The sequence below is a fragment of the Terrapene carolina genome, unplaced genomic scaffold (assembly GCF_002925995.2).
Source record: "Terrapene carolina triunguis isolate 2854851 unplaced genomic scaffold, T_m_triunguis-2.0 Scaffold66, whole genome shotgun sequence".
NCBI lineage: Eukaryota > Metazoa > Chordata > Testudines > Emydidae > Terrapene > Terrapene triunguis.
In genome coordinates, this window is record NW_020664417.1 from 70,361,858 (window position 1) to 70,485,584 (window position 123,727).

A 123,727-nucleotide genomic window follows, 5' to 3' on the forward strand; every position below is an offset into this window, starting at 1 on the left:
CTGTGCTCCTGCTGCCTTTCCTGCAGCTCAACCATACGCTGTAGCATATCAGTTTGATGCTCCAGCAGCCGGAGCATGGACTCTTGCTTTCTGTGTGCAAACTGACGCCACCTCTCATCTTCAGCCCGCAACTTCCTCTGTTCCTCCCGCTATTCAGCCCGCCACCTCTCCTCCTCAGCCCGCGATTCAGCCCGCCACCTCTCCTCTCGCTCATATTGGGCTTTTCGGTAATCAGTCATTGACTGCCTCCACGCATTCTGCTGGGCTCTGTCAGCGTGGGAGGCAGTCTGAAGTTCTGTAAACATTTCATCACGCGTCCTTCGCTTCCTTTTTCGAATATTCACGAGCCTCTGTGAAGGAGAATGATTTGCAGCTGGTGGATGAGAAGGGAGAGGTGGTTAAAAAAGATATATTTTAGAGAACAATGTGTACACTCTTTCACGTTACATTTTGCTGTTCACACTACACAGCAGATGTGCTTTCGTTACAAGGTCGCATTTTTCCTCTTATATTGAGGGCCTGCCTGTTTGGTGTGAGAGATCACTCACGCAGTGCCAGGTCACAGATTTCAGCTTGCAGGCAGCCATGGTAAGACACAGTCTTTTGGCTTTTTTAACCTTCTTAACATGTGGGGATGGTTTCAAAGAGTACTGCTATCATTAACCATACCAAGCACCCGTTGGTTTGGCCATTTCAAATGGGTTTGCAATGTAAAAGGAGGGGCTGCTGCGGTTTCAGGGTTAACGTGCAGCACAAACCCAACTAATAACCCTCCCCCACACACCCAATTCTCTGGGATGATCACTTCACCCCTCCCCCCACCGCGTGGCTAACAGCGGGGAATATTTCTGTTCAGCAGACCAGGAAGGGGCACCTCTGAATGTCCCCTTAATAAAATTGCCCCATTTTAACCAGGTGACCGTGAATGATATCACTCTCCTGAGGATAACAAAGAGAGATAAGGAATGGATGCTGTCTGCATGCCAGCAAACACCGGGACCATACGCTGCCATGCTTTGTTATGCAATGATTCCAGACTACGTGCTACTGGCCTGGCGTGGTAAAGTGTCCTACCATGGCGGACGGGATAAGGCAGCCCTCCCCAGAAACCTTTTGCAAAGGCTTTGGGAGTACATGAAGGAGAGCTTTCTGGAGATGTCCCTGGAGGATTTCCGCTCCATCCCCATACACGTTAACAGACTTTTCCAGTAGCTGTACTGGCCGCGATTGCCAGGGCAAATTAATCATTAATCATTAAACACGCTTGCTTTTAAACCATGTGTAATATTTACAAAGGTACACTCACCAGAGGTCCCCTGTGTGCCCACAGGGTCTTGGGTGAGTTCGGGGGTTACTGGTTCCAGGTCCAGGGTGATAAACATATCCTGGCTGTTGGGGAAACTGGTTTCTCCGCTTCCTTGCTGCTGTGAACTATTTACATTATCTTCAGGCTCATCTTCCTCGTCCCCAGAACCCGCTTTCCTGTGTGTTTCTCCAGTGAGGGACTCATAGCACACGGTTGGGGTAGTGGTGGCTGCACCCCCTAGAATGGCATGCAGCTCTGCGTAGTAGCGGCATGTTTGCGGCTCAGCCCCGGACCTTCCGTTTGCCTCTCTGGCTTTGTGGTAGGCTTGCCTTAGCTCCTTAATTTTCACGCGGCACTGCTGTGCGTCCCTGTTATGGCCTCTGTCCTTCATGGCCCTGGAGACCTTTTCTAATATTTTGCCATTTCGTTTACTGCTTCGGAGTTCGGCCAGCACTGATTCATCTCCCCATATGGCGATCAGATCCCGAACCTCCCGTTCTGTCCATGCTGGAGCTCTTTTGCGATCCTGGGACTCCATCACGGCTACCTGTGCTGATGAGCGACCTGTGCTCTCCACGCTCAGCAAACAGGAAATGAAATTCAAACGTTCGCGGGGCTTTTCCTGTCTACCTGGCCAGTGCATCTGAGTTGAGAGTGCTGTCCAGAGCGGTCACAATGAAGCACTGTGGGATAGCTCCCAGAGGCCAATAACGTCAAATTCCGTCCACACACACCCAATTCCGACCCCCTAAGGCCGATTTTATCGCTAATCCCCTCGTCGGAGGTGGTGTTAAGAAACCGGTTTAAAGGGCCCTTTAAGTCGAAAGAAAGGGCTTCGTCGTGTGAACGTGTCCAGGCTTAATTCGATTTAACGTGGCTAAAGTCGACCTAAACTCGTAGTGTAGACCAGGCCTAAGGCTCCTGGATACTATGGTAATACAAATAATAATGAGAAGCTTGAAAATAATGTTTTTCCTATTGTTTCCTATTCATTTTGCAAAAATTGATATTTTCTTTTTTGAAAGGCACAAACTAATACAGCTATGCTCTGTTACTTCCTTATTTATGTACTCTATCAACATTATCAATTATGTTAGCACAGCTTAGCACAGTGATTAAGCTCGAGTTAACCTTGGCTGATTCTATAGCCACCAAGCACAAACTAGTCTAGGTCCTACATAAACAGAGGCTTGGCCTAAACTACATACACCTCTACCCCGATATAACGCTGTCCTCGGGAGCCAAAAAATCTTACCGCGTTATAGGTGAAACCGCGTTATATCGAACTTGCTTTGATCCACCGGAGCGCGCAGCCTCGCCCCCCGAAGCGCTGCTTTACCGCGTTATATCCGAATTCGTGTTATATCGGGGTAGAGATGTACTTACTTCAGTATAACTATGTCACTCAGAGGTGTGAAAAATCCACACCCCTGAGCAACATAGTTATGCCAACCTTAAACTCCTCCCTCCCCAGGTAGACAGTGCTATGTCAGCAGGAGAACTTCTCTGGCCAACGTAGCTACCCCCTCTTGTGCAGATGGAGGTAAGCTGACAGGAGAGCTCTCTCCTGTCTGCTTACAGCGTCTTCACCAGAGTCACTGTAGTGATGCAGCTGCCTTGGTGCAGCTGTGCTGAGGTAAATTTTTAGTGTAGACCTGCCCAGAGAAACTGATGTAGATGTTTGGCAACCCCTTCCTGGAAATATGGGGCACCATTCAGCAAAACACTTTAATGGGACTGCTCTTGTGCTGAAAGTTGAGCACATGCTTAAGTGCTTTGTTGGATCAGGGCCATAGCTACTTAAAGTACCTAATCAGCTCTGTCCTGGGGTTCAATCACCAGAGCAGCATCTCCTGCTAGGTATCTTGGGGATTAGCTCTCTCAGCCAGCACACCCTCTCCTGGTGGTGCCTCTCCCGCCACCTTCTCCACCTGAAGACCCATCCGGCACAGGGATCGCAACATCCTTTTCATGACTTGGTCCTCTGGCTGTGCCACCATCCATGTCTTTCCCCTTCTGGGGTTCAGTATCTCAATAGTCCAGCCACTTATCCAGTCCAGGGGGGGGGGGGGAGAGAACCCAGCCAAGGAATCCTGTAGATAGCAACCTCCTGCTGCCTCTCCTTAACTTCTCCACCAAAAAGCAAAAAAAAAAAAAAAAAAAAAAAAAAGAAAAAGCCGCGATTGGCAGCGGCAATTGGGGGGGAAAAAAGCCACAATCGGCGGCGGCAGTTCAGCGGCGGCAGTTCAGCGTCAGGTCCTTCGCTCCTAGAGGGAGTGAGGGACCTGCTGCCCCCGAATTGCCGCAGGTGCCGCCCCTCTCCCTTGGCAGCCCCAAGCACCTGCTTGTTAAGCTGGTGCCTGGAGCCAGCTCTGCCTGCGGGACCCCACTCGATACGCTCTTCCAGCTTGACTGTGAACCACTGATAACTACTCTCTGGGAATGGTTTTCCAATCAGTTATGCACCCACCGTATAGTAGCTCCATCTAGGTTAGGTTGTTTATGAGAAGGTCATGCAAGACAGTATCAAAAGACTTAATAAAGTCAAGATATACCACATCTACTGCTTCCCCCCATCCACAAGGCTTGTTACCCTGTCAAAGAAAGTTAATAGGTTGATTTGACACAATTTGTTCTTGAAAAATCCATGCTGACTGTTACTTATCACCTTATTATCTTCTAGGTGTTTGCAAATTGATTGCTTCATTATTTGCTCCATTATCTTTCCGGGTACTGAAGTTAAGTTGACTGGTCTGTAATTCCCTGGTGTGACAGACCCAGTGGGGTACAGGAGTCTGGTAGAGGGCAAATATACTGGTCACTGGATGAGTAGTTTTCTGTTCCCTGAGTGACCAGAGCAGGGGCTGCACTAGAGTAATCAGGAACCTGCTAGAACAAGTTAAGGTAGTCAGGCTAATTAGGACACCTGGAGCCAATTAAGAAGAAGCTGCTAGAATCAATTAAGGCAGGCTAATCAGGGCACCTGGGTTTTAAAAGGAGCTCACTTCAGTTTGTGGTGTGAGTTTGAGGAGCTGGGAGCAAGAGGTGCAAGGAGCTGAGAGTGAAAGAGTGTGCTGCTAGAGGACTGAGGAGCACAAGCGTTATCAGATACCCGGAAGAAGGTGTTTGGAGGAGGCCATGAGGCAGTGGCCCAGGGAGTTGTAGCTGTCATGCAGCTGTTACAGGAGGCACTATAGACGGCTGCAGTCCACAGGGCCCTGGGCTGGAACCCAGAGTAGAGGGTGGGCCCGGGTTCCCCCCAAACCTCCCAATTGACCTGGACTGTGGGTTCTTCCAGAGGGGAAGGTCTCTGGGCTGTTCCCCAACCCACATGGTGAATCTCTGAGGCAAGAAAATCTGCCAATAAGCACAGGACCCACCAAGATAGAGGAGGAACTTTGTCACACTGGGTTGTCCTTATTTCTCCTTTTTCAGTGCTATGGAATTTCTCCCATCTTCCATGACTTTTCAAAGATAATCACTAATGGCTCAGATATCTCCTCAGTCAGCTCCTTGAGTATTCTAGGATGTATTTGATCAGGCCCTGGTGACTTTAAGACATCTAACTTGTCTAAGTAATTTTTAATTTGCTTTTTCCCTATTTTAGCCTCTGATCCTGTCTCATTTTCAGTGGCATTCACTATGTTAAACATCCAGTTGCTACTAACCTTTTTGGTAAAAACTGAAACAAAACAGTCATTTAGCAATTCTGCCATTTACACATTTTCTGTTATTGTTTTCCCCTCTCATTCAGTAATGGACCTACCCTGTCCTTGGTCTTCCTCTTGCTTCTAATGTATTTGTAAAATGTTTTCTTGTTACTAGTCTCTAGCTAGTTTAATCTCATTTTGTGCCTTGGCCTTTCTGATTCTGTCCCTACATATGTATGTTAGTTGTTTATATTAATCCTTTGTAACTTGACATAGTTTCCACTTTTTGTAGGACTCTTTTTTGAGTTTCACATCATTGAAGATTTCCTCATAAAGCCAGTGTAGTCTCTTGCCATATTTCCTATCTTTCCTACACAGCGGGAAAGTTTGCTCGTGTCCCTTAATAAAGTCTCTTTGAAAAAAAACTTTTGAACTGTTTTTCCCCTTAGACTTGCTTCCCATGGGATCTTACCTACCAATTCCCTGAGTTTGCTAAAGTCTGCCTTCTTCAAATCCATTATCTTTATTGTGCTGTTTTCCCTCCCACCAATCCTTAGAATCATGAACTCTACCATTTCATGATCACTTTCACCTAAGACACCTTCCACTTTCAAATTCTCAACCAGTTCCTCCCCATTTGTCAAAATCAAATCTAAAACAGCCTCTCCCCTAGTAGCTTTCTCCATCTTTTTAAAATAAAAAAATTGTCTCCACTACATTCCAAGAACTTGTTGGATAATCCATGCTCTGCTGTATTATTTTCCCAACAGATGTCTGGTAGTTGAAGTCCCCCATCACCACCAAGTCCTGTGCTTTGGCTGATTTTGTTAGTTTAAATAAAGCATAAATTAATGCATTACTAAAGAATAGGAAGAGAGAAATAAAAAGCAATGGGAGTAAAGTGTATGGTGACCACATTTTCCTTCTCTAAACAAAACAGCACTTTATATATACGGTTTTGCCTGTAGTTTGGAGAAGGCCTTTGAGCCTGATCCAACACCAGCTGAATTCAGTGGGAGCTGGCTCAGACCTCTTGTGAACATTTCTGAATACCTTTCCCCCAGCTCAGTGGTTGGGAATCCTCTAGGATATCTTTTTTTTTTTTTTTTTTCCCCTTTTCTTTTTTCAATGTGATCACAAAGATCACATATTCTTTACTGAGTGGCAGCTGCTGTACTGAGACAGGTCACTTTCTTGGGCAAATATCTCCATTCACATGCCTTACAGGAAATGGAATAGCTGGGGAATCAAGAGAAGAAAGGAATTTAGATTAAAGTTGAATTTGCACATGTTCAATAGAATGAAAAATAATTAGAATAGTTACTGCACATCCCTGTGAACATTTCATTAAAGAAATTCTGTTTTTTAAAAAGTGTTTGGGAATATGCCACATTTTAATGGTCTGGTTTGTAGATGGCATCACCGTTAATAACGTTCTTTAGCGATATGTAGGGCATATTGGTGTTCTATCACTATTTGAAGCAGGGGCACCTATAGACATTTTCTCCCTTAGCCTATGATAACTTCCATAAACCTGGTCTGAATATGCTCAGAGAGTGAGGGACTGGGGAAGCTCTTCATTGATTTTTCTATTAAACAAAGTTTTTTCTCATGACCACAGCCAAGGCGGGAGGCACTAGCTTGTATTAAGAGCAGTTACTGGAAATGTTTATAGTTAATTCTGGAAAGTTATACTCAGTATGATGGTATAGCACAATGTTATGCTGGTATCATTTAAAAAGAGAGTGAAATAGTGAATAGCTTCAGGGGGATATAAGCTAATGGAGTTCCTATCTGCCCCTAACACACAACACTCCAAGCACTGGATCTAGGCCAAGCTTTCAGCCTTTCTTGGGTTTGCCTTTTATTGTTAGTAACAAAACAACAGAAATCCAGCCTAAGCTTCCTTAATAGCATGGCTGCTCCTGGGGTTTTTCCTTACAGAACCCCCTTTCCTCTCTCTCTAGAGAGAGAGAGACACTAAACCCCCTTTGTACTCCTGGGTTGGAAATAACAGGACTGGCAGAGTGTGCTGACAGAATAACACTATGTTCTAGTAGCTGACTCCCTGTTACTGGGATCCAGGGGTACCCCTCTCCCAGCTATTTTGTTTTAAATACCTGACACTTTGTGCAGTCTGGTGTTTTAAAGGCAAAGTATTTTCTCTTCTGACATAGGAGACCCAGTCATAAGTCATTACTGGCAGACATAGTTTATCCAGGGAGGAGGAGAACTCCATCATCCTAGGCAGAGATGTGACCTTCATCTCCTCTTCAGAATAATTGTGGATGCTTAGGGGTCCCTTGTTAAAATTCCACCAGAAGCCCCCTCCAGCACACCACTGATTTATGGAGCTACTTGACTCAACAAGAGAGCATGTCTCCAGTTGACAGAAAGAAACAAAAGTACAGTGCAGCAGCTCAGAGCTGACATCCATGTGTCATGCGCAGCATGTTGAAAAATGAACAGCCATGAAGAGGCATTGAGCATGGCCTCTGTGTAGCATGTGATGTATTGTCACACTGGTACCTAGAAACAAAATAAAAGAAAATTAAACCCAGAAAGCTATATTCAGTGACACAAACAATTATTTTAACCCAAGAACATTCAGAGTTTAGGCTGATGCTCTGTTTGGATATTGATCCACTATATAGTGCATTGGTCCCCACACTTTTTACCTTGCGCCTCTCCTTACCCCTGTCTGCGCCCCTCCCTTCCCACAGTTGAGAGCCAGGAGCAGATGTGGGGCTGCAGCTGGGAGCAGGGTTGCCAACCAGGGGCGGCTCTAGGTTTTTTGCCACCCCAAGCATGGCAGCTAGGCGGCCTTCGGCGGCATGCCTCCGGGCGGTCCGTGGTCATGCGGATTCGGCGGCATTTCTGCGGGTGATCTGCCGGTGCCGCGCCTTCGGCATACCCGCCGCCGAATTACCGCCGAAGCTGCGGCACTGGTGGACCTCCCGCAGGCATGCTGCCCTCACAACGACCGGCAGGCCGCCCCTGTTGCCAACTTTCTAATTCACAAAACCAAACAACTTTGCCTCGCCCCCTACCCCTTTCCTGGGGCCCTGCCCAGCCCCTTCTTGCGTGTCTGCCCCATCATTCCATCCTCCCTCCCTCTGTCGTTCACTCTCCCCTACCCTCACTCACTCATTCATTCATTTTCACTGGGCTGGGGTAGGGGGTTGGGGTGCAGGAGGGGGTGAGGGCATTGGCTGGGGGTACTGGCTCTGGGGTGGGGCTGAGGATGAGGGGTTTGGCGTGCAGGAGGGGGCTCCAGGCTGGGACCGAAGGGTTCGGAGTGCAGGAGGGGGCTCTGGGCTGAGGCAGGGGGTTGGGGTGCGGGCTGTGGACTGGTGTGCAAGCTCTGTGGTGGGGCCAGGGATGAGGGGCTTGGATGCAGGAGCGGGATCCAGGCTAGGGAGGGGGTTGGGGTGCAGGAGAGGGTTCGGGGAGCGGGCTCCGGGAGGAAGTTTGGGTGCAGGAGGGGGCTCCGGGCTGGAGTGCAGGAGGGGGTGAGGATTGTGGGCTCTAGAAGGGAGTTTGAGTGTGGGAAGAGGCTCAGAGCTGGGGCAGGGTTTTGGGCCGCTGGAGGGATGCGGGTGTGACGTTGTGCAGTCTATATGGTTTTATAAAAACATGATAATAAGTCAATATAATGTAACTGGGATAGTTTTATAAAAATTTGACAATAAGTGAATATAATGCAACTGGGATATGCTTCGTGCAAAAGGTCTCTTGTAAGGTATCATTACAAAGTGCATAATCTATTGAGTATGATCATCTGATTTGTATAAATGTACCACTCTTGTATCTAAAACTAGAAATATAAAATGTAACTCTGAGGGCCTATTGTAATTATGTAAAGTGTGGGCCATTAAGGATGGTTTGGAATCTTGACGACTCCCATTGTCTGCAGATGGCTGTATTTACCTGTGAGTCTTCCTGTATATGTGTGTGCTGGCAAGTGAGTAATGAAGTCTTGCAGTGACATGTGATCATGTCACCTGAACTGGAATCCATCTTTAACCTGGTGCTTTTCCAGTGAGGGGGGGTGGAAACCCAGAGGGACAAAGGATTCCCGCCTTATGCAAAAGATATATAAAGGGGTGGAAGAGAACAGAGAGGGAGAGGAGCCATCATGGAGAATCCCCTAGATAACACCTAAGCTGGAACAAGAGCTGTACCAGGGGAAAGAATTGTGCCCAGGCCTGGAAGGTGTCCAGTCTGAGAAAAACTTACTGAAGCATCTCTGAGGGTGAGATTATCTGTATTTAGTTTGATTAGGCATAGATTTGCGCATTTTATTTTATTTTGCTTGTGACTTACTTTGTTCTGTCTGTTACTACTTTGAACCACTTAAATCCTACTGTCTGTATTTAATAAAATCACTTTTTATTTAGTAATTTACTCAGAGTATGTATTAATACCTGGGGGAGCAAACAACTGTGCATATCTCTCTATCTGTGTTTATAGAGGGCGAACAATTTATGAGTTTGCCCTGCATAAGCTTTATGCAGGGTAAAACGGATTTATCTGGGTTTAGACCCCATTGGGAGTTGGGCATCTGAGTGCTAAAGACAAGCACACTCCTGTGAGCTGTTTTTGGGTAAACTTGCAGTTTTGGGACAAGTGATTCAGACCCTTGGTCTGTGTTGGAGTCAGACAGGAGTGTCTGACTCAGCAAGACAGGGCGCTGGAGTCCTGAGCTGGCAGGGAAAACAGAAGCAGGGGTAGTCTTGGCACATCGGGTGGCAGCTCCCAAGGGGGTTTCTGTGATCCAACCCGTCACAGCAGGCTCTGTGAGAGAGCTCAGGGCAGAGTACTGGGGCATGGGAGGGGGTGCAGGAGGGGGCTCAGGGCTGGGGGTTGGGGCTTGGGAGGGGGCTGCAAGCTCTGGGAGGAATTTTGCGTGTGGGAGGGGGCTCAGGGATGGGGCAATGGATTGAGGTGTGGGAGGGGTTTTGGGGTGCAGGTTCCAGGCAATGCTCACCTCAGGCAACTGCTCACAAGCAGCGACCTGTCGCTTGGCTTCTAGGCGGAGGTGCGGCCACGCGGCTCTGCGCCCTGCTTCCACCCGCAAGTTCCGCCCCCACAGCTCCCATTGGCCACAGTTCCCGCACAATGGGACCTGCGGAGCTGGAGCTCGGGGCAGGGAGGGGGTAGCACATGGAGCCCTCATGGCCATCCCTCTGCCTAGGAGCCGAGGGACTTGTCGCCACTTCCAGGGAGCTGCGCAGAACCAGGTAGGGAGCCTGCTGGCCCCACGCCAACTGGACTTTTAGCGGCCGGGTCAGCGGTACTTACTGGAGCCACCAGCATCCCTTTTCGACTGGGCGTTCTGGTCAAAACTCGACACCTGGCAACCCTCTCTGGGGGCCGAGGCTGGGGCTGGAGTGGCAGCTGGGCTGGGAGCCAGGAGCCAAGGCTCGAGTCGCAGCTGGGGGCAGGTCTGTGGCCGGGGCCAGAAGCGGAGCCATGACCAGGGGATAGTGCTGGGGCTGGTCCATGGTTGGGAGCGGGGCTGGAGCCATGGCTGGGAGCAGAGCCACTGCCGGGCCGGGAGCCAGGAACTGAGGCCAGGGCCAGAGCTGCAGCTGGGGGTGGGGCCGGAAGCAGAGCCACAGCCAGGAGCTGGGGCCAGAGCAGAGATGAGGGCAGAGTGGGGCTGGGTGGTGCTCCCTCCCTGCCCCCATAGGGGCTGACCCAGGTCCCACTGCACCCCCCACAACATTCCTCTGTGCCCCCCAATGGGGGCCTGCCCCATCATTGGGGGACCACTGCTATAGTGGCTAGGTGTACACAGATTTTAAGAAACACTAAGAATTTTCCTGTCACTCTTCTTGTAGCCTTTCTTTCCCATTTGCCCTTACTGGCTTGAGTGACAAGAACAGAATTGGATAATGGCTGCTATCTGGCCTCACCTCTTAGGAAATATGGGTTATTCACTGTGCCACTGAGACATGTGCCTAACTGACTCTTCTCCACCCTCCCCTTCCCAGGTTTCACACTGTCTTTTGCCTTCTGTGTTTTCTCTCCCTGTGTATTGGTTGCTTTCTCCCTCAGCATTGTTTCATTCTCCCCCGCCAACGTGTTATAACTCTCTTCGCTGATGTTTCTCTTCCCCTTGTGGTGTGATGTTAGTTGCATGAAGTAAATAACCTTCTGAGTTATTAAATGGGAAGCAAATGTTAGTGTATGCATGCGTGCACACACACAGGGATGGAGGGTGCATAGGACCCCGTTCAAGATAACAGCAAAGCTTTTGCATGGAAACATGCAATGGAAGCAGCATTAGCTAAAGGTAATTTAAAATAAAAAGGTAGAATGGAAGAGAGATGATAAAGATAGAAGCTGAATTAGCTTGAGGTTTTTAATCTCATGCCAAGGTGTGTGTTTGTGTAGGTGCAAGCTGGATGCATTTTTAAAGCCAAAAGAAAGGTGACACCCTGGCCTCTCTTCTTCACCCCCTCCCCCCCCCCTTCTTCCCCCTCTCCGCCCCCCCGCTGGTGGTTTGTCCTTCACTCTTACTTTCTCTGAAACTTCAGTCATCACTTTTTGAGCCACATCCCCTTTCTGAACCTAAGTGACAACTCTGTTTGTCAGGATAGATTTTCCTTCATCGTTCTTCTCTTGTTTCTACCTCTCTTCCTCTGATATCTGTCAACTCTACTTCTCTTCAATCCATTTATCACTGCTGTTGTCTTTTTTCCTCTGTCACTTTCATCTTCCCTTTCTCCCATGTTTTTGCTGTTTCCTCCTCTTTTCCTTTCTCCCCCTCTCCCAACCCTGCTCTTTTTCTCTTCCATTTGTGCCCCCTGTCAAGTATTTCACCACCACTAAGAAGTGCCATTTGTTTCCTAGCAGTGCTGGGAACTTGCTTCTATGAGGTCTCCTCCTCAAACTGTTACTTTACCTCTCTCTTGCAACTCTATCATTATGATACAAATATTAGTCTGTAGAATCACTTTTAAACCAATGAGGTTTGTCATGGTATCCATACTACAGGTACAATTAGCTGCCCAAAATTTTCTTGATGCAGGCTTACGGTTGCCTGGTGGTGCCTCTTGACCTTCCAGAATGCTGAGTTCACCTATGCTCAAATGTGTGAAAACCAGAATATGAAGAGTTACAATAAAGCAGACTTAAACTTCTGAAAACCAGGAAATAGGGAGCTAAGGTACACCCCTCCTCCACTGGGAATGGGTCAGTAAGAGTGGTGCCATAACTAAGAATGTGCCATGGTTTATGTTGTGTTCCAGAAGTTTGAATTCCAATATTTATCTGATTGCACTCCAGCTGCTGTGTTCACTGTGTTCAGGGGAGTTGTGCTGAGTGGTGGAGAGATTAGTTGGAGTAGGTTGGCAGAGTTGTCACTGTGATATGAGAAGTCTGCCTCCTTTCAGCACTGAGTTCTGTAGGTTGTTGGTATGTGTGACTGGGAGGATTGTGAGCAGTGTAGTGGCATGCATGTGATCTTGAGGGGTAAGTGAAGACAGTGTCTCAGAAGGAATCCTCAGGACAAGGGGGAAGGGATGGTAACACTTTGCAAGTCTGTAATGGGCTCAGAGTCTAGGTCATGTGTAGGTAGCACCTGTCTGCTATGCATTTCCCCTAGAAGCAGCAGCATTGAGGGGTAGGAGGGGGAAGAAGGGAGTTCTGGGTTGCTTTTCCCTGATCGGGAAACAGTGAAATAAAAAGTAGCCTTTGAGCCCCCTCCCTTGGCCTGGTGAAGGGACTTGAGGAGGAATTGTGGAGGATGAGGGTATTTGTTGGAGAGGGTACAGATGGCTCTGTGCCTGCTGTGAGACTGAAGAAGTGTAAGACGTTCAAATGACTATACTGAAAATTGCCAGACAGACATGGAAGTTTGGGACAATGAGTGTTGAGTGGGTTTCCAGGGGAATCCCTGGGGAGTGGTTAATACAATTTCCAAAAACCCAGTTATGCAAACACCCAGACTTTTGAAGCTATTCCCTAAGGGAAGGTCACTGACTGGTGATTACCTGTTCCAGGAGACTGGAGATCAAAGGCCTGAACTGTATGACTGAACTGCCCAGTTGGTGTCTGGTTCATGATCTAAAAATGGGCATGAACTTGTAACCAAGGGGCAAACACTGCTGTAGCATTTGAAAGACTGACACCTACCAGTGCCCTGAGTTGAAGTTAGAGGTGACATCTGGTAAGCTTTTAGCATGTGTATAGGTTCTTTTATTGTTTTGATATGTTTTCATTGTAATGCTTTTACTTTAAGAATAAATGTATTTTGCTTTATAAAGGCTGGTCAGTGATCGGTGGGTCAGAATAGTGCAAGGATGCTGAAGCACTGAGGATATTAGCTCTGCATCTAAAAAGTTATAAGAATCTGAAAATGTTATATAAGCAGTTCATATTACGGGTGTTGTGTATCAGGAACCCCTTAGCCAAATGACCCAGCAGCTTGTTTTCCTTTTGTTACTCTCCGTTCTCTTGTCCAGGAACTGAGAGAATATAGAACTGAAAAGGGTCTTGGGTCACTGAGTCCAGTCCCCCACTACTGGAGACAACCTTGTCACGTAATGCCATTCACAAATTTATCAAGCACAACACCCATCCTCTGAAAACTGCTAGGCATAGAGCTCAAACTCACAGCGCCGAGGTAGCACAGGTTCAATGACCAAAGTATGTCCTTGAGCCACGTCATTATTGTGATGGCACACTGCCTGCAAACCTTCTGGCTGTTAACACGTGCACGTCTTGCTTTCTTAGATTTGTTAGTTTGTTTTGACCTGGCATTCCAAACTTTATCCTCAACTTTTTCAGTAGTGCTTCCCCATAGTGGCAGAACAAATATGTCTATGTAAGAACAATAGTGACAGGTTGCATTAATAGGGTAATCTTGTCTAGACTATTCGCCTATATTCTGTACGCTAACTCAGGTAAATCTCAAAGGGTAGTACCAGTTTGAGGGAGGATCAGAGCCATAGTTTGAGCTTCAAGTGTGCATACTTTTTTTTTTTTTTTTTGTAAATACATGATTTTTTGGGTGTTTTTAGGAGGGCTGCACCATGGGAACTCCTTGCTCAAATGATCCCAAATTTGAATCACGAACCCTATCCCATGTTCCCATGAGGCACATCAAATTTCAAGACAATTGGAGTCAGTTTGTATATTTTAATGTAGTTAGAATAGTCATATTTTATAAACTAAGAAACCCAACCATAACTACTGCCACTCTGCTATCATGTTCAGAAGGCTGATTTGTTGTAAAAATATGACAGAGCCAATCCTGCACATGTATAGCAGCTATCTTTCAAAATTAAACACCACAAACATTTGTTGTTTTATTTCTTTAGGTTATTCCAAGGTGCCTGATGCCATGTTCTGTATGCATGGTATTTTTAAAGCAAGAGGCAGCAGTTCACAGTAAGAGTACAGTTGCTTGAATTTTCTTAAGTTCAAGCCTCTTTTAGCTTTAAAAGAAGGTGATAAAAACAGTTACATTCACAAACCATCAAGACTTAATACTCTCCACAGGGCCAATTGTGCTTCAGCTAGATTTCTGAAGATTCCCAAACTTTGCCCCACTTTAAAATTCCCCGCACACTTCATTGTAGCTACCATTTTTCCGATTGTTATTGTACTAGGGCTGTTGATTAATTGCAGTTACCTCATGCGATTAACTCAAAAAAATTACTTGTGATTAAAAAAATTAATCGCAATTAATTGCAGTTTTAATCACACTGTTAAACAAGAGACTACCAATTGAAATTTATTAAATATTTTGGATGCTTTTCTACATTTTCATATATATCTTGTATTCTGTGTTGTAACTGAAATCAAAGTGTGTATTTTGATTACAAATATTTGCACTGTAAAAATGATAAACAGAAGAAATAGTATTTTTCAATTCACCTCATACAAGTACTGTAGTGCAATCTCTTTGTCTTGAAAGTGCAACTTACAAATGTAGATTTTGTTTGTTACATAACTGCACTCAAAAACAAAACAATATCAAACTTCAGAGGCTACAGTTCCACTCTGTCTTAACGATTGACTGAACAAGAAGTAGGACTAACAAGTTTGTTTACATTTACAGGAGATAATGCTGTCCTCTTCTTATTTACTATATCACCAGAAAATGAGAGCAGGCATTTGCATGGAACTTTTGTAGCCAGCATTGCAAGGTATTTACGTGCCAGATATGCTAAACATTCATATGCCCCTTCATGCTTCGGCCATCATTCCAGAGAACATGCTTCCAAGCTGATGACACTGGTTAAAAAAATAATGCATTGATTAAATTTGTGACTGAACTCCTGGGGGGGAGGGGGCGAGAATTCTAGGTCTCCTGCTGTTTTACCCACATTCTGCCATATATTTCATGTTATAGCAGTCTCGGATGATGACCCAGCACGTATTGTTCATTTTAAGAACACTTTCACTTCAGATTTCACAAAACGCAAAGAAGATACCAATGTGAGATTTCTAAAGATAGCTACAGCACTCAACCCAAGATTTAAGAATCTGAAGTGCCTTCCAAAATCTGAGAGGACGAGGTGTGGAACATGCTTTCAGAAGTCTTAAAAGAGCAACACTCTGATGCGGAAACTACAGAACCCGAACCACCAAAAAAGAAAATCAACCTTCTGCTGGTGGCATCTGACTCAGATAATGAAGATGAACATGCGTCGGTCCGCACTGCTTTGGATGGTTTTCAAGCAGAACCCGTCATCAACATGGACGCATGTCCCCTGGTGGTTGAAGCATGCGCATCTGGCACGCAAATATCTTGCGACACTGGCTACAACAGTGCCATGAGAACGCCTGTTCTCACTTTCAGGTGACATTGTAAACAAGAAGCGGGCAGCGTTATCTCTTGCAAATGTAAACACACTTGTTTGTCTGAGTGATTAGCTGAACAAGAAGTAGGACTGAGTGGATTTGCAAGCTCTAAAATTTTACAACTGACTGTTAGCTAAAACTGGAGAATGTTTTTTTTTTTTTTTTTCATGCCCCACCCGGAGGTGTGTGGGTTACATAAGCACCAGACAGGGGACAAACCATTCAAAAACAGGACTGTCCAGCTTAAAACCAGATGACTGACCTGCCTATACATCCCTTTCATCAGTGTTGCCTACCCTAGGCAGCTCCCCACTCAGCTTGCTGGCTCCTGTCAGAGGCGTAGCGAGTGCCCTCCATACCCTCCAACCGGAGGGGGCCCCGCAAGGAAGGGGGCCCCTAAAAGTGGCAAAATAAATACCGCATTCCAGTTTCTGCATTGTAAGGGGCCCCGCCCGGACATATGTTCGGAGGGGGCCACCGTTTGGAGGGGGCCACGTTCTTTGTTGCTACGGCCCTGGCTCCTGTGAATCTGTTTTTAGGCACCTAACTCTTCTTGTTCATTGCATAGGGAGCCTGGATGCCTAACTTGAGCTTGTGAATTCTACATGGCAGCAGGCAGCCTAAAAGTTAGGCACAGCAATCCTCAGCCTGCCCTGTGAGTCTCACCCATAGGATTCTATGCAGGATCCTATAGTACGTGAAACAATACGCAGAGCCTTAGTCTAGATATTATTGGTTTGATTATTTTTTTTTAAATGTGCTGTACACTTGCCATTCCCATTTTCTTCAGTGGGAGCTGGATTGCTCAGCACCTCTACAAATTAGGTCTTGTGTCTTGTATTAGACCCTGTACTTTTGGAAGGGAATTGGCTTACGCAACAGACTGCTTTCACCTCAGGGTACAGTCCCACCAAATTAAGGGAAAAGATGTCATTACAAGATCTGTAATGTAATCGAATAGTGAAGAAAATGGCTTAGCCTGAGTCTGCTCTTAAATCCTTTATGGCTGTTACAGCAGTATTCAGATTAAACTAAAAATAATATTCCCAGCTGTCAAAAGAAAAATAAACCAACTTGAAAATAACCTAGCTTCTTCCTTGCTGGGGTTTTATGCAAATAAGGCATCAAGAGAAGGAGATTCCAATCCATTTTGACACAGCTGTGGACATTTAAAGCCCCTTGTCAAGCACTTTCATTGGCTGCTAACGTCTGTTCTGCATGGGGGCTTTTAATACAGCTGCAGAATATCTTCCATATTCAACCTGGAAGTGGGAAGAGAACATGGAAGCTATCGTGTTATAATAAACTGGGTTCAGCAGCAGCTGTTAGCCAAGGTATGGCAGTTAATGTCTGCACAGTATTCCAACCTGCTTCTAGCACTCGCTGAGTTTTTCTGCATGTTACTGACACAGTCAGCTAATTATTCACTCTTGTCTCCTCACAAATAACAAAGGACCAGCCTCCAACACATTTGGCTTTATTAACCCAGCAGGTGTATGTAATTAGGTCACCTATTTCACATCATGGTAACTAGATTTTGTTTGGCAGACTTTAGCAACTCACATACAGATGATAAAAATTGAACAGCTAAGGTCCCAATCCCACAAACATGTATGCACATGCTTAACTTTAAGCACAAGTAGTCCCACTGCCTTTAATAGTGTGTTTAAAGTTAAGCACATGTTGTTTGCAGAATTGTGTTGAAAGAAAGGACCTGTAATCAAGTATTAAAGAACCAAATAAACAATAGTCAATAAAAAATGTGTATTAAATATGAAAGAAGGAAAAATAGATACTAATAACATGCAAACAGTTTCTCCTGTACTACCTTTGTGACGTTCCCCTGGTGTTATCTGGATCGGTGATCTGCTAGGTCACTCCAGTCCTCAACTCTAGGAGCCAGCCTTACCCTGCTCTGCTGTAAGAACCCCCACTCCTGGGCTGTTCATGCACAGTCTCTAGCATGTAAGCTGCTTGGATTGTGCAACCGAATGACACTAGCCAATATCTCTGGTCCCAGACACAACCCTAGGAACCTCCATCTTGCAGTGTCCAGTTATGCCTGCTGGACGCTGCAAGCTTATATGAGTTCGTCAATTTAACAAAGAAATTGATATGTACCAGGTTTGTTATCCTAAGGGGAGTCTCTGACACACTTCAAACCAAATGCACTGCTTCAGGTAGAATAAACAAACAAATTTATTAACTACAAAGATAGATTTTAAGTGATTATAAATCAAAGCATAAGTGGGATTTGGTCAAATGAAATAAAAGCAAAACACATTCTAAGCTGATCTTAACACTTTCAATACCCTTACAAACTTAGATGCTTCTCACCACAGGCTGGCTGGTTGCCCTTCAGCCAGGCTCTCCCCTTTGATCAGCTCTTCAGTCGCTTGGTGGTGATGTCTGTAGATGGAGATGGAAGAGAGAGGAAGAGCATGGCAAACATCTCTCCCTTTTATCATGTTCCTTCTTCCCGCTTGGCTTTGCCTCCCCCTGCCCTTCAGGGTCAGATGAGCATTACCTTATTGTAGTCCCTATCTGACCAAGGGAAGCAGGGTGACTCACTCAAGAGTCCAACAGATCCTTTGTTGCTGCCTAGGCCAGTGTCCTTTGTTCCTGTGAGGCTGGGCTCGGTTTGTCCCATGCATGCCCTGATGAGGTGTGAACTGCCACTCTGTTCCTGGAGAGTTTTGCCTGGGCTTGTTTTAAGCCATGAGGACACATTTGCAGCCTCATAACTATATACATGAAATTACAACCTATAACATTACTATAATGTTACCGAAATATCGGGTCCACCTAGCTGAGAGCCAATAACAGCCAGACAGGGATAAGGAAGAGTTGCTTTATTCTGCAGAAGAAAGGAGAGCTTTGCACCTTAGTACAAAAACTCTGTCTTAACAATGTTCAGTGCATCATGAGCCTTCCGAAGACACCCACCATGACAAACTTTGCATGGATACCACACAATCATTTTATAAGGATGAACATTGGGGTGTAGTGTGTTCCCCCGAGGTACAGAGTGTCACAACCTTAACAAATTTGTTAAGAAAGAATTAGACCTCTGAAAACAGTGGCAGATTTAGAGTTAGTGGGGCCCTGTGCACAGCTTCATTTCTGGCCCCCCCACCCCAAGACCCAACCAAGAAAAAGAACATTCTCTCTTATCTCCCTTCCTCCCCTGTTTTTCATTCTTTTTTCTTCCTCCTCCTCCTATATTATAAGTAATAGGAAGTAAATTAAAATAAGGTGAGGTACCTTGATTGGGGGACGGGGCCAGGGGGCTGGCACTTACCTCGGGTGGCGCGGGTCCCAAAGCGACCGGCACACCCCGCCCCTCTGGCAGTGGCTCCTAGGCGGGGAGGAGCAGGGGGTCTCTGTGCGCTGCTGTCAGCAGGCGCCGCCTGTGCAGCTCCCATTGGCCGCAGTTCCTGGCCAATGGGAGCTGCGGAGTCGGCGCTCAGGGTGGGGGCATCGCATGGAGACAGCCCCCCAGGGGCTGCAGGGACATGCCGGCTGCTTTCAGGAGTGGCAAGGAGGGAGGGAGGCGGAGCGGGCAGGGAGCCGCCTTAGCCCTGCTGCGCTGATGCTGGCACGTCTCTGCAATTTGATGGTATTGGCCTCCGGGAGCTATCCCAGAGTGCTCCAATGTGACCGCTCTGGACAGCACTTTCAACTTCGATGCACTAGCCAGGTACACAGGAAAAGTCCTGGGAAATTTTGAATTTCATTTCCTGTTTGGTCAGCATGGCGAGTTTAGCAGCATAGGTGACCATGCAGTCCCAGAATCACAAACGAGCTCCAGCATGGACCGAACGGGAGACACTGGATCTGGTTGCTGTATGGGGAGAAGAATCTGTGCAGGCCGAACTCCGATAAAAATAAACAAATGCTAATATATATGCCAAAATCGCACAGGGCGTGATGGACAAAGGCTACTACAGGGACACACAGCAGTACCGCATGAAAGTTAAGGAGCTCAGGCAAGCCTACCAAAAGATAAAGGAGGCAAACGGTCACTCCAGGTCAGAGCCCCATACATGCCACTTCTATGATCAGCTGCATGGCATTCTGGGGGGGACCCTACCACTATCCCACCACCGTCCGTGGACACCTGCAAGGGGGGAGTCTCACGCAACAGGAAGGAGGATTTTCTGGATGAAGAAGAGGAGGAGGTAGAGAAGGAGAATGAGCAGTAGGCAAGCGGAGAATCTGTTCTCCCTGGCAGCCAGGACCTTTTCATCACCCTGGAGCTAATACCCTCCCAAGGCCGGTTCCCGGACCCTGAAGCCGGAGAAGGCACCTCTAGTGAGTGCACATTTGTAACTACACTACAGGGTTTAAAAGCAATTGTGTTTAATGTTTGATTTGCTCTGAAGACTTGGGATGCATTCGCAGCCAGTACAGCTACTGGAAAAGTCTGTTAACGTGTCTGGGGATGGAGCGGAAATCCTCCAGGGACATATCCATGAAGTTTTCCGGGAGGTACTCTGAAAGCCTTTGCAGAAGGTTTCTGGGCAAGGCTGCCTTATTCCGTCCTCCACGGTAGGACACTTTACGACACCAAGCCAGTAGCAAGTAGTCTGGAATCATTGCAGCACAAAGCATGGCAGCAAATGGTCCTGGGTTTTGGTCACATTCAAGCAACATTTGCTCTATATCTTTCTGTGTTAGCCTCGGGAAAGTGATATCATTCATGGTCACCTGGTTGAAATAGGGGAATTTTTGTAAGGGAACAGTAAAAGGACCCCGTTTATGCTGGGCTGTTTGCACTTGGCTAAAAGGGATCATCCCTGAGAATAGTCACGCGGTGGGGGGAGGGGTGAAGGGATCATCCCAGAGAATAGCCACGCAGGGGGGTGGGGGGAAGGGTGTGCTGCACATCCACCCGAAAACCACAGCCCCACAGCCCCTCCTTTTAAATAGCAAACCCAACTGGCTTTGCTTGCTATAGGAAAGGAGGGCACTGCAGTTTGAAACCATTCCCACATGTTATGAAGGTGGAAGAAGCCAACCCCATGTACCCTTTGGCTTACCATGGCTGCCTGCAAACTGAATTCTGTTGCCCAGCCATGTGTGATGTGTCACTATACCAGCAGGCACTCAATATAAAAGGCAAAAGGCGACCTTGTACCTAAAGCACACGTGCTGTCTGCTGTGAATTGCTTGCTTCACTGTGAAAGAGTCTCCCTTTTGTTCTCATAAATGTATCTTAAATTCTACTCTCCCTTTTTATCCCCCCGCAGGTGCAAATGTTTCTACGCTCCCCCTATCATCTCCGTCCCAGAGGCAGGGCTGTCCCTAGCTATTCTGGGGCCCTACGCAGGCCCCCCGTGGGGTGTGTGTGTGTGTGGGGCCCCAGGCCTCTGTGGGGGGGGGGGGAGGCTCCAGGCCTCCACGGGGGAGGAGCGGGGTGTGTGTGGGCCCCAGGCCTCCATGGGGGGGGGCTGGCATGGGGGATAGGGGGAAACCACTCCCCAGCACTCACTGGCGGTGCGGCTGGGGCCAGGTCTGCACTTATCACTGCCAGTGAGTGCAGGTCCGGCCATGCTGCACTCAGGGGAGTGGGGGCGGGGCTGAGGCGGAGCAGGGGTGGGGAGGAGCAAGGTGGGGGCCCTGGGGAAGAGTCGGAGCAGGGGCTGGAGCCCTATGCAGCTGCATACTTTGTGTATAGGTAAGGACAGCCCTGCCCAGAGTTTATCACAGATTAGAAGGCAAAAAAAAAATGCACTCGCGATGACATGTGTTCCAAGCTCATGCAGTCCTCCCGCACTGATAGGGCACAGCTGAATGCATGGAGGCATACAGTGACACAGGACAGGAAAGCGTACAGTGAGCGTGATGAGAAGAGGCAGAAGGCGATGCTGAGGCTAATGGGGGAGCAAACAGACATGCTTAGGCGTCTGGTGGACCTGCAGGAAAGGCAACAAGAGCACAGACCGCCACTGCATCCATTGTATAACCACCTGCCCTCCTCCCCAAGTTCCATATCCTCTTCACCCAGATGCCCAAGAACATGGGGGGAGGCTCCGGGCACCCAGCCACTCCACTCCAGAGGATGGCCCAAGCAACAGAAGGCTGTCATTCAAACAGATTTGATTTGTAGTGTGGCTATGTCATAACTATAAAGGGAAGGGTAACAGCCCTCCTGTGTACAGTACTATTAAATCCCTCCTGGCCAGAGACTCCAAAATCCTTTTACCTGTAAAGGGTTAAGAAGCTCAGGTAACCTGGCTGACACCTGACCCAAAGGACCAATAAGGGGACAAGATACTTTCAAATCTTGGTGGGGGAAAGGCTTTTGTTTGTGCTCTTTGTTTTTGGGGGTTGTTCGCTCTTGGGACTGAGAGGGACCAGACATCAATCCAGGCTCTCCAAATCTTTCTAAACAAGTCTCTCATATTTCAAACTTGTAAGTAAACAGCCAGGCAAGGCGTGTTAGTTTTTATCTTTGTTTTCTCAACTTGTAAATGTACCTTTTTGCTAGAGTGTTTATCTCTGTTTGCTGTAACTTTGAACCTAAGGCTAGAGGGGATTCCTCTGGGCTCTTTAAGTTTGATTACCCTGTAAAGTTATTTTCCATCCTGATTTTACAGAGATGATTTTTACCTTTTTCTTTAATTAAAAGCCTTCTTTTAAGAACCTGATTGATTTTTCCTTGTTTTTAGATCCAAGGGGGTTAGATCTTGATCCACCAGGAGTTGGTGGGAGAAAGGAGGGGGATGGTTAATTTCTCCTTGTTTTAAGATCCAAGGGGTTTGGATCTGTATTCACCAGGGAATTGGTGAAGAGTCTCTCAAGGCTACCCAGGGAAGGGAATTAGCACTTTGGGAGTGGTGGCAGCGGACCAGATCTAAGCTGGTAGTTAAGCTTAGAAGTTTCATGCAGGCCCCCACATTTGTACCCTAAAGTTCAGAGTCGGGAAGCAGCCTTGACAGGCTACAATAAGCAATGTGGCCTTGTCCTCCCCTCCTCCCCCACCCCACCCTACCCTACCTGGGATACCTTGTCAGTTATCTCCCTTTTTTTAATTAATAAAGAAAGAATGCATGATTTCAAAACAATAATGACTTTATTTCCTTTGGCAGCTGTGATCGAAGTGGGGAGGGTGGTTGGCTTACAGGGAATTAAAATCAACAAAGGGGGCAGGTTTGCATCAAGGAGAAACACACACAACTGTCACTCCGTAGCCTGGCCAGTCATGAAACTGGTTTTCAAAGCCTCTCTGATGTGCAGCGCGCCTACCTGTGCTCTTCTAATCGCCCTGGTGTCTGGTTGCTCAAAATTGGCCACCAGGCGATTTGCCTCAACCTCCCACCCTGCCATAAACGTCTCCCCCTTACTCTCACAGATATTATGGAGCACACAGCAAGCAGCAATAACAATGGGAATATTGGTTGCGCTGAGGTCTAACCTAGTCAGCAAACAGCACCAGCGAGCTTTTAAACGTCCAAAGACACATTCTACCACCATTCTGCACTTGCTCAGTCTATAGTTGAACTGCTCCTTACTACTCAACCCAGATGAGATAGAGGTGATGTTGGTTGGCTGGGGGTGAGGGAGGGGTGGCATCTGTCCCCAGTATTGAGGGATGTGTTCCTATGCTTTGTCAATGAGGTATGCTATTTAGGAGTCCTCCTTGATCTGTATTTGCTTAGCATTCCATGTGGTTTTGATAGCTAAAAGTGCATTTTCCTATCTGTGCTTGACGCAACTGCAATCTTTTTCTCTGATTCAAATATTACCAAAATCATCCAGGCCTTTCTGACCTCCAACCTGGATTACAGTGATGTGCTCTACATGGGGCTATGTTTGAAGACTGCTCACAAGTTTCAGATGGTGCCTGAACGGTTGGTAAAGTTGTATGTATGGAGCACATCACATCACTACTTTTAAAACCACACTGGCCTCCTATTTGCTTCCTGGTGCACCTCTGAATAGGGTGACCAGATAGCAAATGTAAAAAATCGGAATGGGGGTGGGGGGTAATAGGAGCCCATATTAAAAAAAAAAGCCCCAAATATCAGGACTGTCCCTATAAAATCAGGACATCTGGTCACCCTACCTCTGAAAAGTTTTGTTGTTCAATTACCAGTGTAGACATAGCCTAAGTTTACCTTTTGGGTGTGGCGTGAAGTCCACCTATTCACTTAGGCTGTTCTCCGAGACAGATTAGCTGTGATGGATGTTGTGTTTAGGATTGTTCATGTGTCTATGGTTTTATCACAGCAAATAATAGTGATTAATACAGGGAGTATTCTTGTTGCAGCCAATTTTAGATGGCCCAACTTTAAAAAACAAAACTGTGGGCTTTAGTAATGCAAATGTACACTCAGGATTTTTATTGTTTTTAATAAGCAAATAGAAAATAAAAATACATTTGTATCCAATATTGGCAGAGTAGGGGTGGCAAAGGAGTTCTACAATGGAGAGGGGATCTCTGTTCTACCTTGGTTCAACCAGCCATAACATATCTTTGTATTGCAGGAGTTGTACGTCTCTGCGGGCTGCACCTCTGCATTAAAGTAATAGATAGTTTAGGCCCAATGTTTAGGGATTTTTTTTGTGTGTGTAAACCTAATACAATTATAAACATGTAGTAAATTTAGAGAAATAATTTAAATCAAATTAGTGTTTGGTTTGCATTTAAACACTCCTTTGCAACCCAAACAAAATAGTATTACATTAATATAAAAAGTGAAAAAAGTGAAAATGAAACTGGCTAAGAGTTTACTAAAAGGAATATGAAACTGGCTAGTAAATCTTTGTTATCTAGAATGAGAAATGGAAAGTATAAAGAATAAATAGGGAAACAAATCATAAATATTCCTTCAGTTTCATTAATCTAGGGTTTTTATTAATACAGATGCACATGGAAGAAATTAAAAAAAATACTTTCCCAACTAACAACTTACTTTTGAAAGATGAGTGACTCTCTGTTCCATTATGTGCATATGTACAGTAGAATCTAAGGCTAGGTCTACACTACAGCAGGGGGTCGACCTAAGATACGCAACTTCAGCTACGTGAATAGTGTAGCTGAAGTTGCGTATTTTAGGTCGACTTACCTGGCTGTGAGGACGGCGGCAAGTCGACCGCTGCCGCGCCGCCGTCAACTCTGCTGCCGCCTCTTGCCGCGGTGGATTTCCGGAGTCGACGGCAGAGCGATCAGGGATCGATTTTATCACATCTTCACTAGACGCGATAAGTCGATCCCCAATAGATCGATTGCTACCCGCCGATCCGGCGGGTAGTGAAGACGTGCCCTCAGAGTTATGAACACCTCGGGAATGGAGGTTGTTCGTAACTCTGAAATGTTCGTAACTCTGAACTAGGGCCCTACCAAATTCACAGCCATGAAGAACATGTCTCCCCCATGAAATCTAGTCTTTTGAGTACTTTTACCCTTATTATACAGATTTCATGGTGGGAGACCAGTGTTTCTCAAATTGAGGGATCCTGACCCAAAAGGGAGTTGCAGGGGCCTCGCAAGGTTATTTTAGGGGGGTACTGGTATTGTCACCCTTACTTCTGCGCTGTCTTCAGAGCTGGGCGGCCCAGCTCTCCAAACAGCAGTGCAGAAGAAAGGGTGGCAATACCATGCCATGCCACTTTTCTTCTGCACTGCTGCTGGCAGCGGCTCTGCCTTCAGAACTGGTCTCCTGGCCAGAAGTCGCTGCTCTCTAGCTGCCCAGCTCTGAAGGCAGCGCCACCGCCAGCAGCAACACAGAAGTAAGGGTAGCAGTACTGCAACCCCCCCTAAAATAAACTTGTGAACCCCTCACCCCCACAACTCCTTTTTGGGTCAGGACCCCTACAATTCCAATACCGTGAAATTTCAGATTTTAATAGCTGAAATCATGAAATTTATGATTCTAAAAATCCTATGACCGTGAAATTGACCAAAATGGACTGTGAATTTGGTATGGCCCTACTCCGAACAAAACGTTTTGGTTCTTTCAAAAGTTTACAACTGAACATTGACTTAATACAGCCTTGAAACTTTACTATGCAGAAGAAAAATGGTGCTTTCCCTTTTATTTTTAGTAGGTTACGTTTAATACAATATTGCATTGTATTTGCTTTTTGTGTGTGTGTGTGTGTGTGTGTGTGTGTGTGTCTGCTGTTGCCTGATTGCATACTTAAGTTTCGGTTCCAAATGAGGTGTGTGGTTGACTAGTCAGTTTGTAATTCTGGTTTTCATAACTCTGAGGTTCTACTGTATTGCATCCCTCAGGCTTGTGGCAAGATGCTTATCTCATTGGTCAGTTTTGTCTCATTGTTACCTTTGTGCACCCCCATCTGTTTGCTCTAGCTACCTGTTATCTTTCACCTTATATTTAGGCATTGATCCTGGAAACTCTAATGCATGTGCTCAGCTTTACCACCATGAGTAGTCCATTTGAAATCAAGGGAGTACTTGCAGATGCATATGTGTTTGCAAAATCAAGGTCTTAGCTGGGAAACTCTTTGGGATGGGACTGTATCTTTGTTATTTGTTTATATAGTGCACAGCACAATGGGGTTGGGGTATCAAAGTGCTACCAAAATATAAACAAATAATGATAATGCCAAAATGGCCTTTAGCAGGTCAAAATTTGGAATAGAACCATGCCAATATAAGGCTACACTGCCATGACCCCTGAAATAGATACCCCAAAGTTGTGTATAAATTTGAAGTATTGCCTGGATGCTGACTCCTGATTGGCCACTACAAAGCTCAAAATCTAGAGTCCCCAAATTTAAAGCAGTTGGTAGATCCAAATAAAAATTATATTGGTATAACTCCCTCTTTGGACATTCTTATTCTGGAAATAAGATGGCTTTTTTTGTTTAGCTTAAACAAAACAAACAGACTTATATTATGAGTGTCCACATGGGGAGTTACACCTGTATAACTATACAGGTTTAAATTCAAACTATAGCTTATATAGATATTACTTGCTTATGTAGACAAGCCCTAAATAGATGAGACAAGACAGCGAGTAGGAAAAAGTGGCAGAAGCAGGAATTGAATTCAGATCTCTTGAATACCAGTTAGTTCCTTTCCCACACCACCATCATTCCTGAAGGGGTTCTCTTTGTTTTATGGTGACAGGTTTCAGTGGTAGCCGCGTTAGTCTGTATCAGCAAAAAAACCAAGGAGTCCTTATGGCACCTTAGAGCCTAACAAATTTATTTGGGCATAAGCTTTCGTGGGCTAGAACCCACTTCATCAGACTCCTCGTTTTCTTTGTTTTATGATCCTAATTTCTGGGATGTCTCAGTAGAGATAGGTTTCAGAGTTGCAGCCGTGTTAGTCTGTATTTGCAAAAAGAACAGGAGTACTTGTGGCACCTTAGAGACTAACAAATTTATTTGAGCATAAGCTTTCGTGGGCTACAGCCCACTTCATCAGATGCATGCAGTGGAAAATACAGTAGGAAGATATATATATACACAGAAAACATGAAACAATGGGTGTTACCATACACACTATAAGGACAGTGATCAGTTAAGGTGAGCTATTATCAGCAGGAGAGAAAAAAAGAACTGGTTGTAGTGGTAATAAAAATGGCCCATTTCCAGCAATTGACAAGAAGATATGAGGAAGTGGGGGGGAGGAGGGGGGGAGGAGGGAAAGCATGGGGAAATAGTTTACTTTGTGTAATGGCCCATCCACTCCCAGTCTTTATTCAAGCCTAATTTAATGGTGTCCAATTAATTCCAATTCAGCAGTCTCTTGTTGCAGTCTGTTTTTGAAGTTTTTTTGTTGTAATATTGCGACTTTTAGGTCTGTAATCGAGTGGCCAGGGAGACTGAACTGTTCTCCAACTGGTTTTTGAATGTTATAATTCTTGATGTCTGATTTGTGTCCATTTATTCTTTTACATAGAGACTGTCCGGTTTGGCCAATGTACATGGCAGAGGGGCATTGCTGGCACATGATGGCATATATCACGTTGGTAATCACATCAGCTACACTATCAGAGGCTCAGTCACCTGCATATCTACCATCATAGGAGATACTTTCTACTATGATGCCTTCTCAAGTCTTTCCTGCTCTCATTGACATCAGCTGAAATGCCTAGCATGAAAGAGCTGTGTGTGCAGACCTATAGTGGGGCTTGAGTTGCTCTGAGCTGGTGCTACTAATGGGTGGGCAGCTATGGCCCCAATCTTACAAAGATTTAAATAGGTCCCATGATGTGTAAAGTTATGATGGACATATGTAACAAGTCTGTAGGATTGGGTCTTTGTTTGTGGAGCAAGGCTGTCAGCCATCATAGCAAGTCACAAGGTCATGTCAGAAAAGTGATGACACTGGCACAACACAGTCATTGTGGGAAAGCGTTGCCTATTGGTGCTGAAGGGCTGGGGCCGGTGAGATGTTTCCCAGGCCCAGTTGTGGATCTGGGCCATGTGCTGTTATAAGCAGGCTGCTCCTGGAAACGCTGCAGGAGGGCACTACCAGCTGTAGCCACAGTCACACTCTGGTCCCTAGTCAGGGTACCGTGTCCCTGGGGGCTGGGCGTGGGGAGGTGGTCCTGCTTTGGGCCATGGGGCAGTACCCATAGTTCCAGGCTGTCCCGTGCACACCACCCCTGGCAGGCCCGCTTGCCCAGCACTGGCTTTTGCTGCATGTGTGCGCCATGGCAGAGCACTCCGGCCTCACCCCTTTCCCCGCTCGCACCGCCCCACGCTGTGGCCCCCACTCCGCTCCGTGGGTGGCAATGGGGGTCCCGAAGAGCGACCCGCGGGCCGGACCCGGACGCGCGGGGGTAAGGTTCCCAGCCGGAAACAGAGAGGTTGCACCGCTTCCCCCTCTTCGAAGCCGCTCGTTCAGTGTCTCGCGCGGAGCGGAGCTTCCTTCCGGCCGCCATTTTAGTTGCTGTTCCTGGCCTCGCGGCGCTGCCGCCGCTGCTGCTGCCCGAGGAGCGGAGAGCGCGGAGCCGCCGTCCACGTCCCCGCTTGAAGGCCCCCTGCTGCCGCTGGCACGATGTCCAAGCGCCATCGCCTAGACTTGGGGGATGACTACACCTCCAGCAAGAAGCGCGCCATGGCTGACGGGTGAGGGACGCCGGGGCCTGGCCGCGCGGCCTGCGGGCGGGGGCCGGTCACTTTCGCTCTTGGAGCGGATCCCCCCTAATCCGCTTTGTACCCTCGGCGCCAGACTCGCGCCCTGCCGTCTTGGGTCTGGCCGGGGGGCGGGAATCGGCGGGGCTAGGAGCCGCCTGGGCTCGGCACACAAGCCGCATGGCGAATCCCTGGGGTGGGCGCGTCTCCTCGGCCCGTTTCGGGGGGTGGGGCGGCTCAAGAGCCCGGTGGTTTCCCTGAGTCTAGAGAGGGCTCCGTCCATCTCCTCCAAGAGTCGGAAGCCCCAGTGCGGGGCAGGGGACACGGCGGGGGCGCCGGGCGAGCTGGGTGGGAGCGGCCGGGAGCCGGCCCCTGCGCCTTTCCTTGTAGGAATCCCAAGTCCTGGCCGGGGCGGGCTCCGATTTGCAGCAGAAAGGTTCCTGTATCCGTGCAAACGGTGACCCCATCCGTTCTCCCGTTACCCGGTTCCTCGGGTCATTGAGTTACCGCCGCAACCCCATATCGCTCGATGAGATAGTCCCGTGAACCCGGGTCCCCGCGCAGCGCTGAGCGGGGATCGGCATTTCTAAACTCGTGTCCCCAGCGCTCCGACATGGCCTGAACCAGATCATAGTTTTCGGCCTTAGGCTGATCATCTTCCCTCAGTAATGTAGAGTGATCTCGGCAACTTCTGTCTGCAGCTTTGCAAACTGCTGTTTACGAGTAACAGCTATGATTAACGAAACCAAAGGTGGCGGGGGGAGGGGTACGACAAAGATATTCCTTTGTTGGTGTTCTGTGCATCTTTCAGCATTTTGTGTCTAGTCAGTTTCACTGTTTCCCCTGTGTGATCAATCATTCCTCTTTGTGTGAGATTTTCCACAGGTGAACAGAAGAGGGGAAAGCATTACCCAAAAAAAAAAAAAAAAAAAAGTAATTGTAAAATCACAAACATTGGAAGAGATGGTAGGAGATGCAGGAGTGAATTTAATTACATATAATTTATTTTTGTTTTTAACTTAGACTGAAAATTGATGGGGTGGATGGATGTTAACCAACAACAAAAGTATACGGAGTGTCCTTAAATTAGTTTACCTTTTGGTTGAAGCATTTGAATTCTGAAATTTAAAATAGTATTCTATAGATTTTTCTTGGTTGTGTGTGGGCAACAGTAACAGTTAAATGGACTAATTGAAAATGATGGAGGACTAATAGGAATCGCCATACTGGATCAAATCACCATCTAATCCAGTATCTCCTCTGTGAAAGTGGTTATAATGGAAGCTTCAGAGAAAGATGCAAGAAATGCCAAAGTAGACACTTACGGAATAGTTTTCCTTTTAGGGAGAATTTTGTCCTAATAAATGTCAGTTGGTAACTGGTATATGCCTTGAAGCATGAGGGTTCATAGTCCTTATTTAGAAAAAAGTTATTACCCTATCTAATGCTGGTGTGGGTGGTCTCATTCATAACAGTCTGATCATAGTGTTAGGCTTATTTTTCAAACAAAAGGTGTGAAAAGCTTCTCATTGTCACGGGGCCTCCTTCTGCTTCCAGACTCTCCCTCCAATCAAATATCTATTTTTTGCCAGGTGTAGTTTGCATTTTTCCAAATTGACATTTTTCTATGCATTTTCTCAATCTCTCTGTCCGTTTGTATAGGTTCTGACCTCACTACTAATAGAAACATTTTCAGAGTTTAGTATACGCAAATCTCATTAAACACGCTATTCTAGACAGATCATTAACTGTTTTTAAAAGTCTAAACTACTTCTGCAGCATCCCAATAGACTTCTCCCCCACAACTGAATACATTGCTGTAAAGCCTGAAAACAAATCTCTTTCCAGTTGTAACTAAGGATACTTTTCCTGGCTAGTGTGAGGGCATAAGAAGACATCAATTTCAGCAAAATGTAAGCTTTCATTTAAAAATTAAGTTTTAAGCACTTGCTATATTTATTATTCATATTACATTAGTGCACAGGGGCTTCAGTCACATCAGACCCTCATTGTGATGGTGTTCAAACAGATAGCATGAGACAGGTGCTGGCTCAGACAGTTTAAGATGATGCATCAGGGCCTTGGACTGTAAAGCTCATTGCAGGATTAGTGCGTGAATTAGGATAAAATGGAACAAATTTTTGAAACCAGAGGGAGAGTGAGGGTAACAGTGACACAAAATATTGTAGATTTTAGGTCTTTTTAAAAGATAAATAACATATTAATGGTGTCAGTAATTCTTTCTGGTCACCTCTAGAGCCATACAATCAATTGAGGATCTAGATATGGTAAATTAGAGTTGTTATGGGCCTTTTCTCATAAGAGCAAGGTTACTCAGCCACTTCTTAAAACAATCTTGGGCTTAGAATTTGTAAAATACAAAACTACTATGTGCTGACTTTAGCTGGTTGCAACTTCATTTTTTTGTAGGTAGAAGCTCCCAGGCCTATTCATTACTTTGTGTATTAAAAGGAGGCATGGCCAGTAGCAGCCTAGGATGCATATGAGATGCTGTGGGGGGCAGTAATTGGCCATGAGCTCTCTTCAGGAACTGTGCCCATTCTTGTTATTTCCCTGAATAGTATGAGGCAGCCTGGTGCTCAATAGGAAGAGTTTCTGTTGCCCCCAAAATGGAGAGGGAGAATAAGAAGAGTTCCTAAAGAGATCAGTTGGCCATTTACTTTTAGGTGAGATTATTAGGATTTTTGTTGTTGTGCCATTTGAAGTTTGTGAATTGAAATTCAAAGGATATGAAGTTGAGGGAATCCTCAGCTTGCAAGCCAAAAGGTCACTAATTGTTCTTTAATTTTTTACATATGTAAGTATAACATTTGTTTATCTATAGTTGCTGTACCTGACCACAGAACTGTTTTGAGGCAGTTTGATTTGTATCAACAGCATACTAGAAATTCTGTAGAAAAAGTTGGGGTACTTGTACGTTTAAAAAAAAAAATTGTAAGACACAATTCCTATTTAAAATGTGTTAATTTTATAAATACCTTATTTACAACTCTTATGACCAAATGGATAGGCTAAATTATCTCTTTTGCAGCAAGAGACAATGCTGTTACCTTGAGGTACTAAACTTCAGTTTACTGGTAAATCCTTTCCAGGAACAAGAATGTCACGTATACTACATCCAACTACAGTTGACTTGTTTCAGAGGGCCAGATTTTCAAAAGTATCCTCCGGTTTTAGGTGCTCAGCTTTAGATCTAAGGCTTAATTTTAAAAAGTGTTGAACACCCGCAACTTCAACTGAAATTAATCGAGTCAGTGCTGTGTAACTTTGATTTTATGTCTATGCTACAGGACTTATGTTAGCATAGCTATGCCAGCATAGTCACCTAGTGTAGATGCAGTGTATACAGGCAGACAGAATTCTCTTGCTGGCATAGTAACACCTCACCAAACAGATGTTAGCTAAACCAGCAGAAGCACTCTTTTGTTGGCATAGTTTCATATACACTGAGGGTTATGTTGGCTAGGGGGTGTGATTTCCCTCTCCCCACTCCTAACCACCATAGCTGTGCCAACATAACCTTGTACTGTAGTGCAGGCCTGAAAATCAGATATTAGGTATTTAAAAGATCGGCTCACAAAACTAGTGGTTGCTATTGAAAATATGGGTCAGAGATTTTTAAAGGGAAGGGGTACATATGTGGAAAATCACTAAATTTCTTAACCTATGTTACAAATGCCCTCTTGGTAGTTCGGTATTATCTTTTTCAACAATCTTGCTTTTCCCAGTTTATTTTTGTTCTCATCTTTGACAGTGGAAACATGCTTGGGTCCCAGTCCTTCAGATACTATCACGCGTGCTTAACTTTATGCACTGTGAGTAGCCCCATTGACTTCAGTGTGATGATTCTCAGTGCATAAAGTTAAGCATGAGCATACTTTTTTTTTTTTTTCTTCAAGTTTGGGGCCTTTGTTTTACTTGTGTTTAGTTAGTTTCTCCTCTATTTCAACATTTGAGTGTCACTAACACAATCCTGGAAAAGGTTTGGTTGCAAACGTCCCGGGGAAGTTTTTTAGTTTAAAGGGATACTGTCAAATTAAATCACACTTCTGGCTGAAAATTTTCACCTGTTACAGTAATCCTAAATGGTGTTTGTCACTGAAAGATGCGAACTTTTCCAATTTTTTTTGTTTTGTTTGACAGCTCTTTGTGGATAGTCAGTTTCTCCATTTCCACTGTATAGTCCATTTCCCCTTTTGTTTGTGAGGGTTTCTCACGGGGTAACGGGGAGAAAAAAAACTTAAAAAGGAAATGGGATTGTAAAATCACAAAAGTTACCAGTGTGATTCAAGGCCAGGTGTAGTATATGAAACTACCTTTCATACATTTTTTTCCCCCCAGAAGGACTATATTTTAAATTGACCATGTTCCTTCCACAAAAAAACTGTTTCTGGTGAATTGGGTAGGGGAATTGTGAGAAACATTTTTATTGGTCTATAGTCCTTGTTCTTGTGAAATCTAAACCTGAGGCCAAATTAAACTTGATACCCACTTGAAGGCGACTTGTGAAACTAAAAGGCAGATTGAGTTTACTCCATATATTTGATCTGAATATTCCCTCCAGCCTGATTGGGATTAATTTTAACTTGCAGTTCCCTCTTAATTTAAAGGGAATTTATCATACGGTTTAGGCCCCAAATTTGATATGCCATAGTGCATTTTGTACCCCAGTTTCTCTGCCTTTAAAAAACAAATGCTTTTACTCTGGTTTCTCTACCATTATTACTAGGAAGCTTAATTATGTCTATTTATAAAGTTTGTTTTTTGTGTGCGTGTAGGTGTATGTATCTGTATGTGTGTATTATCTCCAGCACTCATGAGCAGTGAGTGTTTTTGTAATTTTTGCATAACTAATATAGCATATGCCTCAAACATGAAATTTGGTCTTTGTAATGACACAAGCAAGTAAACAGTGATATTTTTCCTTCTCTGCAGTACACTTAAGTGAAACTGCTTGCAAAACTGTTTAAAATATTTACTGTGCATTCAGTTTGCATGAGCTGCATAATGTATTTCACAGTGAAACATTAGTTTAATAATTTCTTTTGTTTTAGATTAGCTCCTATTTCTTATTTTTAAAACTACTCAGTGTAAAGAAAAGAACCTAAACTCTTCATTTTTATCTAGTTTTCTTAATACTTCATTCATAGGAGATATTCTGTCTTTAAATATTTACTTCAACATTCTGTATTTTTGCTGTGTTCTGGAAATCCTTTTAGGAAGGATCGAGATCGTGACCGGGATCGTGAAGATCGTTCTAAAGACAGAGAGAGAGATCGTGACAGAGAGAGAGATCGTGACAGAGAGAGAGACAAGGAAAAAGATTTGCGTCCTTCATCTAATTCTATGCTTCTTGTTGGTGGTGGATTACCACCTTTAAAACCAGCAATACTTCCACAGGGTATTAATCCATTCACAAACCTACCACATACACCTCGATACTATGAAATCCTAAAGAAGCGGCTTCAGCTCCCTGTCTGGGAGTATAAGGAAAGATTTACAGATATCCTGATTAGGAACCAGTCTTTTGTACTGGTTGGAGAGACCGGGTCTGGTAAAACGACACAGGTGAGTTCTTATTCACTTGATGCTTCTTGCTTAAAGTTTTAAGATTTTGTTACAGGATGGAGTGTTTATATCCTTTTTTTTTTTTTTGGATTACTATGATAAATTGTTTAGTATTGTGTTAATTTTATTTCAATGTCTTAGTGACACATCACAAGTCTTACCCTCTTGAGCAATACTTGTTTAATGAACTTTTCAGTTGCTTAATGCCTAAAACATTGATCTCTATTTTACACATTATAATTTTAATTTTAAGATCCTAGTCCAGCTAATGGGTGAAAACTAAAGGAAAAGCATTTCTGAAAAATGTGTGTACTGCTGTTTTTATGGCACTGAGTGATCTTGAGTTGAATTTAATCAGAAAATTGACATACAAAAATCTAATATCTCAATAGTACTTGAATATCACTTTGTACTCTAAAAGATACATTTAATGTCAACACTTATGAAGGAGAGAAATTCACACTTTAATGATAGTGAAACAGTGCTGCAGAGGTTAGGTGATTTACCCATGACTTCACAGCTAGTCTGTGTTAGGGCCAGAATTAGAACTCATTTCCTGACTGCTGCTGCCCCTGGGCTATGCTCATCAAAGAAACTGAAGCTCAAATCTTCCATACTCTGGTCCAAAGAGAACAACATTATATATTTTCTCTTTAACTGGTGGTGCTTCTTGTTGTTATACTACTTCTGTAGGTTGCTGGCTCCTTCAGAGGACAGTGGGATGCCCTTCTGTATCCTAGGAGGAAATCTCCCTGGGTTAGATTTGTACTGAATATATAGCTTTCCAAAGCTATTGGTGCGTTGAACAATGTGATATTTAGATCTAAAGGCCCCCTGCTAACCCACCAGAGATTTGGGGACTTACAAAATAAGCAAGACATTGGGAGTGGCACATAGAAGTGGATCTGTTAAGGGATCAGAAAATTGCTAGTTTGGGTATGGGTACAAACACTTTTATATAGTTCCTGGTTTCTCCTCAGAGGGCTCATGTGGAAAAGTCCTTTATTAAATTGCATGCCTAAATCTCCCTGTATAGGCAGATGGATTCATAAAGACTAAAAAAAAGATTTTAAACAGGTAGTAATGAATTTGTAGCAGATTTTAGTATAAATTTGTATAGATTTTAGTCAAAAATAAAGTTTGAAAGTCTGGAAAATGTTGAGGACATAGGTACAAGATGTCCCTCTCACTGCAGGTTTCTGGAACCAATTGTTTGTCAGTGGAAGAAGGCATGGTAACATACCTCTGTGGTATTACATAGTGGTTTTTTTTTGTTGTTGTTGTTTTTTTTTATGTACTTCAGCTGAAGTCAGCACGTTGTGCAATGGGTTGTCTAAGGCAACTCTGAATATACAAGTCCTTTGGAAAAGAAACGTGTTCTCAAAAGTCCATTAAAGAAATCAGTCACTTGAATATATAGAAGTCCATCAAGGATACTAACTGCAGCCTCCGAGAATTCATCTGCAGTGGTATAAGGTGGCTTGTATCCTTCATATGAATGGCTTAAACCTCCAGTATTCTTGGTTACAAAGTAGGTCACGTGGGGTAAAATTTTCAGAACTGACTGAGGGACTTAGTAGCCTAAGTCTTAGACCATGTCTAAACTACAAATTTTGGTCAACACAAGTTAAATTGGCATAAAGCTGCTATGGGTAGTATATCACTTGTGTGCATGCATGCTTGTCTTCTTGCATCGGCGCTGTGTGTACTCACCAGAAGTGCTTATGTCAATGGACAGTGCAGAGCACCATAGGTAGGTATCCCACTATGCAACCTGCCACTCTCCAGCGTAAGTTTTGACAATGCATAATGGGGCGGAAATTAGTCACACAGGCATGAATGGGTGTAAGAGATCAACTTCCCAGTGTTAAATTGTTTCCAACCCATAATGTCGTCTGTATCCCATAATATTTGTGCCTTTTTAAAAAATCCCATGAACCTGCTCGGCCATCCTTGCTCTCTACCATCTGGAAGCATGGAGCTTGTACAGCTCTGTTCTGTTGTCATAAGCATTGCAAGCACAGAACAGATAATTTTCCGATATTTGCTGGGCCACAGAAGAACTGAATCAACAGGGAACGTGATGATTTCTCGGAGGACAGATTGGTTTTGTACATAGCAAGAACCAATTCAAGGTTGACAGTGGTGTTCACAGAGCAGTTGCAGATGATGTGCTGCTTCTGGGCTTGAGAAATGAACGCTGATGGGATTACATGGTAATGCAGGTTTGGGATGATGCACATCCAAAAATTTTACAACCATTGCTCAAGACCACATTCCTAGATATGTGTGCTGAGCTCGCCCTAGCCTTGCAGTGCTAGGATAACGAAGTGAGAGCTGCACTGACCGTGGATAAGAGAGTGGCAGTTGCACTGTGGAAACTTGCAACACTGGGTGATTATTGGTCAGTGGGAAATCATTTTGGAGTTGGAAAATCCACTGCAGGGGTTTTTGTCATGCAAGCGTGTACGGCTGTTAATTGTCTCCTGCTATGCCATGCGGGCAGGGGACTGGACTCGATGACCTCTCGAGGTCCCTTCCAGTCCTAGAATCTATGCTGGACTGTGATTCCTGGCAGTGTGCACGACACAGTGGATGGATTTGCAGCAATGGGGTTCCTGAACTGCAGTGGAGTAACAGGCAGCACACACATCCCTATTTTGGTACCAGACCACCTTACCACAGAGTACACCATTAGAGAGGGCTATGGTTATGCAAGCATTGATGGATCACTGGGGCCACTTCACCGACATCAGTGTTGGCTGGTCAGGCAAGGTGCAGCATGATGCTCGCATCTTTAAAAACAGAGGATTGTTCAGAAAGATACAGGCAAGGACTTTCTTTCCTGACTAGCGGATTATGATTGAAAATGTTGAAATCTCAATAGTGATCCTGGGGGACCTAGCCTACCCCTTGCTCCCCGGCTCATGAAGCTATACACCAGCCACCGCAGCTGCACCAAGGAAAGATTCAGCTACCAGCTCAGCAGGTACAGAATTACAGTTGAATGTGCTTTTGGTAGATTTAAGGGATGCTGGCGTTGTTTACTCACAAGATTGGATTTCAGTGGTTATAGCTGCCTGCTCTTTCTTGGATAGTATCTGTGAAGCAAAGGGGGAAAAGTTGCTGCCATGGTGGAGGAGGAGTGCCTGTCTGCTGAATTTGAACAGCCAGACACAACGATTATTAGAAGAGCTCAATGTCGAGCTATGCAGCTCAGAGGCTTTGAAAAGAGCACTTTAACAGTGAGCCACAGTAATGTATTGTGGTGAACTATGCTTTACCTGGCCCTGTTGTTTTGGTGCTTTGGTGTACACCTATGAATACAACACTGTCAGTGCACCTGTTAATTTTACAGTGCTTGGTGTACATTTGATTACTATTTTTCACTGATCCTCTGAGTTGTGGGTCACTGTATGTACAGTAACAAGTGGGTACTTTCGGAACTGCTAGGCACTCTGCAGCATATGTTGTGAACTAATAAAGGTTAATTCTTTTCCAAACAATATAATTTTATTCAGTAACAAAACTAGTGCAAAGAAAAACCTGTGCAATTTAAAAGCAACTACATTTAACTTAATTTAATGGAACAGAACTTAACAAGGGGAAAGAACATATATGTCCATTTTACCTACACAAACAGCAACTATGGCATTCAGAGGTGTATGTGAAGTGTGATTGTCCTTAATGTCCCCCAGAGAGGAGTGGTAGGGCTAGGGATGCGGCTCTTGAAGCCATGTGGAATGTTGAGGGGGAGATGTAGGGAGGCACTGTAATGGAGTTCTCCATTGACTGCAATGAAAGGCGAGCCCAGGATCGTTGAACCTGTAGATCCACAAGAGTCTGCAGCATCTGTTTGCTGCCGGAGAAGCCCCATTATATACTGGAACTCCTTTTCCTGCTAGGATTTGTGAATTCTTCTCCTCTCCGCTCTTTCCTTCTCCAATCTATCTGCAGTATTCACCTTCCAGGCCCTTTGCTCGCAGTCTTGGTATATCACTGGCTTGCAGGATCTCATTGAAAATGTCATCCCAAGTTCTCTTCTTTCTCCTCCTTATCTGGCTCAGGCGTTCCACCGGTTTGGGGAGAGAACCCCCTTAAGGCTGCAATGGCAGCAGCTACGATTAAAGCACACAGGTACTGTTGTCAGTATAGTCACAATAGAAGGTGCACATTAATATTCAGAACTCCCTTCCCTTGCTCTCTTAAAGTTTATTAAACAAAATATGCTTATTGACACCTCTGTCAATAAGTGATTGAATCCTTGCTGAAAGTGCAAAACTCAAGTCCACCTTAACTGTGGAACTGTAATTGGCACTTCCATAATGCTCTTAAATTTTCCTAGTGACTGACCCATAGAGATAGTAGCTGCTCCCACTAGGAGTCTCATCACACAGAACAGAATACTGTTCAACATACACCCAGTGATGCCGCTACCCTGCGCATAGTTTGAGAATTGAGGCCGAATGCATGGGGTTTCTGAGCACGTGTGTCAACAATCCACAAGAAAAGAATTACAGGTGAAAACCTGGTTCCATTAACATCAACCGTAGTTTTGCCACTGACTTCCATGGGGCAGGATTTCACCCTGTAAACTTTTAAGCAGTGAAGGTTTTTAAGTAGTTAAAGAATCTCATTTAAATCCTTTAAACAGTACCCGTGTTCTTTTCCCTACTCCGCGCCAAAAAAACTAACGACGACGACGAAAAGGAACTCTTGGCTTGATTACATTATTCATTTGACTTAATCTGTTTTTAAGAACTCTACTGAATGTTCATTTGGTTATTATTTTGGCCTGTCACAAATGTATCCAACGTAGACTATTCTCTCAGCAGCCCCTTGTCACCAGGTTCATGTAGTGGTTTTTGTGTTTGAAAATCTCTACCCTTCATTAGAAAGCCCCTCTGTGTCAAGGGACTCACAAAGCTAATGAAAGCTCTTCCTGATCCATTTGATATCTGTGAAATAGCTTTCTTACAAGGAAAGTCCATTTTCCTGGTGGCAGTAATTTTGGCTCGTGCAGTGGCTTCAGATTCTTACCAATCCACATGATGCTAAGTTTTATAAGGACCGTGTGATGCTATAGATTTATTTTAAATTCCTACCAGGGATGATGACCGAGTTCCACTTTATTGTGAAACAGTCATCTTTCTGTGTGCTTGCATGCTGGTCCTGGTGAGGTCTTTCTTTGTAAACTTGATGTAAAGAGATCTTTTGGTTTTTATGTGAATCAGATTAAAGCCCTTAAAGTCCACCCAGCTTTTTTCATTTAACACCATTATACTAGATTCTGTTATCAAGAAAACCATTTCTAAATGGCTGTCTAATTATATTTCTCACTGTTGTAGTCTGGCAAGCCTGGTGTTTTAAGGTCACGTCGAGACTTATTCTGTTTGTAGAGGCGATGCTTCAGCAACTAGCCTCAGACTTGCATTTTTACTGGTGTCCTGCAAAGTGACTTCATTTCTCCTCTTCACATTTGTGAAGCACTTGTGTGCATGTTTCTACTCAGATAATCTGCACTCAGATTCCTATGGTACAGAACCTATTCTTTTGCCTATCTTGTCCAAACTTTTCTGCTCCTTAGGGTTCTTTTCTGTTCAGATGTCTGTTATCCCTCTTTTGACAATTTTTAGTAGGTACTCTAGACCTCTTGTATTTTTCATATTTATAAGAAGGGTACCTTAATCCTAAACAGGGCTTTGGAGCTGTGCTCCGGGCTCCGCTCCAAAGCCCTGACTAAAAACATGTTGCTTTTTCGGTATGTCTTTGTGTTTGCCTCCTGTTGCAGCTTGTGGATTTTTCTGTTGCATTTGGGATCTTGGGCCTGTTCAGTTTCTTCCAGTAGCAGTCTATAGAATAACATTTTTGAAGAAAAAATACTTTCTTCTATTAAGAGAAACTTACATGTATTAAGTCATTCATCCTCTGTGTTTAGTGGGATTCTGTAGTTTTGTTTGTATCTTTCTCTTTTTGCACTTTGTTTTAGCTCTTAATCTAGGAGTATTCTGAAAGGAAATTACTAGGGGCCTGGTTACATGGACATTAATGTTATGGGAGTTCTGCTTGACCTCTAGACCCATGACTGGTTATCCCTGGAGATGTCTTCAGATAATGTGATTTACTGAACCTCTCATCAAATTAAGAGTGTAATCCAAGTATATTTCATTCACTATCTTCTGCATATCAGATTATCAGAGGTACAGATTTTTCTTTCTGTATTAAGAATAAAGTTTAATACAGACTGTAAATGAGGGGGGTGTGGGACTAAATCTCCCGTCATTGGATCAGTAAATTGCTTGTTAGGCAAACAAAATAAACACATTCTGATTCCATTGGTAATACTGGAAATTCATATCTGTTTGGTAAAAGTTAGATTCTCTTCCTGTTTCTTTAGGAACTCTAACCAAATGGAGATTCCACACTTTGTTCTTTTTACTTCTCACTGTGATATTTTAAGATATTTTCTGATTCAGCCAAATTTTTAACACTTGGGTATTTTTTTCAAGGAACTGCATCTGTAATAAATATTTAAGTTTAAAGTGTGCTTTATAACATATTTAAACAATTTTATAACAATCTTCAAGGGTATGTCTACCATGTGGCCTTAGCCCATGCTTCTACATGTGTGTGTGCCCAAACCACCTTGCCATTCACATACACAGCACTCAAGCAGGTGCTTACCTGTATTTTGCATCCATGCTTGCTTGCAGGCTGAGGGTTTGTTTTAAGGCCTGAGCTGTGCTTTATCTCTTGCTGAACCCACCCTCTTTTCAGTGAGGACACAGGCAAGACTCAGTCCTCCAGTCCTTTTCTAAAGTTACCCCGCAAGGTCTGACAAGTTTTCTCATAATTGACTGAAGAAGAATCTTAGTGTCTCAGCACACAGAATCATGGGATATGGCCCCAAAGACATCTGGGTGAGTTTGGGCAGAAATAGCAAGGACACAGTAACACAGGTAGAGCTGACTAACCTGAATGCTGATACCCAGCTAACTGCAGTATAGACATGCCCTAAAATGTATACATTAAGGCTTCATGAAACTTCATGAGCGTTTACTTTTCTTAGATGCCAGTGGAGCGTCAGCACTTCTAAACTGAGGTCATCTGACAGTTGCTTAAATGTACTGCCAACCAATACATTTTCTCACTAATTTGAAAAATGGCAGGTTTTGTGAAAACTAGTACTACTTAAGTGTGAAATATTTCATCTTCATTTTGAATTAAGTGTACTTCTCATTCATTTGTCAGCCTCGCATCTATATTTGATCCAAGTTATTGGTAAATGGATTCAGGAAATGCAAATTATGAGAAGGATAAGTGGAATTTTTTTTTTTTAATTTTAAATACCAATAAGCCATCTGACTCCTACAAAAATCTTGCCGTCAGTTTCTAATTGAAGTTATAGGCTGTAAAACAGGACTTTTATCTTTAGATATCACCTGCTCAACAACTACAGAATAAATTGTGTTGTATCTGACTGGGCATTTAAAGTGTATTTAAATTGCAAATTTGTCCTTGACAGATCCCTCAGTGGTGTGTTGACTACATGCGGTCTTTACCTGGACCTAAGAGAGGTGTAGCTTGTACCCAGCCTAGGAGAGTAGCTGCAATGAGTGTGGCACAACGAGTTGCTGATGAAATGGATGTGATGTTGGGCCAGGAAGTTGGTTACTCTATTCGATTTGAAGACTGCAGTAGTGCAAAAACAATTCTGAAGTAAGTATTGTAATAGTCAACAAAAAGTGGACAATTGCCTATTTTGGGTAGCAGGCTTGTGCAGGGCCAAAGGTTTTGGTTGGGAGTATGGAGGTAGCAAGGTTGTGAGAGAGGAGAATGGGGAAAATCTGTGGGGACAGAGGGCTGTGCCCACAAGGAGTAGGGGAAACGTGGGGCTTAAGCTCTGGGGGACCTACAGATCTGGTGGGGGAGAAGTGAAATGTGAAAGTAATTTGTCTTTCAAAAATCCTATTGTATCCTGGAGATTAATTGTATACTAATGAATCGCGTGAGGTTCATTAGAACAGGTGCTGTCTGGAGCTACTTTCCCAGTCCAGGCCCTCCCAGTACAAACTCTGGGTTGTTTTCCTACTGTGGGTCACAGGAACAGTCCCAGTCCCTGCTTAGTTTTCCAGCCAAGACATTATGCCCATAAAACCCTCTTCTATATCCCTAACTCCTTTCTCCTCTCCTCGGTTTCTGTATGCACATCTTGTAGAGCTGCAACTTTGGAGTTGAGGGGAATGAGTGATCATATAAAGGGGAGCAGGGTGATAAAGTGGGATGCCTGTACTGAGACATTGGTGCATCGAGGACTTCTTCTACACTGCTACATGGCCTCCGTGGTGCACTGAGGTTGCAGTAGTGGAGCCCCAAAAGTGCTGGTGTACTTAAACAGACACACACTGGGTTTTCCCTCACCTAGTCCTCCTGTGCAGTTTGGAGTCCCTCCCCCTGGACTCATGGATATGCTTGCTAACCAACCATCTCCTACAAGTCCCTCATCGGTTCTGCTCCCTGGCTCACCATGAGCATGTGCAGCAATCAGTTGGTCAGTCAAGGAAGTAGACTGGTGTTGTAAGGAAATAAAAGCTGACCATCTGAGCAGTTCTGTCCGTTAATTGCGGCAAGATTCAGCTTACTTGAATAAGGAGAAACCAATCTATATATTTCAAAATGCACCTGTGACTAAGACATCATGAGAAAATATATGAAATCCAGAATTGTTAGCTTGAGCAGGTATGTAAAACACTGGACGAGGCCCACTTATTATCTTTGCGTGAGTTTCATAGCACATTCAGGTAGTTCATTACCAAAACAACCCAGAGTATTTCCAGATATGAATAGTGTGATTCCAATGTGTATCAAAGCAAATGTCAAAAATTTTCACGAGAGAGCTTCCTACCAAAGAATAGCCACCTAGAATGTGGGAGACCAGGCAGAGAGGGACTTGAACCCAGGTCTTCCACATTCCAGGGGTGTGCCTTAATCAGGCTATAGACCCAGTCTTTTTCTCTCTCTTTCTCCTGTTGGAGCTGTTCCATTTTGTATAAAAATTCATTGAGCCAGATAGAAAAAAAATTGAAAAACAGACTTCAACGAGAAACTGCAGAACTGGAATTAGTTTGCAAACTTGACACCATTAAATTAGGCCTGAATAAAGACTGGGAGTGGCTGGGTCACTACAAAAAGTAATTTTCCCTCTAATGTTCACCCCTTGTCAAGAATGGGCTACATCCGCCCTGTCTGAATTAGTCTCGTTAGCACTGACCCCCCCCCCACTTGGTAAGGCAACTCCCATCTTTTCATGTTCTGTAATATATATACCTGCCTACTGTATTTTTCACTCTATGCATCTGATGAAGTGGGTTTTAGCCCACGAAAGCATATGCCCAAATAAATTTATTAGTCTCTAAGGCAGGGGTGGGCAAACATTTTGGCCCGAGGGCCACATTGGGGTTGCAAAACTGGATGGAGGGTCGGGTAGGGAAGGCTGTGCCTCCCCAAACAGCCTGGCCCCCGCCCCCTGACTGCCCCCCTCAGAACCCCCGACCTATCCAACCCCCCCTGCTCCTTGTCCCCTAACTGCCCCCTCCCGGGACCCCCTGCCCCTAACCGCCCCCTGGGACCCCACCCTCTATCCAACCCCCCTGCTCCCAGTCCCCTGACTGCCACGCCTATCCAACTGCCCCGGTCCCCGTCTCCTGACCCCTATCCACACCCCTGACAGGCCCTCTGGGACCCCACGCCTATCCAACCACCCCTGTTCCCCACCCCCTGACCCCACCCTCAACTTCCACCCCATCCAACTGCTCCCTGTCCCCTGACTGCCGCCCGGGGCCCCCCGCCCCTTATACAACCCCCCGGCCCATTCACCATGCAGAGCAGCATGTCTGTCTGCTGTGCCGGCCAGAGCCAGACATGCTACCGCTCTGCTTGGCAGGAGCGTGCAGCTCCGCTGCCCAGAATGCTGGCCGCACAGCGGTGTGGCTCTGCGGGGAAGGGGGGAACAGCGGGGGGTGGGGGAGCGCCGGGGGCTAGCCTACCTGGCCAGGAGCTCGGGCTGGGCAGGACGGTCCCGCGGGCCGGATGTGGCCCGTGGTCCATAGTTTGCCCACCCCTGCTCTAAGGTGCCACAAAGACTCCTCATTGTTTTTATTCATATTCGGGTAACATTTACGGTCCTAAACACTAAGTTTTCTCTTGAACTGTATGCTTTAGGAAGATAGTCATTGCCCCAAAGAATATTTAATCTAAGATTACATACAAGTGAGTTGCAGCAAACAATAGGAGGGAATGGGGTGTGGAAGATGAGGGTAAAAGTAATAAAATCAAGTGGATGCATAGGATAATAGTATGCAAAATTGTGCTTTAAAAAAAAAATAGAAATCTTTATCAAACTACAACCCCTTGAGCTTTAGCTCTTGTTGTACCCAGTTCTCTTGATTAAAAACGTGACCCTGGGCCTCACGGCCTTCTTTTTTAATCGCACCTTCTTGTAAGCATTTAGCCTGGGTGGTGCTGTTTGCGGGAGGGATGGGTAAAATAGAAACTGTAGTGAGTGAGAAGGAATTATGGAAGTTTCTACACAGGTGATACTTCAATATTAATTTGGAAAATTTAAAATATTGTTTGTCTTCAGGTATATGACTGACGGTATGTTACTTCGTGAAGCTATGAATGACCCTTTGCTGGAGCGCTATGGTGTTATAATTCTTGATGAGGCCCATGAAAGAACATTGGCTACTGATATTTTGATGGGAGTTCTGAAAGAGGTTGTAAGGCAAAGATCTGACTTGAAGGTCAGTAGCAATTATGCTTTGTAGAAGCCTGTACATACTCAGGAAGCACAGAAGTATTAAAGAAATTCTGAGTATGGATTTCACTATGCTTACTAATAGATTTGCTAATAAGGGTCATATTTACCTTCTGATACATATGTTTTCTATTTACTTTAGTGGAAGCCATGTAAATATAAAAGCAGTTTGTTATAAAACTGTTTTCCTAACCTTTCTTTCAACATATTAAACAAAAGAGAACTTTTCAAACAAATGCTTATGGGTTGAGTGGACCCCTAAAGCAAGGAAATTTGGAATGAAATCTTAAATTTGATACTTAAATCATACATTTTAAGTTTAGTTTCTCACTATCTATGTATTAAGTATAAAATTCTGTAGGTTCTTGATGTTAACTTTGGAGTAATTCTGTTTTCCCTCTAACTTACAGGTTATAGTTATGAGTGCTACTCTAGATGCTGGCAAGTTCCAGATTTATTTTGATAATTGTCCTCTCCTAACTATCCCTGGTCGTACCCATCCTGTGGAGATTTTCTATACTCCAGAGCCAGAGAGGGATTACCTTGAGGCGGCTATTCGAACAGTAATACAGATTCACATGTGTGAAGAAGAGGAAGGAGATCTTCTACTCTTTCTTACTGGACAAGAGGTATCTTTTGTATTCTTCATTGTAGGGGCTAGATTCAGAAGCTTATACATGTGAAGGGTTTTAGTCCTGCATTCATGTTTTATTCCCTGACTTTCAAATGTGGAATTGATTGATTAAGGAAACAGATTTTGGGGAATGAGGCAGGAGATAAATGTTGGGCTGACTCTATATGATATGAAAGATTTTTGTTAAAAGAAAATTACTAAGATTATTTCAGGGCCAATCTTTTCTATATAGAAACCTAAAATTAGGTTCCTAGGCTCATATTTAGGACCTAAGTAACTTGAAATTGAAAAGTGCTAAGCACCCAGTAGCTCTCATTAACTTGAATGGGAGCCTCTGGGTATTCTGCACTTTTGAAAATCAGATTGACTATTTATGTTCCTAGATCCATTTTTTGGAACTTAAATTTTATATTATGTTAAAAAAAATTGGTTCTGATAGTTTCAGAAATGTGTGTGTATTTATGTGAGACTTAATTTTTGAAGTAGCTTTGAGAAATAGGTGGGGATATATTTATAACTATAAATAACCAGAGTGGTATTTCTGAGGAGATTGTCACTCTACTGATATTTTGGAGCATGAGCTTTCAGAGAGTAGAGTAGGACTGAAAATACAGAAACTATTTCAATATATATAAAGTGAGGATTTAGGTTTTTCAAACTCTTAAAATTTTATCTTCTCTTGTTTAAACTTAACTGTTTTTCCAACATCCTTTTGTGCCAGCCAGGACGGTGGGTGTAAGTGTCCCTCCCTGTATCTAAGAAACGGGGGGTGGGGAGAGGAGATGAAAGCTGTGATATGAAAGTGGCTGGCCAGATGAATGTGCTCAAAATCTTGTGTTCTGCAGGGGGTGAGATAGTGTTCTTGCTGGTTGAACTGGGTTTTTTTGGTACCTATTGTGACATTACCTAGGGTACAATCTCCACTGCTAAACATCTGTGTCCCCTCAATTCTCCAACCTGGGGTGCCTTTCTCACTGCTTTGCTGTGAGAGCAACCACTTCTGGTCTGCTGTCGCATAGCCCCCACCATGTAAATTACTCCCAGCTATACAGTATGAGTGCTATGGCCAGACACTCCTGAATTACACTGCAGAGCAACACCCGCAAATTCGCAGCCCCAGATTTTCCCCCAGAAATGTGCATCTTGTACTGCCCAGCACCCTCCTGGACAATACAAGCTTATATAAAGTCCGTCATTTCTTTAGTAGAAAACGGTCTACACAAATCCTGTTATCCCAAATGAAGCTTCCTCCACACTTCAATCTAAATCAGGGGTCGTCAACCTTTCAGAAGTGATGTGCCGAGTCTTCATTTATTCACTCTGATTTAAGCTTTCACGTGCCAGTAATACATTTTAACGTTTTTAGAAGGTCTCTTTCTATAAGTCTATAATATATAACTAAACCATTGTTGTATGTAAAGTAAATAAGGTTTTTAAAATGTTTAAGAAGCTTCATTTAAAATTAAATTAAAATGCAGAGCCTCCCGAACCAGTGGCCAGGACCCGGGCAGTGTGAGTGCCACTGAAAATCAGCTCGCGTGCCGCCTTCGGCACACGTGCCATAGGTTGCCTACCCCTGATCTAAATGCACACTGGTTTAGATAAAACAAGTTTATTAACTACAGAAAGATAGATTTTAAGTGATTACAAGTAACGAGGCATAAAAGTCAGAATTCGTTACAAAGAAATAAAAGGTAAAACACAGCTAATACCTAATTTAACAAGCTAAATAAATTCAAAAGGTTTCTCTCACCACTTTTCAGCAATCTTATGAGTTGGATTCCTTATGAGTAGGACCCCTCCTCCAGTTCACTGTTACTTTTCTTGTCATTCAGGTGGTAGTGATGCTGTGGGCAGAAAGAGAGGGACAAGTATTTTTGGGGTGTCTGTTCCCCTGTCTTATAGTTCTTTTTCTTTGAAAATCATCTCCAGCTGAGGTTCAGGAGACAGTCTGTGGAGGTGGGAACCTCCAGCAGTTTCTTTGCCAAGATGTAAATTTCTCGCTCACACCCTTTTTCCTGCCAAAGAATGGCCACTTGACCAAATGATAGTCCATTTTATCTTGTTGACCCCTGACTGAGGTGTGGCTGTTTTTGCAGACTTGGAACATGTCTCTAATATCCTACAGTAGAATCTTATAATTTTACATTCAATGTTGCCACTCAGATTTTACCAGGACAAAAATCAGCAAATTATGAGTTTTCAGATGATACCTCACAAGGCATACATTGTTCCAAATTTATCATAGTCTTGTAGAAGAGGTGAACATAAAGATATAGACAGTCACACATATCTTCTTTACAAGCTTCCACAGCCTTTTCTGATGAGCTTAGTTTAGTGTCAGGGACATACTAGTGAAGGTAATGGCTGACTTTCACACAGGTGGCTCCTTATCTTGCTCAGCATCCTTTTATCTATACCTGATTTTCCTTGGTCCTATTTCTTCCCCAAAACCCTACTGCTTGTCTGTTTTGTTTGTCCTGCAGGTAGGCCCTTTGAAGGAAATGCTTTTAAGGAGCACAAAATACAGTAACTTCTCACTTAACGTTGTAGTTATGTTCCTGAAAAATGCGACTTTAAGCGAAAAGATGTTAAGTGAATCCAATTTCCCCATAAGAATTAATGTAAATGAGGGGGTTAGGGTCCAGGGAGTTTTTTTACACACACGTTTAAACAAACAATTTAATACTGGTACACAGTGATGATGACTGTGAAGCTTGGTGGAGGAGTCAGAGGGTGGGATATTTTCCAGGGAATGCCTTACTGCTAAATGATGAACTAGCAATTGGCTGAGCCCTCAAGGGTTAACTCTCTGTCTACAAGACAGCAGGAATGGAGGGAGGGGAGAGGTGTGTGTGTGTGTGTGTGTGTGTGTGAGAGAGAGATGCGCGTTTCTCCTTTAAGTACACTGCCTTGTTAATTAGATCAGCTTGCTGAGACCGCAGCTGCTGCTACCAGCAAGCTCCCTTTGTCCTGAGCCCTGTCGTGTGTCCCCTCTGCTCTATGGAAGATGGGGTAAGCGGGGTGCAGGAGCAGGGGGAAAGGGACACCCTGATATTAGCCACCCTCTTTTTCCCCTCTCCCCCACACAGCAAGCAGGAGTCCCGGGGAGCAGCTCCAAGGCAGAGGGCAGGAGCAGCACATGGCAGTGGGGGGAGGGACATCTGCAATTGCTAGCCTGCTGGGCAGCTGCTGCACAGGGAACTTAGGGGAGCAGGGAGCTGATAGGCAGAGCTGATAGGGGGGCTGCCGGTCCACCCTGGTTCCAAGCCCCCACCAGCTAGCTGCAACGGGATGCTCTTCCTGCAAGCAGTGGACAAAGCAGACGGCTGCCAAACGTTTTGGCAGACGGCTGCCAAACGATGTTAGAAGGGAGCATTGCACAACTTTAAACTAGCATGTTCCCTAATCGATCAGCAACGTAACAGCCCAACACCATTAACCGGGACGATTTTAAGTGAGGAGTTACTGTAATTCAATTTCTTGAAGTTGCCTAATACAGTAACTTCTCACTTAAAGTCGTCCCGGTTAACGTTGTTTCGTTGTTGCTGATCAATTAGGGAACATGCTTGTTTAAAGTTGTGCAATGCTCCCTTCTAACGTCATCGTTTGGCAGCCTCCTGCTTTGTCCACTGCTTGCAGGAAGAGCAGCCCGTTGCAGCTAGCTGGTGGGAGCTTGAACCAGGGTGGACTGGCAGCCCCCATCAGCTCCCCGCTCCCCTAAGTTCCCTGTGCAGCAGCTGCCTGCAGTTCAGCTGTGTCCCTCCCGCCACTGCCATGTGCTGCTCCTGCCCTCTGCCTTGGAGCTGCTCCCCGAGACACCTGCTTGCTGTGTGGGGGGGAGGAAGGAAGGGGGAGGCTAATGTCAGGGTGCCCCCCCACTCCTGCACCCCACTTAACCCGTCTTCCATAGAGCAGGGGGGACACAGGACAGGGCTTTGCTGGCAGCAGCTGCGGTCTCAGCAAGCTGATCTAATTAATAAGGCAGTGTACTTAAAAAGGAAATGCACATATCTCTCTCTCCCCTCCCTCCATCCTTGCTGCCTTGTAGAATGTCAGAGTTAGTGTCAGAGTCCCTTGTAAAGTGTCAGAGCCCCCTTGAGGGCTCAGCCAATTGCTCAGTAAGGCATTCCCTGGGAACTATCCCACCCTCTGACTCCTCCACCTCAACCAAGCTTCACAATCATCATCACTGTGTACCAGTATTAAATTGTTTGTTTAAAACTTATAGTGTGTGTGTGTGTGTGTGTGTAGTCTTTTGTCTGGTGAAAAAAATTCCCTGGAACCTAACCCCCTCATTTACATTAATTCTTATGGGGAAATTGGATTCGCTTAACATCATTTCGCTTAAAGTCGCATTTTTCAGGACAACTACAACGGTAAGTGAGGAGTTACTGTATGTTGCTCACAATATGACTATTGAAAAACCTGGTACAGATAATTTACTTGGATGCCAACATTTGCAGGCCTCTCCTTGGATAGTCTTGCTAGTCATACAGATTTAGTTGTGCTTTTCTCCAGAAGATTCAAAAAACTTACATGATATAATGGCTTCTGGCAGTCCGTACTTCTCTTAAGGGACCAAGATAATGACTGCCAGTGCAGAAGCAGATCTTCTGGTGCCCTTCCCTGCCTAGTTTCTCCCTCTGAGATCCTGCTCCTAGATCAGTGGAAGTGAATAGAGCAGTTCAAGACATAATCTGTCAACATTTCTGACTTGGATAATCTGTTCCTCAATCTCACAAGGCTGCGGATGATGTACAGTGTGACCTTGAGAGGGGAGATTTATTCTGAGGAGGTCACTGTGAGGAATGATTTTCACATCTTGATTAAGTTACCGGCTTGAACCTTTTACCTGACAAATCTTTGCAGAGGAAGTCCATACTGTAATTTGGTATATTAGAAGCAGAGTAGACTGCACTGCTAAAAAAGCCTCTCACTTCCTCGAGGCTCTTTAATTGCTAAATTAGTTGGTTCAGGTCCTTGTCTCCACTCAGATTCCAGTATCTGATTTAGCCAGGAAAACAGCCCTTCTCCTGTGCATTGACTTTTGATCGTTAAGTACCTGATGAAGTGAAAGACAGAAGCTTCTCCAAAAAGGTGACCTCCAAATGTTTTTGTTTTTATCATTAGAAATTTGCATTATGACTGATCGGGAAGACTAGTGGAGATCTAGTGAAATGGTAACATGAAGAGAGTGAAAGCCAATTGAGAGGGAAAGGAATTCTTAGATTAACACTTTTAACATCTTTAACTTAACTGATTCAATATCTTTGATAAAGGAAGCCTTTATTATAGGTTAGAGCTCACAAAAAGTACCCCAGAAACCGCTGAGATTCCTTCAGCAATATCAGGGGAAGAGTAAACTTGACATTCCTGATATCTGAGGTAAAACCAAGCAGAAAAAAATAAAGTACAAAAATTGAAGGTTGCTTTATACATCATAAAGAAACCAAAAAGGGCTAAAGCTCAGCTCTAGAAATTGAATTGTAGGTTGCCACTAAGGCAGTGTTCTGAATGTTCCAGGGCCTTGGTTTAGACAGCAGTCAAATCAGCCTATGTAGCCAGGCCGTGGATGAGATGGCTGCAGAAGCTGGAGTTTGAGGATGCTGTAGATCAGTGATTCTCAACCTGTGGTCTGCAAAAAAAACTTACTGAACAGAATTCAACTATATATACAGACAGTAGATTTACAAAGGGGTCTGCACCTCTGTTTGAAATTTACGAAGGGGTCCGCAAATGAAAAAAGGTTGAAAACCCTCTGTAGATCACTTGATAAATATAGGAGCCGTACCAAAAGTGCTGCCCTCAGATAATGTTCCCTCTGTTTTTTTACATCCATGTGCGGAATTAATTTTATATGCACCAATATGGAGGTGATGTGTGGCGGAGGTGGGGGCCGAGGGGTTTGGAGTGTGGAGGGGGCTCAGGGCGGGGACAGAGGGTTGGAGTGCAGGAGGGGGCTCAGAGCCCACACCCTCAGCCCTGGGATGGGGCTGGGGATGAGGGGCTTGGGGTGCAGGCTGCCCCAGGGCTGTGGCGGGGAAAGAGGACTCCCCCAAACCCTCTCTCATCGCTGCAGCCCGGGGCCAGGGCAGAGGCGCCTCTCCCCAGCCTCAGCAGCACTGGGGCTGGAGGAGAAACCGCCCAGCTTAGAGGGAATTTAGCCCTCAGACAGGAACCTGGACATGTAACCTGGTATAATTTGAAGTGTCCAAGTTTGTGGGGGGGGGGGGGGGGTTTGTTTTGTTTTTAATTTCATGCTAATTTCTGCCTTGGGTCTTGGCTCCCTTCTCTGGCTGCCACCTTCTGAAGAGGCCCTGCGTCTCCATGATTTGGACAGCGTGGTTGAGTTTTTCTGTACCGTTGAAATACAGGACATTTACTTCCTTATACTCCTTCACTGGATCCACCATAACTCCCTTTGGTGGTTCAGCCACCACTATACCTGTTCCCACAGTGGTTCTTACTGTGGTGTTCTCCAATTTGGGAGCTCCTAGTGACAACTGCTGTATCCGTTGTAGAAATTAGCTCCAAGTTGATGACTTTGGGAACGTGAAACTTTTTCCTCAAGGCTTAACATTAACAAGCTACCTAATTGACTCAGGTTCTGTTGGTTTTCTTAATAAAAGAAAAGTAATTTTCTGCTGTGTGAGGGAGATGTGATGTCTCTGTTAGCCTTAAGTTATTTTTTCTGATCTGTAACTACCTGTTCACATGTCCTATTTTCTCTTCTCATGTCTCTTCCCCTTCCCTGTAAGCAATATTTTCTTTTTTAGGATGATTAGTCAGTGAAAATTGTAGGTCATCTCTCATTGTATTTGGTGTATTCTGGTGCCTTACCACAAAAACATTTAAATGAGTTGCTTGTGATATATCTGGCTGGCATGCTTCCTAACTGGAAGTTTCCTGCCCCCAGACTGCATGTGTCTGGTACTGTTTCACTAGCCTACTCGGAGTAGTGAGATATTCTAGGCATATGAAATCGTGGAGGGTCAATAGGTGCAGAAGTATTCATTGCATAAAGTGACACATGATGAGGGGAAGCTGGTATAGAGCTGAGCAGAAGAATCTTCATCCTCCTTGGATAGCCAGCACTTGGAAAGTTGATATGCCCTCAGAAAGCAGGTGCCTAAAAAAGCCTCTGACTGGTTGCTTAGCAAACCCTCGTTGGGTGCAGAGAGGGTATTGTCTAGTTGCTCTGGCAGGTCTTTGTTCTCAAGTTACTGAAAGACAGTCAACTCTTCATGCTTACGCTCGCCATCCCTATGGTGGGTTCGCTTTGCTTTGCATTGTAAGTGGCAAGACTAGACCTCCCAGTCATGGAATAATAAAAGTATCCAGCTCAGAAGTGGCTTTGCCCACTTTGGAAAAGTCCCACTTTTATATTTAACTTTTTTGGTAGGATATAAATAAATTATTCTCAATTGCTCTTAATCTTCCTGTTGTTGGTTAGTTTATTAAAAGAGCTGATTTCCCAAAACTCAGGAAAATTGATGCGGAGGAAGAATTTAAGACAGAAAAATGTAATAAGAACTGGAAGTTCTTTATTAGATGTCCAAAACGCTATGATTCCACAATCAAGAAAGAGGGCAGCTAACAGCCCATCCTTGTTCAGATGGAAAAAAGGGGAAGTAGATAGCAGGCAATATAAATTAGAAGCTATGAAATGTAGAAAATTGATAAGGGCAGCTAAAGACATCAAGGAAAAATCCATGGCTGGCAGGATTAAGGACAATTAGGCATTTAAGAACAAACAAAAAGCCCCTAGAAGTGGTATAAATCCATACCTAGATGGAGATGATAAAACTGTTAATAGAGATGCAAAAAAAGGATATTAGACATCTAATAGGGATAAGCCTAAATCAACAGACCCACATTACTTGCATCCAAGAATCCTAAAAGAGTTGGCTGAGCAGATCTCAGCCTGCTGCTGTTCATTTTTAATAAATCATGCAATACCAGGGAAATTCTAGAAGACTTGAAGAAGGCCAGTATTGTGCTGTTCCAATATTAAAAAAGGGCAAATGAGATGACTTGGGTAAGTATAGGGTGGTTGGCCTGATACCAACCCTGGGCAAAATAATGAAAAAAATTATAATGTGATTTAATTAACAAAGATCTAAAAGGTAGGCATATAATTAATGCCACTCAGCAAGATTTTATGGAAAATAGGTCTTGTATCTCTTGTATAAAATCAGTTTTGACTAGTTTGGTAAAGTTTACTGTATAGATGTAACATACTTAGACTTTTGTAAGGCATTTGACTTAATCAGAATATCATGCAGTACTAAAAAATTAGCACTATGGCACATTTTAAATGGATTAAGAACTAGCTAACTCACAGATCTCAAAAGTTGTCATTGGTGGAGAATCATTGAGTGGAAATGCTTTTAGTTTCACAGGAATCATTACTGGCCTCACTCCTATTCAGTGCTTTCATCAATGATCTGGAAGTAAATATAAAATCACTGTTGATAAAATTTGTGGATGACCCAAAGATTGGTAGAGTGGTAAATAATAATGAGGCCAGTCCAGTTCAGACAGAGCAGTCTGGATCACTTGGTAATCTGGGCCCAGTCACATAAAACATATTTTAATACAGCCAGATGCAAAGTTATATTTCTAGGAATAAGGAATATACACCACATATGCAGAATGGGGCACTGTATCCTGAAAAACAGTGACTCTGACTCTGAAAAGGATTTACAGGTCATAGTGGACAAGCAACTGAACATGAACTCCCAGTGCAATGCAAGAGCTAATGCAGTCCTTCCTTGTATAAATGGAAGTAGTGACTAGGGATGGGGAGGTGATTTTTACCTTGTATATGGTGGTGGTAAGATAGATATTAGAATACTGCGTACAGGTCTGTCTCATCTTACGCTGGGGTTACGTTCCACAGTCAGCGCCTAAAGCTAAAATCGTGTATAGTCAAAATTACATTGAGTGTAATGGCGGGCGGAATTGCCCGCACTACAGAAACAGTATTTAAATTGTTATTTTATTTATTTATTTATTTATTTTGCCGACTGCGTAAAGCTGAAATCGCGCATGTTAAATGCGCCTAAGATGCGACAGACCTGTACGGTTCTGGTCTCAACATTTTAAAAAGGATTATGGTAAAACTGTATAGAGTGCAGAAAAGAGCCACAAAAATGCTTCAAAGGTTAGAGAAAATGCCTTCCAGTGACAGACTAAAAGAACGTCTTATTTTTAGTTTATCAAAAAAGGATTGAGAGGTGACTTGATTAGTGTATAGGAACCTTCATGGATATAGGAAAATACTGGGTGCTGTCAGGCTCTTTAATTTAGCAGAGAAAGACATAAGAACCAGTGACTAAAAGCTGAAGCCAGACAAATTCAGATTAGAAATCACTTTCAGTGTAAGAGTCAGGTTATTAACTGTTAGAACAGACTATTGAGGGAAGTAGTGGTTTCTCCATCTCTTGATGTGTTCAAAACTGGATGCCTTTCAGGAAGGTGTGCTTAGTCAGATGCAAGTTATTGGGTTCAATAAAGGGGTAACTGGGTAAAATAGTCTGGTACGGAAGAGGTCAGAATAGATTATTAGATTTGTCCCTTCTGGCCTTAAAATCTATATATCTGTTGTAGTTTCGGTATGAATGGATTGTCAGGAAGGAATTGGCCTTGCATACCAACTCAGCAAGGATATTCCTTTTCTGGGCTTGGTGAAAGATAGTAGGGACAAAAAGGCATAAAGTTGAAGTGGAGACAGCATTAGTCAGTGTGTTCAAATATGAAAAGGAAATGTTGTCAGGACAAGAGTCTTCTCTGTTTACGCATGAGTGGTCTGACATAAATCACTTGGGTTTAGGCCAGGAAAAATTCCTGAATGCCTAAACATATTGGGATAAGTTCACCCTGATTGTTGACACAGCAATCCTTCATTGCATTCATGTGCTGAGCCTTGTTTCTGTGGTTGCCATGATAGTCTTCCCCTCCCACATGCATCTTCCCACACAAGAGTTTTTTTTTTTTTTTTCTGAGCCAGTATTCAAGATATCTCCTGCATTAATACAGCTCAATGGCTCGATAGCCTATTAGTCATTTTTCCCTCATTCCACCTGTTACCACCTTGCCTTTTTATTGGGGCAAGACAAAAGAGATTGACACTCACACCGTCACTCACACACTCTTTTAAGGACAGTTGGCATTGCCGAAGTACCTGTGGCCTGGTGGTGTGAATTCTCTATCTGGGGATAACTGTGCCTTTCAGCTTTATAGTTAGAGGGGTTGTTTTTGATGTTAACACAAATCCCTTTCTATCCCCCATTCACTGAGGCCAGGTCTGCACTACATACCTATGTCGGTATAACCATGTCGCTCAGGGGTGTGAAAAAATCCACACCCCTCAGCAATGTAGTTATACCGACCTAATCCCCCATGTAGACAGCACTACATTGGTGAGAGAGCTTCTCCTGCTGACATAGCTACCGTCTCTAGTTACAATTAACTAGGCCAATAGAAGAAGCTGTCCTGTCAGCATAGGAGCGTCTTCACTAAAGCGCTACACATGGTTGTAGCGCTGTACGTGAAGACAAGCCATGACTTACATTTCAGTGTATAAATACCAGTGCCTTCCAACCCTCTCCAATATGGAGTACCTCTTAGTCAGTCAGTCCCCAAGTATTTCTCCTCTTTCCCCACAGGATGTAAACTAACCTTGTGTCTTGGGCCGATCAGTTGGCTCTTGTTCCCTTTGATATTTATCAATACTTTATATTGGATAAATACAGCTCTTCTGTTACAAAGGGAAGAAAAGCTAATCATTCCTGTCTAGGTAAAGACCATACCATCTTACTAGAACATGCTAGATATCTTGGTTACAAAGGACAAAAGTTAGTTGATGTAGCGAGTATGTTACTTATCAATCCACATGTATTCCTTTTTGCTTTTTCCTTTCTCTGCTTCATGACATGTTGCCAAGGAGACAGTTACTCTGTTGTAAGTTCTGTCTCTCTTCTCCCTCTCTAGCTCCCTCTTTCTAGCAAAGAACTCTTTTGCATAAAAGGTAACAGTCCATTCTATGGAGAATGACCAAATGACATTTTTAAGGTTCACATTAAGGTAAACCCACATTCTAGCAGAGCAGTAATTCTGCTCTGTAGTTGACCCTCACTTACTGTATAAGAGATAATTATTCTAAGTGTTCTAAAATATACATGCTTATTTAGATTTTCTTGAAATTTGCTGTACATCATGGGGATGGGGGTAGGATTAGTGCTCTAAATATGGGGTCATTTGAGCAAGGGATTCCCGATTTAGTCCCCCTAAAAATCCACTGATTACTTTTAATGTTTTTCATACATTGGGCATCAGGTTCTGGCTGTAATCCTACCCAAACTAATCTCACGTGTTCAGAATTTCTCATCTAGTGCCTGGCACTCATTGCCCCTTTGGGGAAGCAATATTTTCAAAGCTATTCTGGGTAAAGTTTAGAACTCAAGGTAAGGTTGAGCCTCAGTCATGAGCCAGAATGAAATGTGCATATGCTGCAAAACTAGGGCTCATTTTGAGCCAGAACATTAGTCAGCAGTGTGCTGTCAAGTAGCTAAGTGACTACAGGTGATATACTGTGGCCATTGAACCTGAGCAACACCCATGTACTGAGAGTTCAAGTCCTAAGTATGGCAACTTTCAGAAAACGAGCAGTGGACACTGGCTGTTCATTATCTGCTTTCTTCGAGGTTTGCCCTCATTTGAGTTGATATTTTACAGTGCTCTAAAATCATAGGCTCTGATTTTACTTGTCAAGGAAATTAACATTAGGGAGAAAATGAAAGATTCTAATAAGCAGTTAGGTGAATGTAATCATGACTTATGATCCTCAGCTGTTTCCTGAACAATGGGACTGAGTATGATCAAAAGAAAGCAAGTTGCTCATCATTTTGGTAAAGGGATTAACTGTGCCCCTAATGTGTACTGATCATAACATTATCAGATTCTTAACTTTTTTGGTGCTGCTAAGGAATATTGGGTTTGGAGCAGTGAGGAGGAAATATGGGGGTGATGGGAATATTGAAGCAGTGCAGGAGTTGTGGGGGCTTAGGAGGATGCAAGGCAGGGAGTCTCCACCTCTGTCCACTATTAGTATAAGGGATCATGCAAACACTGTTCTTGAAAACCCAGTTCAGTGACTAGAGCATTGACAAAGAACAGGGTTTCCAGAAAAGTAACTTTTCTGAGCGTCCTCAGTGAATAAGGAATTGTCCTCAAAAGGACCTCTGCTCTTTGAGAGCTCAGAGATACTGACATAGCAGAATCATAAGGGGGAAAGTCAGATATTCATGGGGGAAAAGAAAGTGGAGTCATCTGTGCTCTCCTCATCCACCACAATTTCTCTCCATAGCTGCTTTACCAAGAGAAGGGACTCCAGGGCTCCCTTATTCTTCCAGTGCTGCCTTGAGCAGTGTCGAAGGAACACCAGCCTCATCCTTCCCTCTTCTGCTTCTAGTGGAAAAGAGGAGGTCAAGCAGTGGAAGAGTGTGGTGAGGAAAGGATGTGATTAGAGCTGTGCAAGGAGGAATGTACTGGGGGCTGCACAATGGTGTAGCCAGGTGGAGGGAACAGGGGGAGCAGGAAAAAAAAAAGGCGCCACCCGCTGCGGGGCTTTTACTGACGGGGAGGCGCTCTAGGTCTTCAGCGGCACCTTGGCAGCGGGACCTTCACTTGCTCTGCCGGTCTTCGGCGGCATTTCGGCGATGAAGCTTCAGTGCTGCCGAAGACACCCGGAGCTAGTGAAGGGCCCGCCGCCAAAGACCCGGAGTGCCGCCCCGTCAGTAAAAGCGCCGCAGAGGGTGGCGCCTTTCCTTCCCCGCCCCCCCCACTCCCGGGTGAGTAAAATTAAAAAGGCGCCACTTGTGCTCGGTGGGGGAGCGGCCACTGCGCCGCTCCCCCCAGCTACGCTACTGGGTCTACAGCTTTGCTGCCCAAACTCTCCTTTGCTTTCCTCTTCAGAACACATTCCCACTGACTCCATGTCAGCCCTGCACTAGTCCTAAATTTTCTGCTCAGTTCCTCCATTGTTGGGGCCCTGGCTGATGCTTGTTCCTCTGTGGGGAGGTGCTCTGGGAAGTGAGGACTGGACAGTCAGAGCGATGAGATGATTCAGGGGCAGTAAAGGGACTAACATACTGCCAGTGCCCTTTGTAGTTGGTTACGTCATTGGTAAGGCGCCAGAGACAGTGGAATAGGAGAGTTGGGCTGTGGAACATGGGAGTACTGAAGTAATTTTCTTGTAACTTTAAAAAAAAAAAAAAAAAAAAAAAACTGCCTAAAAACTTTAATGTAGAATGAAGGATGCCCAGTACTGCCTCATTGCCTTTCCAGGACTTGAAATTCCTCTACTGTCCAAAAACCAGAAGAAAAGTACATGCAACCCCTGCTACACAACCTTAATTCTGCCCTTTCAGTGATGCCCCAACATCCCAATAATACCACTCTACCCTGGCAACTTCTATGGAACACTCTGGGAACAGAGCACCTGAGTATGTAGGGCAAAGTAACACCTTCTATATGCTAAGGCAAAACTTGGGTTTAGGTCCTGTGTAGCAGACAGGAGCTGCCTACGGTCACTGAACCTGCCCCACGCAAAACTGGCTGCTGGCTTGCGAATATTATCACCCTTTACCCTGGCAATTTCTTCAGAGTTATTGCTTTCACTTAACCCTCATTAAGCTGTGGTGATCCCTCATGTATGCCACCATACTGTTTATAATTCTATGGCAAGAAGACATCTTTGTGTGCCTCTGTCACAACTTACAGAACTTAATGCTGAAATGAAGCATATTTGATCTATCAAGTTACTTGGGCACCTTTCTTCATATCGTAGTGACACCTTCGTCAATGTGATCCAACTAATCCTTCCACCATTCAATATAGCTACTGCACCAACACTAAACTCAGCAGGAGTGCATGCAAATAAATGCTTATCATGGCATTACCTTACTGAGGCATTCCCAATGGCTTTCTTCAACTCCAGAAGGCACAGTTAAGGTTGCATTGTGGATTTGGTGAGTGCCCTAACTTTTAATTTCCTGGTTTTCAGAGGTTTGAGCATAGCTGAACTAGACAATCTGGAAGGGCACGAGGCACCGCTGAGCTACCTTAACTCTGTTAACTGCGTTTTTGGGCAGATAACACTACAATCTTTGAACAAAGTTTATGTATTCCAGTGGTTCTCAAACTTTTGTACTGGTGGCCCCTTTCATATAGCAAGCCTTGGAGTGTGACCTCCCCCCATATAAACTAAAAACACTTTTTTATATATTTAACACCTTTATAAATGCTGGAGGCAAAGCACGGTTTGCGGTGGAGGCTGACAGCTCGCAACCTCCCATGTAATAACCTCGCGACCCCCTGAGGGGGCCCGACCCACAGTTTGAGAACCCCTGATGTATTCATTTGTGCGTAGAAAGTGTCCATTGCTTTTTTCACATGCTGCCACTGTCTAATACTACCCTCAATCTATGCAGATCTTCCAATAAAGGTGTGCGGTTGTTACAAAGATCTAAGGTAGACGATGGCCTTTATACAGTAACTAAACTCTTAGATAAAGTTACTGTAGCTTTCATCACTCATTGGGAGGAATAATGATTCAGACTGCTGCTGTTTTTGCCTTTTGTCTACTTGCATATTCAGTTGTGCTGTTTAGGGTTACATGAAGATTCTTACATGTGTTTCTATGAAGCATAACTCTTTACAGTCAGTCTTTCAGTATAAATCCATGTGTGGTCACAAATCGTTTCTTGGGTTGAATATTCAAAACTTAACCTTTCACCTGTAAGTTTCTTAGATTCTGTAGCAAGCTCTGTGATCTGGCTTTTGTGATATTAGCATGGATAGTACCTATAGAAAAAGAAATGGTCTTTAACTGTTTATATGAAGTGCAGACTTAAGTGCTTAAGTTTAAGAATTTGAATATTTTTTTTTTACCCAGCACCTAAACCCAACTTCTTTAGTTATATTTCTGGAAAATAAAATATGGGCTTTGGACAATCTCACAAAACTACCATAAATTACCAAGATGTCTGGGAAATTGATCTTTCAGGCTGGAATTCTTGCTCACCTTCTGCTTTACAAACTATCAAGCCGTGGTAGTTTAATATGACTTGGGTGTCTAAGTCAATATCTCTTGCTTGTTAGGGCATGTTCCTGAAGAGCTTAAGAGGCAAAGGATGAAATGGCCAATTTATTTTCTTGAAGTCCCTTTATATGATAGCCCAGATACCCCACATTTGTTAGCATAGCCATAGAATGCCTTATTTTTTTAGTTCTATATCATTTAGTGCATGTGAAGGTTTGAACTTAGTATTCAGACGCCTTTTAAATTAAAAACACCTGCTAGTAGGTATATTAAGGAACTTTGAGAAATTCAGATTAGTAGTAAGTCTTTAAACACTACAGTAGTATGTAGAATCATAGAAATGTAGGGCTGGAAGAGAGCTCGAGAGGTCATCTAATCCAGTGTTTCTCAACCTTTTTGATACCAGGGACCAGCTTGATGCCTTCCTAAACTGTATCAGGGAGATAGATCTCAGAGACCAGTGTCAGTCCACTGACGGGTCATTGTGAAACACTGATCTAATCCATTCCCCTGTGCTGAGGCAGGACTAAGTATACCTAAACCATCCCTGACAGGCGTTTGTCCAACCTACATTTAAAAACCTCCAGTGACGGGGATTCCACAATCTCGCTTGCTAACCTGTTCCAGTAATTAAGTATCTTTATTGTTAGAAAGACTTTCTAAATCTCCCTTGCTGCAGATTAAGCTGATTACTTCTTATCCTACCTTCAGTGCATAGAAAACTCTTGATTACTGTCTTTATACATATTTGAAAACTATCGGGTCCCCCCATTGTCTTTCCTCAAGACTAAGCATGCCCAGTCTTTTTAACCTTTTCTCATAGAACGTGTTTTCTAAACCTTTTGTCATTTTTGTTGCTCTCCTCTGGACTCTCTCCAATTTGTCAACATCTTTCTTAATATGTGGCACCCAAAACTGGACACATTGCTTTATCTGAGGCCACTTCGGTGTCTTAATATGACAATTCTATTAAATACACCCTATAATACTAGCTTTTTTTCCACCACTGCATCCATTGTTGGAATGTATTCAGTTTGTATTCCCCGTTAACTCACAGATCTTTTTCAGCGGTACAACTGCCTTGCCAGTTATTCCCCATGTTGTATTTGGGCATTTTTTTCCCTTCCTAAGTGTAGTACTTTTCACTTGTCTTTATTGACTTTATCTTGTTGATTTCAGACCAATTTTCCAATTTGTCAAGGTCGTTTTGAATTCTAATCCTGCCTTCCAAAGTGCATGCGACCCATTCCAGCTTGGTGTTCTCTCCAGATTTTTATAAGCATGCTCTCCATACCATTATTCAAATAATTAATGAAAATATTTAGCACCTGATCCAGGGCAGACCTCCGCGGGACCTCACTAGATACATCCTTCCAGTTTGACAGCACACCATTGATAACTGCTCTTTGAGTAGGGTTTTTCAACCAGTTGTGCACCCACTTAATCGTAATTTCATCTAGACCACATTTCCCTAGTTTGCTTAAATGCTCTTTCAGTAAAATATTACAGTATGTAACCTGCACTGTAGCTCTTGCTCTTTCTTGAATGTTTCAGTGAAAATTTGGTTTTGATTTTGCCAAACTATAAGTCTTTAAAAATTGCTCTCCGCTCATCTACAGTAAACCCAACTGCACCAGGGATAATTCTAATGAAATAGGTTATGGAGTGTAATTGGCATGCACTGTGTATTTATGGATGGTAACAGCTATATATGTACGCAGTGTTTACTAGAAGCTTGTCATGAATGAGCATGTTGTATGATATGTACATGGGACCTAGCCTCTTTCAAAGCTTAATTTAATGTGCACCTTTAGGAGATGTCTCTTTATGTGAATACATTATGGTGAAGTTTAATTGATCATATGCTGTTTCTCAAATCATACATCATACCCTATGACTTTTTATCTACAGCCTTGTAAAAAATTTTTCTCTGAATAATGAATAGTGAATGAAGCAAGGGCTCCAGAGAAGCCTCACTTCATCTAATGTCTCTTGTGTTTGTGTAATCACTTTGCAATCCACAGAGTAGTACAAGATGCTACAATGGTTGTAAGAAAAAGTTGTAAGAAAAAAATATTTGGTACTAGAAAAATACAGCATGGTTGTGTAATTCAAGACATTGTAATGTGTCCATAGAGAGGGTTAAAGTTGCGCTTGCAGCCTTAACTCTAGCATTTCTTGATTCTTGAATGCTTAGCTGTGAATCCTTAATGCTCTCATAGTACATTGTTGTTAGTATACATTTATAAATTAGCATATCTCAGGACCACTTTCTGGAAACGAGCTCTCTTTTCTTTGAAAAGTCTCAGTTCTGCTCATAGTTGGAAGTGAATATTTTAAATGCTTTTATGTGCTGCAGACCCCTAGTATGTGAGAGGCAATGATTTGGAAGAAAGGGAGCTGGTTATAGATAAGGCTAAAGTAGTGCTTGTTGGCAGGGGGGAAGCATTTAGAGAAATAATATGCCATCTATTGAGGGTGGAGACACTCCATGTCTTTCCATCAAAATGGTTCATAGCCACAGGATCCTCCTGAGTTCATTATTGCTCTGAGACTAGCAGAAGTAGCCATTGTTGCCCTTCACCATGTGCAGCTGGGAAGGAGATTATAAGGTCCACATGGTGACTATAGCAATGGTCATCTATGCATTTGTCATTTCCATTTTATCCTAATCAGAACTCATTAAAATAGTTTTACTCTTGAAATTATATTTGGAAGTGCCAGCTGGTACAGACTACAGCTTCCCCTTTTTGAAGAGAAATGTGTGGCTTTGAAAAAGATACCTGGCTTTTTTATTTGCTGCTTACTGACAGACTGCTTGCTTGTCTTAAACCCAGTTTTAAACATAAAATTAGTTGTGAGATTCCTGTAGTTAGTATTTAAATTTGAGCACTTTGTGACCAGCAGCAGGGCTTCATCATTTGAGGGGCCCAGTCTTTGGCATTTGTTAGTGGTATCCCATCAGAGCTAGTCTTTTGACTTTCAGGGCGTGATGCAAGGTGCATTTATTTTATTTATCATTTGACTGTTGATTTTGCCAGTGACACATCTAATTTGTGTTAATATTTGTAATGGAAGTGCCTAGATAACATAAGTACCCTGGAAATTGGTACGTGTGGTTCCAACTTCAGGAAGGGCAGTGTACCTAACAGCTTCAGACTTCTGCATCGAGCTAGCTACTCCTTTCTGAATATTCACCCATTTCATAAGCTACAATATAGGTGCTTTGAGTTTGTTGAAGCAGTTTGACTTAAGACTTGAATTTCCTCCTTTGTTTAACAGACCAGTAGGGGACATTTTAGCGCAGATTCTTGGAGATTTTTTATGAATGTAAACATGGAATTTGCAAGGCTTACCTTTGTCTAGTAGAGGTTTATCTTAAGTACCTCGTATACTTAAATTTACAAGAAGATCTGAAACTTAGGTCCGTGTAACCAAATATCACTTCAACTAATGTCAGAAGAAAGCTGGCAAACCATGTGTAGTTTCTGCTTCATTGGGCCTATGTAGGGTGTTCATCTGTCAACATAGTAAAATGATGCGTGTAGTGTTATAAATTGTAAACACTGAATTGCTATCAAATAATAATATGCAGAAAAGTGAAACACTAGTAAAATGTTTCTTTATTTCCCATGGTTTTTTATAGGTTCCATCTAATAGATGTTTCAGCAATATGTTGCTGCTTTCTTTAACATGAGAAGTAACTTTAACCTTCTTACATTTGGTTCAGAGAGAGAATTCCAGAGATTTAGATTAACTTTTTAAAAAAGCTTTTTAAAAAAATTCTTCTTGGCTAATCAAACAATTTAACAGCATAATCCACAAAGGGCGCCTAGTTATATAAGGTGAGGGATATTGTTTAGACATACATTGTAGTAATTTTTTACTTTTGTTAAACATTGTTTTCCTCTTTTAAACAAAACTGTTAATTTCAGCCCTCTTTAGTATGAGGGCTATTTGGGGGATCTCTCAATAGCGAATACTGACATCTTTCAATTATACCAGCAGGGGTTGCTATAGTTTCCTGTTCTGAGAATATTTCATTGGATCACTAGCAGCTGGCCTAAAATTCTGCTGTTATAATTTCCTATTTTAATTAAACCTTCCCATAATTAGGGGTCATTTCACATATTTTAAATGAAATTTATGTTAAAATAAAATTGAGTTGTAAATGAATGGGCAGCATTAAATATTTTCTGTAGTTCAGAAACTAGATACTGCGGTACTATAGAAATGCACAAAATATGTTCTTCCAGCATTCACTCAGATTGAGAATAGTTCAGTGATTTTGAGTTCAGATGGAATTTTAACAAATTTTAAAATAAACTCTAAAATATTGGATTGAGTTCTCTCTGGTTCTTGAACATCCATGTTTATACTGCAAAGGTGTTTGTTCTCATTAGGTACAATGAAGCAAATCTTCCATATAATTGCATTAGTGATACGTGACATTAAAGCTTAATTGGCTTATTTAAAATATCTTGCACATCAATTTCTTTTAGATTGTGAAAATTGAAAAGGTCATGAGTGCAGTTTAATATTCCTGGGTGAGAGATTTCAATTTTAGTACAATTTGTAGAGAATTAATTAGGAAACATGACTAAAAGAAAAAGGGTGTTGAATGCAAATAAGGTTGTTACCTCAACTTCTGTACTCTAATGAACATGTATCATGGACTGTTGTGGAAATCCCTTTGGAAGTTCTGCAAGCACCCAGATTGGTTTTAAAAAGTAAAAATGATATCTGCTGTTTTATAGCTGGAAATAATTTAGTTGCCATGCAAAGTTTTTAAAATAAAATGAGTCTTTTCATGACTTTTTATTTTTGCCAACTTTTGCTTTGTAGGAGATTGATGAAGCCTGTAAGAGGATAAAGCGTGAAATTGATGATTTGGGTCCTGAAGTGGGTGACATCAAAATCATTCCATTATATTCCACGCTTCCCCCACAGCAACAACAGAGGATTTTTGAACCACCGCCTCCTAAAAAACCAAGTGGAGCAATAGGAAGAAAGGTAATAGTATCAGAAAATGTTTGTACCTTAGTGTGCTGTTTACTATCAAACTGGTTATAGTAGTAGGGGGGGATTAAATATAGTGCGTTTCCGTTGTTAATCTTAAATGTATTCAGACAGCAACAAATAGAAAGCTAGGTCTCAACTCTTATTTTGAAGCAGTCTTGAGCAATGTAATCAAATGTTTCTTAGGTTAAGGACTTACAGGGATGCTGTCAAATTAAATATTACATTTGCTTTGATATGCACTGGCTTTCAGTTTATTTCCGGGTGCAGTTCAAGGCACAGACTTCCACCTACAAAGCCCTGAATTGTTGAATGTTAAAGCTCTGAATCAGATGGGACCTGGCTATCAGAAAATGCTTTGCTCACGTAATACCGTGATAATTCAAATCAGCTGAAACAGGGTCTGACAAAATCCTTATTTTAAATGCTGTGGGTGGCCAGTTAATGGATCTTGAATGTGGAATTCGTTCTCAGAAGATCTGTTGATCTTCAAGGGATGCTGCTGTAAGGCAAGGTCTCTTGATTTTTATTTTTTCTAGTCTTTTAAGAATTCGATGGGTTACGATAAACAGTCAAATAATAATAATGGAAGTCAGCAGCTGTTTTTTCCTTCTCTGGGAAATACCCTGAATTGAGATCCCCTTTCCTTGATTATACCAACGCCTTTGGCCTATTGGGGTTACCATAAAACTGAAAAATTACATGTTACGACCTGAGATTGGAAGTTTTGGTGCATCTGGGTATAATTGACAATAGAAGTCACTTAATTTTCCACATAGATTAAAAAAAACTAAGGTCACCTAAATATTGGACCCTACACTGGGTATGTTAAATTGTAACATTCATAAAGTTGAACAGAAGATTTTGAAGGTCAAAGCTGAATCATTGTATGTGCTCTAGGCAGGGTTTGTTCCTTGATTATTGCCTTTTCAGTGCAGTACAGTGCATGTAGAATACTAGTGACAACTTCTTGTGCTCTGGATGAATAAATCACTTGTGCAAGGCAGCTTCAGATTTAAGATGAAGATGTCTGCTTATTTAGATTTAGGTGATCCAGAGGACTCCATCGCCCATATGGAGGAACATCAGGACAATGATGCAACAAGGAAAGATTTCTTTAAGACAGCTGATTTTTTGACTTAGTCCAGGAATCTACAAAGGTCACAATTGCCGTACCTGGGCCAGGAACACTCATCTAATAGGCTTGTTGTATCTTTGCACCTTATTTTTGGACCAGCTGCTAAGTGTGTCAAGACCCCCATGTACAACTGCTCTAGCTTCAAAAGGAATTGAGAACATTACCCTCTTCCTGGGCCATAACTTTTTAAGTTGGTAATGTTACTGTTACATGGAGTACTACTGGTGCGGGAAAAAATAACCTATTTGTACATACAGTTGTAATTGTGCAAATTTATGCACAGATTTGTACAGCCGTATATGAAAATGTCATTAGCCTGGATTAGATCATTAAGCTCCTTGAAGGTGTTCACACAGTGCCTACCAATGAAATGAATCAGGTTATCTTTCATCTCTTGCAAGCTGCGTGCAAGGCTTTTTAATGTACCTTTCCAACATTTTACACTTGGTTCACATTTTGAAGATTTTCTTTGCAACCATAAGGGCTATAAACTTCTTTAAAGGAAAACCTAGATTTGCGGCATCTCACTCTGTTATGGATGGTATTTGACTCTACGTGCTTACTCAGGCTTTTAAATCACTTGTAGACTTGTCCTCCAGCATACTTACCCTTCATATAGCTTTTTTTAGCTCATCATACTTTTAAGATATTTTATCAAAATCTAAACCATATATGCCAAGTTTTCTATTAACTCAAGATTAGATAAACAAGTTATCTGAAAATGATCCCCCTTAAAGAAGCAATGCTGCTTCGATGCCATCATGTTAGACTTTTCCAAGTGTTGTATTGATGTCTAATTACTCTGTTTAAAATCCTTTATATTAGAATCAAATTTTTAAGACTGTAAAACTTAAAAAAAGCACAAGTGATTTAGGAGTCCACATCACTTTTCAAACTGGATTTGGGCTCCTAAGTTACACCTCTACCCCGATACAACGCTGTCCTCGGGAGCCAAAAAATCTTACCGCGTTATAGGTGATACCGTGTTATATTGAACTTGCTTTGATCCACCGGAGTGCACAGCCCCGCCCACCCGGAGCGCTGCTTTTTACCGCGTTATATCCAAATTCATGTTATATCGAGTCACGTTATATCGGGGTAGAGGTGTACTTACATAGGTTTTTTTAAAAATTGCCAACAATTCCTAGTGGTTGCAAAGCAAATAAACACAATTTAATTGTCGTGATAACTCCAGTTCCTCTAAAATGATTAGATTTTGCAGTCACATTTTAAAAGGTTTGGTATTATTAATTAAGCATTTCATTATAGAAAGAAGGAATCTCACTATATTACACAAGTGTAATATGTTAAATTCAGGTATATTTAATATATTTTAAATTCAGGTCTGAAAGTTGTAGGGCTTACTTCTTTAATGAGCCTAACATTTAGCAAAGCTGTAGTCAAACTGGAGAGAGACTAAACTGTTGTATCCCTTGGTGTAACCCTAGAGAAAATCAGTAAATATCTTTGTTGTACGTCCCCAGTGCTGGTATAAACACAAAGTACAGTCCCGTTACTTGTTTTTATATTTTTTAATAAAGGGTGATTAGATCTATTCCCTTGCAATTACTGAATAAACTGTTACCTGGTGTTTGGGCAAGGATAAGCATGTTTTCCTTCAGATCAGTATGCCAGAGATCTGCTGCCATATGTGCTATTCATGCTTTCTCATGGAAGGTAGGGGGTGCCGGAACAATTTTTATAGTGGTGGTGCTGAGAGCCATTGAACCAAATTGTAAACCCTGTATATAATGGAATCCACTTCAAGCCAGCCACACCTCCAGCATCCCTAGTTCCAGCACCTATAATGGAAGGATACTTTGCATTTCCTATTAGTTGATTGCTTTTCACTGATGGAATTCTTCATCTTAAATATATATTAAAAACAGAATGGTTTTTATAACACATTTGGCATAAATGAGAAGAGAACTCTGGTCATATATCATGCAATTCTACTCTTGTCAATTAACCTGTATAAATAGAGCACACCAGAATTGAAATCCTAAGTTGTTTTATTGTCATGAACAGTTTCAAATTAATTGGAGGCATTGGGTAAAGCCATTGTATATAGAAATAATCTAATAGTCAAATAAATAACTAAATTAAACAAGTCTCTAAAAAGAAAATTATGTGAAGCAAATTGTTAAATAGGTATTTAAATATCAAGTTAATAGAACCACTTTGTAATTACAAAACCAGGTAAATTGTTAAATAGTCATAACTTATATTTTGTGTAATTTAGCACTGATTTATTCTTTTAATTTCAAAACAACTTTTCATGCGTTAACTTCCATTTTGGTTTTAAGTGTAGGATTTTTTCAAAGGCTTTTACATACGTAAAACAGCAGTTAAGTACATATGCTTATAATTTAGTTTCATGTGACATTTACAGTAGAAAACTTATGGGTTTGGACTATGGAAGGTTTGGGCAGTGCATATTTTTTTCACCTGATATGCTGAGTGGCATCTTTGGAGATTGTGACATGCAATAACTATTACTGGGTCTATATGGACTGAGCACATAGCAGCAAGGTGAGCCCATAGAATTTTCATCAGAAGAAGTGCCTTAATTGGCAATAGGCTCTTCTGGGGAATATTAAATGTTATGGGTAGAGCCAACGGCTTCCACTCCCAATTGGGACTTTCGGAATGTGGGCACGGATGCCGAGCACATCTGCAGAGCTAAAAAATGTTATGCATGTTAGGCTCATATGAAAATGTATTTATAATAATTAAGTATCTCATAGCAAGCTGGGTCAGGGTGTGTGTGTAGTTTATGGAGGTGGATTAATTTAACCCTTTAACACAGACACTAGTTTAATTTACATTTTAAATGATTAATAGAATTAATGTGAAAATGAATCAAGCTGTTCTGTCATAATTTATTTTAATTTGTGCAAGTATTTATGGCTTTTATTTAAGTGGCGAGTTTGTACTGATGACATCTGGATGAATGTTTTCATTTTTGTTTGAACAGTTCTATATAACGTATTGTTTCTTGTTTGAGTTTGATACAATTCCAGTTCAGTACAGAAATATTTTTCTACCTCTGTATTATTTTAACTGTGTAGTAGCATTTAGAGTGTGGGCTTGCATAGAAATCTTGCTGGGAAGAGATAGCTGGGGTAATGAGTAGCAAAGTGGTTAGGGGAAGGGAGCTGGAGGGCTATACCCGGTCACTGACTTTGTTCCTATCTGGGACAAATATAGTTTGCCTCAAGTTCCTAATCCATCAAATATAGATATTTGCCATTATAAAATACTTTGCAATTCACAGGTGAAAGGCATGTTTAAATTCCCTTGGTGTTACGCTGGAGACGTTCTAGAGATGTTTCTTTTGTGGTTAAACAAGTAAAAAAAAAAAAAAAACTCACGTAAAAGAACAACTTTTAACTTCATTTATTTACAATCACTGTAGTTCGATGACAACTTAATGTTTTGTGGTGGAGTGTGTTCCACTTAATTCTTATACATACAGGTATAATTTAAGTGAATGGAATCTTGGCATGAAAATCAGTTTGACTTTAACACAAGTTGGACTTTAAATGTCCAACTGTTTTATTGCAGTAATTTTAAAAATATGAGCACAAAGGTGATATTTGGACATATGATGATTCTGTTATTTTTAAAACGGAGTAATTAAACATGGACATTTCTGGATTTTACTTACCAAGATCTTAATTCAGGATTCTGTGATTGTTAATAGAGGATTTCATTAGTACCTATAGGAGGGAAAGAAATGCAGAAAATATTCAGAACCCTGAATTCAGGTCTTGACTGGGGAAAAGCTTCATATTTGTACCCTCTGTAGTACGTTATGTAACACATGATTGCAATTCTAGTCAACTAGTTTTCACTGATTTTATACATTTTTGAATCCTTTAGGTAACATTCATTTTAATAGATTTGTACCTGCAATGTGTGAAACAGATGTGTAAAGCCATGATTAACATCAGTATGAAGTATTAGCTCTTGGAACTTTATTTGTAAACTAGCACGTTTTTTAACTATATTGAGTTTTCAATGGGGAAAACAAGGGAGAGAGGGGAGTTCTTAGTGGACAAAATCAGGGCTTTCTCATCAGCAGAATGCCAGTTTATAGGTTCCAGTGAGATTTATTCTTGTTTGTGACTGTGCTAAGTCACAGCTCTAAATGGTGGTTAACGTAGTGAAACTGAGAATTAGCTCTCAAGACTTCAAAAAGCTAGTGTGGATACTGAATTGCTGCTCTCATCGTAGCTGCATGTATTATTGCATGTTTAAGTTGTTTATATTTACTATAGTATCTGTATCTTGATGTACAAATTTTCATGTTTTGTTTTTCAATAGGTTGTCGTATCCACTAATATTGCTGAAACATCATTAACAATAGATGGTGTTGTGTTTGTGATTGATCCTGGATTTGCTAAGCAAAAGGTAAATATGTGCTGTCTTAACCTAAATGGCTTCTTGCTTAATTAGGGCAGAAAATGTTTGGGAACCTAACTTGCACATAACTCTGTTATTTCTACAAATATTTAATGTCTTTTGTAAAAGAGAAATCTCATCTTGTGAGGAGTAGATTAGGCCTTTGGTGTTCTGGCTGTGAACGTCTCTACTTTTGCCTGACCAACTGAAAACAGGAACAGAGACTTCCATGTTTTCTTTTCCCTGACCCCCCTTTCCCTGTTATGTAATATTACCAATAGCAGTGCAGGATTTTGTTTCTAGAGCTCTTACATAAAATGTTTTTCTTTACCATATGGCTCAGCAGTAGCCAAATGAAACTGATTTAGTTTTTCACTTTGCTTCTATTGTGTTTTATTTGTGAGGGAGCGGGGGTGTTTGGTCAGAGATTTGGGGTTTTTTTGCACCGGTGCCCAGGACAGGTATGGGGTGAAGGAGCAGTAGCACAGGTTCAGTCTCTGTAGAAAGGAGGGGTGAAAGATGTGGGCTAACCAAGTGGACAAATAGCAGTGCAACAGAGTTCAGGACACATGTTTGTAGGGGCTGAAAGTGCAGCGGTGGCAGCACATTCACCTATCGAAGGAAAGCTTTACCTTGTTGCTTTCTACAGGAAACTCAGGCCATTTGAAGGAGCTGTCACTGGACTGAAAATTAGTGTCCAGTCCTACTCAATCAAAAGGAAAATTACTGTTGTGTGTTGACTTCAGAGATGAGGGGCAACAAAAGAGGTCTAACTTGCATTATAGACTTGCTCCAACCCTCTCCTTTTAATTATTCATACTTTTCTGAAATTCTTGGGCTGGAATGGTCGTCTTAGTCTCAAGTCCAGAAATGATTTTTTGAAAGTTTGAGCAAATGCAGTTCATCCATTATTGAGATTTCCACGTTTTAAGAAAAATCATGAAAGTTCCTTCTGTGCAGTCAAATATCGTACATGCATAACTCAAAAGTGGTTGGATTGATTATTTGATTTCTGCCTGTTTTTCCATCTGAGATTTAAGCAAAAGCTGTGTTTGAAAAAATAGGTCAAGTTTTAAGTTGCATGTTCAAATATTTTCACTTATATACAGTAGGACTGTGCTTGTGGCTTATTAATCAAAAGTTATAGCAGTCAAAAACATTGGAATGTTGTGAAGTGCTTCAGGTTTTTTTAAATCAATCTAAATCCTGAGGGTGCCTTACAATCTGGCCCAGAGTTTGTCTTCTCATTTCATTGAGAGAGGGTGGCTTTGGCTATGTCTCACTGTGTGAAGGAGGCATCAGCCCATACAGAACTAGATCATAAAATTGAAGATCCATTGGCATTTTTTCAAATTTAAAAAATAATAATTCCATGCAAAAACAACCCTTGTTTTGATGCAGCATTAAAGTAGAGAAATTCATCACTAAAAGTCAGCAAATTCAGTATTCAAGTGAAAAGGTAAAAGGTAACATTCTACTACTAATAAAAATACCTAGCTCTTCATCATTAGCTCTCAAAGCACTTTACAAAGATCCAACTTACAGATGGGAAATAAGGAGGTAAAGTGCTTTACCTGAGGTGTCACAGCAGGACAGTGGCTGAGCCAGGAATAGAACCCAAGCCTCCTGAGTACTAGTCCAGTGCTCCAGTGAGTAAGCCACACTGTCTCCCTAGTTTACTTCTACTTCTACTTCAAAATATAGTCTCTTGAGAGCCTTAAAAATCATTGTGAAATAAACTGTAGAGCAGAGACTAGTTTATAATATAACCCTATATGTAAGTTGTAGTAATTTTTACATTTTTGTCTTGATTATTTTTTAGTCTTGATCTACAAAACAAACTACCGTATATACTCGTTCATTAGCCCGTTTGTTTATAAGCCGACCCCCCAAAATGGTTAGGTAAAATAGCAAAAACTGTATGACCCTTTCATAAGCCTACCCTATATTTCAGGGGTTGGAAAACTTTGGCTCCCTGCCCGTCAGGGTAAGCTGCTGGCGGGTTGGGACATTTTGTTTACTTGGAGCGTCTGCAGGCATGGAGCCCCGCAGCTCCCTGTGGCTGCGGTTCGGCGTTCCCAGCCAATGGGAGCTGCGGGAAGTGGCGCCCTTTTCGGCAGCTCCCATTGGCTGGGAACGGCGAACTGTGGCCACAGGGAGCTGGGGGGCTCCCTGCCTGTAGACACTCCAGGTAAACAAAATGACAATGTATTAGATATTCAATTCAATGATTCCATAGAGCAGGTGTCGGCAACCTTTCAGAAGTGGTGACCCGGGGTTCTATCCATCCAGGCCGGCAGCGGGCTGAGCGGGGCCAGCGGCGGGGACGCAGCAAGGTGCCACAGTAAATCAGCTCGCGTGCCGCCTTTGGCACGCATGCCATAGATTGCCGACCCCTGCCGTAGAGTTTAAAATCTCAAATTTTGGTGTAGACCCGTTTATAAGCCGACCCCTGCTCTTTGATGCGTTATTTTTTTACCAAAAATATTCGGCTTATGTGCGAGTATGTACGGTAGCTTTGAAGAAAACATGTTCAGTAGTTTAATATTATATTTGTGAATGTTTAAAGCTATTGAGTTGAAGAATATATATATATTTTATTTAGCTCAATTCACACCTTAGAGCAGCTTAGATCATGGGGCCTTCTCTTTAGATGTCCATAACTTTATAACTACTGAACTAATTTTTGTGTACATCATCCTAACATAGATTTTAAACAAAAATTCAAGCAAGTCTGCAGACTACATGTATTGTATCTAGTGTAAAGAAAGTTCTTTAATTTCCAGTTTGTATTTTGTACTACATGACAGATTACTTACGTTTTAAAATATAGTCTTGCTTTACGTCATCAGCACAGTTTTACAAGTTTTTGATTTCCTGACCCCTCGGTACTTGATTATCCAATCTTATAATTACATTGAGGCTATCTGTTTTTGCATGGAATTATTTGAGCACCAGCAGTGTGTTTAGCACTATATAGAACAAATGGGAGACATTAGTCCTGCCATGAGAATCTTACAATCTAAACATACACACATGAAAAGTGGACAGGGAGCCTAGCTGGAAAAGATGTTAACAAATGAGTTGAAAAGTAAACATTTCTTAGTTTAGACAGGCAAATGTATTTGAACCTTTCCATTACCAATCCAGTTGTTTTCTGTAGCCAGAAAGTTTCTCTGACATTAATGAATGCACATAATCTTTCAGTTAGAAGCAGTGTTTGAAAATTTAGGCTAATATCTTTTTATTTCCTTCATAGCATTTTTACCTATGTGTGTGTGTTACTTTTCTTTTCCCTGCTTCGGATTCCACTATTACATAGGTATACAATCCTCGTATTAGAGTTGAATCTCTATTGGTGACAGCGATCAGCAAAGCATCTGCTCAGCAGAGAGCTGGCCGTGCTGGTCGTACTAGGCCAGGCAAGTGCTTCAGGCTTTATACGGAAAAGGCGTACAAAACTGAAATGCAGGTAAGATTACTTGAATGTAGAATCTCAAAAATTGCTTTACCATGTAAGAAACCTGCAAAAACTGGCAAAACACCCCCTCTCCACTCCCACACCCCCTCTCCACTCCCTCACCCCTCCCCCCCCCAAAACCCTAATAACTCCACCCATCACAAAAACAAAAAGTGGAACAAAGTACAACTCCATAACCCACAGAATTTAAAAAGAAAGTGCTCAAAGAAAAGATATTACCTCGCCCACTTTGTCTCACTTTTACCAGATATTGCCAGGGTGTTTAAGTTTGATGGAAAGGCGGGAGAATTAAAAGCAAAGTGGAAAACAAACTTGTTTTTTGTTTTTTGGGCCAGGACAACACCTACCCTGAAATTCTGAGATCTAATTTGGGATCTGTGGTGTTACAGCTGAAAAAACTCGGTATAGATGACTTGGTGCACTTTGATTTTATGGACCCACCAGGTATGAATTTGATATCAGGTTTGTTTAGAATTATATCTTGTGGATGTATTTTTGTAAGTAGTTTACTTTGTTACTCTAGAATATTTTAATTTCAGTGGATATTGTGTAAGTAGAGACTAATAAAATGAACTACCATTCTATCTGCTAGTTGTATTTTAACTATTTTGTGATTACCCATAAACAGCTTTCTCCGGTTATCCTGATTTTTAGTGCTCACCCTTTTGTTACCTCCTCTCTTCCCTCCCCCCCAAAAAGCCCCAATAACAAAACACAACTCATCTTTCTGTCATTGTTTGCATGAGTGCTTTCTTCTTTATTTAAGCAAGGAATTCCACAACATGCCCCCTGTTTGGAGAGGATAAGGCAAAATCAAATCATCTGTGTTAGAAAACCTATTAGTTTAGTTAATGAGGTTTTTTTTTACTTAACACCTTGATTACACAATCTGATTGCACATCAATTAACAATCTCATGTAAATAAAATTGGCCAGTACTTTTAAAGTTTAATGCACACTTTGGCATATTGAAGCATAAAATGAAAGTTCCAGCTCAATTGTGAATTTAATTTTTGTAAACCTTTAAAAATTTAAAAGAAGCCAGTTCATGTTGCTACTTAAATATCAGTCTGGGCGCTGATTTTTAAAATGATACATGGCAGTATTTTTAAGTCCTTGTTAAGCATTGGAATACAGTCATACAAATAAGTCAGAATCCTTGTTCCCATGCAGGAGGTGTGCATAATGGTAAATAGTATTACTTTATACTTTGTATACATTCATAGAGAATAGAGGACAAGTATAGCATTTTTGTAGGAGCAGAGGATGTTTGTTGAGACTGCAGGCATCTAAAGTTCTTTTTTTTTTTTTTTTAAAGTCTGGCCTAAAATAGTGTGGTATTCAAAAAGTGACTTTGGACTGACTTTGTACGAAACTAAAGGAAGGGGAAGACACGTCAGCGCACTTGGTATAATAAAATATGTCCATGTCACTAAATATTTGACACTGTTCATACCAATTGTGACTGGATTCTGAAAAGTGCTTTTTAAAAACAAAGCTTAGCCTGCAGATTAAGTATCCTTCGCAATAAAAATTGAGGTTCTTGTTGGTGAAGATGCCAAACTTTTACTAACATAATTTTTGCGAAAGAATGACAAAACTATCAAGAAACAGGGTGGAGATGTAATATTTAATTTTGAGCAAGGTAAATTTAATACATTCTTAATTACTAGGGTGAACAGATAGCAGGTGTAAAAAATCAGGATGGGGGTGGGGGAGTAATAGGTGTCTATATAAGAAAAAGCTCCCAAAATCGGGATTGTCCCTATAAAATCAGGACATCTGGTCACCCTATTAATTAGTAAAGCAATAGTTAAACCATGCCCTCTGACACAGCCTTTTTGCAAGTTACAGCAAATACAGAGCTTCTTGCCATGTCTCATATGTATGGACCTGTTGGCGTGCACTTTCTCTCTGTAGACCCAGAAACACTTTCATTTTAAAAAAACACATTTTCAAATGCGCCAAGTTAAAGAGAGAATAGTAAGAATTAAGCTTAGGCTTTCTAGTAGTAAAATTTTTGAAGTTCATTACAGTTGAAACCCAGACATCATGATAAACTTGTAGCCATCTTTAATAGGGTAAATTAGCTCACTTAAAAAAAGGCTTTGAATCTTGTGTAGAAATCTCCGATATCAAACTTTGAGTATTATGTGATTCATTGGTTGCTAGATCTCTATAATGCATTTGGTGACCGCTTGTGTTCTGAATTTGGTCCACTACAGAAAGAAAAATGATATTGTGTATAATAGTTTGTACTTTGTCACATTGTTGCTTACTAAAGGCAGCTTAACTAATAGAGTGTTTTTCTTTCAGCTCCTGAAACTTTGATGAGAGCCCTAGAGCTTTTGAATTATCTAGCCGCTTTAAATGATGATGGAGACCTGACTGAATTGGGATCCATGATGGCTGAATTTCCACTGGATCCACAGCTGGCTAAAATGGTTATTGCAAGTTGTGACTACAACTGTTCTAATGAGATCCTATCTATTACTGCCATGTTGTCAGGTAATAGCAGGGGGAGGGAAAGAGATGCCAAACAAAGCCCAGCTCTCCAGTTTGAGAAAACATTTTAGTTTTCCAACATCCGTACATATAAATTATTACAAACATACCTTTTAATAAAGCTAGAATTGTGCCTTTCGAAGCTTATTGTATAGAATTATTCAGTAGTGGGTTAAAATTTAGAAATGAAATTAACACTTACTAAAGCATGCACTATGCATGAAATGGTGAAACAAGAATTTGACTTCCTAGATTGTAGCTAAAATATATTGATTTTTTTTTTTTTTTTTTTTTAATATGGAAGAATTCTAGGCCATTGGAACAGAAATGTCTATTGCTTTGCTTAGTACGGAAGAATTCCAGGCCATTGGAACAGAAATGTCTATGAGGATTGTTGTCCATTTCTGTTGAGGACTAGGAGTATCAGTTCGGCCATTTTCTTTTTAACATCCCCAATCTAATTTGTGGTATTCCTTTACATAATTTGTAAACCCAACTCTTCCCAAAGTGACCTGATTTTTAAAAAATTAATTACTAACCTTAAACTCAGATAAATGAAATACTACATAAATTTCCCAAGTTTTCAAAGTAAAAGGGAAAGTCAAAAAGGGTAGTGACATATTATTGCAAAAATGGAAAAGGAAATTTCATTCTATAACACATTTAATGGATATGTCTGCGCAGCTATATTTTGCTGCTGCAAAACATGAATGTTAGTATGCCGTAGCAGAGCTGCTTGTCAAGTAATGTGTCTTCTGAGGGGAAAAAAACAAGAAGTCAAGTGGGTTCCATGTTTAAATCCCCAATTATATAGAACGATTGACTTTATGCTCAGTCTTAACAAGATGACAGCAAGTTTTAGTCCATTGTGGTGCTGAGGATATTAATATTGGTTCTTACCATTTACAGACTTGTTTACAATACAGTTTTACTTCTGATCCTTCTTGAAATGGTTCAAGCTTAATGTAGATGATTAGAAAAATGTTTTGGCTAAGTGTAAAATCTTGCTTTAGTTTAGTCTTGCAGCGTATTAATGATGTGAAAGTTTTGTAAGCACAAGCTAAAATGTTTGCAGAGTTTTTTGACTGTTCAGACTCAGAGCAGATGGGCAGGGCAGAATCTAATCATTTTTAACTAAATTGTAGCCTTATTTGCGGAGGTGGTGGTAGGTTGGTGCCTGCCTTTTCTGTCACTTTTTCCTTTCCCCTTCCTACCCACCCCAAAAGTTATACTAAGGAGAGAGTGTCAGGCAAATAAACTTTTGAATTTAATATCTTGCCTTTTGTTTTCTACTGAGTATGTTAGGGGTTATCTAGATGAATAGTACACAGCAATCTGGGGTGTAACTCTACAGGACACTAGCATGTTACACACTTAACTGTCTGTGTGGTCCCTGCTACCATACAATAGAAGTTTCTTAGGGGACATTGACCTGCTGCTATTTCAAAGCTGAGGGCACCCTAGGAAACTTCTAGTGGGAGATAGTGGGGTCCACACAGAGAGTTAGCATGTGGCATGTAGTGCGCTGTAGATTTACACCCCAGTTTGTTGTGCATTATCTGTTTGTCTAGACAAGACGCCTTTTTTTTTCTTCTATATATCTTTCTCCCCTCCAAGCCTGCATTTAATAATATCACCACCATCTATTGGGATAAATAATAATATATAGAAAGCTGGCCGCTTAGGGTGGTCTCTTTCTTGGATGTAGTTAAACTACTGTTTGTTAAAACCAAAAATCTCAAAAAGTTCTACAAGGCAAACAGCTGGGCTGGTGACAACATGTTGCAGAAAGCACCTGTAGGAGCTGTCCAGAATCAATTCAGAGATTAGCTGTTTGGATTAAATGGAAGAACTAAATACCAAAAAGGAGGAAGGGATAGCAAAATTATTGAACACAATAGCAAATAAGTTAGTTAAACCTTCATACAATAAGTTCCTTTTACAAAAGGCTGTTTTGAGGAGTGTGAAGGCTTATTTAAACTAGGTAAAGCGAGGGCATTGCATATTATTCATCCTTAACTCACTGTTTTGAATACTTTGTAGCACTTGCTAAATTGCAGGCTTCTGGAAAACTCTGCCACATCTAGGAAAAACAGTGAGTCAGTGGAGTGACAGCATAATTAAGAATTTGTTTTTATTAGCTCAAGTTAGACTTACCTTTTTAAATTTTTTTTAATTTCCTTTATTTTCAAATATGGGACTTTAAAGATGTGGGGTTGTGGAAGAAACATCTTCATTTACATTGTATTTGATCCATTGGTCTTTCAGATTTGTTACCATGTGAATTGAAGAGTAAGGTTCTTCCACTAACATTGCTGTTACAATGTCCACCTTTTATTGGAATTTCATGCAGTATTCAACTTGTACAGTATAGCTGGTCTTTAAATTTAGCATTTACTAGCTTTTATGAGAGATACAAATCAAAAGGTCCTTGTCTGTGTTACAGACAAATGATATCTAGAATAGTGTTTCTAATTAGGTTTGTGGGATTTAGTTGTGAAAAAGTGCAAAACGTCCCAAGTGACTGGAAAAATAAAGAACATAGGCCTTCAGGGCTCTCCTTTCAGCATGTTTCATAGCATTAAATTAACTTAGACACACAAAACCTTATGATGCTGTCTACTTAAAGAAAAACCAAACTCTGTGTTTTTTTTTTTTTTTTTAAATGAGGTGAAGACCTTGTATAACAACTTCCAACCTCATGAATTAAGATTAGTGTTGCAAACCTATCAAAATGGGGTGGCTGCTTATAAAATGTTGACAGACCATAGAACTAAGTGATGCTACAGTAAATATTTGTGCACTTAAATTGTCCATTCATCTGTTAGATTTTTGGCACTTAATTTCTGGTTTTGAATTAAAAGTCAAAGCATGCTTTAGGGATAAAATCATGTGTATAAGAGAAACTGAGGATAGGCAGAATTCATCAACTTCAGAGTGGGAGTTTTATTTCAAATAGTGCCAAAGGGCGGTTTAACCTTCCACCACTACCGCTAACATCATGACTTGGACTTCTTGATACTTTCTCATTCACATAAGTTTCTGTGCACCAGTGCTGATAGCAATACCTACTGAGGATGACAGAATACATATAAGGTTGAAATTACCTAGCAGCAGACTAGTAGTAAAGTTTCACCAGCTGCACTAGTGCAATATAGTTTGAAAACTCGCTTCTGCACTTCTGTCCATACAGAGCCTCTCCGAAAAAAACTTCCTCTTAGACATTTATTGTCACTTCGATACTGGTGTGTGGTACAGCTATCAGCACTGGGTCTTGAACTGAGATCTGTTGAGCCTTCTAGTATATTTAGGCAATCTTGATGGCCTTCAGAATAGAGATTTTGATGCCTACATATAGTTCTAGTCAAAATAATCAGGTACTCTGTAGCTTTGAAACCCTCTTGTCTTACAGATGTGGTTAGGTGTTGATGTACCAAATCAAGGTAGTAAACAGTCCAAGATGCAGTTGGAGGCCATCCTGCCCTGCCCTATGCTCTGTGAACTGACCTAGCTAGGCCTTGTTCCTCTATCTGTGAATGCGTGACTCATCGATATGGGCGTTTGTGTTGGGCCCATACCAACCTTGTTTAGTCCCACAGTGTTTTGTTCGCCCCACGGAAGCCAAGAAAGCAGCAGATGAAGCCAAGATGAGGTTTGCCCACATAGATGGAGATCATTTGACCTTACTGAATGTCTACCATGCTTTCAAACAAAGTAAGTGTAAACATAAGCATTTATATAATATGCATTAACTCTTAATATTACCATCCTCTATGCCTGGTGTCAAGTGTGAATTAAGCGATCCTATTTCAAAGTACCAGTTTGTTATATAACACAGTATTTTTAAATAAATTTTTTAAATAAATGTTATCACGCGAGGAAAAATTGGCATATTTTTAACAATACTATCTCTCTTACCTTTGAACCAGGAAGTAATCTCATTGATCTGGAAGACTGACTTATTAAGACCTGAACTCATGTCTGCTGCCTAGTTGTATGTTCTGACTACCAGTTCCCCTCCTGCTTCTGCTAGATCTGCTCCCTGGGTTTCCTCTGTGCTTTTCTGAATTGGCTTAGGCACTGAGTTTTTCAGGTGGCAGATGCAGATAGTCTAAGAAGCTATTTTAAGACTATTTTAGAGTTTTATAAAATGTTGGGGTTGTTTCTGATGTTTCTTTACCTGTAAAATTAGATGCCACCGTTCTCACAAGTCCACCTGTTGAGCTGAGAGGGAGAGAGAATAAAACCTTTACATGTAAAATCCCTTTAAGAGAGACTTGAAATAGCACATCTGTATCCCTCAAAAAAAATTTTTGTTTTAAAGTTGGGTATCTTGGTCTGTCCCAGGTCTTGAGGTGAGTGCTGGGTAGCCTTGGACAGGCATATGAAGGAATCTACTCTTTCCAGGCATATGAAATATCAGGCGTAGAAAACCTGAATTTTGCTTGCCTTGGGCAGAGGGTAATGTCTCCAGGGAGTTTTGAGGAGGGGATATTTCAGATTTTGGGGGAGGACAGGAGCATTTCTGGGACCAGGTTGATTTGGGGGAAAAGGCTGGTTAGGGGGCTGGAATGTTGGAATAAGTCTCAAGGAGATTAATTGTTGGAAGAGCATAGGTGACATGTCTATAGTGAATGGTAAGTTTATCACATGACTCTGTAATTTATCACATGGATATCACTTGTACATATACGGTTTGTATGTGTATATACAAATACAGTATCCTCTCCTCCAAAACCATCACTCGTTTTGTTCAAAAATATTTTGGCAGTTTGAGCAAGATCAAAATGACAGAGAGAACTGCTTATCTTCACCTATCTGTCTTCTTGAAAAATAACTATAAAAGTGGGATCCTGGGTTCCAGTATTTTTCATCAACGATTTCCATGTCAAATTTGCTTTGTTTATAAGTGAAAAGATTACACCAATTGCCAAGAAAGCTTAACCTGGAGTTTAACAATCCAGCTGTATTTTTACATAATCAGTAAAAGAAAAAAAAAATAAAGAAAAAAATGTTGAACTCAAGACTTGGCTGGCAGCTTTGGTGTATGATGCAAAGTTGAATCCAGTTTACTCTTCCATAACCTTATTGCAGCACTAACAGGAATAAAAACTGTAGGTTTTTAAAGTTAAACTTGTATGTAGAATAAAAACGCTATTATTACCTGATTGCTTTTTGACTATAACCACATGTGACGCTCCAGTAGCAAGAGAGAGTGTCCATCTTTTTTGATAAAGAGCCTACAGATGTCTTCAGATCTTCACTTTGAGCAGTAGTTAAGAGGCTTCTGTGAAAATTCACTATTAGTTTTGCAGAGCCTTGCACTGGTGCCACCTTTATGCTGTCTGCTCTTTATATTGAAGACTTGAGGCTCCAGGATTCTCCATGTGCCTTTTATGGACACTTAATTTGAACATTTTTTGGAAGCCTGCAAGTGAAGGAAGTGCTTGACTTGGAGGGTGAAAACAATGCTCCTTATGAAAATTCGATTTAGAACTCTGCCGAAAGTGATAGCAGCTTTCAGTCCTCACTTAGCATCAAAATAATATTTATTGGTGGTGGTGTGTTGGATCCTAGGTCGATCTTGTTTGGGATCCAGCAGTTGTGGCAAATACCTTAGTGTTAGTACACCTGTTTTTGCCCCCAAAGGAGAGTCGTGTGCTGTTATAGATACAGTTTTTCCTCCTAAACCACTGTCCCTTTAAAAGTACAAGTACTCTGGTGAAGCATACATTCAATAATGATTAAAGGAAAACTGACTAGACAGTACATTTACAACAAGGGGCTGTGGTGATGTGTTCAGTTTGAGTAAAATGCCACTCTCTGCATGTGGAAATATCTGGGGAACCAGTTATTGCTTAATTTCACTGTGTTCCTATGGTACCTTATTTTGAGGTGGGAGGCTGGAAACTGCAACTGGATATTCTTTTGTACAGGACATTATAAAACTCCTGTTAAGTTCAGTGAAGGGGATAAAGATTAAATGGCATGCAGTTGAGATTTTCTCTCCAGTGTTTGGTTTAATAACTTTAAATTACTGTAGGGCTAGTTTGTACTGTTCATTCTACCAAAAAGCCTCTACATTAATCCTTTGTTTGTAAGGTGTCTTATGAGAGGAAAGTATAATCTATTTTTAATAGTTATAACATCTTGGCTTCGACAAAATAACTTGACAGCTTCCTCAATAAGAAATTTATCTTTTTTTGCTAGTCTGAAAATACCGAAAACTTACTCAGAAAACAAGTACCTTAAATCTTGCACAACTTTGTACATTTCACCTGTTTGTTTATACTTAAGTGAAGGATCACTTCTCTAAATGTTCAGGACAGTGTTTTTTAAGAATGAAGTGATCCTACAATCTAATTTCACACAGCATATATAAAGTATTCATGAACATGGAAGACCTATTTTAACAAATAATATATAGTAATAATACATTAAGACAAAAGAGATAGTTCTGCTCTACTTGGCACTGGTGAGGCCTCAGCTGTGTGGTCACCGCACATCAAAAAAGATGTGGACAAATTGGAGAGTCTCCAGATGAGAACAACAAAAATGATATGTTCAGAGAATATGACCTATGAGGAAAGGTTTAAGAAAACCAACAACTTGGGCATGTTTAGTCTTGAGAAAAGTAGACAGGTAGGGACCTGACAGGTCTTCAAATATGTTAAGGGCTGTTTATAAAGAGGACGTCCCTGGCCACTGGAGGTAGGATAAGAAGTAATCTGCAGCAAGGGAGATGTCAGGTGTTAGGAAAACTTTCTAATTTAAGGATAGTTTCAGTACTGGAACAAGCTTCCAAGGGAGGTTGTGGAATTTCCGTCATTGGAGGCTTTTAAGAACAGATTAGACAAACACCTGTCAGGGATGGTCTTAGATATACATGGTCCTGCCTCAGGCAGGGGGCTGGGCTAGATGTCCTTTTGAGCTCCTTTCCAGCTCTGCATATCGATGATTACTAATCTGACAAAAGCAGCATTACTTAAAGCCACAAAGGTGATTTCAAGTGCATCATTTGAAGATAAACTGGCATTGCAGAGCTACATAAGAATGAAACACATTTCTTAGGTAGTTCCGGTATTGTCTAAATGTTTCTGATTTTTGTTATTGAAGGGAACTGATGCTGTGTTTAATGTTATCACCCTTCTTTAAACTCACTGAAATGAGCTAATGTTACAATGTCTCGATAGAACCACCATTTCCGAACAGTAAAAGGAGTAAAGTGTGAGCGTACCCATGGTAGGCAACTAGTCTGGATAATCTAGAGCACTAGAAGTATGGAATTCTGGAGATGTTACTGTGATAGGCTGTGACCAGCCACTTATGTCTGCTTTCATTTTCCCTTCAAAAGGCAGAAAACACTTAACCTACCACTCCTCTAAGGTAGCTAAAGCATGCTTCTACTGCTCTTTAAAGATGAAAAAGCTCTATAAAAGGGCTTAATATTTAAGGAGGTTTTATTATTTTTATTCATTTGATTTAGTTGATGTATCAATGCAATATAGTTGTACTAGTCTCTCATGTGTTCATCACCCATATAAAGTTAGTAAAGATTTCCACATGCTACTTGCAGCCTGTTCATTTTTCCGAGCAGTGTGGGCACTTGTGTTGCATAGTGCCTCTCATCTTAGGAAGAAAGAAATTCATTGGCATAGCATTTCAGCAAGACAATAGTGTTTAAATGTGTATGTGTATTACCGCACACAAAAAATTCTAGGTATATTCTTTGGTCCTGGCCACACATTTCCTGAGTAGAAGACACTTTAGCCAAGTTATCTAATGTATAAAATCCATTGAAGAGCCTAAGAACTGTTAGCACTTATAAAATATGGATTTTGTTTCTGGTTCATCTGATTGACCATTCAGTTGGTCACTGTTTTATTTATTTGTTTTAATGGGATAAAACATTCAGTTTTGGATGATTCATGACTTTTTTTTAATATTGCAGATCATGAGTCGGTTCAGTGGTGTTATGACAACTTCATTAACTACAGGTCCCTGATGTCTGCAGACAATGTACGCCAACAGCTGTCACGAATCATGGATAGATTTAATTTGCCTCGTAGAAGTACAGACTTTACAAGCAGAGACTATTATATCAATATAAGAAAGGCTTTGGTTACTGGGTATTTTATGCAGGTATGTGTGTATCTGTATATGAAATGTATAGACTCCTCAGTTTTTGCTGTGTAGATTTTAACTTTATCTTAATTAACTATCACCAGTTTATGCAACTTATATGAATATTACTTATAAAAATGTTTAACCATAATTTATTCAAACCTATTTAGTAGAAGATTTATTGAGTAGGAGTGTGCAATCAACCTGACAAATGATAGTCATCTGAAGAAAACCACACACTTGGAAGAGAAATTGCAGTTAAACTAATCTAATTTTTTCAAAATGTTATTTCTTTAGTCTTTACTAGTTACCTTGTTGAATAGCTGACAATTAATCCCTGGTAAATATTGTAAAAGAAACCAAGCAAAACACAGTCCTAATAAAATGGTCTTTCAAATAAAATGATTTTAAAATGCAAAATAGACAGTGTCTAATCTGACAGAACTACAGAAAATGTATTTCTAGAATTGTTTCTGATATTTGAAGCATGAGAAGGAAACTGCATTACAACTGCCATATTGGATTTCCGATATGAAAGGGGGAAGATCAGGTAGCTGCTTGCTTTAACAAATTTAAAATTAAGTTTTACAGTGGCAATAAGCTTCCATTTGGATAATGGTCTACTGCTTCTAAAAGCAAATGCTCTGAGCATTTTGATTAAAGTATTGACTCATTATTTTAAAATATGTAGGAATTGTTACGCTTGTCACGACCAGTTGTCTATTTAGATCTTCATTGTTGGACAAGATATTGTGCTAAACATTGAGGTTATTCTAATTATCTAATCTGCTCCAACAATTGTCAGCAACTGATTTATAAATACTGATAGCTAAGTATTTAAGCTGAGCCAGTGATTGATCATTTCAGCCTCGACACTTCTGTCAATGATAAACCATGGGTGGAGCACAGACATGTATTCTAATAAATTTAACAGAGTCCCAGGGAAGGAGATAGAAAAATATTGCAAGACTGTCCACCTTGTTCTCAAACTTTTCCCCCCTATGTAGAATGGTGATACATCCCACAACAGTTAGCTCTCTTGGGAGAGTTATAGCGCTGGTCCCTTTCTGGTTTTTAGTTGTCTACGTTTCTATAATTGTGCACTCTGATGCATAGTGAGGAAAAAATTACTCCAGAATACCACCAGACATAAAATTTGTACAGTATGTATAGTTGGTACTTGCAAGGAAATCAAGCCATATTCACTGTTTAGTTTCTAAAAGAAAATTTTAGCTGATCAGAAAATGAGGGGGAGCTGTATTCTTATGAGAGGACTGCTAAATGGCTACTCAGTAAGCCAGTCTGCCTTTTAGGCCTGGTCCACACTAACCCCCCACTTCGAACTAAGATACGCAACTTCAGCTACGTGAACCTTAGTTCGAACTTACCGCGGGTCCAGACGCGGCAGGCAGGCTCCCCCGTCGACTCCGCGTACTCCTCTTGCGGAGCAGGAGTACCGGTGTCGATGGCGAGCACTTCCGGGATCGATCCCAGAAGATCGATTGCTTACCGCCGGACCCGGAGGCAAGTATAGACGTACCCTTAGTGAAAGCGTAGTTTACATGGACTTATTTTGTGCCAGGTTCTTTCTTTTAAAAAGTTACTAACATGTCCTTGGATTTTGTGTATTTTGATGAGAGAAAAGCTCATGTGACTTTGTTTTATGTTTGTCTGAATTCACCTTTTAGTGGGTAACTCTTTAACAGTTTAACAGTAGTATTATAAACTTTTGTTTTAATTTTATATTAAAATATAAAATATTACTTTAAAGTATCATTAAAATTACATAGAAACCAAAAATGAAAATCATGGTTTTCATACTAATGTTATCTCAACCATGGGCTGTCTATTTTAATTATAGTAAACATTTCTCATAAACAGTAATGTATTGAGACAGAAATTTAGAAAACAAACCTGATTAGTCTAAGTGGTTTAAACCAAAACCAATAGCCAAAAGGTCTGCCACAAGCATGCTGTATTAAGTTTCCTATCTGTAAAATAACATACCTCACAAAGGCATTGAGGCCTGATTATTGATGCTGCTTGGAAGTGCACTGATATAAGTTACTAGAGAAGTGCGAAGTTTTAACTAAGAAATAAATGGAAAATACACTGACAAATTTAGTGTTAGTCTTGAGAATTTTCTGACTTTTTATGTAAACATACTTTGTTAATTTTTTCTCATTTTTAAGAGGGAAAAATCTTAAATTCTATATTAATCAAATTTGAGTGCTGGGGGAAATATGGTTTTATAACTGTGATTCATAATTGTTAAAACACATGCAGTGCACAGACCTTTCTCAGTCTAAGCTTTGTTTCCTCAGAGAAATTTCAGGCCCTAAAGTATTTAAATTCCCTGGGCTTCAGGGTACAAATAGCTATATAGAAACTTCAGCACTTCTTTTGCACTTGCATCTTTTAATTTCTACTTTCAAATTTAGTTTTGGAATGCTGTGTGAAAATATTACATAAATATTAAAATAACTAGATATCAGAGTTCTGAACGTAAGTGAAAGATGCTACTACAAATGTGAAGTATTGGCTCGTGAAATACTTCAAAAATAGTACTTCATGTAATTTTTTGCAAGTGTGCCTTAAGAGATGGTCCTTAGTAAGGGCCTGATTAGACAGACATATACGTAAGTACTCCTTCATTCCACACCTACGTCTAACAGAGAGCTGAGACACAAGAAGCCCTAAGAGATGAGACTGCATATTATGTATGCTTTGCATTAGCTTATAGTACTCAGATTAGGATACATAAAAATGAAAGGGGAAAATAGAAAAATGAATGGCCTTTGATATATAGGAGTCAAACTAAATGAACTAATGATCTTGTCTGGCCTGAAATTTTATATATCAAATAGCAATGCTGTCGTTTTTCTATTTCCCTTTTCATTGTTACCTGGTCATAATCCTGTTTTATTCATTCTGATAAAAACAGATCACAAAGAACTAAATTTTCATGCTTAAACAACTCTTTATTAGAGCAGATTTTTTTTTTTTAAGTGTAAAAACTGAAATTGCATGGTTTTAGAAATCTTAAGGATGGAGCCAGAATAACTTTATGGGAAGTACTAATCTGTGTTAAAAGTAGGATAAGCCTCCAAAAAGAATGTTAAGGAAACAAACAAAATGGGGAAATAACTGAATTGGAAAAGGGCAAGCAAAGGAAGTAATTGCAAGTATAATTGCACTGTCTCAAAACTTGGAGGATACCTGCATCTCAGTGATGCCTGAGGAGGCAAAGGCAAAACAGACTGAATCGTCTACATAAATCTAAACATTTTATCAAAAATAATTTCAAAAAGATTACTAGCATCAGTGGAGTATTCGAAAATATCGACTAGGTAGGTTTTATTGCAGATAGTAGGTTTTTGAATATTGTTACAAAAATGAAGGGGGGGGAGGGGAAACCTTGCTGCTGCAAAGGTTTTTGTCCTGGTAAATGCATATGCCTTTACGGTGCTTAACGCATTGATGCCCTGATCCCATTATTATATATTTTATATATAGTGCATTCAAACTATGATTGTCTTGTTGCTCAAGTTATAGTTAATGGCTGTAACTCAAAACCTTTTGTTAAAAAGTAGTATGTGCCAGTTGTCGTCTTTTCCCACTCTACTTCCACTGTCACTTCAGTGAAACCACTGGCAATCAATATTGGGGAATTAAAAATAGGTAACATATCATATAAAAATTGTTTTTATGCATATGTTTTATTGTATATTTCAAAATAAATCCAGAACTCCTCAAAATAATAGCGTATTACTGTTTCTGGCTATAAGATAAATGACAGGAAAATGGAAGCTATGATACTAAGAATGAGGAAATCAGATGTTGAGATTTTTGTATAAATTTAAATAGTCAAGAGAGATTCGGATAAATGTACATGTTATTAATAAGAAAATTTACAGCAAATTATTCCCTAAAATAAAATATTTAAATAAATGAGTTGTTCTTCCCTTACCTTTTCTACATATGATAGAAACAGTTAAACAATTGTTCTCCCAGGAATATTTTTGAACCAATATATTCCATTCCCAATCCAGGAAACAAAATCATTATTGTGTGGTCATCCAAACCTGAAATAAAGTAATGGTATATCTGCGAATTTCCTTTGTGTTGAACAAGAGAAGTTAGGTAAAAATTACTAATTCTTTAAAGGACTATTTTAAAAGGGATATTTCAAAATACACCATTGCAAATAATATCCCAGACGTAGATAATGCCACAAAAGGTATAAGAGACAAGCACAAAAACATTTAAAAAATATATAAGAATTTCTCTTACTGTGGCATTGGGGAAATATCCTGATTTGCTATAAGTAAGCATAGGTAGTTATTTCTTTCGAATACTTGTGACATAAACCAATAAATATATTTAATCACTACGGTAGCAAAAATGAAAAACAACTGTAGAAATGTGTTTGGTAAGAACAAAAGAATGAAGATAAATGAAATAATTTACTGCCTGTACTAGATTCACAATTCAGGAAAGATGGCCCAAGATGAACTGATTTAAAAAAAATCATTGATATAACTAGCTGTAACTCCATAATCTGGACTGTTTCAACTCTGCTATGTTGCTTTTCATTATTTTTCTATCACCCTTTTAATATTTGTGACAAAACAAACAGAATTGTTGACCGTATAAAATGTCTTCAATAAAAAGTTAACTAAAAGGATGATGAATTAGTTTTAGATTAACTCTGTAAATAAAACTACTGATATAAAGATCTCTGAATACTTTACCAAATCCTAATAAATTAAGTATTGCAACAGCTCTGTGATGTAGGCATTATCTCTTCACAGACAGGGAAACTTGGACATGGAGAGGTTAATTGACTTTACCAAGGTCACAGCAAAAGTGTGTTGCTAAACCTGCATCTCTCAGCTCTGAGTCTTATGCCATTAGCACAAGACCATTCTTCCTCCTGTCTTACTGGATCTCCAGCTCTTTTATTGGGCTTATGCGTTTTTCAGATCCAAAGTGTTAGTAGAAACTATATTATTATAGGTCCATTATTATAATCCAAAGTACTGTTGTAGTTGGTATCAAATGAGAATTTAAGACCCAACATATTGTTCCTTTGTCAGTCCCAGAGGCAGTAGAATGACTAAAGTGCTTGAGTCAGATGTCCTTATTGGACTGATATTGGCTTTGTAAGATATTGCTATTAAAAACTTCTTCCAAAGTTTTCATTTTAAAGAACTATATTTGCTATGCTTTTGTGCTAGTGATCCTCTTCCTGAAGTAAGAACTATTAGTCAGTTTTGTATCACTTTGTTTTTTGCTCGAATTGCTTATGAATAAGTATACCTTAGCAATTGCCAAAAACACTAGAAATCTTGACAGGCAATATAAATAGTTACTCTTGGCTGGCAAGTATGCAAAGTCCATGTGAGGTTTAGAAAGTTAGGCTTACATACCTTGAAAATACTCGTTTCTTTTTCTAAAATAAGACGTCTGCTATAGAGTTGTGCCGGCAATAAACACATGAGTAGTTTTAAACAATTTCAAACAGAGTTCACAAAGTAGAAGAGATTTATTTCCTTACATGTAATGAAAAGCTTTTTTTGTTTTGTTTTTGTTTTGTTTTTAATTTAGGTGGCACATTTGGAGCGAACAGGGCATTACTTAACAGTGAAGGACAACCAGGTGGTGCAGTTACATCCTTCCACAGTTCTTGATCACAAACCTGAATGGGTGCTTTATAATGAATTTGTCCTTACAACAAAGAACTACATCCGCACATGTACAGATATTAAGCCGGAATGGTGAGCAAAAACACTTGAACATTTTCTCTTTTCTAAGAATCTTTTAATCTGATGGTGTTTTCTCAGAATTACCTAAAGCTAGTACTTTTTTTCACTACTGTCTATTATAAAACTTTTTTTCCTATCAAATGTTTTGATGGAATAGATGGATTTGTGCACTTACAGGTGACTTGAGCTCCCTTGATCTGTACATATAGCTCCCATACATTAGTGGGGGCTATATATGTGAACAAGGGGTTTTGGCTTCTGTTTCAGATGTTTATATTTGTTAGTAATGAGGAGTCCTGGGATTTGTTTTGAGGACTGAGCAGGAAGGATTTAACATTATGTCACAGACTTCGGGTGAAATCCTGGCCTCATTCAAGTCAATGGCAAAACTCCAATTGTCATCATTCAGCTAGGATTTTTCCCTTGGTGCAAGAACTGTAGTTTCCAGGAGCTAACTTTCTGGTGATAGATGCATGATTGCGCAGGCAGGCTGTGCTACATACTTTGCGTCTTGATATAGGTTGTCACTTGTTTCTCTGTGTGTTGTACATATGACTTGATGGTTCTTGGAATCTTAAGTTGTAGAATACAATACTTTTTGGAATTACCTGGTTATGAAGTAATCAAAAACGTTGCAGTATATCATAAAATGTTTACAACTTCAGTATTATGATTCAATTCAGAATGCTTTTTTGGATTATTTGAATATTAGTGTTTCGCACTTGGGTCAATCAGAACTTAATTTTTCTATTTAAAGGCTCAAAAGCTTGTCTCTCTCACCAACAGAAGTTGGTCCAATAAAAAAATATTACCTCACCCACCTTGTATCACTAAAAATTAGGTATCTTATTCCTTCTTAAGAATTACTGGGAAATTTTGATCTTTGAAATGGCCACAGCCTTGACTAGTGTGAACATGTTTCATAACTTTTGTACTGCTTAAATAAGCATTTAAACTCTGGATATTTTTGTATGTAAAGCCACTTTTCTTTTTGAAAATTCAAAACTGCCTTTGTAATGCTGGACCTAGGAGTCATAAGATGGATCTGCACATTTCTAGACAGTACTAAAGAGATGGATAATGTTTAATTATTTTACATAGCTGCTAATTAGGCAAAATGGCTACAGGCTCTATAATGTTAAAACTTGTATATTAGTGACAATTTTTTTCTCTTTTTGGCAGGTTGGTGAAAATTGCCCCTCAATATTATGACATGAGCAATTTCCCACAGTGTGAAGCAAAGAGACAGTTGGATCGCATCATTGCCAAACTTCAGTCCAAGGAATACTCACAGTACTGAATTTATGCTTTGAACTGAAGTTATTCAGAGGACAACTTTAAAAGATGAATGAACTCAGAGTTCAAGTTGTGCTCTTCACTTTGGTTCAGTAATGGCCTTTATTTGAAAGCTTTTAAATTTTTTTTCTTTACAGTAAATATTCCATTCTGATTTCATAAATTAAACATTTATGCCTCCCTTTTGTGTTGACACTGTAGCCCATACTGGAAAAGCTGATCAATGTTTTGCAGTTTATTGAAAGTAGTTCTATATATAACAATGTTATAAGCATTTCTTTAGAAATGGTTGAAAATGCTTCTAAAATGTGATTATCGACCATGGTATGCATGATCGTTGTAATTGTTGACATTCCTTTTAGAAGTTGTGAAATGTTACAACTTGTGCTTATGTAGACACAATCTTCAGCTTCAGTACAGAGGTACTGACTTCAATAAAGTCTATTTATACTAATTTTGTGCCACAGTACTTCAGTATTTTTATTGGTTTTGATCAAAAAATTTGAAGAATCATTCAGTCTCCAATTTTCAGTTAAACTGCTTATTTTGTTGACATCACTTTAGTCTACGGTTTTCAGCGTGTTACAATTATCTTTGTATCACACTTAGTACGGATAGTGATAAGTGAGATATTATATAGTGTCTAACATGAGTTCCCATGCCTAATTCTTTAAATGGTTTAGTGATTTGTTTTAAATGGAAATTCCATGTAATCTTGTTGCAGTTTTGACAGAGCAGTTCCTCTGAACACATTCGTACAGACTAACTTGGTCAGAATTGTAATAATGAGAATGCATCTTGTTAGAGTCTTTATGGCCAGCTGGAAGTTACCCTATTAGGTGGTGGTCAGATAAGGATGATACTACAGTAACTTCTCACTTAACGTTGTAGTTATGTTCCTGAAAAATGCGACTTTAAGCGAAACGATGTTAAGCAAATCCAATTTCCCCATAAGAATTAATGTAAATGGGGAGGGGGAGAGGTTAGGTTCCAGGGAATTTTTTTCACCAGACAAAAAATCTATGTATTATATAGATATACACATAGTATACATTTTAAACAAACAATTTAATACTGTTCACAGCTATGATGATTGTGAAGCTTGGTTGAGGTGGTGAAGTTAGAGGGTGGAAGGAGGGTGGGATATTTCCCAGGGAATGCCTTGCTGCCAAATGATGAACTAGCACTCTGCTGAGCCCTGAAAGGTTAACACAGTTGTTAATGTAGCCTCTCACACAAGGCAGCAGGAATGGAGGGGAGGGGAGATAGCATAGCAGACAGAGACAGACACAGACCTTGTGTGTGGGAGAGAGAGAGAAATGCACACTGCCCCTTTTAAATAAGCTGACCCACTCTTAACTGCTTTGTCTTGGATCAGGAAGTTCAGACAGCAGCTGCTGCCCCAGACTCTCTCTGTCTGTCTCTCTCTGTGTCCCCACCCTGCTCTATATGGAGAAGAAGGCGTAAGTGGGGTGTAGGGGGAGGGGGACACCCTGACATTAGCGCCCCCCCCCCCACATCAAGCAGGAGGCTCGGGGAGCAGCTCCAAGGCAGAGGGCAGGAGCAGCACATGGCAGTGGGGGGAGGGATAGCTCCAATTGCTAGCCTGCTGGGCGGCTGCAGCACAGGAAACTTAAGGGAGCGGGGAGCTGCCGGTCCACCCTGGTTCCAAGCCCCCACCAGCTAGCTGCAACAGGCTGCTCTTCCTGCAAGCAGTGGACAAAGCAGGCGGCTGCCAAACGACATTAGAAGGGAGCATTGCACAACTTTAAACGAGCATGTTCCCTAATTTGATCAGCAACGTAACAACGAAACAATGTTAACCGGGACAACTTTAAGTGAGGAGTTACTGTACATTGTTAAAATGCAATAATTCTTATGAGGTTGGATTCAGTAGCATGAGTGAGCTATATGACTGACAAACACTTCAGACATAATAAGTCTTATAGTGATATTAGTGAAATAAGACTTGACAGCTTTTTCATAAGAGGAAAGTTGGAACTTGTTGATCCCAGGTGTAATTGAAGTGGTTCGGTATGATTTAAGTTTTCCCTACCCTGAAACACACATTAGATTAACAGTCCTTCTGGCAAAAGAAGGTAGGAGCAACTCTCCTCAGTCTCAGTGCTGTAGCTGAATTGCTTATAATAGTCATTAATATGCTAGATGCTTTTCATTTTTTCTGCACTCTAGGGCGAAGTTTTAAGTCCTTCTGGCCCTGAGAATGGAGAACTAAGTTAGTGTTCCTTGCTGGAGATACTACTCAGACTGTCTGACCCAAGGACAATGGAGCTTGAGTACTAACATTTAGGATGCTTTGTGTAAGTTATAGCACATGGCTAAAAAATACATGGAATAAAGTTTATCTGGTTTCCCTCCCTCTTTCCAATTACAAACCTTGAGTCCTTTTCTAAAATGTTATTGGCGGGGAAGGGGGAGATTGTGAGATGGCGGGAAAATATCCCTTAACTGTTGCTTAATGGAAACTCTTAGCATTGTGATGGATAATGATGCTATAACATTGTCTAAAAGTTAAATAATTCTTGTGTGTGGATTCAGCATAAGTAGCATGATAAAGTACCAGGTATTCTGTGAAATCTTCCCATTCCCTTTAGTGGACTTTACTGCCCCCTGTCAGGATTTCTGGTAAGAGCATAGAAAATTCAGGTTGTAGGAGGGGCAGAGGCAGACTGTTTAAAAAGTAAATGTAAGATAAATTGAAATGCTTTAAAACAAAATTAAGATTGCAAATTGGAAGATTAAATATGTACTTAAAATTTAGACATTATAAAACAAAATGCTTACTTTATTTTCTCCACTTATTCACTAACTGGAGTTCTACCCTCCACAAAACAAATTCTGCTCTAAAATAACTTTACAAATCTACTATGCGATTCCATTTTGTCTTGCTAATTTCCATATCACACTTACTCAGTGCTCAGTTTGCACGGAAACCGATACCGGGGTCACATTCTCTGCCACTGTTCCAACTAGGTGTACAATTCAGTGTAAAGTGGCTGAAGTCTGGCTCTACCTGGCCAGCTGAGAATTCCCCTAGCATGGGTGGGGAAGCGCTCAGCTAGCTGCTATAAAGGCAGCTCCTATACCAGCTAGCTCTCCCTTGATGTGGCAATATCTCAGTATTCTGCCAATTCTCAGTTAGCATATGGTCCCATAGTCAGTTGGCATAAGCTATGGAAGCTTAGGTGCTGCTCTAACTTTAGGGCTGGGATAGCTTGAGAATTGGGAGAGCAGCTGGTTATGGCTTCAAGTAGTTATTGATATGAGAGAATGTGGCCTGTTTTTTCTAACTGCCAGCCCCACAAACTCAGCTTCGGACATGACAGTCAAGCTGGAATCTTTCAGTCACATGCATCATGACTACTGGGGATAAAAATGCTGGCCAAATTATGTATTCAGTGACAGCTGTGCAGCTCTGTAATCTTCCAGTTAAGTTACTGACACCTGTGAAAATCACCTCAAGAAAATAGTGACACCTGTGCAACCCTATCTTCTTGAGGTGTCATTGAGTTACCTGGAAGACTACAGGGTTGCACAGCTGTCACCGAGTACATAATTTGGCCTGTAGTATCTCCACTACTAATAGTGATGATGTACAAGATGGAAAGACAGTCAAGGGCTAGCAGTTGGTTTAAAAAAAACAAAAACGCATTTTCTAACTTGGAAATAGAACAGTCTTGTTATGGAAATCAGTGCCACACCTGATGCATAATGCCACTGATGCACTTTTTTAGAACTTGAGAACATTTTTAAAAACTCAAATGGAATTTTTCAATTCAAAACCAACTTTTTATCAACGGTTTTACACGTATGTGTACATTGTCAACAGAAACATTCAATAATGCTGAATTTTATGTTCAGCTAATTTATTCTCTACATTTAAAAAAGCTCACATGGGTGACAGATACCAACTATGCTAATAAACCATTTTAGTACAGTTATAGTGTACTAGGTGTTACTTCTACAATTGCACAATATTTATCTTAGCTATAAATAAGAGTTGCACTGAGGCCACCTTTTTGGCCTAAACTCCGTATTTCAACGTTCTGACATGAAACTGTTGAAGCCACTATGCACAATTCTTAAATTATTGTATAATTCATACATAATTATTTAAAATACAGAAGTATATTTGTTATGTAAGAGCCATACAATAAAAGGGAGAGCAAGTTAACTAACACATGCTATTAGCACTCATCCTAATACAGGAAGTAAACTAGTCCTTGGCTTCATAAGAGAGGATTGGAAAGGAGTGAAAGAGGCATATTTACTGGTTGTAATGGTTAGAGAAAGAGAATGTTCAGTTTCTGACAGGCCACTGCAACAGCAATAATGAAACAATCTTTTTTTGAATGAAGTGCTTTAAGACACAACTAAGATAAATCCGTAATTATGCTTAATGCTTTTTGTACATATATTTCAAAATCTTCACCGTTCCCATTTTGCTAGTAGAAAAACTGAGGGGTAATAAGGATAAGAGACTTCCTCGGGTCACACAGCAAGTCAGTGACAGAGCTAGGGAATCATGTTTGTTTAGTAGTACTTATATTTTAACTATTAGCATGCAAGGCTCATTGTCTGGCACTCAGGGAATGTTATTAAAATAGCATTACCCTGTTTATCACTATAACTTTTAGTTATTTATAACTGAGAAGGCAGCAAACTGAAAGAAAATATTAAATCAGGTATTAATATATGGCCAAACAATGGAAAATGAGTAACTTCTTACAATTGAACAAAATACTTTCGGCATTTTGGGATGCCAGAGGCCATAACTGACTAAAATAATTCAGAGGTTTTTATGCTGTGTAACATTCTATTCACATTAAATAACACCACTATTCTTCTTAGGAGGCTAGACAGATCTCCTTTTTCAGCCAGTCGGTTCTGCTCCTTGATAAGCTGAAAATATCACTTCTGAGAAAATGAAATGCTCTGCAGAATTCTGCTGGTTCACGGAACAAGAGTTTCTGAATAAAGTAATGCTACTGAGCGCTAGTTTGCACCTGGCCAGACTCAGCTGCTTGTTGTTGGGTTGTTTTCCTTCTGCTGTGTTCTCAACCTTCATAATTTCTTGTAAATTGGTGGATATGTCCTAAACCGCAGCTAGTGTGTTTTTAGAATACTCAGAATACAGAAGAGTTATATCAGTTAGGATTAGTTGGTTTAGCTTTTGAAAAATTACAGTAGCCGAGTTCTTAATATGAGACTTAAGCAGTTCCCTTGGAACAATTGAAGGGAAAGATGTGCTCTATTGACTTGTAGAGTGGTTGGTTGTGGGAGGGGAGTTCAGTTGCTTTGTCTGCTTTGGATTGTAAGATGTTTGTTTTATAATATGTATTAGATAAGGAAATAGTAGTATTAGAGAGTAAATCAAAGGAATGCATTTTTTGGATGAGAAGGCGAGCCTCCCACTTTATAATAGTGCTTCTACTTAATTCCTCAAAGCAGCTAGGGCTAATGTGGATCTGTAACAAGTGTGTGTAACTCTGTGTGGATGACAAAACTAACTTGTGATTGGATGCATAAAACTGCATTTAGAGAGATACCTGCTAATTTGTCATACAGAAGTAACTAGTCATACTTGCTTTTCCAATTTCTCTGTACCTTTATAGCATTTGTTAATTTTTCAGTGTAATAGAATAAATTAAAGCCAATTCACACTTGTAAACCTGAATGTAAAAGTCTGAGTTTTTACTTATTAAATTTGTCTGCACATATAAATAACAGAGATTTGCAGAAATTATGCACCTGAATGTGTTTCTGGTAGCATGATGGTGAATAATTTTCTTTAAGTTCAAATTCTTTTGGCATGGGGCAGTTGTTTGCTGTAGATGTGGTATTTATTATTGATCATTTTCACATCTAATTAGTATAGTATCAACTTCTGTGTGCTTTTCCCCACTCTTTGGATCAAGTCTAATGTGAAACTAACATAGCATAAGTTAGAAACTTGGACTTAATGTTGTATATGCACTGAAGAATAATATTCAGAAGTACTGTATAACTGAATAGTGTAAACCCAATTTGTCTTCTATTGGAGTGTAAAATTTCAAAAAGGGATTTTTGAAAAGTCACAGGAAAAACTTAGATGGCAGTCACTACTAAAGGTAATGTTTATCTTCTGTTAGATACAAATTCATCACTAATTTACATCACAGATTGCTATGATTTCTTTCTTTTTTCAGTTATTAAAATAGAAAACCGGTCATGTATCATGACATCATGGAATTACCAGATAGTGAGAACCCACATAAATGCAGTTGGCCATTTAAAAATCTTGTTTGTGTGACGAGTAAATAATTTAATTTTTTATCCTACTCTTTGAGCAGTGAAAGACAATGCTTTTAAACCTTTTTTAGTCCTAATCTTATACCACAGCTTTTAAGGCTTTTGTAGGCCTTTTAAATGTACTTTACAAGGAGTACAGTATGTCATAAGGTTATAGAAATTAGAGATAGAAAAGATGTATGTAGTCATCTATAGTTCATGTCTCTACTACTACTAGTTCATTTCAGTATTCTTTCTTGCATTTGTCCAATCAAATTTTAAAATGTCCCAAGTGATACAAAATTTAAGTATTTTTGAGGTCGAAATTGGTAGCTTTAAAGCAGTACATACGGTTTTTTCTTCCTTATCCCTCGTCCATGTAAAATACTTGCAAAAGGCAGACTAAGTGTTCTGATTATGCAGTATTGCATTTGAGATAAGTAGTTATCATTGAGGACATCCTGACTTCCACCATCAAGAGGTTAAAAGAAAAATGCTGACAGCCAGTGAATAACGTTTTCACAACTGCAGTGGTCTGTAAATAGTTTTGTTCTGACAATTTTGAGGTGGTTTAATTTTGTAGTCTCAATTAAGATACTATAGAGCCTCTCAGGTACACTGAATGTTGGAGGGGCACTACAATTTTCACATGTATACATATGGTTTTAAGTGATTCTGTAAATATATCCCACTTTGCAAATGGCAGCTATTCAGTAACTATCATTGTATAGAAAAAAAATCCTCACAAATGAATGCTGATAATAAATATTTCTTGTGGCTGCAATAGTTCTTATTTTTTGGTTGGATTTTATTCTTTTATGTAAAACATGCCCTTGCCTTCCATTTGAATTCAGTGTCTGTTTTGTAGGCTTATTGTATTAATGCTCCTAGCCTCATTGCTTCCAGTAGCATAAACAATAAACATTTAAACAATCAAGCACTTACTGGGCTTCATGCAGTGGAGGGTTGCAGGTAGACCTGAATGCTTTGTCAATTCACGTTTTCAACCATATAGTAAAACCACTTCTACTTATATTAGTGATGGGTTTTGTCTTCTAAAATATCAAGTTTTTCAACTCTACAACAATGCTAGTTTTCTCCATCAAAATTCATGTGCCACTTCAGAGCACTGCAAACTAAAGTGTAGAAACTTGACTCTTTAGACCTTAGAATGATATCGTTGAGGTTATTTCATCTTGCATGTTAAATAACAGATCATTTATAAGCTTTTTATTATGGAAGGGAATGGTATCGTTCTTTTAAAAAGTTTAATTTACTATGAACCTTTCCTAAAAGGCCTACAGTTTGTATAGGGGCAGAAGGTTAAAAGCAGTGGAATTCACAAAAAATGTGGATGATAGTACCTGTCAAAGAGGACATCAAAAACATTCTTTTAATGAGTTACTGGATTGCACAATAATATGGAAGTAATCTTAAATTACTGCTACTTTTAGAGATAATTTAAAAAGTCATTGGATTAGGAACAGAAACTAAAGATCAAAGATTGGTAAGAATTTAGCACATTCAGGGTCTTAATGCTCAAAATAATGAGCACCCTTTATGTTGACAGCTGAGACTGGTTTGCTTTTCAGGAAATGTATAGACAATAAAAAGCTTTGCCCCATAGTCAAACAAGTGTTAAAGAAAAATGCATAAAGGAAATAGAAACAAGAATATTAAAATATTTTATTTCATTTTGGATATTAGATCATGGGTCTGCCTTCCCCCTCTTGGCTTCCCTCATTGTTGTACTTGCTGCTACATACAGCCTAATAGTCTATTTCTTCAAATGCCCACTCACTAAAGATGTAGCACAGTCAAATACTGGGTTAAACTGTGTATGGTAGCAGACTAGTGATTTTCTCCAACCTGAAAAGACCTGATTGGGTTAGAAGGGAAATATGTAGCTTAATGAAATGGAACTCTAAATGCCTACTTTGTGATTCACTGTATAAGTCTATTTATTCCTCAGACATGCATTATCTAAAAATGAAAATTATCCTTCTGTAAATAAAACACAGGAACATGAGCCCCAGTGTATTAGCTAGTTAAGCCAATAACTTTTGTATCTGCCCTTAGGTACGATGAGATTTTACTAACTTATTTGCTTTTTCAGCACTTGGCCTGTTTTGAAGATTTGATCAAACTAATTTAAATGTGCTAAAAACAAGCCTGACTGACCTGGCACAGGAGCACAGGTCTTTCAAGAATTGACAAATTTTGAATTCAGCTCTCGTCTTCCTTGATTTTTATTCTCACAACTTTGTACCATTTTGATATAACTGAGACAGTTTTCTTTGCAAAAGAATTCAAGATGGCCCTGCATTAGCCCCGTTTCAGTCTGTTCCAAGCTCAACCTGTCACCTTTATATTTTGCTTCATTTTTGTTGGCAGTGTAATGGAAATGATAGAGCCTCAGATACCACAGTGAGGTGTAAAAACCTAAATAGAACAGAATAGTGCTCCTGAATAGTTCTTAAATTTTGTCCTTATGAGGTTCAGATTCTTGTTAATTAGATCAAGACAGATTTCAGCTGTGACAGTGTCTTCAGTCTAAGTCCCTCTGAAACATTCTTCAATTACTTTTTTAGCTTTGGTGCTTCTCTGTAGAGTCCCTTGTGTAAAATTTAAGCTATGTTTGATCAAAAGTTCTTCTTGTGCATAGTACAAATTTCAATGTACTTATGGTAGTTAACTGCAAATACAGAAACAATCTTCCTGATTTCCACTCTGTGTCATTGGAAGCCCTTTTTTCTATCGTGATAGTGGTTGCAGAAGAATTTTTTAACTTTCACAGTATGCTTTAGGACGATTAGGTGTTTTAAATAATGTACTGAACACCCATTCAGACGTTTAGGATGTTTGTGCTTCAGAAGTTCTCATAAAGAAATGATAGACTTCCTTGTCACACCTTTCAGTGCATTCTTGGATGGCATATTCAGGAGTTTGGACATAATAGGCATGATCCTGTTCTATTGAAGTGAGTAGAAACTTCACCACTGACTTCAATGTGCTCAGGATAAGGCAGAATATTCTGTGGTTTCTTTTCAGACATGTAGAATCAATAGCATTCAATGGGATTGCATTTATTCCATGTGTGGATTCTTGTCAGTTATCACATCATGTCTCCTGTTCGACCAGCCATCTTGCATTACTGTCAATTGTGATTCTTTTCGTTTGTCTTCTCTGCTTTATCTTACAGTAGCTAGTAGTGGACTTGAGTTTAAAACTTCCTCTGTGGAGGATTAAATTCTGGATGAAGTGCTTTAATCACTTCTTTATATTGCTAGTTGGTGAAGCTTGCAGCCATCACATCAAGTTCAAATCTTTGCCTGAGTTTTAATACCATGTATTCATGGTCTGATCTTTGCCATTTTGTGGAGTGTTGAACTCTAATGGAGACTGCCCCTGGATTACAGTGATATTGAACAGCTGTTGGAAGGCTTGAATAGGTATTAAATTATCATTGTGGCTTCATTTCAGTGACAAAAATGGCATTGAAAATATCTTACTTGCGGGATCACGAAACTCATCAATGTTCTGCTTTTCCGCTTCAGTAGACAAAGTTTCATTCAATGGCACATATGATCTAATAGATTCCAAAGAAAATGATTTCCTGGACTTCTTGAGATGAGACATATCCATTTTATCTTGCTGTTTAATTCTTGAGTTTTCATTTTACTTTTGAAGATTCAGGTTTTACTTCAGTCCGTTCAGTTGCTTACACAATGGAGGAGTCCTGGTCTATGCCTACAGCCCATAGACACTACAGTAATACAAATAATAAGTAATATCTCCTATCACTTCTACTACCATCAAGATGACCCTGGTCTTGGACAAGATCAGCTCACGGTTGAAGAACAACTGGCTGAAGCTGAACCTGAGCAAGACAGCGGTGATGCTGGTGAGCAGAGGAAAGAGAGCATTTTGAAGAGTACAGCCATGGTGCAGTCTTCTTTGGTTGAAGGTACAGACCCACAATTGGTCAATTAATACTATAGCTTTGGAGTGTCCTGGATCCTCACGGATGCTAGACTCTCTTCTAGCAGCAACCAATAGTAATATGTTCTTCCACCTCCAGTGGGCTAGAAGACTCCGTCCCATCCTGTTGAACAATGACCTGACCTCAGTCATTTGTGCATTCGTTACTTTTTGGTTGGATTACAGCATGTATTATGCCTTGGCATTGAAGCCTTTCAGCTTTTAGGAAGCTTCACTGGTACAGAACCCTGCAGCACACCTCATCGACACTGACTACTGAAAGCATATCATACCTGTCTTTTGAACCCTGCACTGTCGTCCCATAGAATATTGAATCAAGTTCAAAGACTTGGTCCTTATCTTCAAGGGAGTCAGTGGTCTGGGACTAGTGTAACTAAACGATCACCTAAACCACCTCTTTGGGATGAAGACTATGGTCAACAGCTTTGCTCCTCTGGTGCAATGGAATGCTCAACAATAAGGGTGAAGTTTGTCTGTGCAGGAGACAAGTTTCTAAGTGGGGCCAGTCAAAAACTGTAGAATGAACACCCACAAGAATTAAGTTTTTTCATGGTATCTTAGTGCCTTGCAGATTTAAAGTGTATATGTACAGATATATTTCTGTCTTTCCCCTTCATTCTGCAGAATCTGTATTTTGTGTAGTTTTGTTTATTTTGTGGAGGATGGGGACATTATTCAGGTGAGGATAGGTTGAAGAAGTAAATTTTGCATTTTGCTTCAAAAGGTGCTGCAGGTCATCCTGACCTGAGAGAGTTCTGTCTCCCGTAAGCGCAAGTTTCATGCTTGAGGTTGGCTGTTCCAGTGTGACATCCCTGTTGTGGGAGCTCATTATCACTTGGATGAGGTGATTCCTTGGGTAACTTGGACCAATCCTTTGGAAGGCTTTGAAGATGAGAATACTAATCTTGGATTTGTTCTGGGATATGACAGGAAGCCAGTTTAAAAAAAAAGGGGGGGGGAGATTGGGGTGATATGCTATAAGTGGCCTGGGCTGCTATGATCTGATCCATTTGGAACCCATTTATGGTTGGTGATTTCATTCTTGGATATACCACCTTTACACTGTATTATGGACATCAGCATTTAAGGAGACCAGGGTTTGGTATGTTAGTTCTCAGGTTTAATTTCCTCACATGTTACAAGGGCATAATACTTATCTCATAAAGTGTTCATAAAGCAAAATGAGATCTTCTGATAGAAAGTACTACGGAAGCTTTAAAGTACACCTCTACCCTGATATAACGCGGCCTGATATAACATGAATTCGGATATAACGTGGTAAAGCAGCGCTCCGGGGGGAGCTGTGCACTCCGGCGGATCAAAGCAAGTTTGATATAACGCAGTTTCACCTATAATGCAGTAAGATTTTTTTGGCTCCCAAGGACAGTGTTATATCGGGATAGAGGTGTATTACATTTTCATTAAGGTATCGGAGGACTTTTAAAACCTCTTCCATTTTTATGAACACTCTTAAGTATGTTTAAAAGGCTTGTTATGCACTTTCACATTGGTGAAGTGGAGAATTCTGCAAATAGGATACGTGGACCACTAGATGCTCACTTTGTTTTAGAATGTGTGAGATTATAGACCAGGGGTCAGCAACGTTTGGCACGTGGCTTGCCGGGGTAAGCACCCTGGCGGGCCGGGCCAGTTTATTTACCTGCTGTCGCGGCAGGTTCGGCTGATCGCAGCCAGAAATCACATTGTTTGAAAGGCTGCCCATTTAATGGGAAAAGTTAACCCAACTACTGGGGCTGAGCAGAAATATGGGGAACAGGCTTTCCCCATTGTAATATTTTAATCCCTAGTGCTGTGCAAGTGCTGTCTTGTGATCATGGATCTCCGACTTTTCCAGTGAATTCCCAATTCTTCCAAGTTTTGTTCTAATACCCCATCATCTAGTTTATGAAGGTGTTGCCTTCATCCCATGGTCCCCAGGGCCTTTTGTTACTATCTTCCATTCTTTCCCCTTGACAGTGATTTCAAAAACAAAGTTAAAAGCAAACACTGTTGTCATAGGTCTTGAATGGCCAAGCAGAGCCCTACTTCATTGACCTGGTCACATTCTCCATAGAAAGAATGGTTTTATTGCCCAGCTTCCCTGCCTTTTGTCTTGGTGGACTAGTGCTTTACGTAGATGTTTAGGCTCTGGCCTGGATGGGATGGAAAGTTAATCTCTCTTATGCCAAATTGAGGGTACTTTGGATAGTCAGTGACCCTATGCTAAAAGTATTCTTATTTCACCTCCTTATCTCTGTTACCTATGTGAAAAACCATCTGTTTTGATACCAACCTTGTCTGTTGGAAAAATAAGAGTAAGAGAAATTACTTTGTGGATTGCAAATGCTCTAAGGGAATGTTTATATTAAAATTTCAAACTTTGCACTGGAATAAAAAAAATGAAATACATATGTTGATTTGTAAAAGCCTTTTCACTAAACCTAAATTTTGGACTTCAATACGTCTAACCTCAATACAACTTTGACCTTCAGTCCAGATTAGAGATATGATCACTGGGTGGAATCTTATCTGATTTCAAATTCCAGCTACCAGAAATAACATTGAGAGGGCAATGGTGTGTTCTCCTCTTCTTCCCTCAAAATCAGAATAATAATTTAGCATGTTAAAGAAATTGCTAAATCTGGTGGTTAAAAAAATGGTTTATTGTAACTATCTCCATAACGTCTGGTTGAGTGACAAACCAGCATGTGATCTGGAGAAGCAGCATATAATACTGTAAATAACTTATTTTTAAATCTTGTTTTAGTGCCAACAGAATTGTTGGAATACTCTCCTCAAATCTATGAATTAGACTCAAGTAATATGTAGGAGGAGAGTGTAGGGGCTCCATTAAGTAAGAGTTTGCTGCACAATTAAGTTTGACCTCATGCTAAACAGGGACTCCCCTAGGACTAACTCGGTGATGAGGGCAAAGTTAAAAGAAAAAAATTCAGAACATAGAATTTGCCTAGAGTCTAGTTAAGAACACACATTGTATTAGAGGCACAGATTGTATGTATGAGCAAAAACAAAGGCAAAGTACAGGGTGGAGTAAAACCTGCATGAATAAGCCCAGGTACACAAGTTCATTAGGGACTGGAAAAAAAATCCAAGCTCCAGCACCTTAAATGCAAAGTTTGCCTGAACAATGTAGGTAGATAGATTAGAACACACACTATGCAAGGATACAAATTCAAAACAGAGTGCATAAAGACCAGTAATTACCCAACACTGCATTGCATGTTTTTAAATGTTTGAAACAAAAAGGTTGGAAAGTTGACCCTGTGGCCCACCAAAGAGGAGGGGAAAACCTTTTTAAAAGGATGACGAAGCAGCAAGGAAATTAAATGAATTTTCTACATTGGTCTTTGCTGTCTCCGATGATGGAAAAATTTTCACACCAAATGCAGTTTTCATGGGCAGCTGACGTTAATTAAAATGGAAGTCTCTCTAAAGAAAATGATGGGGCAACACAAAAAACAAATGATTGGGGTAATATTCAACAATTTTGGGGGTAAGGCTATGTCTACACTTAAATCACTACATTAGCAGTGCCACTGTTGCACTTCAGCGTAGATGCTCACTAAAGGGATGGGAAGGTTTCTCCTTTTGCTGTAGTTAATTCATTTCCCTGAGAGACTGGATCTAGGCTGACAGAATTCTTCTGTTTGACATAGCGTTGTCTACAGTAGGGGTTAGGTTGGTTTAATTATATTGCTCGGGGTGTGGATTTTTCTCACCCCTGAGTGATGTAGCTGGGTCAACCTAACTTTTTAGTGTAGACCTGCCTTAAGTCTCTCCCATATTCAGTTCCTGGAGCTTTCTCTGCTGTATTTTTTCACCTCAGTTGCGGGAGGCAGAGGCATTCTTTGACCCAGGAGGCTTTTATATCAACCTGACTGTTTGCTTGACATAGATATGTGGGTCCAGGCATGGGGGGAAAAAATAACCCCTAGCTACCATACCTATCCTGGCAAAACTCTCATGACAGAACTAATGTCATTGGGGGGGGGGGGGGGGGCATTACTATGCCAAAATAAAAACTCCTGTTGGGATAATCTGCACCTGTGCAGTGTCTACAAGGGGCTCTGCCGATACAGCAATATCAGTATAGTTACACTTGAAAAAGCATTTGTTGTGTAGACAAGGCCTGAGACTCCATCACTAGGAGGAGGGTGGCTATAAGGATTCCATGGCTACTACCAAGGGACTGCTGCTTCCTCGGAATCTGGAGAACCAGTAGGCATGAGGAGCTTAAGGGTCATCAAACAGAGCCTGGCCTTGTACACTTTTTGTATTAAGTGGTTAATTCAATAGTCCAAGACACGGTTTTAGAGAATCCTGGAAGCTCTTCAATACATTTGAATTTCTTACTCCATCTATGTCTCATTCTGTATAATTCATTATTCAGAGAGCAAAAGTTCTTCTGAAGGTTTGGAGTGGTTCAAGTACACATTTTAAAAAAAGTTAACTTTTCATGGAAAACATTTAGAAACAATTTTTTCTGTGTTTTTCTTCCCTTGTTTGTTGTTGCTTAAAGCTTTTTGCATCAAAGGGAATCTTTGTTTCTCAAGACTATATCTACTGCTGCTGTGTGCTGCCCATCTGAATTCATCAGTGCCTATTTGTGACATTAAATTTGATTGATGTGAAAAATGTTCATATTGTTGGAGGATTGTGCTCTCAGGTGTGGAGTATACAAATGGTGCAGGTGAACTACTAAAGGATCATCTGAGTTGCCTGATACGGTCTTTACTAATGTGACAAACACCTAAATGACTAGCAAAGATTAGAGAATTTTTTTTGTTCATTTGACAGCAGTTTGTGTATAGTCAATTATATGATTTCTTCTTTCTAATTAGAAAATGTTGATTTTGTGGGGCTTTCAAATAACCCTGAGAGAGAGACATTTAAAAAAAAATAGGAAAAGCACAAAATGAAGTCACATGAAAAGTAACTTCTGCAGCTACTTAAACTCTCTTTTTTAAAATCAAATAATTAAGTTGATGGCCCTCTTTGAAAGACTCCAGTGGGAGAAGAAAGAAAGAATGATATAGCACACACCTTTTTAACTATTTTTCCAAGATTCCCATGAGGCTTCAGGGGCTGGGAAATGCTTCCTTATAACATGCTGCAATAGGCTTTATGCACAGGACTACCACCATTGGAGAGGAAAAACCAGGTTGTCACTAGAAAGAATACTTCAGATATCATCCCATTTACTGTGGAGGCTCATGCTGCTGGAGAGCTAAGCTGAGACCTGATTTGTTTATTTAGTGTGAGGAAGAGGAGAAATGGCCTGTGTGTACACGCACGCACAGATTATTTTTTTGAAGAATGTAGATTTTGCTTAATCGTAGTCTGGAAACTAAAAATGAACTTTTTTTGTATTGATTTACATAATCCCGAAGGCGGGGAATAAAAGTGGCGGCGTATAATTGTTTCACGGGGCAAGCTGACAATCAATTGCAGCCAAAGGGCACGTTTAAATGCACTTGGGAAGACGATGCCTTTGGTAGGCGCCTGCACCTCAGATCTTGGGGTGGGAGAGAAGCAGGAGCCTCATCCCCACTTCACTTGTCCGTCCTTTTTGTTTTGGTGCAGCAGCAGGTTCTGCAAGCGAGCGCCCTCTGGTTTCCTTGCGCAACCCGCGGTGCCAGGGAGGAAATTGGGGTGGGTGGGGACGGAAAGGTCACCTGGCGCTGGTGGTTTAGTACTAGGGGCTGTAGCCACAGCCTGTCCCCAGCAGCAGCAGTAGCAGCGTCGGAGTGAGCGCGTACACGTGACTCCGGCTTTGGCTCCTCAGTGCCTCTACAAACAGACGCGCACACACACATCCCCTCTCTTCTCCATCCAGTCTCTCCCCCCTCCCTCTCACACACACGCCGTGCGAGCCGCCGCCAGGGCAAAGCTCTAGGCACACGCCGGGGTGGCAGCGCCAGGAGCAGCAGCGATTCAGCCAAGAAGCAAGAGTTTGCAAAGGCTGCTGTGCCTGGCCGAAGAGGCTTTGCACCCGGAGGATGGCTGGCTGCGGGCTGTCAGAAGATGCCTTCTTCTCTTCCTTCTTCTACAACTACACCTCCTCCTGGGAAAGCTCCTACAACCAGGTAAGAGGTGGCTGAGCTGCCAAGCGCTCTCCCCTGCACCCACTTAGCGCCCCAGGGGACGCCGAGCTGGGGAGGGGGAAGAAGTGGTTTTGCCCTGGCTGTGGGTTTGTATTCAAAGGGGGAGGATGGTGAAAAATGAGAGAGAGAAGGCGCTTTTGAGACGTGGAATGTGCCTGATCTCCGCTCCCCCCAACCCCTCCTGGGAGACTGAGGAGCAGCAGCAGGAGGAGAATTAGGAGCGGGTGCTGGCACTGTGTGGAGAGCGGTGCGTTACCCAGAAACAACTCACAACAAGGCAACTCAAGCGAAACCTTCCCAAGTCCCCCCTTGGCTGCGCTCTTCCTTTTGCCTTGCACTGAGGGGTGCGGGGGGATGTGAGTATTTGGGGGGGATAACAGTGCTAGTTGCTGAGGTGCTTGGAAGCCCCCCAAAAAATGGCTGAATAGGCATCACATGCCCTAATTACTGACCCTGTCTGGATGGGAATAGTCCCGATTATTCCTCTTTGCTTCAGAGCTCCCCACCACCACTTAACTTTGATGACTGTGCAATGCAGCCCGTGCATCCCAAAGAATCCCCCCCCCCCCCCCCCAATCTCCCAGCAAGTGCCTTGGCAAGGAGGTGCAGGCTGGGAGGGTGCGCGGCGAGCTGAAAAGCAGCGAGGAGGAGGAAGGGTAAAAAAAAAAAAAAAAAAATCCCTGTCTGAGGTTGTCAAGAGCTATTCTGGGAGCCTCCCGAATGTCTTCAATTAAATAACGGTTGTCGTCTGCTGCCCCCACTGCCGGCCTGGGGAAAGTCCACGGGCAACGGGCGTGGGGTGGGGAAGGGAACGGGTTTCTTCTGGGCGGCGGTGGGAAAAGTTGAGCCGTGGATGTCCAGGCTCCCCGGGCAGGTGAACTGCACCACGGAGCGGGCGCGGCAGCAGCGCCCCGTGCCTGCAGCCGGGGACTGAGGGGAAGCTCTCCCAGCCCGACCGGCGGGAGGAGGAGGGGAGTGTGTGTGTCAGGTGGCGGAGGGGCTTGGGGGAGGCTCGCCTGCGCGGCTCCCGCCCTGCTGGGGGCAGAGCTGTGCTGAGCTCATGGAAAAACGTGCGGCCCACAGGGCCGGTTTCCAGGAAACTGAGCTCCCCGAACGAGCCGCTGCCGGTTTAAGGTTACCCCCCTCGCAGCCAGGGCTCCAGACACCGCACGCGCCTCGCTGCCTCTGGGAGGTCACAGCCCGGAGAGCCGGCGGCCGGGCTCCTCCTCCAGCGGCCGCCGCAGCCAGCCTGAGCGCCCGGAGCCCGCTGCGCTTGAGCCGCCGAGTGAACAGCGAACTCCCGGGTCTTGGGGTGGGAGCAGATATTTCTCAGCCCCAACTTGGAAGACGGCACCTGGTTGGGGCTAGACGGGAGCGAGCGTTTGGCCAGCCTGCTCCGGGCATGGGCACGGGGCCGCACCGGGGCGATCCGGGACCAAGGGAGCTTTGCCTATGTTGACCCATGGGGGTGGGAGGCTTGTTGAAGTGACCGCCGGAGCCCCCTCGCCCTGGGCTGTGCTCAGTGAAAGGCAAAGCCGGGCGGCATTGCGTGTCTGTGTGTGCGCGGAACCACCAGAGCCCCGGGGGATCGGCCGCGTGAGTCACACTGAGCGAGCCCCGTTTGCCAGGCCAGCCCCTTGGTGGAAGCATTGAACCAAGGACTGTCCGAATGCAAAAGCGCGAATCTCCGGCAGCGCAGCGCGGCCAACTAGGCAAGGGCAGATAGAGCGTGATAAGTTGCTGTGTGATCCCCACCAACCAACTGCGCCTTTCACTGGCCCTAAAAGGCAGGACCGCCGCTGCGAGTGTGTTTACATAATGCACAGTGTATTGTTTTCTCCTATTATATATGAATCCACACCATTTAGTGTAATCTAACAAGGGCTTATGTCTGATTTAAGGCAAGCAGTCAAAGGAAAGCTCCTTGGAAACCAAAGGAGGGGGGGAATTGCTAAGAAGGACGCAGACAATAAAATCAGGTCTAAACCAGTTCATTTAGATAAAGTTAGTTCCACTCTATAATGAAATGTATTTCCATAAAAGGACAGCTGTGTTATATGCTAGATTCTTTTATGCTTTTTTTTTTAAAGTATGGCCAAACTGCAATGAAAACTAGGAAGAATTACTGACAAATCTATAGTTGCTTTCTTCTAGAGACCAGTGTTGAATTGTATCTAAGGGGAAAACAGAAGATAATGTGGGATGCTGATGATCTATTTTTAGTAGGACTATATAAACTCTAAGATATAGTACACAAACTTGAATTAAATATGCATGATTAGGGAGGGAGTTTAGAAGTAGAAGGTATAATCACTATACAACAGTGAAACAAGAATAGACCGGCACACCAGATTTTCCAAGGGCTAACCCAAGAAGAATTTAAGATACATACTGGTTTTTGTGTTCATGACTCCCTTCTGTTATCATTTTATGAGTCTCATGTTAGCATTTACAACAATCAGATTCACCCAAATGAAAATTAGCAATAGGATTATCACTGCTGATACGTAATCAGAAAATTAATCCAGTATTGCTGAGAATCAGTTTGTATATGTTTTTTAACACTTAAAAAGTAAGCTTGCTCTAAATTTGAGAGCCAGACATATTAATGGTTTTTTTTATCTGTACTGCAGCCAAAAAAGCTTACAAACCATTTCTTCTCACTAAATATAGCAACATTGCTCAAATCTAATTTGTTTTGTTTACTCCACTTCAATTTTTAAAAAAACAAGCCCTCAAACTTTAAAGCATTACAAAGTGCTTATGAAAGGAAGGATTGACTACTGAAAAAATAGCTTTTTATTCCTAAATCAATATGATGCACTCTCAGCATCTAGTACCATGTAAAAGGATCCTTTGTACAATATCAATAGCAGTTCAACCATACCTCACTAAGGAGATTTCTTCCTGGCATCACAAGCCATGTTTTCAATAAAATTAAATGTAATAAAAATAACACTTCTCAATATAAACAACCAAATGAAGGAGAATAAAGTGAATTCTCCTGTAAACACCATATAAAACCTAGCAGTTTTGAAATAAGAAGTAGGACAATTACTCTATGACTTAAACCTTTGGTTTAGGAGTTTTAATTTTTGCATTTTTGACATACCATTGCAGTTCATCTTTCAGCATTGGCTGTGGAGGGGTGATTTGTTGGTAATGTTCTTAGACATAACTTTTGTATTTTATATAAAACTGAAAAAACATCACAGGGAAGCCATATCTGGAAAATTTAAATTTGGAGACTGTACCAAGAAATCTATTTTGAACCCAATTCCAAGGCACTCTGCATGAAAATGAAGGTCTGTTGTAGTTATGCTTGCCATATTTTTCATTATTAAAGAGAACTCTAAAAATAACACCTATGTACTAAAGTTTTTTTTCTCTTAATTTTTTAAAGATAATTTAGTGGTATTCAAAGTTTGGATTGCCAACCTTGGAGACTAAAATTCTCTACTTACAGAATGGTACAAGCTTCCCTTTGTGAAGTGAAGGAACCAGTTGTTTAGGTTGATTAATTCTTTGACTTCTCTGAGACTGTCAACAAAGCTGGCAGTTCTGGTGGTGATTTTTATGGACATTTGTCCAATAGAAACCAAGTGAGACTAACTGGCTAACTGAAATTCTCTTTTCATCTTATTTAATAGTCATGAAAAATTAACCATTACTTCTGCTTACCCCACCCCTACCAAAAAGGCTATGGGTTTTCTCAGAGCAAAGGTCTAACATAGTGGTGGTGTCCATAATTTCTCCTTCCCCTCACTGTTGATTAATGTTCTGTGCACTAGTTAGCTGCTGCTGTCCACCCTAGAAGTGGCTGCATTGCAGTGGTGTTGAATCTATGTAGTGATGTGAGGTGCTTTAGGATCCTCTGAAAGGAAAAGAAATATAAAAACTTAAAACTATAATTGCGGGCTTAAACGTGGTCTTTCATCTTCAAGAAAATCCCTGTAGTGGAAATATAAAACTGTGATGTTTTGAGGGAGTACTCTCCCTCATATGCTATCCCATCATGCAGGCACTGATTCCCGTTGGAACTCTAAGCGGTATGCTTGTTAACTAGCCCCCCCCCCTTCCTCTTTGTACTGTTTTTAAACATGGTACTATTTTATATAAACACTTCTACTGAAAGCAGTCAGTGAAAGTAGGTAAGTAGTTGAAAGCTTGAGCTGAGAGCTGTTTTTGTGGCTTGGCTCTGTGTGTGTTTCTGAATATGGAATAGCCAAGGAAAAAACAATCCAGTGAGAGCATTTTGTCAATACTTCCTGGGTGTTGGACTGAATTTAATACTTTGCTTTATGCATTTTCTCCTTCCTATGTTAAAAGTAACTCCAATGGCTCAGCTTGTGTTTTGGCCCATAGTCAAGTCATACCTTTGATTCAGCTGTGCTTTCAGGATTTCTGGCCTTTTTGGTCTGATCCCCAGAATTTAGACTTTCTGCAGTTTTAAAAAATTCTGTGTAAGTATTTGTGCATACTGCCAATATGTACTATATGTGTATGTGAGGTAACCAAGTGGTGAGTGAGATGCTATACAGATTTCCTCAGATTGCCCTGCCAACAATGTGTCTTAGGTTTTTGTGGACTGGGACTTTTTATTATGAAAAAAGACTGTGCATTGTGGTAAATTTTGTGTGTTTCTCTCCCCCCCCCCCCCCCCCCCGAAGTCTGTAAAACACTGGATTGATACTATCATTTATTTTCAGTTGTAAGCGAAGCAAAATTTGTACCAATGTTTCTGGAGATTAAAAAGGCAATGTCTAATAGATTAGATCCAAAGTTTAGGCTATATACAACTTTCTTTATTAAGCAAAAAACCTAATCTGTTACTAACAGAGATGGGCTTTGTGATGTTTAAAAAAATTTAAAAAGTGTTAATCTTGGATTTAAAGATTTTCTTGTGTCTTTTACAATCCAAGTGGCACTATGTTCACAGTACATCAGAACCAAAAAGTGAAACAAAGTAAAACTGAAAGTGAAACTGACAAGACACTCTTCCCTTGAATAAACTAAATAGTACAAAAAGTAAATAAATAGCATACTTGATTAAATGTAATTTGGATTTTAAAATCTTTCACTTTGAGTAATTTAAGGTGTCCTTAGTATCACAGTTGAGAGATTTTTTGTTTTGTTTTTTGAAATGATTCTTTCAGGTACTAAACAAATATAATGTTTTTACACTTCCACACAAAAATATTTTTAAAAATTTGTGATCAGTAGTAACTGTTGATTTTAAAATTTATTTGCTAGGTTTGTCAAATAAAATGATTGGCCAGTTTTCAAAATAAAAATCATTTTATTATTTACTAAACCCATCTGCATCCTGGATGCAGGAAGTGGGTTCCTGATGCCAGTTTTATCTGGCAAATAAATGTGATTTAAACTGGGTGCATACCATTTCCTCATGTCCCTGAGCAAAACAGCAAAATAATAGTACAGTAGAGCAAAATAATGTCAGTTTAAAACACATGCACAAAAGGGACAAGATGTTATTTTAGAATATTGGTTTAGAACAGAAGATTTAGCTACAGTTTGCAAGGTACAGTTATGTTCCTGATAAATGAATGCATTTCAGAGGTTCACACCTTAGATTGTGGTCTTCAAAAATACCGTTGCATAAAGGAGGAAAAAATGCCTGTAGTTACAGCAGCAATGCATTCTGTAGGAAGAGGGCAGAGAGTTCTTAGCTGGTCACACGTTCGTATGGTCTACGCAGAAATGTAAAAGTGCAGGGTTTGCATTGGAATGAGAATGGGGTCATCCACCCTTTGTACTCATCATCAGGGAAGCAGAACCTTCTTCCAGAGAGACCATAGGAAATCAATGAGTACACTTTGCTAGTGTAGAGATAAATGTGAACTGCAGAAGGGTATTAAATATAAAAGGGCAACAGTAAAATGATTTACTACATGAGACAGTGCGACTTTGGGGGGGGGGGTCACCTGAGAGGATTTTCATTTTTTGAGACAATTGTATCTTAATATTTCTTTTTATACAGATATCCAAAAATGAGCTGATAGTTCTAACTCCTGCAGAAGGGTTTATTTATGTACTTCAAGCTTTGAGATCCTCATTTATAGATGGAGTCTTACTGAGAAATGTGTACACATTTTTGAAAATATTACCTGATCTTTATCATTTAGATTATAATAATCTGACCTGATTTACCAAAAGCTAATGGGTTTTGTAATATTTTTTTCCTGAGGCAGTGTGGATGCCTGAGATTGGGTTAGTCTCGCCATGACCAGAAGGTATCACTGAGGGATACCAGCACAACGGACGTACATAGCAGAAAACCTGACATAAATTTAGATGTAGAGGGTAAATGAAATGTGGAAAAGCAGGTGCACATTTTTAATGTCTTTTTTTGGTTCCATCTTATGCTTCTCTTTGCTTTGTGAGCAAATCTCTTCATAGGTTTGAAACGTTGTGCTGTAAAATTGCTGAAAAGGAAGGGAAAATAATACTTTTAAAGTGCTCTGTACCTAAGGATCCCAGTGCTATTTATAAACATTAATTAAGTTTCAGGGGCATATTGTTGGGGTAAGTAAGTATTATTATCTCCATTTTATAGATGAAACTGAAGTGCAGGCAGATTAAGGGCAATATTTTCAAAAGTGGACACTGGTTTTTGGTGCCTAACTTGAGACACTGGGTCTTATTTTTGGAGGAGATGCTGAGTATTTGTGGCTCCATTTGAAGTCACTGGGAGCTGCAGGTGATCAGCATGTCTGAAAATCACACTCCATATGCTGCAGTTTAGGCACCTGTAGACACTTGAAAACTTGAGCCTAAGTGTCTTGTGCAAGTGCATATATGGGAAATCTGTTGGAGAACCAAGAATAGAAACAAAGTCTCCTGACTCGCAGTCCTGGGCTTTAATCATAAGACCTCCATTCGCTCCCAAAACAGCCTGGTTCATGTCAGCATGAAGAGAAGAGGTTCATTTCATCACCTGTCATATAGCGTGAATATGTTTGAAACTTTGGTATTTTTACACACACACAAATTCTCCACAGTTTTAATTAAATTATTCTTGCAAATAATAAAATGAGTTCCAAAGTTAACAATGAATGATTAAGGTTCTGTACTTCCATTTACAGCATAAATTAGTATTTTGTTTTCCAGTACAGCTTTTGAATTAAGAATTATAATATATAATTTGCAGCAAATAGATGTTATCAGCTCTTTGGATGAGAACAACCACATAAACTTGTGCAAATGATAAAAATGGAATCAATTACTTCTCAAATGGAAGTAGTTTACAAATCTCCACATACAAAGTGGCAGTAGTAGCTGGTTATTGTAACAAATAATTAGTTTTTAAAAAAACAATGTTTATTGAATTCCATTGACAATTTAGTAATTGTTCACAGGAGGCTGTGACCCTCCCCCTCTCAATACACATCTATACATAATATCTGCATTTTGTAAACTGCAGTTTGCCTCAGTGTTACAAGCTGATTGCATAATTATTTACCCATATAACCCTTTCAAAAAATGGAAATATTGAGCTGCACTTTGCACAGATGCTAATTATCAGCAAACTTCATGATGCATTCAAGTCGGTAGACAAGGATTCATACTCTTCAGGAGGGAGGAATGAAGTGTGTGTGTACTATGGGCCTGATCCAAACTCCATTGAAGCTGATAGGAGATTCTTCATTGGCTTCAATGAGCTTTATATCAGGCCCTATATGCAGCAGGGATGGGGAAGAGGAGGGGAGAAGATCAACACAAGAGAATACACCATTGAACTGGTGGATGCTGTCATGGCAATATGTACTATATGCCTCCTACTCACAACCTTCCTTTTGTGGAACAGTCCTTAATCATTATATTGTGCTTATTTTGGTTTGGGTCTCACAATGAAGTGCCATTTCCTTTGTCAATTGCTAAATCCTGTTCTTGTCTGTTTATACATTTGAGTGGTTAATTCTTGGCAAAAGATCAATTCATTGGCCAAAATAAACTTACTTTTCCTCAGAAACCCTCACCACTCCCACCCATTCTGTATCACTTGTGACAAAAACACCCCGTCCATGTCATGTAGGACCATAACCTGAGGATCATAGCTGGCTGGAAGGGACCATGAGAGTTCATGTAGTCCAGCCCCTGGTCCTGAGGCAGCACCAAATATAGCTAGATCATCCCTGAAGGTGTTTGTCTAACCTGTTCTTAAAAACTTCCAGTGATGGAGATTCCACAACCTCCCTTGGTAGTTTTTCCTAATATTTAACCTAAATCTCCCTTACTGCAATTTAAGCCAATTAATTCTTGTACCAGCTTCAGTGGACGTGGAGAACAGTTGATCACCATCCTCCTTATAAGAGCCCTTAACGTATTAGAAGACTACAACAGGTGTCCCACGCCCCCTTAGTCGTCTTTTCTCAAGACTAAACATAACCAGTAGTTTTAACATTTCCTTATAGGTCAGGTTTTCTATACCCTTTATCATTTTTTGTTTGTTTGTTCTCCTCTGGACTCTTTCCAATTTGTCCACATCTTTCCTAAAGCATGGTGCCCAAAACGCATTACTCCAGCTGAGGCCTGACCAATGCACAGTAGAGCAGGACAATTACCTACTGTGTCTTACATGCAACGTTTCTGTTAGTGTACCCCAGAATGGTATTAGCCTCTCTCACAACTGCATCATGTTGTTGGCTTATATTATATTTGTGATCCACTGTAACCCCAAGTTCCTTTTCTGCAGTACTACTGCATAGCCAGTTATTTCTCATTTTGTATTCATGCATTTGATTTTTTCCTTTCTAAGTGTAATACTATGCACTTGTCTTTATTGAATTTAATCTTGTTGATTTCAGAAATATTCTCTAATTTGTCAAGGTCATATTGAATCCTAACCCTGTCTTCCAAAGTGCTTGAAATCCCTCATCTTGGTGTCAACTGCAGATTTTATAATCATACTCTCCACTCCATTATCCAAGTCAACAATGAAAATGTTGAATACACCTCTACCTTGATATAACGCTGTCCTTGGGAGCCAAAAAATCTTACTGCGTTATAGGTGAAATCACATTATATCGAACTTGCTTTGATCTGCCGGAGTGCGCAGCCCCGCCCCCCCCCCGGAGCACTGCTTTACCGCGTTATATCCAAATTCGTGTTATATCAGGTCGCGTTATATCGGGGTAGAGGTGTAGGACTGTTATTCAGGGGTTTCAGAACCCAAAACTGTGGTAACTTAACCTGTTTTCTTCAGGAGGTGTCAGGAATAAGTCAATGGGGGCACAGCTCCTCCATCTGATAAATGATTGGTACAAACAAGTGTGCTTTAACCCACAGCTCCTTCTTTGCGTCTCAAGCGCGCACACACACACACACACTCACACCCACATATATATATATATATATATATGCAATGGCAATAGTTGTAGAGCACCCCAAGCATAGTTACCCAAAGTCTGAGATAGTTTTGAGTGGGCAACTACTGGGCTTCAAGGGAGCCCTCCTTCTGTCCAGCTGCTGGGGAGAGGATGTTAGTCTCTGCTCAAAGAAAAGCTGCTACAAACTGCTCCAAGATGTACTCTTTTACTTAAACTTATATAGCTAGCTCAAACAAAGCACATAACTCATAGTGTTTCCTCGTGGGTCACCATAGTAACCCCTAGTGGGTCACCAGTTCCCCTAGCTTCAGCAAATTGCTCGTTATCTCTTATCAGCAAAGCATTTCTAGTCATAACAACAATAAAACTTATATGTCAGGGGCACTCAGGTCCAAGATCAGGTATCCACACACTCCCTTCCATTCTCATGGTACATTAACTCTCTGTCCCATCCTCCCATTCTGATTAGCAAAACTGCACTTATGCAGCTGTTTGGTCTTGCCTAGGAGAGCCCTAACAATTTTTCCTAACTATGTGGTATTTGGTTTTCAGCTAATAGTGGCTGGATACGCAAAATGGCCGCAGTTCAGTCAAATTCAGTTCTCTTGTTACACTACCGGACCCAGGAGAGACCCCTTTGGGGCCCCACCAGGTAATGTCCTCCCATTTTGACAGTGAGCCATTAATAACTACTGTTTGAGTACAGTCTTTCAACCAATTATGCATTCACCTTACAGTAGTATCATCTAGATCATGTTTCCCTAGTTTACTTATGAGAATTTCATGTGGGACATCAAAAACCTTACTAAAATCAAGATATATCATGTCTACAGCTTCCCCCCATCTGCTATGCCAGTAACTCTGTCAAAGAAGGAAATTAGATTGGTTTGGCATGATTTGTTCTTGACAAATCCATGTTGGCTATTACTTATTAGCCCATTATTGTCTAGGTGCTTACAAACTGATTGTTTAACAATTTGTTCTGGTATTTTTCCAGGTATCAAAGTTAAGCTGACTGGTCTACAATTCTCCGGGCCCTCTTTGTTGCCCTTTTTAAAGATGGATACTATGTTTGCTCTTCTCCGGTCTCACCTTTCCTCCATTAGTTTTTGAAGATAATGGCTAATGTTTCCAAGATTGATTCAGCTAGTTCCTTAAATCTCCTAGGGTGAATTTTGTCAGGCCTGGCTGACTTGAATACCTCCAACTTTCTTTCCCTATTCTGGATTGTGTTCCTTGTTAATATTAATTAAACTTTTTAGTGAAGACTGAAGCAAAATAGACATTAAACACCTCAGCCTTCGTGATGTCATCTGTTGCTAGCTTTCCTTCCCCACTAAATAGAGACCAATACTTTACTTCATCTGTCTCATTTTCATCTTTCATCTTCAATTCCTTCCTTGCCACATATCTCTTGGCACTTCTTTCTCCTCAACATTCTAATATCCGGACTTTCTTTCTGACTATATGAAACTCTTGCCAGGCCCTCATTATTTCTCATCTTGATTTCTCCATCTTCCTCCTTTCTGGTTTCCCTGACATCCACCTCACACATTCATCTAGCTGATATAAATACAGCTGCTAAGATAACTTTCCTGTCTTACTGATTTGTCTGTTCCCCCCCCCCTTTTTTTTAAATCCATCCTCTGAGTCCTTCTCTAGTGCATCAAGTTTAAACTTCTTATCTTTCTATTTGAGCCCTTGTACAATTTGGCCTCTCTGTTTCTATAGCCTTGTTTCTTGCTGTGCCACCACACCTTCCATTCCGCTAGTGATGCCAGACTTGGTGCCCTTTTTGATTGCTTTTCTCAGAGCTTGTCTACACTTACCGGGGGATTGACAAGCAGTGATCGATGCATCGGCAGTCGATTTAGCGGGTCTTCACTAGACCCGCTAAATCGACCACAGATCACTCTTTCGTCGACTCCTGTACTCCACCGGATCGAGAAGAGTAGGAGGAGTCTACAGGAGAGCGTCTCCTGTCAACATCGTGTAGTGTGGACCCTGCGGTAAGTAGACCTAAGCTATGTCGATTTTAGTCACGCTATTCACGTAACTCAAATTGCTTAGCTTAGATCGAATTTTCCCTGTAGTGTAGACAAGGCCTCAGAGCCATCTGGATGCTCTTTCTGCACTTTACCCTATGCTTAGATACTCTTCCTGAGTTGGTCCACACGGCTAATAACCTCTTTTCAAGACTTTTTTCTACATGATGATTAAAACAAATGAGTCAGTGAGTTTTTGCTTATTTTTTTTACATTTAAGAAACCACGGAGCAAACTAGATATGGATCAGCTATCACCTTAACTAAAACTTATATATGTTGCATCTCAGTACCAAACCCATCATCCGTTGTTTGCCATTTTAGATTGTAGATTATTATAGGGAGGCACTTTTTTTTTTTTAAACTTTTTTTTTTTTTTTTTTTTTTGCCCACCAGAAAGTCATTTTTGCTGTTACTCCTGTGGGAATTCTGTGCCGCTGCATGCATGCAGAATTCACGTCCCCTTCAGATTTATTTGCTTGTCTGCAGAAAAATGACTTTCTGGTGGGGAAGCAAAGGGAAGCTGGAAGAGCATGTGGGCATGGCATTTTGGGTGTCTGGAGCAGCCAGCAGAGAGGTAAATCACCGCGAGGCTGGGGACACACCTGCTGGTGGATCCTACCCTGCGCCGGGCTCAGCTGCTAGTCCCGGCTGGGCTGTGGTTGGGGGAGGATGGGACTTCTTCCCTTCGCAAGAAGTGGCCGGGGCTGGGACAGATCCACCTCCAGAAACCTCCCCCTGGCTGCACATCCCTCACTCGCTTCCTGCCCCCATCGCTCCTCAGCTGTGGGGGGAGGGGTCAGTGTATGGGGAATTTTTCCACTGTGTGCTCAAAGCCTGTGCATCCGGAACCCTCCCATCGAGCCCTCAACCCACCCCACCCCTGCTGAGCCCCTCCCCCTACATTTAAACCCCCACCTGTGCATCCAGACCACCCCCGGTGAGCCTCCTGCACTCGAACTCCCACCCTGATGAGCCCCATCCCCTCCCTTGCACTTGAAACACCCCAGTGAGCCCCCTGCACCTGGACCCCCGCTTCCCTTGCACCCAGACACCCCCACTGAACCTTTCCCCCCACACCTGGAACCCCCCCAACAAACCTCTGTGCATCCAGATCCTCCCTCCCCCCATACCCATACCTGTACCTTCCACCAAGCCGCCATACCCAGGTTTCCCTACATAGAACTCTTGCCCCACACCTGGATCCCCCCATACTAAGCCCCTCCACACTTGGATCCTGCCGGGCTGAGCCTGCTTACCCCTAGATTGGGGGCCAGGGCTAGGTGTATGTACGAGACTCTGTCCCTCTCCCTTGCTGTTTTGGTGCACCTGGCATGAAGGGGCAGGGCTGGCCCATGTGCTGTGTGAGAGTTGGCTGCAGCCTCACCGTCAAGTCCGTGTACGGGAGTGGAGGAGGTCTGCAGGGTGATCTCTCACCCCCGTGCAGCCAGTGGCCTGTGCTCCCCACTGCCATGCTGGAGCCTCCATGTTTACTTACTGACAAATAAAATATGCAAAATTTTAATTTTTTTGGCATAGAATTTTTAGTTTTTTGGCACATAATTCCCTCAGGAATATACTGTATATGAATGTACAGCCTCTAGCACACTGAGCTTGCTACTCTATTACAGATAAACAATAATCCTTTCCTTAAAAAGACTAAAGCTACCTTCCTTTCCCTGGCTTTCCCCCCCTACATATTCCCTAAATCTGAGCTGCTCCATTTAAAAAAAAAATACTAATTAAGATTTTAAAAAAGTGACAAAATGGGAATAGTGAAACATACAATCCAAGGTGTTGTGTTTAAACTTAAAGCCCTAAGTGGTTTGGGGCCTGGTTATCCAGTAGATGGCTGCATGGCGTTCTGAGAAAGGCAGATTACCGTGACAGGGCTCCATCTTGAGCTATGTAAATAGCTGTGTTGGGTGTGAAGGTCTCTCAGATGGAATTTGCTTTTCTCCTTCGTAAGTAAAGTCTGGATTTTTAAATCTTCTGGACACACTGCAAGGCCCATCTTTCTTCCTTGTTTTTGGGGTGAAAGTTTATATAATGATACCAATGGGGTTGTAATCTTAATTGTTGTTAGGACACCCAGAGTTCAGGCTGGACACCTGTTGAATTATTACATTTTCTGTTGCTGAAGGGATAGTTGGCTAATATTACATAAGCATATACATTGCTTCTTAGCTACAGAGTGGGTCACTGCTCTAAAGAATTTGCAAACTCAGAAAAATAAGAGACCTGTGAAACTCAACCCAAAGACAGAAATAAATACTGTACATTTTTTAAAAAGCTTCGAACAAGAAGTTATGGCATTAAGTGATATATGCTAAATGTTGACTGTACATTCATACTCTTTCATTATATCTCACTCTTACTTCTCTTTGCACTTCGTTTACTTAGGTCCTGATCCAGTAAACCACTTAGCCATGTGCTTTAGAGAAACACTTGAGTACTGCCAATGAAGTCAGTAAAATTGCACGCATGTTTAAAATTGAGCAGGTGTTGAAGTGATGTGCTGGATTAGGCTTTTAGATGATTGGATCTTCAGGACCGGGATCTTGTCTCCTCAAAGGAATTAAGGCACCTACCTACCATGGGAGTGCTAGGCTCAGGAGTTAAGTGCCTAAACACCTTTGAGGAGTTGTGCCTAGCACACGACCAGTATTGTATAAATCATTGTAATATTATAGCAAAGACTTGATTATAGTCTATAATTACCTACATGGGGAATGATAATGGGCTCTTCAGTCTTACAGAAAAAAGCATAATGTGATCCAGTGGATGGAAGTTGAAGCTAGACAAGTTCAGACTGGAAATAAGACATAGATTTTTAACCGTGATAGTAATTAACCATTGGAACAATTTACCAAGGGTTGTGGTAGATTCTCCATCTCTGACCATTTTTAAATCAAGATTGCATGTTTCTCTAAATGAATACGCTTTAAGAATTACCTGGGGTATGTTCCATGGCCTGTGCTATACAGGAGATCAGACAAGATGATCACAATGGTCCCTTCTGGCCTTGGAACCTATGGCAATAAGCTCAAAAAAGTGTGGCGAAAACAGTGAGGCGATCAAGAAATCGTAGCCTAGATCACAGTATTGATTACACTGGTCTACAATTATTGAGAAGTCGTCTGTTTCAGAGATAAAATGTGCTATTTATTATGTATTTTGATGTGCTGAAT

General features: G+C 41.3%; 1 protein-coding gene across 2 annotated transcripts; it reads left to right on the forward strand.

Annotated features, from left to right (window-relative positions):
• The first annotated feature begins 28,639 nt into the window (after positions 1–28,639).
• On the forward strand, positions 28,640–93,611 carry DHX15 (DEAH-box helicase 15). Of its 2 annotated transcripts, XM_024217133.3 has the most exons (14): positions 28,640–28,833; positions 34,080–34,428; positions 41,954–42,147; positions 45,071–45,230; positions 45,655–45,873; positions 65,833–66,000; positions 71,474–71,560; positions 74,874–75,023; positions 75,368–75,476; positions 77,348–77,539; positions 81,128–81,250; positions 85,488–85,678; positions 91,271–91,440; positions 92,611–93,611. In XM_024217133.3, the coding sequence occupies exons 1-14, from the start codon at positions 28,763–28,765 to the stop codon at positions 92,726–92,728; spliced, it is 2,301 nt and encodes a 766-aa protein (XP_024072901.1). In that variant the 5' UTR covers positions 28,640–28,762; the 3' UTR covers positions 92,729–93,611. The 2 variants fall into 2 exon arrangements, 1 of the variants encoding a protein (XP_024072901.1); XR_002909070.3 differs by lacking the exons at positions 91,271–91,440; positions 92,611–93,611 and adding an exon at positions 84,730–84,922 and having other exon boundaries at positions 85,488–85,574.
• The last annotated feature ends 30,116 nt before the right edge of the window (positions 93,612–123,727 follow it).

Excerpts from the sequence above, each read along its gene's own strand:
- DHX15 (XM_024217133.3), top strand. The coding sequence starts at position 28,763 with ATGTCCAAGCGCCATCGCCTAGACTTGGGGGATGACTACACCTCCAGC. Across the intron at positions 42,148-45,070 it reads AGTGCAAAAACAATTCTGAA|GTATATGACTGACGGTATGT; the intron begins GTAAGTATTGTA and ends GTTTGTCTTCAG. Across the intron at positions 45,874-65,832 it reads TCTTTCTTACTGGACAAGAG|GAGATTGATGAAGCCTGTAA; the intron begins GTATCTTTTGTA and ends TTTGCTTTGTAG.